General features: G+C 36.0%; 2 protein-coding genes across 3 annotated transcripts in view; one reads left to right on the top strand and one right to left on the bottom strand.

Moving 5' to 3' along the window:
- Positions 1-26,577: 26,577 nt before the first annotated feature.
- VWDE (von Willebrand factor D and EGF domains) lies at positions 26,578-117,888 on the top strand. The gene is given in 28 exon segments (XM_057549654.1): positions 26,578-26,635; positions 35,568-35,752; positions 36,844-37,075; positions 39,313-39,560; positions 40,136-40,225; positions 41,730-41,755; positions 42,127-42,245; positions 45,105-45,322; positions 45,576-45,676; positions 47,026-47,295; positions 49,540-49,749; positions 49,904-49,916; positions 49,918-50,863; positions 53,145-53,281; positions 58,419-58,535; positions 61,670-61,808; positions 66,050-66,072; positions 66,074-66,146; positions 66,228-66,323; positions 67,097-67,192; positions 68,441-68,536; positions 72,115-72,210; positions 72,315-72,410; positions 73,075-73,170; positions 76,187-76,290; positions 82,329-82,380; positions 117,286-117,322; positions 117,633-117,888. Coding segments are annotated over 28 exon segments (4,230 nt in total).
- A 13,701-nt stretch (positions 117,889-131,589) lies between these two features.
- TMEM106B (transmembrane protein 106B) overlaps positions 131,590-144,179 on the bottom strand; it is a 20,969-nt gene continuing 8,379 nt past the window's right edge. For both annotated transcript variants that reach the window (XM_007191751.3, XM_007191752.3), the window contains exons 4-8: positions 142,637-142,796; positions 139,446-139,586; positions 139,139-139,188; positions 138,343-138,396; positions 131,590-137,583 (exon numbers count right to left, since the gene is read on the bottom strand). In XM_007191751.3, coding sequence (XP_007191813.1) covers positions 137,445-137,583; positions 138,343-138,396; positions 139,139-139,188; positions 139,446-139,586; positions 142,637-142,796 — 544 coding nt within the window. In that variant the 3' untranslated portion in view covers positions 131,590-137,444. The remainder of the gene's footprint in view (positions 137,584-138,342; positions 138,397-139,138; positions 139,189-139,445; positions 139,587-142,636; positions 142,797-144,179) is intronic.

Genomic DNA, 144,179 nt, shown 5'->3' with positions numbered 1-144,179 from the left:
CTTTTTTCTCTGGTTTGAATGTCTTGCACGTCTCCCAGTTTAGACTCCCGGCTTCATTTTACACTTCTTACTTTCAGTTTTCCTTTGTCCCAATGCTTTCTCTCAAAAAAAAATTATGACATGAATTTGTTTACTACTAAAGGGGCAATATACATGTATTTTAACAGTTTGAGGTCTATAAAAAAAATTGAAGTGCCTTCCTTCCCTACTCCAATCCCAACCCCTTAAGATTCCAAGTATAACAATTTGATAAGTATCCTTACAGACATTTTACCAAGCTAATACCAACATTTCAAAATACAGACACATTTTTATTTACAATATTTGCATATATATACTGCAAATGTATATAACGCATATATCTACATATACCTATACCTATGTATACAGGCATACCTCATTTTATTGCATTTTTTACAAATTGAAGGCTTGTGGCAACTCTGTACCCAGCAACCATTTTCCTAACAGACTGTGCTGAATTCGTGTCTCGGTGTCACATTTTGGTAATTCTCACAATATTTCAAACTCTTTCATTATTGCTATATTTGTTATGGTGATCTGTGATCAGTTTTTTTTTAAATAAATTTATTTATTTTATTATTTTTTATTTTTTGGCTGCGTTGGTTCTTCATTGCTGCGCACAGGCTTTCTCTAGTTGCGGTGAGCGGGGGCTACCCTTCGTTGCGGTGCACGGGCTTCTCATTGTGGTGCCTTCTCCTGTTGCGGAGCATGGGCTCTAGGTGCGCAGGCTTCAGTAGTTGTGGCACGTGGGCTCAGTAGTTGTGGCTCGCGGGCTCTAGAGCACAGGCTGAGTAGTTGTGGCGCATGGGCTTAATTGCTCCACGACATGTGGGATCTTCCCGGACTAGGGCTCGAACCCGTGTCCCCTGCGTTGGCAGGTGGATCCTTAACCACTGCGCCACCAGGGAAGTCCCTGTGATCAGTGATCTTTGATGTTATTATTGTAATTGTTTTAGGGCCCCATGAACAGTGCCTATATAAGATGGCAAACTTCATAGATAAATGCTGTGTATGTTCTGATGGCTCACTGACCAGCTGTTCCACCATTTCTCTCCCTCTCCTCTGGCCTCCCTATTCCCAGAGACATAACAATATTGAAATTAGGCCAATTATTAACCCAACAGTGGCCTCTAAGTGTTCAAGTGAAAGGAATAGTCGCATGTCTCTCACTTTAAGTCAAAAGCTAGAAATGATTAAGCTTAGTGAGGAAGGCATGTCAAAAGCCAAAAGCGAGGCCTCTTGTGCCAAACAGCCAAGTTGTGAGTGCAAGGAAAAGTTTTTAAAGGAAATTAAAAGTACTACTTCAGTGAGCACACAAATAAGAAAGTGAGATAGCCTTCTTGCTGATATGGAGAAAGTTTTAGTGGTCTGAATAGAAGATTGAACCACCCACAACATTCCCTTAAGCAAAAGCCTAATCCAGAGTAAGGCCCTAACTCCCCAATTTTATGAAGACTGAGAGAGGTGAGGAAGCCACAGAAGAAAAGTTAGAAGCTCATAGAGCTTGGTTCATGAAGTTTAAGAAAATAAGCCATCTCTAAAGCAAGTTATCCAGAAGATCTAGCTAAGATAATTAATGAAGGGGGCTACACTCATCAACAGATTTTCAGTGTAGACACAACAGCCTTCTGTTGGAAGAAGATGCCATCTAGGACTTTCATAGCTAGAGAGGAGAAGTCAATGCATGGCTTCAAAGCTTCAAAGGACAGATTAACTCTCTTATTAGGGACTAATACAGCTGGTGACTTTGAGTTGAAGCCAGTGCTCATTTACCATTCTGAAAATCCTTGGGATCTTAAGAATTATGCTGAATATACTCTGTCTGTGCTCTCTAAATGGAACAACAACAGGTGACAGGACATCTAATTACAACATGGCTTACTGAATATTTTAAGCCTACTGTTGAGAACTATTGCTCAGGAAAAAAGATTCCTTCAAAATATTACTGCTCATTGACAAGGCACCCGATCACCCAAGAGCTCTGACGGAGATGTACGATGAGATGAATGTTGTTTTCATGCCTGCTAAGACGTGCAGTTCATGGATCTCTGTAGTTCATGGATCAAGGAGTCATTCCGACTTTTAAGTCCTACTATTTAAGAAATACATTTTGTAAGGCTATAGCTGCTGTAGATTGTGATTCCTCTGATGGATCTGGGCAAAGTAAGTGGAAAACCTTCTAGGAAGGATTCACCATTCTAAATGCCATTAAAAACATTCATGATTCATAGGAATTCTAAGTCTCTATTGCTATTTCTACCACATCTGCAGTCACTTCCTCCATTGAAATCTTGAACCCCTCAAAGTCATCCATGAAGGTTGGAATCAACTTCTTCCAAACTCCTGTTAATGTAGATATTCCAAATTTTCACCGTAAGGTGTTTCTAAAATCTGCTTTCTTTTCAGCATTCCTACTGTGACCATAAATTTTATTGGGGAAATTTATAAAGATCTTCACATACTAAATGTGAGAAAGAACATATGAGCTCTTTTAGTGGAATGGGATGAGAAACAACTTGGACTTGTCCATTGTAGAAATTTTGATTGTTTCTTTTATTAAAATAATGCCAATTATGACTTTGATTTATATTTATGTCTTTGTGTTGTGGTGATTTTAAAACATAAACCAAAATTCTTCGACTCTCTTCCCATGACAGTGCAGGGGGTTAGTGCCCCCTCTCTTGAATCTGGGTAGGTTTTTGGTTGATTCCACCAATAAAATACAGTAAAAGTAAGGCTATGTGACTTCTGAACTAGGTCAGAAAAGTCCATTCGAGTTCTACCTGGTTCTCTTGGGATGCTTTCTCTGGGAAAAGCCAGCCAATATGTAAGAAGGTTGCCTACTCTAGTCTACCACGTTGAAACAAAAGAACATTACAGGAAATTGTTATATGCTGAGGGATCAAGTATAATGTAAAAAGGGGGATATGAAAAAGGAAGTGAATAAAAGCAGAATATGTTAGTGGTTGCCTCTGGCTGTTGGGATTATAAGCCATATTTTCTAGCTTTTAATATTATATTGGACTTTGCAAAATATTTATTAAAAGTATGTATTTCCATTATTATCAAAACAAAATAAGCCAATAAAGGAAGGGGAAAATGAATCATATTGTTTTAGGTAAACTTAAACCTTAATATCATTTGTTACTTAAAAATGCTTTCATTCATTGTTCTCAAAATATATAGATATTGACTAAAAATAAAGCAAAATTTTAAAAACTGGGGATAGATGAATTAATTACATTTATTATTTCTATCTAAAGAATAGACAGAGATTAAAATTATTTATTGAAAACAGCCTCTCTATGGGGCCTACTGGCTAAATGAAATATTTTTAAATGAATGAGGGATTGATGATATATAAGTAATATAATAATCAAAGGTGTTTCAGAGCATGTCAGAGTTAAAAGTATGATGAAATAAGCCATATGGCATAAAATAAATCATAGTAGATTATATAAGGAGCAGATACAAGGTCTATAAGTAAATATGCTCCATCTTTAAAAAAAAATATATTTACAGGTGTGAATTGACACCTGCACACATACAAATACACAAACATAAACCTATTTTCTTCTTACTCTGTTCCACTAATTGAAATTTTCTCAAACTTCATTGTATGCTTTTTCTTCAGGAATAATTCATTTTCATTTTATGATATAAGCAATACTCATAAAATAATTTCATTAAATGATGAAATTAAATTACAGCTGTTCAAATTTTATATGCAAACCAGTGAGAGAGGATAGTATTGCATTAGGTATTTCTTAGTAAAATAATTGGCAGCGTCAAGTCATGTATCAGAAACAAGAGTCTAATGTTGATTTAATCAAATAAAATAATGTTAACAGTTTGTTCTTCCAAACAGTGTTAAGAAAGGGGAAAGACCTCGGTGGAATTATTTTGTTGTTACTGCTGTTGCTTATAATGTTGGGCTGTGTTATTACAGAGCCTCATTACTGCTTCTAGTGTGAAAGGAGTTGGAAGAAATTTAGGAAATAATTTTAATAGATAATCAAATTTCCCAAAGTCCTTTAGTATGTTGATGATGGAGGGGGAGTAGAATCCTAGGATCCCATAATCTCAGTAAGTGAATATTGACTGAATAAATGATTAAAATGGATAATTTGACCAATATAAACATCCAGTATGTGCCCATTATTAGCACAGACACTATAGCAGATATAAACAGTTTCTATTTGAACCAAATACTAGATATGAAATTTTAATAGCATAAAATGCTTTGTCCCTCTCTCTTCCTTTAGAAGAAAAGAATGTTCATCACCATGTATTACTGGTTTCCTTATACGTCATCATTATCCTTGATCTTCACCTTTAGTAAGCTATTCTTTCTTCTACCTGGCTGCTTCACTCTCTAGTTTGTGTGGATTATTGATTATGGGAAGATTTTTATGTTTGTAATTTCTTTGGGGGATTAGGAAAAAAGGATAAGAAGCATCAAGTTTCATTATAGGCTGCATCTATAATTGAAATAATTCAGTAGTAGTAACAATAGGGCCACTTGGGACCTAGATATACAAAAATTTAATTCCATAAATTACTAACAAGCAGTTTTGCCAATAATGTTGTGTTTTTTTAATTTATTTATTTTATTTATTTATTTTTGGCTGTGTTGGGTCTTCGTTGCTGCACGTGGGGTTTCTCTAGTTGCAGTGAGCAGGGGCTACTCTTCGTTGCGGTGCGTGGGCTTCTCATTGCAGTGGCTTCTCTTGTTGCACAGCATGGGCTCTAGGTGCACGGGCTTCAGTAGTTGTGGCTCGCGGGCTCTAGAGCGCAGGCTCAGTAGTTGTGGCTCACGGGCTTAGTTGCTCCGCAGCACGTGGGATCTTCCCGGACCAGGGCTCAAACCGGTCGGTGTCCCCTGCATTGGCAGGCGGATTCTTAACCACTGTGCCACCAGGGAAGCCCGCCAGTAACATTGTTATTGAATTAAACAGAAGCAGCTCCTGACTTTTGGTGTAACAATTCTGTGGAGTAAGCCTTGATGAAGAGTAACTTCCTGCTTTGATGGTGGGACAGACCTTGGGAGCATGAAAAGAAAACTGATCCTCAGGGACTGAGTGGCACAGCTGCACTGAACGTGACATTTATTTGGATTACGCATAAAGACCCAACTCAAAATTTGGACCTTCCACTTGAACTATATACTAAGGCAGGGTGCACTGAAGTAGTTATAAAAATGGTCAAGGAGGGATCAATAACTGCTTTTTCACCAGTCAAGTTCAAAAAGAAAGCCTGGACCACACAAGTGCATTGACTTCAGTGAAAGAAGTGTAAAATTAGGGAAATGGGCTGCTGATACCACAAGCTCCTTCTTTCTTAACTGCACCCAAAATATACCTACACCTGTACCTATACCTGTATCTATACCCATATACATAACAGCTATATCTATATCAAATATCTATCATCTGTCTACCTATCTTTTTTTTCTTTTTTGTGAGCCTAATATTAAGAATACTCCTTGGGACTTCCCTGGTGGTGCAGTGGTTAAGAATCCGTCTGCCAATGCAGGGAACACGGGTTCAACTCCTGGTCCGGGAAGATCCCACATGTGGCGGAGCACTAAGCCCGTGGGCCACAACTACTGAGCCTGCGCTCTAGAACCCATGCACAACACCTACTGAGCCCGCACGCCTAGAGCCTGTGCTCCACAACAAGAGAGGCCATTGCAATGAGAAGCCCGCGTACTGCAACGAAGAGTAGCCCCCGCTCGCCACAACTAGGGAAAGCCCGTGCACAGCAACGAAGACCCAACACAGCCAAAAATAAATCAGTAAGTTTTTTTTTTTTAAAAAAAAGAATATTCCTAACTTCTGTCCATGGCCATATAGACAGAAGATGTAACTAATATTTTATTAGAAATTAATTAGTGAGTATTTCAGGAAGACTGATACGGAATAAGTGATAAAAACTTGTGTCAAGGAAAAAAGATGTTGCCAAAACCAAATGGAAACAACTTCACAGTTTTGCTCAGCGACCACCAAACAGCACGACAGCCTCTACAAAGAATAAGCTGGAAAGAGTTAGACAAAGCTTTGTAGGTGACTCTGGAGATATTGAGTAATTAAGACAGAAAAAATACTCACTTCAAGGAGCTCCTAGTTTAATAGATTGTATTCTATTCACCTTAGTATTTCTGTAAAATGAGAACTTACACAGTTGTTATTCATGTAAAGGCCAAAATACACATTAGAATAAGTCGTTTTAACTTCTCTGATCAATTCTATCTCTGCACAGACCATTTTCCTCCTTATTTTAGGGGCTTGCTGCCACCTATGGATAAGAATAGAGTATTACAGTTTGCATCATGGCAGCCCAATATCCACCGGTAACACAGTAGTGAATGTCAGATGTAGCTTGAGTTTCATACATTTTAATTCAGTTCAAACAATATTTATCATCAATATTAAACACTTAATTAGGCACTGGACAATCAGAGATATATAAACAAGGCTTTGATCCTCAAGGAGCTTATAGTCTAGTAGGTGAGGTAAACCTAGAAACAGATATAATTTCAAGACTATGAGGTAAAAGAAGATGTGCTACAGGGCAAGAGCAGAGTTCAGCTTTAATAATGTATAAGTGCGAAGCAGGAAGTGTGAGAGTGGAGGCTGAGGTAAGTTTGCTAGAGGTGATGTATTAGCTAACTCATAGGGAAGAGGAAGAGTTAACCAGAAAAACAGAAGAGAGGATGGGTATATGAAGGCCATAGGTAATCTATAAACTCCCTGACAATTTTGCAGGTAATGTGTAATTTAGTCTTTTTCTGGCTGCACTGGGTAGATTTGCTCAGTTAATGAGATTTCATCGATGGGCCGTATGAGAAATAATAACACTAAAAATAACAAAAGCTTCCCCACTTGTTGAGCACATTCTACATACCAGTTATGCTAAAGCTTCACATGCATTGTTTGTTTCATCCACACAAAAACTTAATGAGGCAAATATTATTATCCCCATTTTACAGATGTCAAAACAGGTAAGACAAGTTAAATAAATTGCCCAGAGTTACCTAGCTGGTTAGTGACAGGACTAGTTTGCAAAACAAGTCATTCTGATTCCAGGTCTCTTAACCACTGCGCTGAACTGCCTTACATTGTTCCTCCTTTACTACAATGCAGTAGCTCTCAGAGCAATGGCAACCTGGCAGCAACTCACCCCCTACCCAGCTGACTTTCCATGTCTGGAATTCAAACTCTCCAAAGGGGAGGACATGATGGGTTTAGAGAATGAGCTCTATCTTGGAGCCTCCTGCTATGGACTGATTTGACCGCTCCCCACCCACCCTCAGGGCCCCTGCCCCCAATTCATATGCTGAAGCCCTAAGCCCTATTGTGACTATCTCTGGAGACAGGGTCTTTAGGAAGTAATTAAGGTTAAAAGAGGTCAGAAGGAGATTTGCAGATGACCACTGTCCTCATATGGTGGAATGAGAGAGATCTCTCTTCCTCTTGTTAGAAGGCCACAGTCCAATCAGATTAGGGCCCCACCCTTATGACCTGCAAGATAGTTGCAGTACCAGGACACAGTTAGAGAGCAATAATTTGTAAAATCTGTCCCCCATCCGTGCACCAGCCCCACTCATGGTCTGTCCTGGTTGCCAGGCACTTGTTTGGATTGAAGTAAAACACTTGCAGGGTTCCAGGCAAGCACTTGTAACCCGCAAGCTAACTTCCACAGTAGAGCTGTAATGCCCTTTGGAATCAGAGAGGGCCTCCTGGCGGCCAAATAAATGAACTTCCAGCCAGTCCCGCAGCAGCTGTGCAGTGCTCTGATGGTATTGTCTGAATTATGGGCACAAGGCTCAAGTCTGTTTGGATTTCCCTATGAAATTCTAGTATAAACTGCTTTGATTGTGTTTAACATAAAAAGCCAATTTACTTTAAGGAGGGAAAAAGGGCTAGGAAAAGATTTTCTGTTTGAGTTGAAGAATATCAGGGCGTCAGTGAGAAGATTAGACTGATTGCAAAAGACTCTAAAGTCCTCGAATCACCTGCAGTGGAGGCCAGCCCTCTGAAGTTACAAACTCTGTGTCTGGCAGCACTTAGTAGAGATGTGAACAGGTCCCTGAGGGATACCATAAGTCTTGGCAGAGAACAGAAAAGAGAGTTACAAAAAATTTCATTTAATGGCATGAGGATCATCTATCTCTAAAGGCAGTGACAATCACTTAAAGAGGCATCAAAATCCCTACAATTCAAAGTGACTGAGTCCAAAAATAACTTAAAGTCGTCTCAGAAGCATAAAGAACTATGTCACAGGGGAATAATGGTTTTGATGCAAATGCTCAACGTCAGAAAGCTTAAAGAAGATGCTGAATGGCAGAAAGAATGTGGAAACTAAAGGAACAACAACAAAATGCTTGACAACTTCGACACACAATGGGAACTCATTGTAAATGATAAAGAGAAACAGTTAAAATCTCTGACTGAAACTTTCCTGAATATAAGTGTTCCGCATCTCATTAGAGAAGATTACAATGATGATGGCAACTTGGAATCAGAGGGAAAAAAAGTGATTCAGAAGAATGAGACCAAGATAATCAGTCAGAAATGGATTTGAAGAAACTTAAATACTTCTTTAAACAGACTTAAAAGAGAAAATAAGTGATATTTTAAAAGTTATGTGAAGCCAATCAAATGAGTGAAACAATTCAAATTAAAAGTCTCAAACTGAGAAAGTATCTTTACAGTGTGAAAATGCATATTTTGAACATGAGATTCAAAAGCCTCAGCTGCGACTTCAAAAACTGTCTAAACTACATCATGAATATGAAACACAGCATCAGTTGATGAGGGAATTTATCATTAAAATGGAGTAGAATACACAGAGGGGAAGGCAATGTGAAGAGGAAGACAGAGATGGGAATGACGTGGCCACAAGCCAAGGAATGCTGGCGGCCTTCAGAAGCTGGAAGACACAAGGAAGGAATCCTCCCCTGGGGCCTCCAGAGGGTGTGAGTCCCTGCCAACTCTTTGATTTTAGCCCAGAGAATTGATTTCTGACCTCTGACTTCCAGAACTGTGATGGAATAAATTCGTTGGTTAAAAAAAATGGAGACGAAGAGAGTACAAACTTCCCAAAGTTTATGAAAACATCAGCATTACACATTGACACCTACAGTAAGATAGCCAAAATGTGGAGAAAGAATTGGAAAGCACCACTTCTTTCTATCACATAGGATTTTCTCCTATGACAAAAAACCTGAAGTTGCTTGGCAGCTCTGTTGACTGAAAGTTCAATGAGCTAAGGAAAGAAAATGATCAAAACAGGGAAAAGTGGGCAGAATCAGAGTTTAGAATCCAGCCTTTGCCAAAAGACCCTTTTGCACCTGCTATTCCACTTGCAGCCCAGGGCAGCTGCCAGAGAGGGTCAGGGCATTCCCTGCATCCTCAGGTCCCCAGGGGAGGAGGGGGATGTGAGGGCACAGGGATCCAGGGTGATGTGCAGGTTTGATTCAGTTGTAGAGCAGCCAACTCCCGCATGTCCATATGCACAGCAGAAGATCTGATGTGTTTTCCTCTCTTTAAAGAAATTTTGATTGATATTTTTCTAGTGTAACTGCTGCCCTTTAACTGATGATGCATTTTCTCTTATTAAAGTTTTATAACTCCTAAGAGAGTAGTTCCAGAATACAGATGGCTGAAATATAATTCTTACTAATACATTATTTTCATTTCATTGGACCTCCCAGCATTCAATTGTGTAAGTACTGTATTTTAAATGAATAAATTAGTCCATGACTACTTCAGCCATAATTGAAGCTTGACATGACCAGTTAGAGATATTTGAAACATTAAAGTCTATTTCTATACACTATAAATTATACTAAGAAATGTGTACAAATAACCTAATATTTACTTTAATAATTGATGATTGGTTTTGAAAATAACAGAAAAAATACATGAAAATACCAAAACAACAACAACAAACCCCTGGCAAAACTTATTACTGTTTTTATTCTTCATTCTCTTTAGGAATTTTTCTCATTTTTTGGATATACTTAATCTTTTGTAGATGAGTCCAATATAATTTAGTTGAGTTTCTTCCATAGCCCCAGTTAAACCTACTATTAACATTTTTATTGGTTTAATAATAATTTTATAGATTATAATAGGGAAAGTTGACATTTTTTTAATGACGCATCATATCCACAGAAAAACATACATGAATATTTAATTAAACTCTCTTTTATATATTCAGTAGAGTTTTCTTCTTTCACATGCTGCACATTTATTTGGTTTTTAGGCAATTTAACCTGCCAATAATTATGCAAATATAATATATTAAGGTGTTAATCTTTGTTTCCTTCATTTTTTCCCTCCTTTCTTTCCTTCAGTTAGCCTCTTTGTATAACCTCTGACAGAATGGATAAAACAGGAAGATAACAGAAATTTGTTCCGTATGTTCTAGCTTTTTATTTTGAGAAGCTTAAACCTTGGAGGAGAGAGAGTATTTGCAGACTGAATAAAATATCTTTGGGAGAAAGATGACAAGAACAGTATGTTCCCCTTCCCCTGTCGCCACGTCAAACACAAAGACACATGGCCACGCCCCAACCAGACTACTCTAGATTTGGAAAAGGGAGAAGAGAGAGGTAGGGACAGAGTCTTTAAAGGAGTGGCTATAGGGCAGATCTAGGCACAAAGACCAGGATCAGCCTTGAAGAAAGTTTTCAGTGCTCCAAATATGGCTGTGAAGCAGCAGCAAGCTGAGAGGGCTTGAGGATGCATGACAAGCAAGGCAATGTCTGTTGCAGAGGATAAGCAGAAGGGCAGGGCCCCCATCCTGACAAAGCCTTGCCACTCTGCAGGGCCCCCAGTACCTTGACAGTACCAGGGTTATAACACAAGAAGCAAGCACTCTCCTGTCTTCCAAAAAACCCTTGTGTCAAATACACACACACACACACACACACACACACACACACATACACATTAATAACCATCTTGTTATATTGATGATACGTTTCCTCATTTAGCCCAAATATGCCCCACATCATTTTGTGGACTTATTAAAAATTAGGGCATACCACATCCCTCACTTTGTCATTTCAGGTGAGAAACAATACACTGACACTTCAGTTGCTGCTCTTTATTTCTATTGAATTCTGTGAGCTACTCAAAATGTATAGAGCTATGCATATTATCTCAGAATTTGCCATTTATTCGTTCCATATTTTACTAAATTTGGCATGTATTTTTCAGAGGTTGATATTTAGGAACAAGGTTATTTGTGGCTTAGATTTTTTAAATTTTTGTGAACTTTTTAATGTCACATATAACACACATACATAAACATGAATAAACCAGAGTTATACAGTGATCTGTGATATGAGTACAAAGTGATCCTCCTGTTACAGCGCCTTAGTCAGGAGAAGGCGTATTAACAGCAAGTTCTCCTCAACCTCCTCACTCCTCGAACAGCTGGAAAGCTTAACCACAAGTAAGGTTTGGGTTTATGGGTATAAAAACAACAATATGGCTGTTTCCAATTCTTTTTTCTTACTCCTTTCAAAATAACATTATTTCCACACACTAAACGTACCCTCTCTGTGCACAGTTCTGAGAGTTTTCATAAACATAATCAGTGTGCACCTACCTCTATAAGGAAAATATAGAGCAGATGTCTCACCCCAAAATGTACTTATTTACCCATTTGAAATCAACAAATATAACACTGCCAACCCCTGGAAGCTACTTATTTGTTCTCTGAGCGGATAGTATTGCCTTGCAATAATTCATATAAATGGAATCAAAGAGTATGTAGTCATTTAAGTCCATCTACTTTCATGTATTATAATGCAACTGAGACTAATCCTTAGAAAAATGCCATATTTGCTTTACAGCTCTAGTGCTGCCTGTTCAGCAACATTTTTTCCAAACACAGCCTGCCAGTGCCGCTTACTTACAAGAAATAAATCATTTTTAATGTTGGGAAGAGACATACAAAGTTTATTAAAATACAGCTTGACAATCACTACGTGAGTATAAATGAAGATGAATGGTTGCAACAATGAGGGGGCATAGAGAGCGATGCATGTGACACCCTGGAGATGACTTACTTTTCTTGGCATGGAATTTATAACTCCTATATCACTGGATATATTTCAGCTGAATCAGGAAGATGCTCTTTGCAGTAAGAAATAAGGGGAAAGACAGTTTAGGTAAAAGAAACAGTGAGAACAAGGGCATGGTCATGTGGAAACATGTGGTACATTTTGATGTCACAGTGCAATACAGTGTAATTACAGAAAAGGATGTGCATCAATCTCAATTTCCTAATTCAAATACAAGACCCCCCTATCATCTGATATTCTGCAGTCTAGATATAATAACACTGAGTTATGTCATGCTAAGCAAGTGTAACTGGAATAGATTACACTGTGTCTTCAAAAAAAATGCTAGACAAATTTTTGAGAATATGATTAATTAGTGAGCATTTCATTGACCAGATAGACAATTAGAGCGAAATGGCAATGACTGTATATCAACTTAGGTTGTATCTTTTGTTTTTTAAATATTTGAGGGGAAAAATGAAAGGACAAAGCAGTTTTTAAAAGTAGGTTATTTTGGCACCTTCATGTATCAAAGCCAGGTCTGTCGGCTGGGGGTGCAGAAGCTCCTCTGTCTTCTGAGACCAATAATGAGCCTAACTCCCTCATGAACCTAGTGAATAACTATATCCATTCAGACCCTTGACCTACCTTTCCTCATCAGCATAATTCATACTTTTACAGGATTCAATTTCATCAAGCAAGTACTTTTTGAGTGTCATCAGTGTCTGTTACTGAGCCATCTTCTGCGAACATGTTGATGCAGACAATCTTTACCTTCGAGGACCTCACAATTTGGTGAGGTAGACAGTTAGGGAAGTGGGGAACTTTCATATGATGGGTAAATGTCCATCGACAGTTGAAAGGATAAAGAAGATGTGGTATATATATACACAATGGAATATTACTCAGACATAAAAAAGAATGAAATAATGTCATTTGCAGCAACACGGATGGGCCTAGAGATTACCATATTAAGTCAGACAGAGAAAGACTAATACCATATGATATCACTTATATGTGGACTCTAAAAAAGTGATACAAATGAACTTATTTATAAAACAGAAATAGACTCACAAACATAGAAAACAAACTTACGGTTACCAAAGGGGATAGCGGGGAGTGGGGAGATAAATTAGTTGAGTTTGGGATTAACATGTACACACTACATGTCCTACTACATGTAAAGTAGATAAAGGACCTACTGTATAGCACAGGGAAGTATATTCAATATCTTCTAATAACCTAGAATGTAAAAGAATCTGAAAAAGAATACATACATATATATGTGTGCGTGTGTATATATATATATATGAATCACTTTGCTGTACACCTGAAACTAACACATTATAAATTAACTATACACCAATTTTAGAAAATGGTTACAAAAAAAAAAAAGAGCTGTGAGAATGTTAAGTACATGGAGCTATGGGAATCCTCAGTGTGTCAAGAAAACACTGGAAAAAGTGATGTCTCAGCTGAAAGCCAAGCCTGAGTAGGTGATAGGTAAAAGATAAGGAACAGAAAGCCTTCAGGCCAGGGATCTATCATACGAAATAAATGAATAAGAGCCTGGTCACATCAGAGAATTGTGAGCTGTTGTGTGAGAGTGGAGGTGTGCATTCTTGTGGAAGAAGAGGATAAGTGAGGATGGAGGGGGGCCACTCTGAAGATCCTTGTAGCTTACCTTTTGAACATGGGGCCTCATGCAAAGGATGATGGGGATGAATTAATAGATTTAAATAGACATGTGGGCAAAAATGAAAACAAAAAAAAAGAAGTTATTGTCCATAAACTAGGTGAGAAGTGATGGCTATCTGCCCATGTAGGGTCAGGAGGGAAGGAAGAAAATGAATGGAATTGAGGGATGTTAAAGGAGCAGACAGGTCTGGGGGGCTGCCTAGCTGTGGGAGGTGCAGCGGAGGGAAGTGAGGATGACCTGCAGGCTTTCAGCTGGGAGGAAATGAGGGAATTATTCCTGAGACGGAAAATCATGGAGAAGAATTTTGAAAAGTAAGGTTGTGGATGGTGCAGATGCGCAGAGTTGGCATCCTGGGACGTGGAGACCACGGGCTAGCTATTCAATCGGCATTTGGTTTTACGGGCATGGAGTCAGGAGAGAGATTGTGTTGAGGGAACTCTGGAAACGTCATCATACAGTGGTTACTGGTGCTACGTGTTTGAAAAGTGTCTCAGGTTGCTCTTTTCATGTCTGAAATGTTGTGAAAGCTGCAGGGAAAGAGGAATGTTGCTGCTACATTAACCGTCTACTCCCTCCTCCTACCTTTCCTCACTGAGACGTAAGGCGGCAGGAGCATCTTCTGAGAAACATGCTCTTCGTGGGCAATCCAACAGGAACCAACAGAGGCTGAAGAATCTGTCTGCAGGGGTAATCAGGGACGGTGCTCCTTCCAACTGAACCATACCTGGCTTCCTCTACTGAAAATCCATCTCTGAAGTTTCTAAAACTACCAAGTCTTCCCCCAAAACAACTGCACTTAGAGAGGGGCGGGGAGCCACGCTACTTCCGGTGAGCGCTGGCGCTAGGTGCGCGCGGCCGGCGGGATGCGAGAGGGAGCGGGCGCGACGGCGCAGCTTTCGGACCCGCGGGTCAGGGTCGCAGACAGGAGGGGCAGCGCACAGGCTGACATCGCTGTCCAAGAGGAGGGCTGGCTGAGACATGAGCGAAGACCCGTGGCCAAACTGAACTTGTAGCAGGAACAGACAGGGAAGCCCGGGATGGCCCCATCCTTCCCGTCCCCGAGGCTTGGGCTCCCTGAGCTCTTTGGAGCCTGGGCACCGGCTGGTGCTCCTGGCCACGAGGAAGGTCGGAGAGGTAGGGGGATGCCGCTGGGTGCGGAGGTGGGAGGCTCTATCTGTCAGAAGACAAGCGGAGTGTAGCTGAGCATCTTAATGTACAGCTGGAGCTTGTGACTGACCCTGACCGACGGCCACCCTGCCTCTCTCCGGCCTTTGCAGTGGTCACTTTTCTTCCAGTGGTTGTTTTAGTTTTCCTTTGCGTACTGGCAGCTGTCTTCTCCCCGAGGAGAGGGAGGTCTTGTATTTTTGCTGCTGATGTCCTGCTCCTTAAAATTCCCTCACTAATATGTATGTAACTTCTAGAGCCTGACAGGCATTCTAGCGGCAAGGAAATTCTAATTAGCAAAAAGGATAATCAGACACTGATTCTGTTCCAATTCCTTTTGCTACCGTAAATTAGATCTCTTTTGAGAGAAGGCCCTCCCGCCCCCAACTCCTTTAATCTAGGCAAAGAAAACATAGTTAATACACAGTGCAATTAAAACAAGGACAGTGTTCATTAGTCGTTCCTAGTTATTGCTCATTATTCATATAGACAGGAATATCAAAGTAAAAGAGTCGACAGATTCAAAACATTAGGAAGTCACAGGGATGAATGTGGCCATCAGTTAGAGATTCTTGGACCCCTCTCTATTTAGATAGTCACTGAGTTATTGAGCCTCACTTTACAAATCAAGAAATTAATTATCTGAAATATTAAATAACTTGCCCAAAGACATACAGCTTTTAAAGTATCAGATTTCAATTTTGAATCAAAGTTGGTCTAATCCAGTAATGTTTATTCTTTTTTTCATATCACGAAATTCACATGTGTGCACAAAATTTAATTTCCTGATACCTAAAGTATCAGGAAATCCAGGAGTTTAATTAAGTACACTAAAGCCTTTGGTTTTTCTTTTAACGTTCTAAGCATTATTTGAGGTCTGAAAGGGTTGCTAATAGATGAATCATTCATGAAGAAAAGCTGCTGAAAATTTCAAAAATGTTGACAGTAATTTTCATGTGCAGTATTCATAAAAGTTTGAGAATCTTCTACAGATTGACTTCAAAATTTGTCATCCCAATTTTATACAAACAAATCTTCAAGAGGTTTTACTTTACTTCACCTAATATCAAATGAAATGCATTGACATTTTTTTTTTTAATTGTGAAATTTTTTTTAAAATTATTTATTTATTTATGGCTGTGTTGGGTCTTCGTTTCTGTGCGAGGGCCCCCTCTAGTTGCGGCAAGTGGGGGCCACTCTTCATCGCCGTGCGTGGGCCTCTCACTATCGCCACCTCTCTTGTTGCGGAGCACAGGCTCCAGACGCGCAGGCTCAGTAATTGTGCTCACGGGCCCAGTCGCTCCGCGGCATGGGGGATCCTCCCAGGCCAGGGCTCGAACCCGTGTCCCCTGCATTGGCAGGCAGACTCCCAACCACTGCGCCACCAGGGAAGCCCACATTGACATTTTTGAGGCAATTCATTTTTTAAAAATCATGGCTTAAAGTATTATAACAAGTTTGCCAATAAAGTTTCAAAATTGAGTCATGGGAAAAACAAGAGACCTAATTTCTGATCAAAAAATTTCTGAGAGGGCTTCCCTGGTGGCACAGTGATTGGGAACCCACCTACCAATGCAGGGGACGTGGGTTCGAGCCCTGGTCCGGGAAGATCCCACATGCCGCAGAGCAGCTGCGCCCATGCGCCACAGCTGCTGAGCCTGCGCTCTGGAGCCTGCGAGCCACAACTACTGAGCCCACGTGCCACAACTACGGAAGCCTGCGTGCCTAGAGCCTGTGCTCCACAACAAGAGAAGCCACCTCAACGAGAAGCCCGCGCACCACAACGAAGAGCAGTCCCTGCTTGCTGCAACTAGAGAAAGCCTGCGAGCACCAATGAAGACCCAGTGCAGCCAAAAATAAATAAATAAAATAAATAAATTTATTAAAAAAAAATTTCTGAGAGATTTTTATTTCAGAGAAAAATAAACACAAGCCAAGAGCACACATATGATATACAAATTTACTTTCCCTCCGAAAGCAAGTTTGTTTAGAAAACAATATGGAAATTTCTTTAAAAATGAAACACAGGCTTATAGTATAACCCAGCAACTCCATTCCTAGAACTCTATCCAAAATAATGAGCATACGTGTACACCCAAAGACTTACACTCAAATGTTAATGGCAGCATTATTCACAATGACCAAAAAGTGGAAACCCAAAATGTCCATCAACTGAAGAATGTATAAACAAAATATAGTATATCCATACAATGGAATATTGCCAATAAAAAGGAATAAGGATTGGAGCAGCTAAAGCCCAGGGGGTGCAAAGACTTAGCCGAGGTCACACAGAGGGTTAGCAATGGGACAAGATTTGAAGTATCTTGCTTTCCAGTCAAGGGTCTGTTTATGACGTCATGCTGCCCTCTAGGAGAATGTGACTATAAGCAAATAGTAAATGTTTTAAGATGTCAGAAACCTGGGTGTGGGTGAAAGGCCAAGGATAGTTTCAAGGAGGGCATGGAATGATGTGAAATGGGATTTAAATGGGTGGAGAGAAGAGGGCAATGTAGCTTGAGGGGGATGCCCTCTACCTGACCAGAATGTGCCAAGCCTGGTATTTCAGTATCAGGAAAAGAAGTAAGCAGATTCTTGTGGTGAAAAATTGCTACAGCAGTAAAATTAAATCCCCTTTCCGGAAGAAATGGAAACCTTTGTAAGAGATGAGAAATCTAAACCTTTGTGCCCTAGCTTAGCTGATTTAAGAAACCAACAGCTCCTTGCAAGGTTGAAGAGAAGAGGAAAATACTTGGCTTGCCTCCCCATTTAAAGGAAGAGTATTTCCTGCTGGCAGCTACAAACATTTATGAAGCACCCTGAGGGCTTCATCCCCAGTATGGCAGCAAGGGCAGATACAGTCCCCCAAAGCTGGGAGGGGCCTGGTTCAACTTCCCCCAGAGCCTTACCTATTCACCAATGGGTGACAGAACCACAACAGACCTGAGTCACCCTTGCTAATCATGTTCAGTTCATTGGCCCATAACAAATCTCCCTCAGCCGGAATGGGATGCAGCCTCTAAAACAATAGCACAGGGAACTCCACTCAGTACTCTGTGATGGCCTGTATGGGAAAAGAACCTAAGAAAGAGTGGATATATGTATATGTATAACTGATTCACTTTGCTGTGCACCTGAAACTAACACAACATTGTAAATTAACTATACTCCAATAAAAATTAAAAACAACAACAACAATGCAGGCAAAGACAGCAGCTAATATGGAGAAGCATTTATACAACGAGTTTGGATGAAAAGTAGAGAACCCAACAGCAAAGTAAAATATGCGTAAGGAGGAATTAAGATTGGAAAGAAAAATGAACACCATTGTGTCCAGTTGGTAAGATAATGAGTGCTTTTATAAATCTTTTAAAATAATCTTCATTATAATTACATGTGACTTAAATAATAAATACATTTTACAATACTTTAAAAAATAAAGGGTGAAAACCAAAAAAAAAAAAAAAAAAGGAATAAGGTACTGATAAAGCTACAATACAGATAATCTCAAAAAGTGAAAGAAACCAGTCACAAAAGAACATATATGATCCATTTATGTGGAATATCCAAAAAAGACAAATATGTAGAGACAGAAACGAGATTAGTTGTTGCTTGAGATTGGAGATGGAAAAAGACTATAAGTTGCCATGAGGTTTATCTTTAGAGTGATAGAAATGTTCTAAAATTAGATTGCTGTAATGTTTGTACAGCCCTGTAAATATGCTAGTATTCATTGAATTATACACTAAAAACAGGTCAGTTCTTTGTTATGTAAATTACATCTCAATAAAGCTATTTTTTAAAATGACTTTACGTCTTGTAAAAATCTGGCTTATTTCAAATTGGACTAGGGTGGGTGTTTGGGACAGTTGGACAAAAATGAAATATCCTGACATCTATTAGATTGTTTTGTAAATCTAACCATTTCATAAATAATGAAATTACTGCTCCAATATTACCAAGCATTCCTTCTAGAGTTAAAGAATTTAACTAATTATATATTACACGTTAGAATTTTGAGGATCAAAATGCTTTGAGATTTAGAAAGGGATGACAACATAAATCATATAAAGAAAAACAGAAATGTCACATAGCTTTACCACCTGCTACAACGTTTTATTTAAGGCTTCTAGAAGAACCTAAATAACATTTAAGTATAATCATGACACTAGCCAGACATTTCAATTATAAAGGTATTGTATAATATATACTTCAGATGCAAACATTATTGCTTACATATATGGATGGCTGTTGAAAGGGAAAATATACACCTTTTCCAACTCCATTCAAAGGAATTTTAGTATTCCAATCTTATTTTTAAACCACATTGTGGAAGATAGTAAGTTGAAACAAGTTAATTTTTGTATGAAAATTATGATTTTTAAAAGTTGCTTTTATCTTCGTGCACCAGAAACTAGCATAGTGTTGTAGGTCAATTATACTTCAAACAAACAAACAAACACACAGACTCTTAGAAAAAGAGATTAGATCTGTGGTTACTGGAGGTGGGGGTGAGGGAAGTAGGAATTGGATGAAGGTAGTCAAAAATACAAACTTCCAGGAACCTCCCTGGCAGTCCAGTGGTTAAGACTCCATGCTCCCAATACAGGGGGCGCACGGGTTCGATCCCTGGTCAGGGAATGAAGATCCCACATGCCACATGGCCAAAAATAATAAAATAAAATAAAACAAAAAACCCCCCAAATTTCCAGTTATAGAATAAATAAGTACTAGGGATGTAATGTACAACATGATAAATATAATTAACACTGCTATATGTTATGTATGGAAGTTACTAAGAGAGTAAATCCTAAGAGTTCTCAAAACAAGGAAAAAAATTTTTTTCTTTTTCTTTTATTTTGTATCTATGTGAGATGACGTACGTACACTAAACTTACTATGATAATCATTTCATGATGTATGTAAATCACATCACTATGCTATATACCTTAAACTTATACAGTGTTGTATGTCAACTATATTTCAAAACTGGAAGAAAAATAATTAAAAAGTTGTTTTTATTGTACAAAAATAACAAAAACAAAATCTTTGAAAAGTAGTAATTTCTCAGTCTTCTGTAAAATATACTGATCTACAAGATAGAAAAACTGCTTAGGTGGTAAAACATGGTCACTGTGTTGCAATCTATGTGATTTTGCATGGTTGATTGATATGTAATCAGGTTGTCACCTCTATATGAATTTATGTCAAAAGTAAGCTCAGTCAGGGGTTGAACCATTTCTACTCTGCTGAACATTTTCAAGAAACCTCCTTAGGGCCAATGACATTGAGATATGTTGAAATAAAGGGCTTTCTTTCTAGCCGATGAGTGAAAGATACATTCTTTTTATTTTACCTGATTTTATTTTACTTTTTAAATGTAAGCATAGTTGATTTACAATGTTAGTTTCAGCTATGCACCAAGTGATTCAGTATTTGTATAGATTATACTCCATTTAAAGTTATTATAAAATAATGGCTATATTTCCCTGTGCTGAACAATATATCTTTGTTGCTTATTTATTTTATACATAGTAGTTTGTACCTCTTAATCCCCTGTTCTTGTTTTGTCCCTCTCCCCTTCCTTCTCCCCACTGGTAACCACTAGTTTGTTCTCTTTATCTGTGAGTCTGTTTCTGTTCTGCTATATTCATTTATTTTTTTATTTTTTTAAAATTCCACATATATTTAACAGTGATAACATACAGTATTTATTTTTTAAATTCCACATACATTTAAAAGTGATAACATACAGTATTTATCTTTCTCATGACTTATTTCATGAGACTTATTTCACTTATGACTTATTTCACTAAACATATTACCCTCTAGGTCACCCATGTCGTTGCAAATGGCAGAATTTCATTCTATTTTTTGGCTGAGTAATATTCAATTATATATATAATTATATATATACATGCACCACATCTTCTTTATCTATTTATCTGCTGATGGACACTTAGGTCGCTTCCATATCTTGGCAACTGTAAATAATGCTACTGTGAACACTGCCATGCATGTACCTTTTCAAAGTAGTGTTTTTGTTTTCTTCAGATATACACCCAGGAGTGGAATTGCTGGCTCATATTGTTGCTCTATTTTTAGTTTTTTGAGGAACCGCCATACTGTTTTCCATAGTGACTGCACCAATTTACATTCCCACCAACAGGATTCCCTTTTCTTCACATCCTTAGCAACACTTGTAATTTGCAGACTTTTTGATGATAGGCATTCTGACAGGTGTGAGGTGATACCTCATTTTGGGTTTGATTTGCATTTCTCTGATGATTAGTGATGTTGAGCATCTTTTTATGTGTCTTCTGGCCACCTGTATATTGTCTCTGGAAAAATTTTAATCGGATTATTTGGTTTTTTGATATTGAGTTACATGAGCTGTTTATATATTTTGGATATTAACCCCTTATCCATCATATCATTTGCAAATATTTTCTCCCATTCAGTAGGTTGTCTTTTCATTTTGCCAATGGTTTCCTTTGCTGTGCAAAAGCTTTTAAGTAGGTCCCATTTGTTTATTTTGCCTTTGTTTGCCTTAGGAGACAGATCCAAAAAAAATATATTACTATGATTTATGTTAAAGAGTGTTCTGCCTATGTTCTCTTCTAGGAGTTTTATGGTTTCAGGTCTTACATTTAGGTCTCTAATCCACTTTGAATTTGTTTTTGTATTTGGTGTGAGAAAATGTACTAATTTCATTCTTTTACATGTACCCTCTATTCTGTTTCATTGATCTTTGTGCCTGTTTTTGTGCCAGTACCATGATGTTTTGATGACTGTAGCATTGTAGTATAGTCTAAGGTCAAAGAGCATGATACCTCCAGCTTTGTTCTTTTTTCTCAAGACTGCTTTGGCTCATTCTTTTTATTTATTTTTTTCTATTTTGACAAAGTATACATAACATAAATTTACCATTTTAACCATTTTAAGTGTACAGTTCAGTAGCAATAAGTATATTCACATTGTTCTGCAACCATCACCACCATCTACCTCCAGAACTTTTTCATCTTCCCAAACTGAAACTCTGTTCTCATTCAACAATAACTCCCCATTGTCCTCTTCCCCCAGTCTCTGGCAACCACCATTCTACTTTCTGTCTCTGTGAACTTGACTACTATAGGTACCTCATGTAAGTGGAATCATACAGTATCTGTCCTTTTGTGATTGGTTTCTTTCACTTAGCATAATATCTTCAAGCTTCACCCATGTTTGTAGCTTGTCAGAATTTCCTTTTTAAAGCTGAATAATATTGCACTGTATCTATATACCACACTTTGATAACCATTCATCCATAGTGGACAGTTGTGTTTTATCCACGTTTTAGCTGCTGTGAATAATGCTTCTATGAACATGGATGTAGAAAGATTCATCTTTTTTTTTTCTAAGATTTAATTTTATTTATTTTTGGCTGCGTTGGGTCTTCTTTGCTGCACACGGGCTTTCTCTAGTTGTGGCAAGCAGGGGCTACTCTTTGTTGCAGTGTGTGGTCCCCTCCTTGCAGTGGCTTCTCTTGTTGCGGAGCACGGGGTCTAGGCGTGCAGGCTTCAGTAGTTGCGGCACACGGGCTCAGTAGTTGTGGCTCGTGGGCTCTAGAGCATGGGCTCAGTAGCTGTGGCGCACAGGCTTAGTTGCTCTGCGGCATGTGGGATCTTCCCAGACCAGGGATCGAACCCGTGCCCCCTTCATTGGCAGGCAGATTCCCATCCACTGCACCACCAGGGAAGTCCCAAAAGATTGACTCTTAAAACAAGCATTCATGCCAGGCATGCAGCTCCCCTCTCTCAGCTTATTTACGTTATTTCCTAGAGGCATGCCAGAATAAACATTATAAAATTCACAGTTAATGGATGCTTTCAGTGAATTTTCTTTAATATATCAAGTATCTAGCTGACTCATTAAGAAAAAGGAATTTACTATTGTTGGGGGCAAAATGTCTGTCCCATTTAGTGTCTCTGTCTGGGAGCAATGGCCTCCTGAATATAAACTCAGTGCCAAAGCCAAAACATTAATTTGTGAAGCTCAAGAATTGATTTGATGACACTGTTCTCTTCCCCAATGCCACTTCTATCAAACCTCCTCTCCCCCTGCCGAAAAAAAAAAAAAAAAGATATATCCAGGTAAGACCCAGACGCTCTCATTTAGTAAAATATACACGGGCCAAGGAATTCATATATTATATAAACGTGTGTTTCTCAGTAAGGTTACTCCAAATTATCCTGAGCACTGTAAGAGGATAACACTGAGGAATGATGAACCGTTCTATAATAACAAAACGACAAGTATAGTTATGTGGTATTGCACCTTGGTTTTATTATCTGTAAACTATTATGTATACTCATGTTAGCTACCCTATGCCAGACACTACCTAAACGCTCTCTCTCCAGACCCCTCCTCCTCCACACCATCCCACCCCCACACATACATACACTATTGTTTCTTTTTTTTTAAAACAACCAGTCTTATGAATCCATTTCTTTTTTTTTTTTAATTTTACTTGTTATTTATTTATTTATTTATTTTATTTATTTTTGGCTGCATCGGGTCCTGCTGTGGCACGCGGGATCTTCATTGAGGTGTGTGGGATCTTTGGTTGCAGCAGGTGGGCTTCTCTCTAGTTGTGGTGCCTGGGCTCCAGGGCACATGGGCTCTGTAATTTGCGGCACGCGGTCTCTCTAGTTGAGGCACTCAAGCTCAGTCGTTGTGGCGAGCAGGCTTAGTTGCCCCACAGCATGTGGGATCTTAGTTCCCTGACCAGGGATCGAACTGCGTCCCCTGCATTGTAAGGTGGATTCTTTACCACTGGACCACCAGGGAAATCCCATACACTATTGTTTCTTAAACTCTACAGGTTAGGTATTGTTACCATCATTCCCATGGCACAAAAAAATGAAGTTCAGAGTGCCATCCAAGGTGACACAGTCAGTAAATAGGTAGCAAATCTAGGATTAGAATCCAGGTGTCCTCACCTCAGGATTTGTGCACTTAATCACTGTGTCTTTCTATCCCCTGAATTTGGGGGGTTTACTCATATAAGTTCAGCATAATTTTGCAAATGAACCTGAGAAGAGCTGAGTTATTTCCTTTTTCAAGGAAATTATCCTTTGAAATTTTCTCCTGATTAGTGTTTCCTTTCACTCAAGTTATACTGTACTTGGCTTCATTTTATCTTCCACACAGACATTCTGTATTATTTCTCTCTCAGTGGTATTTACTGCATTTTACACGTACCACTGGTATTTATAATTAGAGTACCATGCCTCCAATTTTTTTTTTTTTTTTTTTTTTTATGGCTGTGTTGGGTCTTCGTTTCTGTGCGAGGGCTTTCTCTCGTTGCGGCAAGTGGGGGCCACTCTTCATCGCGGTGCGCGGGCCTCTCACTATCGCGGCCTCTCCTGTTGCGGAGCACAGGCTCCAGACGCGCAGGCTCAGCAGTTGTGGCTCACGGGCCCAGTTGCTCCGCGGCATGTGGGATCCTCCCAGACCAGGGCTCGAACCCTTGTCCCCTGCATTGGCAGGCAGATTCTCAACCACTGCGCCACCAGGGAAGCCCATGCCTCCATTCTTTATCCTACTTTTCAAAAATTAAAAAAAAAGTTTTAAAAATTTGAATATTATACCAAATTTTGATGAATCTCACTACATAATGTATGTTAAAACACTATTTTTATTACTTTTTGGTTTTCCCACAGTCCTGTAACTAAGTTTTATTCAGTATATTCTTGCAGACTCAAGCCAGTTTAGATGAATTTACTATTGAGATCTGAAAAACAATTAAGTTGTTTTCAGGTTTTTTTCCATCTTAACTCACTTATATGGAGGAAAATCTGTTCTCTGTTACAAGTCTATTGTAAACTCATAAACTGGTATTCATCAACCAAAACTGAAGGGGAAAATGAGACACATTATACTTTACATTGTATGCTCAGGGTTTGCTGGAAGTTAGGCAAGTGATGTTGTCCTTCAGGAAAGTATAAAAGTTGATTGCATTTCTACAGATATTGCTGGACAATAAATTTACAAAAAAGCCTGATGTTATTTAATCCTGATTATAACCATTACTTTATTTCTGGTGATCTCACAAATAGACTGAGAAAAATCGATGTTTATATTTGTCCCAGTTTTATTAGGGCTTTGATAAGCTGAAACAAAAGACGGAGACTAAAAAATCTTTGGGTTTTCAACCTGCTCACATTAAATTGTTCTTCCACGATTAGGCTTTAAGATGAAACTCATCTTCCACATCCACCAAAAACTTACATTTCAGTTTTTTCCTGGAAGATTGGACACCTTTTCTGCATCTAAAAGGGGGCTAAACACAAGTTTTGCACAGCACAAAGAAATTTTTTTCCAAGATGGACTAATACTCATACGTTTGGAAAGAGTTTTTAAACTTTTAAATGGTAATTTCTTTCAAACAAACTATAAACAATTTTTTAAATAACTTTTTTATACATTTGGGCACCTGCTGTCTTTATCACCATGCATAGTCCATGCTTTAATCGTCCAAATCTATAAATGGAACTGTGGCCTGAACCCTGATGCTCACCAGGACTCCTGGACTACCATCTGTTGACCAATGTCTTCTTTCCCCTCAGGTACAGGCTCTAAGGGTGAAGTCTCAGGTGACGGATAAAAGGACTCAAGAACTGAGAATACCAGAGAAAAACTAGGAGAGTGAGGTTTCGTTTAAAGACGTAAAAAGATGAAGAATAGGTTAAGAAGAAAAAAAAAAAAGGTTCCCTCCCTCTGCAGAGGCAACCACACATCTGAAGACAACTCTGGATTGGAAACCATCCCCAGGGCAACCCTGGGAGTCATGTAACCATGTGTTGAAAACTCCTGAGTCACGGGGTCACCACTGGACAACTGAGAGAGCTCTGGAATCATCAGCAAATACATGATGACTGTGCCCACGTACTTGGAAATTGTCTAAACGCCCTCCAGTTCACTTCTGAAAAACCTTCCATGTAGACAGAGGAAGAGAGCTACTACTGTCGCAGCAGTAATCTCTACTTCCTCCTTCCATCATTAACACTGAGGCCGAAAGTGGCAGGTGCAACTTCTGAGAAGCACCTGTGGGGGCATACCAGCAACCCCGATTACCAGGTGAAGAGTCCATCTGCAGGTATGATCAGGGGCCCTCTCCCTGCCAACAGAACCTTGCAAGCCTTCTTTTATCGGAGGTCCATCGGAACAGTTTCTAGGAATACCAAGTGTTCCTAAAGCATTTGTTGGAACAGCGAGACGCGGGATGCCGTTATATCCTGGGAGTCTTCCCCGAGAATGTGCGACTGCTGTTGACAACCAGGGTGGTGGAGCCACAGCCAGGACACGCAGGGCGCACGGCGGTCTCGGGGACAGTTGGGCGTGGCTTTCCGGCGGCTGGGCGGGGTTTGGGAGGGAGGAGCCACCAGGCTCGCTGGGTTATCCCTGGAAAAGACCAGCGCGCCCCAGAGCGAGGATGCGCGGCAACCCTGAAGGGCGAGCTGGAACGGACTGAGTTCTGTGATAGGAGGACGGAGAGGCTGCTGTGGCACCCTCCTGCCCGCACCCTCGGCCAGGGATCAGCGACGCCTTCGTCCCACCTGCGGCAGTAGCGATGCCTGACGGAGTTCGGGTGCTGACGCTGGCATCGATGCTCCTGGCCGCCGGGAAAGGTCGGCCAGGTAGGGCGCTGGCGTAAGGCGGCGCAGGTGCGCCACCTGGGCCTTTGGAGGAGGGGGGCTAACTTCCCGGATGACACGTGGAGCGTGCCTGTGCATCTTTACGGCCGCATCTAATACTCGTCCCATACCAACCTCCTCCCTGTCCTACCGCCTTCTTTGAAATGGTCACTTTACAGCCTTGGCACTCTTCAGTTTTCCTTTGTGCACAGGCGACTGTTGCCTCCCATTTTTCCGCTCTTAAGACCCTCAGTCACTTTTTTGTTCGTTTCCTGCTGATATCCGCTCCTTAAGGGCCCTTTATTACCATAAGAAACTTTTCCTGGATCTTCCAGGCATCCTAGCGACAACTGGATCTGAAATATCCGAAAGGAGTTCAGTTCCAAACTGCACGATTTCTGCACCACTCCCTCCCTACCCCTGGAAATAATAAACTGATTAGCATTTTACCCCTACAATAATTCAATAAGTTTTGTGTATACCTCTTAGAATCAGTTTTGCTACTGTAAAAGAGATCTCTGAGGAGCGAGTGGCCCCCCTCCCACTTCAATCCACGACGAAGAACACATGGTTGAAAACACTGTGAAGTTAAAACAATATTAGCCCTTCCTGATTGTTTTGTGTTCACACAGATAGGAACATTAAATGAAAGGTGACTTGTTCTTATAAGTTTCCTTATGTTTTTCAGAAATAAATCTGACCTGTGTAAAACTACCCGCAGCTTTAAAAAAAAGATTGTGTGCAACATTTATAAGTGTTCAGGATATAATTTTATTTTATCACCTTGTTGATCTTAATCTAGTTTGCTAAGGTAAGTTTGCTCTGTAAAAGAGGAAGGGAGAGCAGCACTTACCCATAAAACTAAAAAGAATATTAGAACACAATTAAGTTATTTCCTAAAATGATAGCCCTCAACAAGCTATCATTGATCTGTGCCGTCTTTGGTTGCTTACACATTAACTAGATCTTCATGAAGAACTTTTCAAAAAATACATGTAATAATATATAATATGTACTTACTACAGTTAGACGATATGTTTCCAGAAAAATGACTAATATTTATAAAGGAGTTTGCTTCAGTGTTTACTATAGATCACATAACGACTTCTTGCCCTATATAATAGCCTTGTAATCTCTCCACTAAAGGCGAATATTAACCATTGCCATGTTCTAAGCTCCTATTGTGGTAAAGTGGATAATAAAGTTTATGCTAAACTTCTTTATGTTAATATAGTAGAGATAAAAGTGGAGACAAGTGGAGCATACAAGACTTTTTCAAATAGCTTTATTAAGATATAGTTCATATACCATACAAATCATTCATTTACAGTGTACAATGGTTTCTTACAGGACACAGTGATCTACGGGTTTACGTATATTCAAAAATATGTGCAACCATTACTATAGTCAATTTTAGAACATTTTTATCACCTTGAAAAGAAATAACATACTCTAGCTATCCTCCCCTTATACCCTCCTTCACCCTCTCCACCCTCCCAACTATAAGCAATCACTAATCTACTTTCTGCTCTATAGATTTACCTATTCAGGATATTTTATCTAAATGGAATCATATAACAGATTGTCTTTTGTGACTGACTTCTTTCATTTAGCATCATGTTTTCAAGGTTCATCATGTTCTAACATGTATCAGTACTTCCTCTTTTTGTGATGGAATAATATTCCATTGTAAGTACATACCACATTTTGTATATAAATCGATCAGTTGATGAACATTTGGACTGTTTTTACCTTATGGCTATTATAAATAATGCTGCTGTAAACATCTGGGTATAAGTTTTTGTATGGACACATTTTCATTTCTTTTAGAAATATACCTAGGAGTGGAGTTATTGGATCATAGGGTAACTCTGTGTTTAACCATTTCAGGAATAGCCAGACTGTTTTCCAAAGTGGCTGCACTGTTTTACATTCCTGCAGCAGTGTATGAGGGTTTTAATTTATCCACAGCCTCGTCAGTGCTTGTTATTATCTGAAAAAAAGTTTTTTATCTGAAATTTTGATTCTAGCCATTCTAGTGGGTGTGAAGTGATGTCTCATTGTGGTTTGATTTGCATTTCTCTGGCGGCTAATGACGTCAAGCATTTTTTCATGTGTTTATTGAACATTTACATATCTTCTTTGGAGAAATACCTACTCAAATACTTTGCCAATTTTTTAATTGGGTCATTGGCCTTTTTGTTATTGAGTTGTATGTGTTATTTGTATAGTCTAAATTATCTTAGCAGACATGTGGATTTGCAGTTATTTTCTCCCATTCTGTGGGTTGTCTTTTCACTTTCTTGATAATGTCCTTGAAGCATGGAAGTTGCTAATTTTGCTGAAGTCCAGTTTGTCTATCTTTTGTTGCTTGTGCTTTGTTGTCATATCTTGAAATCCATTGCCAAATCTACAGTCATGAAGATCTACCCCAATATTTTTCCTAAGTCTTTTAGTTTTAGTTCTTGTATTTTGGTCTTTGATCCATTTTGAATTAACTTTGTATATGGTATAACCAAAGGGTCCAATTTCATTATTTTGCACGTGGATATCCAGTTTTGTTGAAAAGATTGTCATTTCCCCATTGACTGATCTGGGCACCCGTCTCAAAAATCAGTTAAAAACCATAGGTACATGGGTTTATTTCTGGACTCTCAATTTTATTCATCAATCTATGTCTCTCCTCATGCCACCACTAAACTTTCTTGATTACTGTACCTCTATAGTAAATTTTGAAATGAGAAAATGTGAGTCCTCCTGTTTTGTTCTTCTTTTTCAAGATTAGTTTAGCTATTCTGGTCCCCTGAAATTTCATATGAATTTTACAATTAAGTTTGTCATTCTTTACAAAAGAGTCAGCTGGTATTCTGTTAGGAGCTGTGATGAATCTGCATGTAAATTTGGGGAGTATTGCCAACTTAACAACATTAAGTTTTCAGATCCACGAACATGGATGAATTTCCATTTAAGTACTTAGGTCTTTAATTTCTTTCAACAATGTTTGTTATATTCAAAATATAAGTTTTGTGTTTTTGTTAAATTTATCCCTAAGTATTTGTTCTTTTGAAACTATTATAAATGGAATTATTTTCTTAATTTCCTTCTTAGTCTATTTATTGCACATGTTTAAGAATATAATTAACCACCCTAAGGCCCATAAAACTTTGGGCAACTCCCAGTTTCTTCATTTGTGAAACAGAAAAGGTAATAACCTTGCCAGCTTATTTTAACACAGCAAATGTAGAAAGCATCTACTATGTGTGGGCATTATTCCAAGCACTTTAAAATACATTACCCACATTAAATCATTTACTTCTCACAATAGCCACAGGATAAGTATTATTATTACCCTATTTTACAAGTAAGAAAACTGAGTCACATATATGCTAGGCCATTTACCCAAAGTCACATACTATTAAGTAGCAGAGCCAGACTCTGAACACATGCAAGGTGGCTTCAGATTCTAACATCCTTAACTATTGGGCTATCTCTACTGCCCCTGGTGAATGAAATAGCATATGTTCACACAAAAATTTGTTCATTAAGGTCCACTTCAGCATTATTCATAATAGGCAAAAAGTGGAAACAACCCAAATGCCCATCAAATGATGAATGGGTAAACAAAAGGTGGTATATCCAGTGGAATACTATTTGGCCATAAGTAGGAATGAAGTACTGCAACATGGATGAAACCTGAAAACATGGTAAAGCCAGAGACAAAATGCCACATATTATATGATTGTTTTTATATAAAATGTCTAGAGTAGGTAAATCCATAGAGACAAAAAAATTAGTCGTTGCCAGTGGCTGGAGGTAGAGGGGAATGGGCGGGAGTGACTGCTAATGATACAGCTGTCTTTTTGGGGTGATGAAAATGTTCTAAAATTGTGGTATACAACTTCGTGAATATGCAAAAAGAAAAAAAAAGCACCCCATACTGAATTCTACATTTAGAAATGGTAAATTTTATGGTATGTGAATTTTAAAAAAAGAATAAAATCACATTTTGCATCTTGATTTTATATCCTGAAACCTTGCTGAACTTGTTCACTAGTGTTAATATTTTGTTGTGTTTTTTAGTGGATTTCTTAGGATTTTTACATAAAAAATTAGGTCATCTGTGAATAAAGATAGTTTTACTTCTTTCTTTCCAATCTGGATATCATATCTTTATTTATTTATCTTGCCTAGTTGTCCTGGTTAGAACCTCAAGTACGGTGTTGAATAGAAGTGGTGAGAGTGGATATCCTTGTCTTGTTCCTGATCTTATGAGAAAGCATCTAGTCTTTCTCCATCAGGTATGTTGTGGCTACGGGGTTTTTTGTAGATTTCCTTTATTGGGTTGAGCAAGTGCCCTTCTTCTATTCCTAGTTTTTTATCATAATGTGTTAGATTTTTTTCAAGTGATTTTTCTGTGTCTATTGAGAAGCACATGTGGATTTTATTTTTTATTCTGTTAATATAGTATATTACCTTAATTCATTTTTGGATGTTGAATCAACCTTGCATGCCTAGGATAAATCCTACTTGGTCATGGTTTATAATTCTTTGTCTGTATTTCTGGATTTGATTTGCTAGTATTTTGCTGAGGACTTTTGTATCTATATTAAAAAGATACATTGGTTCATAGGCTTTTTTTTCCTGTGATATCATTTTCTGGCTTTGGTATCAGGGTAATATTGGGCTCATAGAATGAGTCTGGAAGTATTCCATCTTTTTCTAATTTTTGGAAATGTTTGTGAAGAATTGGTATTATTTAAATGTTAGGTAGAACTGAGCATTGATGCCATCTAGACCTGGCCTTTTCTTTGTGGATGTTTGTGTGTCTTTTTTTTTTTTTTTTTTTTTACCGATTCAGTCTTTTCACATGATATAAATCTATTTGGATTGCTTACTTTTTCTTGAATCAGTTTTGTACTTTGTGTCTTTTTAGGAATTTCTCAATTTTATATGTTATCTAATGTATTGGCATGCAACTGTAATAGTATTCCTTAATAAGATCTGTAGTGGTGTGCCCTGTTTCATTTTGATTCTAGTGAGTCTTCTCTCTTTTTTTCTCAGCAAACCTAGAAGTATGTCACCTTTGTTGATTTTTTTCAAAGAACCAGCTTTTGGTTTCATTGATTTTTCTCTACTGTTTTTCTATTCTCAATTTCATTAATGTCTTCTTTAGTCTTTAAAATTTCTTTCCTTCTTCCTTTAGATTTAGTATGTTCTTTTTCCAATCTTCAGGCGTAAGATTAGTTCATTATATTGGGATACTTTTCTTTTTTAATATAGGCATATATATCTATAATTTTCCTCTAACCACTACTTTAGCAGCATCCCATAAATTTTGGTGTGTTGTATCTTTATTTTAATCCTTTTCAATGTATTTTCTCGTTTCTATTTTCATTTCTTTGACCCCTTGCTTTTCTAGGTTGTTTAGTTTCCACGTATTTGTAAATTTCTTTCTGCTGTTGATTTATATATTCATTCTATTGCAGTCAGAGAACATACTTTGTATAATTTTTATCTTTTCAAATTTATTGAGGTTTGTCTTATGGTCTAATGTAGTGTCCATCCTGGAAAATGTTCCATGTGCACTTCAGAAGAATTTATATTCTGCTGTTGTTGGATAGAGTGTTCTACAGATGTCTGTTAGGTCAAGTTGGTTTATAGTGTGTTGTTCTGGCTGTTTCCTTGACGATTTTCTGCCCGTTTTTCTATTCATGTTGAAAGTGGAGTATTGGAAGTCCCCAACTATTACTGTTGAAGTAGGTATTTTTTTCCCCTTTGTTTCTCTTAGATTTTGCTTCATGTATGTTTGTGCTCTGTTATTAGGTGTATATCTTCCTCATGGATTGAAACTTTTATTGCTATAAAATATTCCTCTTTGTCTCTAGTAACATTTTTTTTGTTTTAAGATATTTTTGTCTGATATTAGTACAGCCAATCCAGTTTTCTTGTGGTTACTGTTTGCATAATGTTATTGTCCATCCTTTTACTTTCAGTCTATTTGTATTCTTTTCAAGAGCATTCATCCTTAAATATATAAAGGACGACAAAGTAAAGAGACTTAGCAAGTCCATCACTCTCTATTTGACCTTGCTTTTCAGGCTTTTGTGTTGTTGCCGAATCCATAATACAGTTTTGAATATTAGAAGTTTAATGATTAACTTTTTATTTCTCACTGAATTTGGAGCTAAAAGGTGGTTTTTCTCTTTTCCACATCTTTGGGGAAGTTATACAATTTTTAAAAATTCACAGATATTTGAAATTCCCATAGAGCAATATACCAAAGGTTTTATAATTATAAACTCAGATATTATGAAGTGCCTGTCTTCAGGCATTAAGCGTATTCATCTCTTAAAAATACAATAATTTATTTAGTTTCTTAACATATTTGTCTGTCACCCAATTATGAATCTTAAAGCATACTAATCTTAGCCATTGTATTAACCAATGTATTAATCTAATACAGGTTACTTATACCTACAAACAAAACTAGAAAACTATTTGCATATTGTATCATTATGTATCTATTATTTATAACTTGACACGTTTTCCCAAAGTATTTGAAATGCAAATATTGCAGTTTCTATTATATACTACCTAGCTTCTTTAAATCCTATTGAGAAGAAGACAGAATAAATAGAAATGTAAATTTTAATGTATATTTTATACGTACTTTTGTTTTGAGGGAAAAAATTTTTATTGGACATTTGCTAGAAAGCTTTGCACATCATTCGTATCATGAAATTGACTGATGTGTGAAATGGGCTTGTAGAGTTACTCTTTTAGTCCTTCAGGAGCTAGGCCCCCAGATTCCCAAACGGGAGCCCAAACCAGCCATAGTTAACTATATCCTCCCTTCTAGAGTTAAGGTTGCAATGAGGTTTTTAAGAGTGTGGCTTATTCATTGTTAGTAAGATTTAAATTTTTCTACAGAGACCTTGAACATTTAATGAGTGACAAGTCGATTTGGAGGGAAAAATTGTGAAATGAACGATACAAAATATGAGCTATTATTAATTATACAAATTAAGAATTTTCCTCTAAAATAAATATTAAACAAAAAAATAAAAAATTTAAAATTTCTGTTTAAATATTATACACTTCTTAGTATTGTTGATGTCACACTGTGATTGCTTCTACATTTATGACATCTTTAGCTTTGGATTAGAAAACAGTTATTTAAAGCAGCAAAATCAGAGGAAATGTGAGAACTTCAGAAGTGCTTAGCAAGGAGAAATACTGCACAGAATAAAGATGGAGTTATTGACTTTTTTCCCAATACAAAATTCTGTTGTAGGATAAGATCAGAGAAAACATTTTAATAATTTATACAAACCTCACTAGTAATCTCTTTCAAAATATTTTCCTTAGTTTCTAACCACGTGCAATCTTCTGATATTGACAGGGGGTTAGAATTATTTCAAAATTAAATGAAATGATAGCACATCCTCTGACTTCTACCCACATACATTTTATAAAATATTTATCTAGTGTTGACAAATTGAGATTGTCAAAGTCACTAGAGCCTTTTGGGACATTTATAACTGGTGAAACTAGAGACAAAAGGAAGAAGAACCTTTTGTGGTCATTCCTGAAATCTTTTACTAAAAAAATTCTTTAGGGAGATCTTTTATCTTGCAAAACAATACCTTTTTTACAGTTTAATTGCTGTAACTACAAACAAAATAAAAAGCAAAAACCTGTATAATAAAGACAATTTTATAAGCTACATTTGTGAGACTGACATGCAAATTACTATCTCTAGTTTATTGTGCTCCTTATTAATTTGTTTGGAAACTGATTTTTGTTCGTAAACACTGTGTAACTTAAAATTATGTAATAAACATTTGAGAGTTTTGTTCAGTTAGATCGATTTTTTTCTATAGTGAGGTACTTTCGTAATGATTAAATTTTTCTTTCCCATTTCTATTTCAAAGATATTATCTTTACTATAGTGTTTTCCTTGAACAAATACAATATCTAATACTGGGAGATTTTCTGCCTATTGTGTCAATAAGATACTCCAAATAAGGACAGTTCCATGTGTTTCTTATTATTAGGGAGACAGTAGCCTCAAACAAGAGCTGTATTTCCAGGATAACTGTTTTTATTGCCTCCTCTTCTCTTCTCTCTTCTTGCTGGGAAGAGGTGCTTTATGTTCTCCCTCTGTAGATTTGACAGAAAAAAGTATCTTCCAGGCCAACTACTGCTCAGAAAATGGCTTTCCTAAAAAATCTACAGAACTAGCTCTTTCTCCATGTTTTTTTTCTTGTTTTTCCTTCAAAACTGTTCCCCTCTACCCCAATCATTTTCCTGTGCTTAGAAATGAAAATGAACTTCATTACTTTTATATTTAAAAATAAGAAAAAATGTGAAAACTTTATATTTTTTCCTGCAGTAAAAAAATGCAGGAAACTTCACTAGGAGGGCATTTTACAAAAATTATATTAGCATTGAAAGTTTGGTTTAGTTTGTTGCATTCCAGGACCTGGCAGAGATGGGATCTGGGGGGGCACATGGCTACTGTGGCAGAAAGCAGGTCATGGAGGGTCAGTAATTGCATTCAAATCTGGAGAATCACTCTCAAGAGGAGTCCTTGTAAGGCCTATGCCTTCTGATGGTAGGAATAAACAAATCCTGACTCAACAGCAATCAGCAATTTTGCCTGTCCAAATTAAATGAAAATAAAGTCCTTGAAGCTCAAATACCTCAAAAATACATTCTAAAGAGTTTGTTGATTGGCTTATTGTATTTATGGAAAGTGCATATTGTCATCTTTGTTTTACTAAGAGATCATGACATTTCAGATGGCCTTTATGTGCACTTGTAGGTTTATTTGCTCTGTTTTTGTTTCAGGAGTCAGTTTTAATAGAGGGCTGAACTATGTCAATGAAGAAAATACATAACATCATCTGTCTTTCCATTCTAGCTCAGGAGTGCTCTCCTGGGGGACACCAGTTTCTTCAGAGCCCTTACAGAAGTGTCCATTTTGACTTCCTGCGCCTCCAGCAGTTAGCCATTCAAGACCTGATATGTGACCACTCCCTTTCTCCCGGATGGTATCGATTTCTCCTCTTTGCCAGACCTGCTAAGATGCCAACCAAATGTGCTGAGGTTATCAACTCACTAATGTGAACTACACGTGCTTTTTCTTAAGTATTTTTTCATATAAGGATTGAATCTTGCTACAACCAATTTATTTCTCACACTGCAATATTATTTTAATTTTGCATCAAGATTAAGTTAATCAAAGGGAGTATTCCAAGATTCTCTATTCTGACAATAATAGTAATAGCTAATGTAATGTTCAACAGTCCACCAAGTGCTTTAACTTACAGTATCTTATAAAGACAGTCTATCATTGTGATTTCCACCATATAATACAGAAAACATATTTTAAGGCGTAACACACGTAGAGTCACCTGGATAGCAGGTAAGAAAGCCAAGTTTTGATCACAGGCTGTCATTCTCCAGGGCTCAGGTACTTAACCTCAGTAACTTTCAAACAGTAAAATACTGCATATTTTAAGTGCTTCAGTTCTTGTCTGCTTAACAGAAGGATTATGTCTTAATAGAAGGCTCATTTTCCTTATCGATACCCACATTTTAAAAATTATGCAGAAGTGGGAATTATTTTCCTTTTTAGGTATGTAATGTAAAAAGAACTCAGGAAAGATATCCAAATTTGGCTTCAAGTGAGGCTTTAACCTCATTTTTTTCCCAAATTGCCAGCCTGTTGGTCCATGACCAAATTTTGAGCAATCCTGTCTTCCTCCCCTGATTTTTGATGGCTCCTCTACTGTGCACTAACTTCTTACGTATACTGTTTCCAGAAATTTTTCAAGAAATCTCCAAGATCAGTTTATCTTTGTGCTGTATATTAAGATGACTTCAGATTGACTTGTCTTAGATGTATCAGCTGTTTCATGAGTTAACTGATACTGAATTTCTCTTGTTCACAATACAAATGTAATAAATGTATTTTAATTGAAAAATATTATATTAATTATGAGGGATGTACCCTTAAATTTACTATTCCATGAAGTTACTACTTCTTTTATGGTACAGGTACAAGTTATTAGATTTTTTTAAATGATTGATACTTTAATATTTTAGAGGTTGTGTAAAAGAAAATGCAAAGTTGATTTATCTACCATGTATGAAAAAAATTGGCTTTTCAACTTTTGTTTTCTTTGATCCAAAAGATGAACCACTGTGCAACACAGGCCCCCATCTGCCTGTCTCTGAACGATTCAGAAACACTACCTCCACCTGGGGAGATCAAGCAATTGACAGCTTGTGCCACAAGACCGTTTTTGTGTAGCACTACAAAAGACTGCTGTCTTTTTCAAATCCCAGTGTCCGTAAGAAACTGTGGAAAGTTTTTTGTGTACTTACTACAACCCACTCAGGAATGTATGAGATATTGTGCAGAAGGTAAGAAAACATGTGTAATACACATGAACTGCTAGTGATGGAACTCTGTATGTTGGTGTGTTTGTGTTTGGCATGCGAATTCTTAGCTGCAGCATGCATGTGGGATCTAGTCCCCTGAGCAGGGATTGAACCCGGGCCCCCTGCATTGGGAGCGTGGAGTCTTAACCACTGTGCCACCAGGGAAGTCCCAGAAATAATTTATCTGTTGTTGTTTTTGAAACCTTCTTCTTTAAATACATGTTAACAAATGTTTTTTGATCTACATTGTTGCGAGCAATGATCAGCTCACCTAGATAGTTGATGCCAATTAATTCAAAAATTTTAATTTCATGAATTATTTTCTTTTCAGTCATTTGTTATCTCCTGTTCCTAATAATCACTTCCATAGATAGTTCCTCCCTGTTTGGAAATAAGTTCAGCATCTTTTTCTTAATTTATTTAAGAGAAAATTTTTACTCAGATATGTAATTTTAAAAAAATCATATATACTCAAAAGCAGTCTATCATTTTCTTCAAATCTAGATAATGATTTGGCCTAATGTTTAAAATGTTTGGCAAAATATTTATTATTTGGATTAATTTGGAAACATTTCATTTGTTATTGTGATTTTGTAATTAAATATCTAACAAAATCACACTTTAAAATATCTGAAAGTACATAAGTTTGTTCCCCTCATATTTAGACTAAGGTCTCAGAATTTTCCAAAATCTACATTACAGAATTGAGAAAATAATTTTATGATTATCATAAAATTGCAGTGTATATCATAGAAAAATATTTGTATATTTTAGGACATTTAAAAAATCTTACTTTTAAAATTTATCACTCAGATATTTTTCTCTTTTCTAAAACAGAACAAAACAAATAAAAAACTATTTTGAAACATTTTAGATCCCTAGATTTAACCTTGCAAATGCCCAGAGAAAAAAAATCGTAATATCTTCCTGAGTTCCTAGAGAAAACTTTAAACTTTTTTAACCTCGAAAAAATGAAAAGAATAAGACTATTGTTTAACACTTAATATATTTCACTAACAGTATAATCACTTCTGTAATGAACAGCTCTTTCAACCCAAAGTAATGATGGATTGAGTTATAAGAGTAATTTATAAGAGTAAAATAGTAAGGCATTTGATTTTGCATTATAATGACATTTTTCTTTATAACAGGAAATTATAAAGTAGAAAATCTTAATTTTATTTGTTTGTTCCATTTTTTTAGAAAAGGTAATTGCTTAAAAGAAAGTAAATTAGGGCTTCCCTGGTGGCGCAGTGGTTGAGAGTCTGCCTGCTAATGCAGGAGACAGAGGTTCGAGCCCTGGTCTGGGAGGATCCCACATGCCGCGGAGCGGCTGGGCCCGTGAGCCACAGCTGCTGAGCCTGCGCGTCTGGAGCCTGTGCCCCGCAACGGGAGGGGCCGCGATGGTGAAAGGCCCGCGCACCGCGATGAAGAGCGGTCCCCGCACCGCGATGAAGAGTGGCCCCCACTTGCCGCAACTAGAGAAAGCCCTCGCACGAACCGAAGACCCAGCACAGCCAAAAATAAATAAATAAATAAATAAATAAATAAATAAATAAAAAACTATAAAAAAAAAAAAAAAAAGAAAGTAAATTACTTTTCTGTTCAAGAGCTAGACTTTCCAAGAGTAGTCATATTCAACATGCATTAATATAAGCTTGATGAGCTGACGAACTTCTCCGCTATCAATATTTATGTGATTATGGGTCAAAGTAAGAATATGCTGGGACTTCCCTGGTGGCGCAGTGGTTAAGAATCCGCCTGCCAATGCAGGGGACACGGGTTCAATCCCTGGTCTGGGAAGATCCCACATGCTGCGGAACAACTAAACCCGTGCGCCACAATTACTGAGCCTGTGCTCTAGAGCCCGCGAGCCACAATTCCTGAACCCACACGCCTAGAGCCTGTGCTCCGCAACAAGAAAAGCCACCGCAATGAGAAGCCCGTGCACCGCAACGAAGAGTAGCCCCTGCTCGCCTCAACTAGAGAAAGCCTGCGCACAACAACAAAGGCCCAATGCAGCCAAAAATAAATAAATTATAAATAAATAAATTTTTAAAAAAAGAATATGCTACTTTGCTGATTGCTAGAAAATAATTATTTTTCTAAACATATTTTATTTTTTCTTAATATAAATCCCTGAGTTACAGTTTTCATGAGCTTTCCCATAACAACTCTTTAAGATGCCCAACTACAAATTACGCATTTTCTCCCACCAGGTCAGCTGTCTGCCTCATTGCCACCACCACCTCCAGGAAGGCCAGAGGTTGTGGTGCAGCTGATTGAGTCCAGGCTTTTCTGTAGATGTGCTTTTGATGTTTCCCCTACAAACAACTCAGTGGGATTTCTCATAGCTTGGTCTAGGCTTTCTTCTCTAGAAATCAAAGAAGAGCTGAAACAAGAGACCACAGTTCAACCATTCTCTCTTTTAGAACTGGATGGCATAAATCTCAGACTTGGAGACAGGGTATGTTCAAAAACCGTTGGGTTTTCTTTTATTTTCATAAATGTGTTAATTTTCAAAAATGGATATTAAAATATATTCTAAAATTAGCCTTTGTCCCCAGGATATAAAGCATGATGCTTTTCTTTTTACTTTTTTCTTGACAATTGTGCCAACTCCAGTGGTAACTGGATGAGTCAGTAATCTTACTGACCTTATATGTGTATCTGCTTTTAGTAATTCACTGATTATTATCAATGAACCCTTATGAATTTATGTCCCTTTCTTGTTTTAAAATGATATACTTTTATTCTGGAAAATAATGTTTTTATTTTTTCAATGATAATATCACTTATTATCTACTTTTAAATACATCTTAAATACAAAGTCTACAAAACTTTGATTTATGTTGAGATTTAAATAATTAATATTTTATAATGATGGACTTTTTCTCAATTTTCAAGCAAGTTTTTAATTATTTTGTTTTCTATGATATCTTATGCACTATCTACCAAAAATTAAAATTAAGTACTTAAATATAATAATTTACACATATTTCCTCCATAATTGTGTTGCTAAATGATTATTTGTATTCATAGATATTTTGTAGTGCTTCCATCTTTTTCTTGGAGAAACCACATGTACAAAGTTTAGCCATCAAAAGCTGATAATTTTTTGCAGGCATTAAGGTATGTAGCAGTGGGGATGGATTTGAAAGATTATTCCTCTGGAACCGTGTTCTCCATACTGTGATCTGTGGATGCTGGTTCCAGGACCTCTTCACAGACTGAATGCTGAGACCCAAGAGTCTGTATTTTTGAGAAATAACCCAAATAATTCTAGTGCCATTGAGCTTTGAGGGCCTGCTAATGAACTAAAATTGGAATATACTTGCTTTTTTTTTTTCAGAAATAGCTCAAATTAGAATAAAGCAAAAATTCTATCCCCATAAATAATTCCATCATGTAACTAAAAGTTAGAGTATCAGAGTTTGTTATTTTTCAAGACAGGTACCAGGTCAAGCCCTAGAGTTTCTGGCTAGAGTAGAATTGGCCCAGAAATTTAGGCTTTGTGGACAGCAAAGATTGAACTAACTAAACAAGGCAATATCTATGGTCAGTGCTGGCAGCACTGTGGTCCAAGAGCTGATGAGCTATTCTACCAGATCATCAGTGGTGACAGGGAATCCAGAATTGGGGGAAGGAGCTGGGACAGTATCAGGAGGTCTAGGCAGGCAACCACTGTGCACCCTCTGAGGTCTCAGCCACAGGACTGGAGTTTGACCTCTACTCATCTCTAGTTCAAGGAAAAGATGGGATAATTGATAGATTGAGAGAATAGGATTGAACGAGGACAAAGCCTGTTTCTGGATAAAGTCCACTTATACACAATAGGGAGAGGGAAAGGAATGCAGAGATTGAACAATGTTGTCAGAATAACATAAAACACAGCGGGAGGGGAAACAGAGCTCAGACCCTGGGAACACAGAACCTTTGCATCTACACTGGAAAGAACTCAGAAGACAACATTAGGGCCAGTGATCAGGCCCCAGGTACTACTTCTGATTAGGCTAACAGGGAGAATATTCACAACCATCTGTTTTGAGGGCCAGCCAAGAACTGAGACTGCATAAAAACATCTGGCTTCAAAAAGGAGTGACCTGTGAACTGGGTTAAGACCAGTCCTAGATTTCAGTACTCAGTAAATCCAACTGTGGAAAGCAGAAGCTGAGAAATAAGCTGAAGGTTGAGATATTTCATGTGACAATAATATTTTGATTTATGCATTAAAATATTTAGATTTCTAATTGATATTAGGGACGATATTAATCCCTAAGAATAAATAGAATCTGCCATTGGTGTGTCAGTAAACCTTAGCAAACAAATGGGAGAAAATAGGAATCTTCATGAAGGCAGGCTCCAACCAGACTGCCTAAAATGTGCTGGGGAACCAAACTGTGCCTCAAGTCAGAAGATTACAGCAACTCCATGTTCCCTTCTGTGCATTGCTGATGTTTTTAAGGGTTTGGTTTTAATTGATCTTGTTTAATTCAAAAATTCTAGTGCTTAAGTTTTTACTGCCAGCTCACTTAGCAAAATATGAGCTATTGAGGAAAAATGCCCTTTCAAAATTATTATATCTTAGAAATAAATTCTATTAAACATGACTGCTCTACGTATTTTCTTACACCAGTTACAACCTGAACTGAACACTGTATCAGAAGATGGGAAAGGGGCTTCCCTGGTGGCGCAGTGGTTGAGAATCTGCCTGCTAATGCAGGGGACACGGGTTCGAGCCCTGGTCTGGGAAGATCCCACATGCCACGGAGCAACTGGGCCCGTGAGCCACAATTGCTGAGCCTGCGCGTCTGGAGCCTGTGCCCCGCGACGGGAGGGGCCGCGATAGAGAAAGGCCCGCGCACCGCGATGAAGAGCGGTCCCCGCACCGCGATGAAGAGTGGCCCCCACTTGCCGCAACTGGAGAAAGCCCTCGCACGAACCGAAGACCCAATACAGACAAAAATAATAAACAAATAAATAAATAAATAAAAGAAAATCCTTTAAAAAAAAAAAAAAAAAAAAAAAAAAAAAGAAGATGGGAAAGAATACCAGTTGAGGATAGAGAGCACAATTCCTATCGTTTGTCCTGAATTCAGTGAGCTTGATCAGGAGTGCAAAATCTCATTAAAACTGACAACTGCTGATCAAGGTAATATACTAAATCCACTTCATTTTATTATTAGATTTCAGATCATAACTAATGCTTTTTTCTTCAGGAAGTCACTACAGTGTACTCATATAATTAATTATGTTGCATGTTTACATCAAATTACAGTTCAATCATATTAATAATACTGGGCCAAATTTATGATTGCAAAAGCAATCTATTTTGCAATCCACATTTATCCTTCCTGGGCTCAAAGCACAAATTAGAAAAAAAAAGACAATAATGAACAATTTCCTCCTCTTTATTATCTTTCTCCTCCTCCTCCTTCTCCTCATCCTTCTGCTAATTCTTCTCTTTGTTTTGTTTTCAGAGATTGAGGGACAAACTGCTCTTTAAGATTTTTCAAATTATCCCTAATAAGGAAAGGTGGTAAGTTATGCTAAAAGTTGAAGTTTATGCAACACGGATCTCATAATGCACTCGTCACACTTCACTCCCTAATGTAAGCTCATGTTTGAGATCTTTTGCTTTAGAATTCTTCCGTTTAAACTACGTTATATAGACTGTATGATACATGGCCACATATACATCACTGTCACAGCCACAGAGAGCTAAAATTCTCCCACAGAACAGGATAGACTATGAGAGGACAAACCATGTATAGCAGTGATTGGGTTGGTTGGGTTCCTTTTTTATCCCCTATGCCTCTGATGTAGGAACCAAGCAAGTAAAAGATACATAAATTAAAATAACTTTTAAGGGGGCTTCCCTGGTGGCGCAGTGGTTAAAAATTTGCCTGCCAATGCAGGGGACATGGGTTCAAGCCCTGGTCCGGGAAGATCCCACATGCCGCGGAGCGGCTAGGCCCGTGAGCCACAACTACTGAGCCTGCGCGTCTGGAGCCTGTGCTCTGCAGCAAGAGAGGCCACGACAGTGAGAGGCCCGCGCACCGCGATGAAGAGTGGCCCCTGCTCGCCGCAACTGGAGAAAGCCCTTGCACAGAAACGAAGACCCAACACAGCAAATAAATAAATTAATTAAAAAAAAAAAAAGTCCAAAATAACTTTTAAGAGAGATTCCAGCTCTGTTCACATACCTTTTCACCATAGGGCATAAAATTTTATGTAGTAAATATACCAAGTGAAATGTATCTAGATCTTCATGTCTATATTATACCTAATTAAATCAGAGAAACAAAAGGATAAAAATGCTAGGAGAGAGAGAGAGAGTCTCATGGGAATGACTCACCCAGAAAAAAGAGATGACTAAGGAGAGAGAAAGAGGAATCAAGAGAGGCTATCCCAACATACTTGACAGTCAACAGGCTAAGGTAACACCAAGCTACTCAGCTTTCAGAAGCACCATAAGCAACACTTAATTTTGAAATACAACCCAGAATATAAACACTGTCTCTCAGGCTGTTTGACACAATTCTACTTCAAACTATGTGCATATTATGCATACTTGCATATTATGCAAATTTTACTACAGTTTATGGGGGAGAATAGGAAGAGGATGTTATTGACATTTTCCAAAATTGTGTTATGCAAAGATTTCCTTCCAAGTATACTTTACACTACATTTTCAAGCTCTCAATTCCTTCAACAGGACAAATGTTGCTATAATAATATAAAAACAGCCTAAATATATTCCTACATTTTAGAAGCTTATGTTGTTATTATTTGTCAATTAAAAACAATTTCCTTTTTTTCTGGAGAAAAATTTCTGGATTTCATTCTGATATTCTTCATCTCATCTTCTTTAAGTATATTTTCATTATATCTCTACTTTCATAGAGAATAAGTTGGTGTCTCCAAGCTGGTGTCTCCTTGTGTATTTCTACAAAGGCCCCACTGCTTTTTCACAGGCTTAAAGAGAACAGTACTTGGCCCTCATACCACAGACCAGGGGAAATGATGTCAGGGGTTCTATCTAAGCCAGATGTGTTTCATATTCACCTGGGGAGCTGGCTAAGAATTCTGATGTTTCTGTTATTTGTTATGTACATGGGAAAAGTATATATTTCTAGAAAAAAATGCATGGAGAGAAAATTTTTTCAGGAATTTAGAATCTGTGCAGTGTGCCTGTCTCAGATGGACTTTGTATTCATTAATTGGATGTGACAGCAAACTTCTTTTGTAGCCAGCTTTTGGAGGAATCTATCCTTTTCGTTTAGTTATACAAATCCCTAGAGTTCCTTCCTTCGCTTTTGTTACCATTTTCTTTCCAAATTATTTTTTGTGTGTGTTCTTTGTTCCACAGGCAAGAAAGTGTCTCAAGGTTCTGAATATATTGGGACATTTGGGAGGTGAAAGAGATTGAGGATTTATTACTGGTGTGGAATTACTTTATTTGTTTTTATTTTTCTGTTTTTTAAAATGATGAACTGTATCAGTAGTTAAACCTGTTTGATGAACTCTGTATCAGTAATCATTAATGATCAGTAATCATTGCTATCACTCAACAAATGGATAGAACATGAGTTCAAGCCCTAAGATATATCTGGACCCAAGGCCTAAAAGCATTAGGCAAAAAAATTAAATTATGTTTCTTACTGTTAGAATTACATTTTTTTATAGAAACAAAAATAAATTTTATATTGCTTCTGAATTTTATGCAGGTGCATATGAATTTATAACCTATTAAAAATAGTCATATATATATATATATATATATATATATATATACACACACACACATGTTATTAACTATTTGTAAAGATCAGGTAGAGTTCAATAGCTTTGGTTTACTTAGACAAAAGTTACAACTATATTTTTAAGTAAGAGAAAATAATATAAGAATAATCTCTTGATTCAGTGTTTTGTGTTAATCAAGTTATTATGTGCTTTGGTTGGTAGATTCTCTTAGGAAAATTTTCTGTGTATTTTTTCACTAAAATAGGTAAAGAACAGCTAGGCTTAAATTTGTCACTATCTTCCTGTCACGTGGACCTTCACCAGACATCATCCTGTGCTAACGGAACCTGCAGCAATGCTTTTGTGTACTACACTGCTGTAACAGATTTTTCTCAAAATGGAAATAGAGTCACGAATATTGTAGTAGAACCTATAGTTAATGAGGATTTCCTATGGAACAGCTACATTCCAGACAGCATCCAGGTTAACAAATTACAAAAATATCTTTATAAGTGAAGCTTTAAAAAAAGATATGTGTATTTTATCACTATACCTTGTGAACTTTTCATTTCAAAATCATTTAATAAGCTCTTTCAGTTTGTAAATTATTCCAGTTTCAATAACTATGATAAAACGGTAGTTAAGTAAAAATTCATTGAGCTTGCTAGGAAATTTATTGTATATCACTAAATAACAATTAACGGTAATATTTACTGAAAATTTCTTTGCTCTTAAGATCAGAGTAAAGGATGTCCTGACTGCTTGCTGCTATTCATTTACTGACCCACATATAATTACCTTTGATGGCAGATAATTTCCTGTAAGTTTTTTCCTTTGGTAGTTTGTGTTTCTATTGGATTTTGTTGTTGTTTTGTTTTAAACATTATACTATTTTATTTCTTAGTCCTATTCACTGAAAGATTAGAAAGGAAGGCATGTATGGACATTTTGTTTCAAAATATTGATTTGTGTGGAATGTTTTTGCCCTAAAATCTACTTCTTCGTAAATATACAGATTAATTGTGAAGCTGAATTTGTAAAAATGAAGAGTCTTAAAAATACAATCCTTTTAGCTTGACCATTTATTTATTTATAATAATTAAATTATCTACTCTAGAGATATGTACTGTTTTGCATTTCTACATGATACTGAAACAATATTTAAGGTTTAGGCAAGATGATTAAACTAACACATGATAATTATTTTAAAAACTAATAACTTCTAATTCATTGCAAGGATACTCAGGGGGAAAACTATCATAGCCATCATGAATGCCTGGATATCTGCCTTTGGAACTTAAACTGAGCAAAACGATCAAACAGTAACCTAAACTATCTTGCTATTAATATCTGCATAGAAGGATTTAAACTCAGTTATACTGTTCTGGGGAATACATGATTTTAAGATGTTGCTAAAGAAATAATAAGAACACCTCATTGTTCAGTAATAATTTTCTGCATAATACAAGGTAATTTCTTCTTTAAAAAATCTATAATGTGATCATTGTCAGTAAAATTATTCAGTATCAGTAAAGAGATATATAACCCCCCCCCAATAACAAATGAAACTGCAAAAGTTTGAAAAGTTATTGAAAAGTTGTAGGAAATGATCTCACATACAAGAATCCTTTGTGGTTATAATTAAAGGCTTAGAAGTTTTAGTGGAAAAAACCTCAAGAAAGCATAGTGGTCATTAATTTAAAGTGTTATAATTCAACAAGATTAACTGTGCAACAACTAAGTGACAACCACGTACTACGTGCTAGAGTATGGCAGTGCACAAAACAGACAAGTATCCCCTGCTCTCATGGAGCTTACGTTTGTCTGGGTGGAGAGAGACATACACAACTAATAAATAAAATATACAGTGTATCTGAGGAAATAGGTGCTACAAAGAAAACAAAAGCAGTGTCAGAAAGAGAAGGCTGAAAGTAGGGATTGACTGAAATGATGAAATAGAAGAAAAAAGTAGTGAGAGAGATTTAGGTGTTTATCACTATTTTGTTTCATTCAGTACTCTACAAATAATTGCTTTTTATATATAAAGCTATTAGAATATAGATTTTCCATTCTTGCATCAAAATATATTGAGTGCTAAATAAATTTAATATGTATATTTGGTTTGTAACATATTATTGTGATATTTTATACCAATTCTTAACGCAATTGACTTCTGTTAATGATAGGATGTATGATAACTTCAAGGCTGGAATATTTGTGCTTTGTAAGAGTATGTCGCGTGATTTTGAAGTCCACGTATGTCAGTGGGACTGTGGAAGCCTCCACTATCCTGTGTCATGTAACTGCAGCTTTGTTGCCAAAGAAGAAGGTGATGTAGTTACTTTAGATATGTGCGGTGGTCAGCTACATGAATCACAGCCATATTTATTTGTAAAGAGCCAAGATGTAACTAGCAATATCAAGATAAGTGAATCTTACTTAGGAAGAAAAGTCACGATTCTTCACTGTTAAAAAAGTATTTTTTTTCTTTTTTTCCCACAGATTTTGTATTCAAATATGAACTTCTTTTCATCTCTATTAAATTAGGAACTATTATTTTTCAACATCAGTTTTTTCAAGAAAGTAGCTTTTTGATTAACACCAATCTTAGATGGAATAAAATTTTTTTCACTTACCACACACAAATAGACACAACATAGTTAAAACTTTGTCAAATCTAAAGTGCCTTAAGATTTCAGTTTGATAATTTGGGCTATTCATATTTTTGACAACGCCCAATAAATGGTATATTAGGCAGAGATGAAATATATAATTAAGAATAAATATTCAGAACTATGTTGAATAATAGTGACGAGAGTGGACATCTTTGTCTTGTTCCTGACTCTACTCAGTGCTCTGTGGTGACCTAAATGGGAAGGAAATCTAAAAGAGAGGGGTATATGTAGACGTATAACTGATTCACTTTGCTGTACAGCAGAAACTAACACAACATTGTAAAGCAACTATACTCCAGCAAAAATTAATTTAAAAAAAGAATAAATATTCAGGAATAGCTAGCCCATTTTTAAAATGAATACAGATGGTTCTGCCTCAGGAATAAGCTGGTAGATACATGGAAGAGACTAGAAAATCAAGAAATAGATCCAAGATTATATACTCATTGACATTTTAAAATAATACTTAATATCTGTGAGCTAATTATTTGTATTTTAAGGTCATCTTCCAAAAAAGTAAATTCCAGGTGAATGAAATTTAAATTTAAATGAAAGTAGTAGAAAATGTAAGTGAATGTTTTTATAGCATTGAGATGAATAAGAATTTTTTAACATAGTGTTATATATTTGAATTCCATCATTAAAAACCAAAATACAAATCAAAAATTGGGAAAATATTTGCTACATATAAAACATATAGTTAATACAGTAAGCACTCATACATCACTAATATATAGTCAGCACTCCAATTAAAATGAGCAAATAATATAAACAGGCAATTCACAAAAGAAATGAAACTGATAAGTATGTCCAAAAGTACAAATAACCAACAAAAATATGAAAATGTCAACTTCATTAGTTTATCAAAGAAATGCAGATCAAATAGCTGTCATACAAGAGCAAGAGTAGACAAAGTAGTTACAGTCTTTCCAGAGACATACATATTATTCATATATAATAAATTGAACCTATGCCTGCCATTTTTCAAGAAATTTTACTTCTGAAAATGTATCACAATAAAATAATTAAGGATATGCAGAACCCTAGTGATGTTCATTGTATTTCTCCAAGAGGGAAAAATTACAATTAATCAGTGATGAATAAAATAGTTTAATCAAAACCCTAAATATAATGACATCACATAACAGAACACTTTGTAGTCATGAAAGTTTTGGAGTAAATGTGTATTTATTGACAGGGGAAGATATTAATGAAATATAGGTGAGGTTTTCAAAGAACTTGGATTAAGATACATTAGCTACCTCAGACTGAGTAGTAATGTAAGGTTTGTTTGCTTTTTAAATATTTTTCTGTAATGAATACTTACTGTTTTCATGAAAAGGAAAAGGACACTATTATAAAATTTAAAAAATTAAAAGGGGAAGGCGAGTCAGAGGAACAAACACAGGTGGTATATTTTCAACACAGACATCCAAGTCCCTGACCTGGGAGAAGTGATCCTCCTGTCAGGAGGATCATGGATGACACAGGCTCTTAGGATCATTCAATAAACCCCTTGCTCCCATTCCCAACTCCCCAAGCAACTTTCTGGTATAATTTGGCTTCTGATTCTATTTACCTACTGGCTGCAAGAGAAGACTGATTAGCCACAGGAATATGTACTCCTCTGGAATTATATTTATCTGTGTAAATTAATTACCCGGCAGTCTAGTTCTATATTAAATAATTATTTTCAGAGATATTACTTGGTAAACATTATCCTCAACATTTCTAGCTGTTTTAATCGTATAAAATATTTAGTTTAGTTTAAATCATTTAAAGAAAGAAGTATAAACAAACTATCTCAATGAAAGGATCAATATGGAGTTCAAATTTCAAGTCAGCAAAAGGCAAAAACCCATTATTTTGACATGTAGTATTAAAAGGAAATTTGTGATCTCAAGAAAACCAGTATTTTGTTCTCTTTTTATACTAAAGGAATAAATGAATTTATTTCTTAAAAAATCTAGTTTTTTCTTAATCCATATTGAATATTGTTTAAACATCTTTTATTTCTGTACTTCAGATCTGGTTTTCCTCTGGAGCATTTATCCGTGCTGACCTTAGGGAGTGGGGCATGAGTTTAATAATCAGAGCCCCTAGTTTAGATTACAGAAACACTATGGGACTTTGTGGCACCTTTGATGAAAACCCAGAAAATGATTTCCATCACAAAAATGGGATCAAAATTGATCAAACTTTTAATAATTGTGCTGCTTTTATTAATGAATGGAGGTAAGAAAGTAACTTATTTTCGTTTGTTATTGTATTAATATTTGACTTAACTTGAGTGGTGGGTGACTCAACGCCCTGCTTTTTTTGCAACACGTTACTGAGAAAAAATTTTTCTTGTCCAAATTACTATTCTTTTCTGTTTTCCATCTGGAAGGATTTTACCAGGAAAAAAGCATGTTTGACACAATGCCAGTTTCTCTGCCATCACCTAGAAAACAATCCTATTGTAGCTGCTCATTGGACACTACTTCATTGTATCCATCTTCTAATCATCTGGAAATTGTTTCTCAATCAGAGATTGTTTCAGCTTGCAAAGACCCCAAACATGTCAAATTTGCTTCCTTGATACCAGAGCTAGATGTCACCTCTGAATATATTAATTCAGAAGCTCCTGTCAGAGGAATAAACAAGCATACATCTCGAGAAAAGAATAATTTGTATTTCTTTCCTCAAGAAAAAAAGCATGTGGATCTAACCAATCTGGACTTAAATTTGCAAAAACATCCCGGGAATGAAAAACAAGATGCATCAAAAACTTTGGACAAGGGGAGATATACACAGGACCACAGCCAAGAAACAAGGTGGGATCAACAAAACAGATGGAAACAGCAAAACTTCAGTGAGTTTCTTCCTGTGTTTGCTTTTCAAAGTCTCAGCCAAAGTGACCTAGAAGAGTTTACTTACTTTTTCCCTGAGGACCATACTGAGGATGTCCACCAAGAGTTTGTCCCCACGTGGCCCACACCATCTGGCCACACCGAATACAGCACATCGGCACTATGTCAGCACGCTCTTGCCAACTCCAGCATGGGAATGCACTGTCTTGCCTTTCTTGGCAAGAGACTAGACAGTGTGATAGAGATGTGTGTTAAGGATGTTCTCCTAAAAGATGATCTTAGCTGGGCAGAAGCAGGTGTGGCCCTTTTAGAAAATGAATGTGAAAAGAGGATTTTGGAAGAGGGGAAATATAACAGAGAAGAATACAGCAAGTCAATTAAAGACATTCTCTTGTCATTAAAATGCCCCAATTTATGCAGTGGCCATGGGCAGTGTACAGAATGGGGGTGTGCATGCTCCCCAGGCTTTAGTTCCTATGACTGCAGTGATTCACACGGTAAGTAAATACACTCCAACTTTGATCTTGTGTATGTTATTTAATGATGAAAACTTCTTTGTTCTTTTTTACCTTCAGTATCCTAACAGGCTTTATTCAGATTATATATGGAAAAGAACCCAAATTATATTAATCAATATGTTAATAATTTTCCAAAACAGTCTCATCTTACTCAGAATAAGAGCTGAAGTACTTATAATGGCCTATAAGACACAGCGTGATCAGGCACACAATATCTTTTGAGACTCATCCCCTACTACTATCACCCTCACTCATTCCACTCCACCCACTTTGGTTTCTGTGCTGTTCCTTACAATGTCAGTTCTCTTGACCTCAGGGCCTTTGCACATAGCTGGTCCCTCTACTTGCAGAGGATAATCATTCTTCTAGAACTCAAATTTAGTATTTTTAAAGCACTGTTTATATTTTGCTAATTTTACTAATATGCTTAATTTTTTTCTCCAACCTATCTAAATGGTACAAATTATTTTGTCCCAATATATTAGAGAAAGACATTTCAAAAAGTCAATTTGATTCTCTTAACTATTAAACCAGTAACTCCTGATTTTGCTCCTACCACCACCAATCTGCCCTTTTCCATCTCAGTAAATGCAAACCTCATTCCTCTAATTGTTCACATTAAAAACGTGTAGTCACTTTGACTTTTCTTTTTATATCAAGCCTCATGTTTGATCCATTAGCAGCAAATCCAGCTCTAGCTTCAAAGAATTTCATATCTTTCCCTGCTATCAACTTAGTCCAAGCCACTATTCTCTCTCCCTGGATTATTATAGATTCTCTCAAAGTTTATTCTCCATGCAGCAGATAAAGTGATTCCTTTGAAATGTAAGTCAGATCGTATTACTCCCCTGCTTAAATCCCTCTGTTAGCTCTTCATCTCCTTCAGCATAAAACTGGCAGGCCCTACTATGGCCTAGAAGACTCTATGTAGTCTGAGACTCCTCTCTCACTGAATTCATCTACCATTGTCTCCACAGGTCATTACTTTCCAGATTTCTCTAGTGGTTGCTTTGCTGTTCCTCAAAAGAGGCCAAGCCTGCTTCTACCTCAGGACATTTGCACTTACTGCTCCCTCTCACTGGCACATTCTACCACATATCTTCATGACTGACTTCCTTCTCTTCTCTATTCAAATATCATATTATCATAGAATCCTTCCATCGTCATTCTAAATAAAGTAGTTTTTCTCACACAACCCCATGGTCTTTATCTCCCTTAATATAGTTAATATACTTTTTCTCCATTACCTCAAAAACACTTATGTGATACACTTTATATTTATTTTTTCATTGGTTTATTTTTTTGTCCTCCCATATTAGAATGTAAGTTACATGAAGGCAGGGACTATTTTGTTCATTACTATATCTCCAGTATTTGGAATAACACCAGAAAAATAGAAGTTGCTCAGTAAACATTTGTTGAATATATGAAAGAATAATACGTGTTTTTTACATTTTTCATGAATATTTTAGGGTTCTGAATATATGTAACAGGATTTTTATATCCTATTGCTATTAAGGTTATATTCACTTGGATTTTGCCACTACTTAGACAAAGGACTCAATTGTTTTTATACTGCATTTATCTATTCTGACCACCAGATCTTGCTCATAGAGATAATGAATGATCTTACCAAGACCAGAACCACAGAAATAACCATATGAAGGTCAGTTAACTCTGACTGATAAAAGAAATTTTTTCTCCTATGACTGAGAAGTACACCTAAGATTATGGTAGCATGTAGGATAGCAATAATACACAAAAATATCAACAATACTGGGACAACAGCATGCACAAATTTTGATAATTCTTTTCTAAAACAAATTAAGAATTTTTTAAAAAAATTTTAATACATCACATTGCTAAGTACACTGTATTATTACAAAAGCACTTTTTCTATAACCTATCTCTATGACATAAAGCAAAATGGTAAAACCAAAACATAGGCCATGGTAGGAGTAATTTGTTAGTACTCGTACTTATTTGGTATCAAATATTATTAAAAAATTAATTAAACCTTTATAGTTAGGCACTGGTAGTATCTGTAATGCTATTTCTATTGAGTTGAATAGTAGGTAACACTTCTTTTAATACCAGATCACTCTTAACATGTAATAGTTTAATTAATGTACTAAATATTATTGGGGGTAGACTTTAAAATATTAGTTTATATACGCTTTTAATTTTGGCCTTGAAAATAATTAGTTTTTTTCTGGAATTAAAGAAAATATGTCCTATTTTTAAATCATTTTTTCCAAAGACAAAGTTCCTGAAATTGTAGAACTTGAGAATGCTGGATTGTGTAATATTCAAAAATATAACTGTATGATGGTGAGAGTTTTTGGTCAAGGCTTCAAAGAATCACCTTCAATTAAATGTGAAGTTACTAAACTGAAGGTATGTTAATTATAATGTTGAAAACAATTAAGTTTCTGAGTTATTCAGATTAATTTTCTTAGATTAATTTGGAGTATCAATTAGCAACATAATCCCAAAGGATGTCATATCCTCAGAGAACTGAACAGGAAAATTATTAAGTTGCTTAACCTTAAAGCTTCCCTATTTGACAACTCCATTAAACTGTTTTATATAATTTTTATTGAGGTATTGACTCACTATTTAAGCCATAATAAGAAATTAAAATAATATCAAACTTGATATATAAGCTTCTGTATTTACTGAAATGTAAAAACACAAAGAATGGAGGTCATTTTTATCTAAGACTCTGTGCATGAATTATAGGATTTAGAGATAGGAACAATTCCCTTTTACAAACCAGAAAGTTCAGACAAATTGTGCTCATCCTTTATATTTCCTTTACTATGGATTTCATATGGGAGAATTACCAAAAAAAAAAAAAAAAAGTGTTTTTCTTTCTTGAGACCACCAAACACAGATATGATCACTCAGTTTGAACATTGGTGTATCAAATTACACCTCATTTTTTTTTTAACATCTTTATTGGAGTATAATTGCTTTACAATGGTGTGTTAGTTTCTGCTTTATAACAAAGTGAATCAGCTATACATATACATATATCCCCATATCTCTTCCCTCTTACGTCTTCCTCCCTCCCACCCTCCCTATCCCACCCCTCTAGGTGGTCACAAAGCACTGAGCTGATCTCCCTGTGCTATGCGGCTGCTTCCCACTAGCTATCGATTTTACATTTGGTAGTGTATATATGTCCATGCCACTCTCTCACTTTGTCCCAGCTTACCCTTCCCCCTCCCCGTGTCCTCAAGTCCACTCTCTACATCTGCGTCTTTATTCCTGTCCTACCCCTAGGTTCTTCATGACCATTTTTAAAAATTTTTAGATTCCATATATATGTGTTAGCATACGGTATTTTTCTCTTTCTGACTTACTTCACTCTGTATGACAGACTCTAGGTCCATCCACCTCACTACAAATAACTCAATTTCGTTTCTTTTTATTGCTGAGTAATGTTCCATTGTATATATGTGCCACATCTTCTTTATCCATTCATCTGTCGATAGACACTTAGGTTGCTTCCATGTCCTGGCTGTTGTAAATAGAGCTGCAATGAACATTGTGTACACCTTATTTTTGATGGTTATTTATATGGTCTTCCTTTTCTTTATTTAAGTGGAATTTTATTTTAAGGAAAGCACTTTGAATTTAGAAAGTACTTACTACATGGATAAGATAAAAACTTACAACAGCAAATCATATTTTAGCATTCTTTTTACCTTTTCTCTAAATTGATTCTGAGATTGAGAATTTGAGGAAATAACTTTTGTTTGTGTCTTTATCAAATAGTTATACACAAGAATTATGTTTATTTCCAGATTTTATGAGCAGAGCCTTTCTAAATGAGCCATGAAATATTCTAACCCCAATGAAATAAGACACATAATAGAAAATGTAATATATATGTATTATTTCATTCACTTCAATGTCGCTCAAGAGAGTTGTCATTACATTGTTTTTGGCAGAATAAACCATATGACATCACACTATAATTAAGTGATTTGACGAGAGAATTTTATAGGTTTATATTTTCTTGGAAAGTACATTTTATTCTTACTTTCAGATATATATTTTCCTATGATATTTTTTCTCATACTACTTCCCTCCTCCAAATAGCTTATAAATAAAGAGTACACTCAGGAATTCATTAACACTATACAGAACTATAGAAAGAAAGAAAATATATTCACTAGCCAAAACAATCTTACATAGATTAACTATTTTCTTTCTCACCCCATTTAGAATGTTTATGTATTTTATTTGTAATACAATTAGGTTTATTTTTTAATATTTATATTCCATTTTGAGTTTCCTTCACACTCTGGTTGATTTTAGTTATATACTTTTTTGGAAGGTATGTGAAATATTATCATGGTTCTAACAGTTGATGCCATACAACAGGTATACAACACAGAGAAATGTCACTGTCTTCTCATCCCTACCTCCCTCTTCCCATTACCCCTTCTTTCCATCCTGTTCCCATCCATCCCCTGAAGGTATCCACTCTCATTATTTTCTAGTTTATCCTTACTGTGTTTTTTTTGCACAAAGGAGAAGGTAAATTCCTTCTTTCTTATATGAATACTAGCACATTACATATGTTCTTTTCTAATTTTGCAGTAGTAATTTTAAACAAGTTTTTAGCCAGAGTGCCAAACACCCAATCATTTCCTTCACTCTCCCCAAAAGCTGCTAGGACTTTACAGAATCCAATTTTTAAATAACTTACTTACAGGATTAAATCCAAGTTGTTATCCTAGAAACAAATGGCCCTTCATAATCCAGCTGTTGTCTGTTTTTGCAGGCTTGAACTTCCTGCATGTGCTCTAGGAAAATCCCATGCTGTTTCATGCATCGCTGTCTTTTCATATGGTATTCACTCCAACCTTGCTAAATCGCACTCTGTTTCTGCTCCCAGTGTCCAAATGGCAGTCTCCTTTTTCACTTTCAAGAGAAGTGCTGTGTCCTTTTTTGAAGCCTTCTTGACTGTGCTGGTTAGACTTAGTGGCTTCTTTCTCTCTCATTACACCTTATTTGAATCTTGATTATAGCAATAAGAAAGTGTTTGTTTGTCTTTTCCTCTGTGATCTCTTTTCATCAGAATATCCTCAGTACATATAGATATTCCCAAATATTGATGAATGGAAAAGAAATAGAACCCTGTTTATTCCTCATTTGGGGTAAGCTCTCCAAACAGAGAGGTGGAAATAACCCCTAAATTCCCAGTCATTACCTGGAGTCTTGTTTCAACACACAAAACCAAGAGACCCTGTATCCATCTAAGTGTCAACATCATGACTACCCTGAGGCATTGCTGTCATTCCCCTCTGCTAGAAGGAAACCACTGATATATCTGCTAGACCAGACTGTATACACTCCCTTAAATATGGAGATTTGTTCTGGGCCTTACTCTTTCAGCAACATAGTTTCTACTAGCCACAGACTAGTGTGTTCTTGCCTTCCATTCTTTTTCCTCCTGACCTACAATATTGAAGCATCAGCACACTTACTATTTCTGAGCCATTGAAAGCATTACAGTCATAAATTTTTTAAAAATCTGAATCTAAATTTTGGTAATAAGATACATCTTTTTAGTTTTCTGTGTAGTTATCAGTACCCAGAACATTATCCTTGCTCTTCTTCTTTAGACAACAATGCATTTCAATACTGAAAAATAGTACTCAAAGTTTAAATATGATATGCCATTGAGTTATTAAATAGGGTGAACTGGTTAGAATTTATTTAGTTTAAGTTACATAGATTCAATTGAACTAGCTTGAGCAAAAATGATATTTATTATGAGGATAATGCATTTTTCACAGAATCAGGATAGAATATGACTGCTGAATTCTCAGGAAAAAAAGCTTAAACTTGGGACTTGAACATCATGAAGACTCAGTTTGTCTGCATTTGTGTGTGTGTGTGTGTGTGTGTGTGTGTGTGTGTGTCTGTCACGGTTCTGCTTTTCTCTGTTTGTGGGCTTCATTTTTCCCTTTCACCAGATATTAGCTTTCTCCACATAGTGAAAAACGTGGCCATCAACAGCTCCATAACTTTTTTAAAAATAAATTTATTTATTTTTATTTTTGCCTGTGTTGGGTCCTCGTTGCTGTGCACGGGCTTTCTCTAGTTGCCGCGAGCAGGGGCTACTCTTCGTTGTGGTGCGCGTGCTTCTCATCACGGTGGGTTCTCTTGTTGCGGAGCATGGGCTGTAGGTGCATGGGCTTCAGTAGTTGTGGCTCGTGGGCTCTAGAGCGCAGGCTCAGTAGTTGTGGCGCACGGGCTTAGTTGCTCCGCAGCATGTGGGATCTTCCCGGACCAGGGCTCGAACCTGTCCCCTGCATTGGCAGGCGGATTCTTTACCACTGTGCCACCAGGGAAGCCCTGCTTACATATACTCTTAAATTTTTGCTCATTTTTATAGTTTGGCAATATTCTGTGTCTATATTGTATTTTGCAGGTTCCTAAACATTTCTATCTATATTTGGTAGGTAGAAATATATTTAAATGTATTACTATTGAAATATAGTATAGAATAATAAAGAAATTTGCCATGGGTAATATAAAAATTATCATTTAAGAATTTTATTGATAATTCATTAACTTAAAAATATCATGATAAAAGAGTTGAAATCAAATGAAATGTTAGAATATTTAACTCATTAATTATTCCAAAATGTCTGATTCCAGAAACCCCAAATAAGTATATGACTGACAATTTTAACTTCCCAAGGCTTTTAAAAAACTCATACCAATATTTTCTTTAATTAAAATAGATATAAATATTAAATAAGTAAATGTGCAGTTACTGAGCTGATATTTTCCTTGAAGACATCTATTTTAACATAATAACAGAACTAGGCAGGACATTTAGGGGTCGTCTGATTTTCTTCAGCATATCTAAAATAAAAATTTTCATTATTTGGGGCTATTTTGCTACAGACTACCTTTGAAAGAATTCAGATGTTGATTTCTTCATGGATTTTACTATAGTAGGGGTTACCATCATTAATGACTGTCAATATATTCATTCAAATAAGCTGTTAAACATTTCAAAGAGCAAAACCTCATCTCAAAAATTTTTATTGAAGAAAGACTGACTTTCCTAGCACACTGTAAAATTTTTATGGATTTTTACAGCCAATGCAATAACTGGACTGAATTGTTGTCCTTAAGCTAAGCAGGCAACCATTCTAATAACTTCTTAAAGAATCATTGAGTTTTTTAACAAAGTACAAATTACTGCTATAATATGGTAATTTTTGCCTTAAAATATTAATGGCCTTCTTAAGTCTTATTTATAGGGAAAAGCTTTTAAACTTGAAGGGTCTTACTTAATGTTAAATAGAATCTAATTAATAACCTTATGTTTAATTATATAGTAAATTTTTAAAACAGTACACTTCTCTCCTCTTTATATATGACAGCTTTGGGGGAGTTACCAGGACATACATAAAGAGTACAAGAAATCAATCTTTGATTTGACATGTAATGTTTTTCAAACTAAATAATTTGAATTCTCAATCTATATTTTATTTAGGCAAAAACTGCCAGGAAGATGTTGATGAGTGTGAATCCAGGCCTTGCTTTTCAGGAGCAGAGTGCCTCAATACCTTTGGTTCTTATCATGGTGGTTCATGTCCAAAAGCATTTTACGGTGATGGAAAAATATGTCATGGGAAAAGTCCCTATTTTCTGGCATGAATTGTTTTTCTTTCTGTTTTTGCTGCATTTAATTAATTCAGGTCATTTAGTTCCATTCTCTCTTGTACTCATGCATTCATTCAGGGTCATGCACTAAGCTAGATGCAGAAGATGCAGAAATATATAAGATATGTCCTCTGACCTAATAGGTTTGAGTATAGTAGCAGGAAATATGACATGTAATCACATAGTTCAATATGATGTTCTGTGTCTTTCGATAGAAGTGTCTAGAGAGAATAGTAGGAATAGTACACAGGGAATCATGTCTACCTTGAGGGACAAGGAAAAGTTTTTAAAAGGAAGTATCACTACAGCTGAATCTGATGTATCTGATCAAGAAAGAGAGAGACATTCTAGGCAGAAGAAACAGCGTGAGCAAAGGTACAGAGGCATGTAACATCACCTTGGGCACTGAGAAGGATTCAGTGTGCTTGGAATAGAGAAGGTAAGGGGACTGCTACAAGAGTAGCAGGGGTATCCAGTGGACAGATCACTGACAAACTATGAGAAACATGATAAGGTTTACATCTGAGAAAGTCTACTTAAGAGCAGTGTAGAGGATGGACCACTTGCAGGTAAGGAACTGTACAAGTGTGAAGGTGGTAAGAAGAGTTAAGACAATATTACAAACATAGGAAAGGCATGAAGATATTCCGACCTAAGACGAGGATGAAAAAGACACTAAAGAAGAAAGCTGAGTCTGTTTCCACAGACTCACAGACGTAAAAAACAAACTTGTGGTTACCATAGGGGAGAGGGAAGTTGGGAGGGACAAATGTGGGGTATAGGATTATAGATACAAACTACTATATGTAAAACAGACAAGCAACAAGGTATACTGTATGACACAGGGAATCATACCAATTTTCTTGTAATAATCTATAATGGAGTATAATCTGCAAAAATACTGAATCACTATGCTATACACTTGAAACTAACACAATACTGTAAATTAACTATACTTCAAAAAAAAAAAAAAAGCAAGTTGATAGTACTTGGTCAGCGATTGGGATTAGCATGGTGAGGGAGAGAGTTAACAGTGCTTGGTTTAGGCAAATTGAGTGGGTAGAATTGACATTCATATTGCTAAGGACTGAATCATGTCCTCCCAAAATTCATACATTGAATCTTAAACCCCCAATATGGCTGTATTTGGAGTAAGGAAGTAGTTAATGATAAATGAGGTCATAAGGGAGAAGCTCTGATCCAATAGGGTTGGTGTCCTTCTAAGAGGAGACACCACAGAACTTAATCTCTTTCTCTCTCTGCCAGGTGAGAACACCAGGAAAATGCAGCTGTCTGGGACGCAGGAAGAAAGCTCTCTCACCAGGGACCAAATGGGCCTGCACCTTGATCTTGGACTTTCCACCCTCCAAAATGGTTAGAAAATAAATTCCTGTTGTTTAAACCACCTACTCTGATATTTTTTCATGGCAGCTCGGGCTGACTAAGACACACATGAAATATGAGGAAGAAGAAATAGTTTTGGAGAGAAAAGATAATGAATTCAGTTTGGAAACACAGATACTGAGGTGACTATGGAATAGCCAAGTGGAGCTCAGGAAGGGGGATAACGTTAAAGATATAATTCTTAAGGTCACCAGTCAGGGGTGAAACTTCCCAGGGAGAGCACTTAGAATTAGAGAAAAGAGGAAAAACATTGGTGCATATCAACCTTTTTAAAACTTAAAAAGACAAAAGTAAATTATAAAAAGTTAATGTCAAAGAAAAGTAAATTATAAAAAGTCAGTATCTTTGGGGACCTCCCTGGCAGTCCAGTGGCTAAGACTAAGCGCTCCCAATGCAGGGGGCCTGGATTCGATCCCTGGTCAGGGATCCTGCATGCATGCCACAATAAATATCCCACATGCTACAACTAAAAAGATCCCGCATGCCGCAATGAAGATCCCGCGTGCCGCAACTAAGACCCGGCACAGCCAAATAAATAAATAAATAAATAAAAAGTCAGTATCTTTGGTATTATTAAGCAAACAAGGCGTATTTTGATGAAAAATATATATTAATTACATGATATTACCTTGTGCTTCAAATTGGGGTGGACCTGTCTAGCACGGGAGATAACAGATTTGAAGAGCACACTGCAGGATGGTGAGAGAAATTCCCTACTAGTTCAGCTACTCACATCAATATCCAGTCCCAAATACTGACCCTTCCACTCTGTGCACTAAAGTGATCTAACATCCGTCTTTTCCAAACAGTGGCCCATTTTCTCAATAAGACCTTTATCAAGTGGAATTTAAGACAAAAGCACACTGAACCAAATTCCATTACACGTGAGTGACTAGTAAGTTTCTTAACCCTATCAGAGCATTTGTGTATTTTAGGAAAATGCTTGTTAAGACAAAGTAATTTTTTATTGTTGGTTGTTGTTTACTTTGTTTTATGGCAGGCACCAGAGTCAATGACTATAAAAGCAAATAAAGTGCAGTTCTTTTCTTGAAGTTCCTAACTAGTGGAGTAAAGAGACACATAAGTGTGAAGGACAAAGTTCTGTGAATGAACACAGATAGATGACATTGATTGAGTGGGTGAGCATGACTCTAGGAACATCCATTAGTTAGCTCAGGCTGCCGTAACAGAACACCACAGACTGGGTCACTTAAACAGCAGAAATTCGTTGTGTCACAGTTCTGGAAACTGGAAGCTTGAGATTAAGTTGCCAGCAGCACTGGTTTCTGGCCTCTCTCCTTGGTTTGCAGATGGCTGCTCTCTCACTGTACCCTCACATGTACACTCTTCATGTGCTTCCTCCTCTTATAAGGATGGACGTCATTCCTATAGGATTAGTGCCCCACTCTCATGACCTCATTTAACCTTAATTACCTCCTTTAAAGTATCTCCAAATACAGTCACATTTAGGGTTAGGGCTTCAACATAGAAATTTTGGGGAACACAATTCAGTCCCTAACAGAAGCATCTGCTGAAGATGTGACATTTAAACTAGTTCTCTGATCTAATTTGCAAGGAGTTCAATCCAAGTGACATTTTTATTTTATGTTCTTATTCACAGTGCTTTAGTTTTATAACAGTTTAATTCTGATCTGTTTTTCATGTATACATTTACAGTTGAAACAGTTTTTAAATGAATTTACTACACATACTGTGGTTCTCACAAGGTCTGACAACAGTGTAACTAAGGAAAAGGAGGGTAAAAATGCCAATCAGAGGGAGAGGAATGTTAAGCCAACAAATGGAAATGCCTCTAATAAGTAATGGTCTTAGTAAAACTCTAATGACAATACCTCTCATCTGTCTTCCAGATTACCATATTTACTCGTCAGGAATTTTTATTTTCAAAAAGTTCACCTGCGATTATATAATGCAGTTTACAAATTATTCTTTTTCTTGCTAATCTTTTGAATCCTCTGGCTTATATTCTAGAAAAGTGATTCATGTTGTGTAATGAACAAATTATATCATTATTTAAGGTGATTTCAGAGAAGCTTATGGTTGGAAGTGACCATTTCAAACTTACATTCTATAAATCCCCGGTCATTCATCATCTACTCAAACTCTAAATGTATGAGAAGCTCATTATTTCATAAGGCCTTTTCTTCTTCATAGTGCTTTCTTTATAACTCTTTGTTTTATTCAGTAACACTCTATTACTGTCTTCATAACGATCTTCCATGTTTCTCATTACCTTTCTTTATGCCTTTGCATACTGTAATATCAGCTGTTTATCTTGCAAGATATCATTGCATTTGTTCATTTTGCAAGGTGTTGTTGATTATTGCAATACAGGAAAGCTATCTTGATTTTAATGTTATTCATGTATCTGGTTGCCTTACTAAATACTCTTATTTACACTGTTTTTTATAGTTGATTCTCTTCTTGATTTTATAGGTAAAACAATATTTTTTGCAAATACTGAGTTCGTCTCTCATTTACTTTCTTATAGTAACTAAGATTTAGTCTGTATTTATGATGTGCCAGCATTAGGAAAATATTTTTAATATATTATTTCATTCGATCCTCATAATAGCTCTATATAGTAACTCTTTTATTTCCATTTTACAGATGAGTAAACAGAGGCATCTATGGGTTAAGTAATCTGTTCAGATTTACAGAGTTTGTAAATTACAGAGGCAAGACTTGAACCTGAGCAATCTAATGGCCCTGTCCCAGCTCTCAAACTTAGGCTGTGATTGTAGTGGCTGGGACCTCCAGTTCCAAGTGTGTAGGGATTGGAATAGCTTTGTTTCTTAATGGTTTCAATGGGAATTCTTCTCATGTTTCACCAGTGAATATGATATCACTGTAGGTTTCTGCTAGAATTTTCCTTTGATTGCTTTCTCAGAATTCTCTTTAGTTTTAAGTCATGAGTGGGTTTTACGTTTTATCAAATGCTTTTTCAGAACAATTATTACTTGCTACAATTTCTGTTAATGTTTCCATGGATTAACTTTCTCAGAATGTTTTTAACAAAAAAAATTGATGTATCAAATTACTTTTTAACATTATTTTATATTATTTTCTTCACTAATATCTTGATATAATTATGTTAGTTGAGATACAAGTCTATTTCATCCTGATGTGATAATATATAACTACACTGCTGCACTTGATCTGATTTAAATGAAATACTAGTATTTCATTTTAAATTTTTATGTATTTTCATAAATAATATTGGCTATAAGATTATGCCACTCTGACAAAATGTTTATGTTTCATCTCTTTGTGTGTGTTGCAACAGTTTTGTAAAATATTCTTTCCTTGAAATTTGGTTAATTTTTTTCCATTAGATCAGCTGTCCTGGCATCATTTTAGGAGGTTATTTTAGATTATTTTTCTATTTCTTTCAAAGTAATTTTTCTATCATCTACTCTATCTCTTCTTCAGTCAATTTAATCATTTATATTTTGCAAAAAAATCATTTATCTCATTGAGATTTCAAATTCTTAGTTTCAAATTATATGTATATATAATTTAAAATTCTTTTCATATATATAGCTTTTTCTGTTTTCTCATCTTAAAAGTTTAGTTATGTCTTTCCATTGTTTTTTTTCTAAATAGAACTTGCCAAGGTTATCTATTGAATTGCTTTTTTCAAATAATCATTGAAATTTGCTTTTCTGTTAATTATCTGTTTGTAACTTTTCTTTGACTTTTTGTTGGTATGTAAGAGTACTTTACATATTCTGGCCACTGATCCTTTACATAATGTGTACTTGAAATTATCTTTTTTATCTCTATGGCTTGGCTTATCTATGTTGTCTTTTTATGCAGAAATATTAAAATTTTACGTAGTCAAATACTTCTATACTGCTTAATATTCTGTGTTATCTTGTGTATCCAAATAGATTATATAAGTTCCTAGAAGGCAGGGACCATGTGATAACTTCTTATTGCTGCACGAATCTTAGTATAGTGTTTATACAAGTAATAGACATTAAATGAAGGAATGAATTACCTAATGTTAAATACTGTGGGTAGAGCAGAGCATTAACAGATGTTATTGACTAACATTTCTTTTTCTTTTTTGGTTGTTTAGACATAAATTTGCAACAACTATCAACAGAACATTCACTAATTGGCGCCAGCTCTATCCACAGTTCTGCAACTATGAAAAAGTTCTTGGATACAATCGACATCTCACACTTCTCATTAAAATCAGTCACAACTCGAATGAATCATTCAAAGAAGGCTATTTCCCATCAGATATCAGATTTTGAACACGTGGATCATACCCCCAGTACAAACCTCAGTCTGGAGGAGTTGGAAGTTCCTACAAACAATCGTAGTTCTTTAAGCATTAACCCGAATAGTTCCCATGGTGAAGTAAAGGATGTTATCCAGGGCCCCATCCAAACAGAGGCAGGAGGATATAATTCTCAAACTAACAGGTCTCCCCAGGGTTACACACAGTATAAGGACGGGTTTGCATCATCACTTACTAGAGCCATCACTATTTTGCCAGAAAAGCCTGGATTGACCAAAATATTAAGTTGTGCTGAATCCCCTTGCTTTCTTGGTGTTTCCTGTGTGCCAACCACAGATGGTCACTTCTAACGTGGACGCTGCCCCTCTGGATATTACGGAGATGGTATCAAATGCAGAGGTAGTATGAAAACTCTTCAAAACTTACAAAGAAAACTATCCAGTTCACGTTTAAGTACTTAAGAAGATATGCTCTTCTATTGATTAATTTTTGTTTATTCTATTTAGCTCACTAATTTCTATTCATTTTATTTATTATTTATGCATATTCTCTTCACAGTTCAAAAAAATTAATATTGATGTTTCTTAATTTTTTTCATAAAGTTAATATTAAATAGCATTATAACTATATAATACATTATAAATATATGTATTAAGTACCTACTGTGTTCTAGGGCCTTTGGAAAAAAATTTGTATCAATTATGTCATATAATCCACAAGGACCCCACATACTGGGTACTATTTTTCCCATTATACAGAAGAGAAAGCAGAGCCTTAGAGGGCTAACTGACTTTCCTGGCAATAAGCAGCTAGATATAAAATAATGGTGTGCATAACACTGTGGTTTGGGTTCTTTTCAGCTCACAGAGGGTATTTAGCACTTTAAATTACTAATTCTGGCATATTTGCTTATTTGTATAAACTAGGTTTCTCTGTAATTCCTCCAGCTCTTGAGAATAAAACAAGTTAGGCATCACTTTAATTTTGAAAGGAGTGTTTACTTCTTTTCACAATCATCAGCATTGTTTTCTTTGATACAAATCAAATTTCTGGCTTAGAAGCTACTTTTTGCTGTTGATATTGTTCTGTTGTTATTGTTTTGTTTTGTTTGTGTTTTGCTTTGTTTGAGACCAACTTAAGCAACAAAGCTGTTGGAGTATTCCTTTGTTCTCAGTTACCTAGAGGAACTTCGTTTTATCTTTTTTCTGTAGGAATAATGATAATAACCTTCAACGCTTACATGTTTAGAGTATAAAACTCCTTATTATTAGCAAATAAAACAGAAAAAAACCTCATGCATTTCAGTTACCTCAGGAAGTGTTAAATGACTAATAGTTAGAATATATCAGGTTGTTAGAGAAGCTTAAGAAATATGAACCTATAAGCTTATGACGTGTTCCTGGCATCTTGCTCTTTGACATTCTGATTATCCCTGCCATTCACCAACATTTACCTAATTGGTATCTGAAACTTCATTGCTCTCTGAAAGACTGTAATTCCATTTATGGTTAGCAGCCATCTCCAACATCAGGTTTTGCTATGGGAGTAATTTCCTCATATGGTATGTTTTTCTTACCCTGTTAATCATTTACCTCAGTCATTCTAGTAGTAAAACAAATATAAGGGGAAAAAATAATTTTATGGATGTATGCAGTCGTTACTGTCTAATAGCAATGTCCAAAATTTTCAACTTCAGAGAATTTTACTTTTATTATATAATTAAGCTTATGGGCAATGTGTACATACTGTATCTACAATTCAGCCTTTTCCCTTGATTTCTGCAGCCATTTGTAGACATCCATGTGGAAAAAAACAGGGGGTGTGTTGTCCCAAACATATGTGAATGTAAACCTAGTTACACTGGTTCTAACTGCCAAACCGGTAGGTGTAGCACTCATTAGTTTGCATAACAAATTTAATTGATAATTGATATTTCTAAACCATGAGCTTTATTCTATACAGCTATATGTCACCCTGATTGCAAAAACCATGGAAAATGTATTTAGCCTAACATTTGTGAATGTCCCCCAGGACATGGTGGAGCTACCTGTGATGAAGGTGATAATTCAAATTAAAAATCAAATAATAAAGCCAAAATAATTCAATCTTTTCTTTAAAAACATTTTTTTAAAGATAATTCACATTTACTGTGTACATATTAACACATACTTATTAATGCTGGTGAGGGAATCCAAGTTTGTTAATATTTATTAAAAATAATTTATTAAAGATTTTTAAAACTTAAATTTACAAAATCAGAGAGCCAAAGAGCAGTAGCTCATTCATCCTTGGTAAAAGTATCTTCAGAAATAATTTTTTGAGATTTAGTTATATGGTACCATATCCCTACAAATATTTTAGCTTCAAACAAAGGACACCTGCTTATTGAATAACTTGTCAAGCATGGTTCCAAGAAACTCTTAAATACCAAATAATTAGAAGATATCAGGTAGTAAGAAGAAACCTAAAAAATGATTTTTAAACACATGTCTATAGCCATATAATTTTATTGCCTTGGTTGAAATCTTAAGTGGAGAGTTTAGGAAATGGCATTCCTAAAATGGATAATATTTTAAGGAAACAAATTTGTTATTTTTAAATAATATTTTAAAAGAATATATTTTAGTAGATTGTACATGTATAATTATTAATAAACTGAGAGTGATGTTAAATGTTTTCGTGACAAGGCAAGGCACAAATTAAGAAATCTCTTTCTGATCTTATTCATTAGGTGATGTGATTGGCAGTTATGAGCAACTAGGTCATAGCCAATAATATAACCAATTCCAAGCCTAATTTACCTTTCTTATATTTTTATCCTGTGATATTAGTAGTTTGTAACAGGCACTGTGAAAATGGAGGCAAATGTCTTACACCAGATGTTTGCCAGTGCAAGCCTGGCTGGTATGGACCCACCTGTAGCACAGGTAAAATCAGAAATATTTTCAATAAACATGTCATTTAAAAGAAATTTAAAATTCATCAGTGTCCTAAGGACTTGCACCCAAAAACATAAAACTAGTCTGACAAACAAAGTTTTTATTTCAGACAGATTTTTAAAACCCGATGTCTCATCTTCATTCTTTTTCTTCTTGTATTAGACCACAGAGTGTATTCCAGCTTTACTGTTATCCAACCCAACCAATACTTTGTTTTTTGGCCTTTATTTTTCCCTCATCCGCTTGCCTTATGGTGGAGAGAAACATATCTGTGTTGCATATTCAGGTCTCTTCCAAGTTTTTTATTACAACATAGACATTCTATTTCATTAAACATTCAAGCAATTCTGAGTTAAGTGGACACCATAACATTATTCTATTTATTTCTCACAGTATCAGGCTTAATTCTTTGGCAGCGGTGTTTGCAATTATCTATGTTTAATTTAATCCCTTATGACCTAATGACTTTTCTCAACATAAATTTAATTAAATGTTCATAGCTTGACAACTGTGTGTGAAGCATGATGCAAGGGGGAACAAAGATCAATTTCATGTTTGCCCTGATTTCAAGTAGCATATCAGTAGTGAAGGAGACATGGTATACAATTATAAAAAAGACTATGATGCAAGTTGTGTTACAAGTGATGTAATAAATGCACAGCGCCTTGGAAGCAGAGAAAAGAGAAATTAATTCTGGCAAGTGCAGTTAGGAAGAAAATTGTGTAGACTTTGGAGAATTGGCAAAATCTGCATTGAGAAATGGAATTGGGGTGACTTTCAAAGTGAAACAAATGTAAAGAAGCAAAAACAAAGCATGTTTTCGAAGTGTGCTAGGACTTAAATGCAGTGTTCCTATTTGAATTGGGAAGGTGACTTAAAGAGCTACACATGGCTGCATGTATTTGAGCAGATTACAGACTATCCTGTTTGTGCTGTTGAATTGCCTTCTCCTAACTTCCAATCATTTTTCCAGCTTACTGAGGGCATTCTGAATTCTAATCAAAGTCTCCACATTCTTAGCTTGGTAATATTTGTAAACTTAATAAACAAACTTTCAAAGCTATTATCCAGTTATTTCTCTTCTCTTATGTTTGGCAAAGTCTAAGTATAGGTTATGGGTTTTACTGGCAGTGAAAATAAAATATTTCATTATGCACCATTTTGTACTTCAGTACAGCTTTCATTTTTTTAAATAACAAAACTTTTATGGTCTTTCTTCCTCCTGCTGTTCATTAGCTTTGTGTGACCCTGTTTGCCTCAGTGGTGGTTCCTGTAATAAGCCAAACACTTGCCTCTGTCCAAATGGATTCTTTGGTGCACAGTGTCAGAATGGTAATTACTCTTTCTTTATAAATAAAAAGGCAAAGGGAAAGTTAGACACAAACAGAGCTCTGAGTAAGCACAAGACAAGTTTCAAAGGGAAGATGCTATTTATTTATTTACTCTAATTCTTGTGCTGTTGCAGTTTTGGTCACCAAATGACCAGTTCATAGAAATACATGAGTTATTATGTAAAATGTTTATTTATTCAACATATGTTAGGCTCACAGCCTTGGCACATTTGTAGGACCAAGATGTGAAACAAAAAAGCAAAGTTCTCTTGCAGTCTTTCATGTGAAATGATGTAATTTTTGTTGCCTTCTCAGCAAACATTTTTGATTTACTGTCAATCTAATGTCCACTGTTATCTCATAATCTCTCATGCTTTAGTTTCATTAAACACTTATGAAGAGCCAGCTATGCACAGCACTGTGCAAGGTGATATGGGGACATAAAGATGTACCATTTTCCCCCCTCATGGCCTGTTATTGTAACACTTTCCTTCACAGAGTTAATGCTATAAGTTTTTTCAGAATAATGGGCATGACCTGAAGTTGAGCACATAGGCATGAAATAATGTCAATAAATGAAATTTTAAATGTATCTTCTGCATCTTCATATTTTTAAGTGTATGCAAATATAGAGTAGATTTTTAGTATAAAACATGTCAGAATATGTCATAATTTAACTCCTAAAATATATACTTTCTTTGCCTTGTTACAGTTTGATTTGCAATATTATTTTTTTAACTTGGAGGTTAGCTAGGATTCTGAGATTGAAATTGATGTGGAGAAGAAACCATCATTCTAATACTAGAAATTTGAGCACACAAATGAGTTTTTCTAGTTCAGATTTCTGTTAAGAAACTAGGTTTATGAAAATGGAAAGTTAAGACTAAATTAAGGCAGATCTTGAAAACTAGGAGACTATTACTAAATGTACGTTTAAGAGTTTTAGGTAGGGTTTTGAGTGGAGAATATAAGGAAGTAAATAAAAAGCTATGTCTATCATGCTATTTGCAGTAGATGTAAGTTATAGTAAGAAAAGTTCTGTAAAATGTATATGCCAACTATGTAACTGGGTAAAGCAGGGGCTCTAAATTACTAAATTGAACTAAAAATTATCTAATGAACATATGTCATGTTATAGTTTTTGGAATTAGCAGTCTCTACAATTTCCTAGTGGCATGGATATTAGAAATTTACTTATAGTCTCCAGGCCTCAGACTTCTTTACTTTCAAGTTTGAACTAGACAGTTGCTGTCAAGTGCAAATGACACATACAGTGGACCACCTGCAAGTACAGTCAGCACATGGCTAGCTACCATTAAGTAATGGTATTATTGTCATAAGACATGTTACAGAAAGTGCAGAAGAAATGAAAACATGATCTTTATTTTTATTAGATCACATCCCCTTGTGAGCCCAAATGAAGGGAAGGGAAGATGGTATACACATGGAAAGCCATTGAATAAATTAGGCAGAATATGGTTAAAAGTAATATGAGGAGTATATTCTGTGTATTCTATAGGATTACAAAAGAGGAAGACAGACACTGAGCTGGAAACATCATGAAAGGTTAAACTACTCTATTAATAAGCAAGACTTAGGGACTTCCCTGGTGGCTCAGTGGTTAAGAATCCGCCCGCCAATGCAGGGGACACGGGTTCGAGCACTGCTCTGGGAAGATCCCACATGCCGCGAAGCAACTAAGCCCGTGAGCCACAACTACGGAGCCTGCGCTCTAGAGCCCGCGAGCCACAACTACTGAGCCCGTGTGCCACAACTACTGAAGCCCGCACGCCTAGAGCCCGTGCTCCGCAACAAGAGAAGCCACCGCAATGAGAAGCCTGTGCACCGCAACGAAGAGTAGCCCTGCTCGCCGCAACTAGAGAAAGCCCGCACGCAGCAACAAAGACCCAACGCAGCTAAAAATAAATAAATAAAATAAATTTATATAAATAAATAAATAAAATATCACCATGTTACCTTTAAAAAAAAATAATAAGCAAGACTTAAAATGTGTGGCTGGAGAGATGATTAAATATATCTTCCAATTTCTTTCATCCCTTAAATGCCATGAGCCCATTCCATACAGAAAGTGAGGCCAGATTACTTGGCTCATTTTGGAGTTTGGTGGAAGATTCATCTGAGGCCTGGAGAATCTCATGAATATATACATGAAAGTGGGTTTTCCCCTAAACCTCCTTTTCTTAAAATGTGATTGGGGTGGGCATGACCGAGCCCAAGTTTTATGTCATTTCTCTATATTACTTTAATTATATATACTTTTCTGTATACATGTAGTATTTATCTCTATACTCAAGTTTTGTAGAGTAGATGAGTATTGATTATAACAAGGCTACCCATTATAAAAGGGTCTTTTATTCTTTTCATTTTTAAGTTTTAAATTTCTAACCACAGGTATTTCCCACGGTGCTTTTGCAATGGAAAGAATACACCTTTCTTAATAAATAGAAATAATCTTAAACTGTATAAAGATTATGAAGCAGAAAATGTAAGAGCATTTCTCCATAATAAAAAGTACCAATAAAAATGCCAGAGAAAGTAAACTCAATCATTAACCAGAAAAGGCTCAGTCTAAAATAGTGGAAATTATCCATTTGCTGAAACATTCAGTTAATATTGGTTTTATACATAAAGTGCTTCATTATTTTCACTTATTAATCTATTTGAAATCAGTTGAAGTTTTCTTAGTGTTTGGAAATTTAAAAAGCAGCTATTAAAGATGGATCTAATTCAAATTGGGAGTCTGTCTACCAAGGCCCTATTAACAAAACCAGTTAGTTTGACATTCACTTTTAAAACACAAACTAAAATCCACTTAATCATCATTTAAGGAAAATTAAATTTAAAAATTTATAGGCAGGTTTGCCTATGTATTATTGTTTTTTAAATAACTGCATTTAATTGTCATATCCGTAAGAAATATGAAGCAACAAAAATCCTCTCATAAAAGATTATAAACATTAACTTCTGAACTCCATGGAACAGAATCACATACATACAAGATACTAGTACAGCATATTCAGGATTATCCAACAAATATTCCTGACAAAGCCAAAGATTTATTGTTAAAAAGATTTTTCGCCAGGCATTCACAGGAATAAGTCACATATAAAGCTCTGCCTTCGTGACCTCAGTAGGTATCCAAAAGTTAACTTTAAAGTTTTTTCTAAACATCATGTGACCAATGTTGAGTTTTTCTAATTTCCACAGGAACAGATATTCTTATTTTGAGCTCGGTTTTGACTTATTTTCTTGGTTTGGCCCAGGTCATTTCACTCTATGTGCACTCTAATACTGAAGGCTCCACTGGTTATGAACAACACATTTCATAATTCACCAATACATTTCAAATTGTGCTAACCCACTAGCAACTTACAGCTATAAGCATTGTATTTTATGACTTAGAAAGGACGGTTTTAATGACTTGCAGTGGTGATCTTTTATTTTAATAACACATTTCTCTGCCTTATGTCCCCATAGATAATAAGCACATGATGCAATATGTAATATATAATAATTGAATATGTGATATTCACAGATTGCTGCCATGTGTTCCTTTAGCTATCTGTCACCCTCCCTGTAAGAATGGTGGTCACTGCATGAGAAATAATGTGTGTGCCTGTCCTCAAGGATACACTGGTAGGAAATGCCAAAAAAGTAAGACACTACTAAATGTGTTTGCCAACTACATGTAAAGCAAACATATTAAACAGCAGAACTACTGATATTTAAGAACTGATATTTCATCCCTTTACCTTAAGGTATCTGTGATTCCATACGCATTAATGGAGGTAAGTGCATGGGACCAAACCTTTGCTCTTGTCCTTCTGGCTGGACAGGGAAACAATGCAACACACGTAAGAGAAATACTCTTAAAATGCTAAAGTCCACATGGGAACATAAAGCAGAGTTTCAGACAAAGAGCATTTTCCTTGCTTTCTGTTTCCTTGTTTTTATTTTTTTTATTTGTTCCTACTTTAGAATATATCTTTTTGAAATAGAAAGAGTAAAATGCCAAGTCCTCTGAACTCATTCTTTCAGGTTAGTGGAGGCAGAGGATATCCTGTATTTTCCAGTCTGTTCACTACGATTGCCAGGATAAATGACAAGTCTTTAAGTCCTGGTCTCTCAGTATTAAGTAGGAGTCAGGGGAAGGTTTTTAAAAAATTACTGATTCCTTGGTCCCATCTCAGACCAATTCAGAACCTCCTGAGATGGGGTACCACTGCTTTCAAGTCTTGCTAGTTTTTGAGATGATGGCAGCTCTCCTCATTCAAATGTTTCATTTTTTTTCTTTTTATAAATTATTATTTAAAATTAGCAGCTATTATAATGTATTGGCCAAAGTGTAAAATGAGAAGCAACATAAATATCTAACAATTGGGGAAAAGCTTTAAGGGAAAAGATCCTTTAATCATTGATTTTTAACTGTTTCTCTTTTTTTAATGAAAATTTTTATGGTTTATGATAGGATTTGACTAGTAAATTAAATTATTAACTTGTTTATTTCTCTATTTGCAGCTATCTGCTTTCAGAAATGTAAAAATGGTGGTGAGTGTATTGCTCCTAGCATATGCCATTGTCCTACGACATGGGAAGGAGCACAGTGTCAAATACATAAGGCTACAGAATTTGCTTTCTAATCTATGTTCTGAATTTGAATCTATTATAATTATCAAACAAAGTATAGCTTTAGGAGAAATATATAGGGTAAAATAAATCCCAGCATGCTGATCCATTAAAAAGAAAGTTTTAGAAATAAAAGGATATCATCCATTTCTATACCCATTTTAAAAAAGAAAGTATGGTATATTATATTAACATTTTGTGTGACATAGATAACTCCAAATTACAGTCTGTGGGTTGCCAGTGAAGTTCTCTTAGGTGGACTGAAGAAGGTTTTTTTTTTTTAATTTTAAAAGATCTTTCTTTTTCCTCCAGTTTTATTGCAATATAATTGACATTCTGCACTGTGTAAGTTTAAGGTATACAGCATAACGATTTGACTTACATAAATCTTGAAATAATTACCACAATAAGTTTAGTGAATATCCATCACCTCATATAGCTACAACATTAAAGAAATAGAAAAAAATGTTTTTTCCTTGTGATGAGAACTTTTACTGTCTTAAAACTTTCATATAGGGCTTCCCTGGTGGCGCAGTGGTTGAGAGTCTGCCTGCCAATGCAGCGGACACGGGTTCGAGCCCTGGTCTGGGAGGATCCCGCATGCCGCAGAGCAACGAGGCCCGTAAGCCATAATTGCTGAGCCTGCGCGTCTGGAGCCTGTGCTCCACAAGAGAGGCCACGATAGTGAGAGGCCCGCGCACCGCGATGAAGAGTGGCCCCCACTTGCCGCAACTGGAGAAGGCCCTCGCACAGAAACGAAGACCCAACACAACCATAAAATAAATAAATAAATAAATAAAATAAAAATTAAAAAAAAAATGTAAGGTGAAGAGAAGGGAGCATTAAAAAAAAAAACTTTCATATATAATGTATAGCGTTGTTAATTATATTTATTGTGTTGTATGTTACATCCCTAGTACTTATTTAACTTATAACTAGAAGTTTGTATCTTTTGACTATTTTCATCCAAGGGGTAATTGGATAAAGAAGGTTTTAATATAAGTTTAAATGTTTTTCCATATTATAAGGTAGGTATATATCTAACATGGAAATTATAGAAAATATGAAAAAGTTTTTAAAAATTAATCACTCCAAATTCCACCACCCAGAACTAGTTTCTGCCTTGATTTTAGCATTTTAGTTATTTCAGTTTTAGTCATAAATTTTTACATAGATGGGATCACAGGGTATAAAGGAAAATCAAATTTAATGCAATTTTGAAATTTATGAAAACTTGAAATAACATGTTAAAATATTAACAAAGATTAATAACTCAATGGGAAAAACAGAAAATCTCCTCAAAATATTTTCAAATGCTCAGTAATTACATAATATCAAAACTGGTGATCCAAGTGTATTATAAACTGAAATAGCACAATTGTAAAATGACTGTGCCTTTTTACTAGAAATACCTGCTCTGCTTTTCATGTATCAGAAATTCTGCATATAATTTTTATGACTCTTAGACTTTATTAGTAATTGCTATTATAATTTACACATTTCTCATCCTAGGAAAATATTTTCAAAGAATTCATTAAGTACTAGTACTTACATAAGAATTATGTGCTCAAAAATAAATAATTCTCATTGAAAGTTAGATGTGATAAAATGCTAGAAAAAAGAACTAGCAACTTCAGTTTGGGCTACTCATTCTGGAGAGAGTTTTTATGGAACATGAGAGAGAATGATAAGATGCTAAAAGCACATTAATGTGGAAATATGCTCCAGTAATTGTGGATTAAGGTACTCTGAGCACAGCCTGAAGATGTGCACCCTGTTTTTGCACCTTGTGTTTGCACCTTGCACCTTTATGTGAATTTTTTAAAGTCCCCTTCCTCAAAATGCTTTACTTCCATCTGTCTGGAAACAGTCTAAATATTGATGATGTTATTTATACAAGATGTCTTACTGCCATCTTCTGGAAAATTGTTGTAATAAATATTTGAATCTATGATGTCTGTGATATGAACAGTGCTTCCTTAGCTGTGGAACCTTCTGCATTACATAACCTGCTCAGCCATACACAATATCTCTGATGAAAACACACCTTTCAATGTCGCATTTATATTAAAGGGAATATTATTCTTGAATTATGCAAGCTTCCAATATGAGCTCTTGAAAGAGATACCTCTCCCATGAAAAAAACTGTATTGTATATAATTTTATATTCCTATTTTTTAGTCAATATTACTTAAAAGCATTTCCATGTCCTTAAAGATGTAATTTTAAACGATATATTAAATTCCATAATATAAATACTATAATTCACTTGACATTTCCTCTCATATTGAACATTTCTGTTATTTACAAATTGTTACTATTATAAGCATTTTTCTCTGTAGGTGGGTAGGTAGATAAGAAAGAAAGAAAGAAAAAAAGAAAGAGAAAAAGAAAGAAAGAAAGAAAGAAAGAGAAAAAGAAAGAAGACAAAAGATAAATAGATATAGGTATTTAAAAATTGCATAGAGAGAGATTTTAAAGAAGAAATTTCTAGTACAGACAGTGTGAAGATCTTTAGGAAGCTTCCAATAGAGTTGTTTCACATTAAACTTCCATTGATAGTATATAAAATTGTCTGTTTTTCCATACTTTGGTCAGTACTGAATTGTCCCTTTTAAATTTTTGCTAAAAATATTTTTATTAAAAAGCAAATTATGAATGTGATCTTATATTACTGATTCGAATCTTCTCTCTATAGAAAACAAAAAGACATATTTTAAATACTTTAAAATGTAGCCAATGAAAATTTTGTTTGCTTTAATAATATCTTTATAAAATATTGAAACTGTTGTGTTGAGTTTGCGGGTGTTTTGTCTTTTGATATGTGTATATATGTGTGTGTTTGCACGCTGGTTGCAGAAATATAGGAGTGCAATTGGTCATTCATAGATTCTTATGACTATTTTTATAGTCAAGTTGCTGAATGGCTTCAGACCATTGGAATAGAATATGTCACAAGCATTTGTGTCAAAAGGTGGTAACTGTAAAAACTTGTGTATTGCAGCAATTTGCTATCAAAAGTGTCTTTATGGAGGCAGATGCATACTCCCCAACATATGTTCTTGCCGCACTGGATATACTGGAGTCAAATGTGAAAAGAAAATACAGGTATTTTACATTTTAAACAAAGTATATATTAGATATCGACATATGCCATCTACTCAGATATTCTACTTAGTGATTTTTACCTATCTGTTAATGTTTTATTTTCTTTTACTTCCAAAATAGAAAACATACAAGATTTTACTATTTGCCTCCAAAACTAAAAGTAATATCATTCTTGTGTCATTATAGAGTTATCTTATGATTCAAAATTTTGATGTGCACTTAAGGAATTTCAGTGTGTAGATAACAACCATCAAACATAATGCAATATATCATGGCACCAGAGCTGAAAGAAAGCAAATATCTCACAATATGGATTTAAGACACCAATAATTAATATTTGGTCAAATACGAGGTAAAAAGACCACCTTCACCCTTTAAAAAAAATTCCCCACTTTTATATCAATGAATCACAACTTCATTGATTTTGGTGGGGACGTGTTTCTAAACATTTTCAGTGGATCATATGCCACTGAAGCCTTGAATGAATATCCTCATCCTTTTCCCTGATAGTAGTTCTCTCTCTTCATTTACTCCCTATTAAAATCCATTTCAGGGAAAGCAATAAAAAACTCTTCATATCATTACAATTAGGATTTATTTGTATTTGGAAAATCAAGAAAGCAAAGGAAGAAGAAAGGCTTTCTTGCAGTTTCTGAAGTTGCCCCACACTTAACTTACAAAGCCAGTGCTATGTAAATATCTATTTTAAAAGTTTCTGTGATCATATCAGTACTTATAAAATGAAACTGAATTTTTTAGATTTCCAATCTTAAATTTCTAAATATCAATAGCCAAGATACTTTTTCAGTCCTAATTCCTACATATACCAGGGTGACTCTAACGATCACAAAAAAAAAAACAGTTGCAGCAGAACTGTCCAAAATTTTCTTAAAGTTAATCTGTATTACATTTAATTAAAAAAAAAAAAGGTCATGAAGAACCTAGTGGTAAGACGGGAATAAAGACACAGACCTACTAGAGAATGGACTTGAGGATATGGGGAGGGGGAAGGGTAAGCTGGGACGAAGTGAGAGAGTGGCATGGACTTATATACACTACCAAATGTAAAATAGATAGCTAGTGGGAAGCAGCCGCATAGCACAGGGAGATCAGCTCGGTGCTTTGTGACCACGTAGAGGGGTGGGATAGGGAGGGTGGGAGGGAGGGAGATGCAAGAGGGAAGAGATATGGGAACATATGTATATGTATAACTGATTCACTTTGTTATAAAGCAGAAACTAACACAACATTGTAAAGCAATTATACTCCAATAAAGATGTTAAAAAAAAAAAAAAAGCAATTACAGGGACTTCCCTGGTGGTCCAGTGGTTAAGACTTCGCCTTCCAGTGAAGGGGATGCAGGTTCCATCCGTGGTCAGGGAAATAATATCCCACATGCCTTGTGGCCAAAAAACCAAAACAGAAAACAGAAACAATATTGTAACAAATTCAATAAAGACTTTAAAAATGGTCCACATCCAAAAAAAAAAAATCTTAAAAAAAAACACAATTATATGCTATTTAGCACTTCAAAAAACCCAAGGGTCATGAATATCAAAGTATGCTGGAGTATTATATTTTGAAAAATGATAAGGAATTTTCTTCCTGAAGCAAGATACTCAATCAGTCTGGCTTAGAGGCAAAGTGGATGTATATATATGTTTTTCTTCTAGCACTCGTGTTCATCCTGGAAGGATATGTCCCCCATTTTGAACAAAACAGGATTATAATAGTATTATAGTTTGAAAACTAGGAAACAAAAGTTACTGAGTAACTATTTGATCAGCTATTGTTGAGAAAAATAAATATAAAAGTTTGAGTTACCTGGGTTTGAAGGCAGCCTAAATATAATTTATTTTATTTTATTTGAGATTTTTATGGCACAGAAAACCCTCAAAAGCTTTTAACTCCACTTTGACAGACTAAACTAGGTTACTTCTCTATATTCTATTTTTTATGCATTTCTTTACTGCATGAATCCTTCCTCATGTTTTAATAGCGGATCATCCTCATCCCCATTAATGTTGCTTCTGAGACTGCATCTGGAACCATATTAAGGAAAGAAAGAACAGAAGGTCATGGGGAAGGAGAAGGAAAACAAAACAGAAAGACTAGCCCAAGGACCACATGTCCTGCTTTACTATAACCTGCTCTCCCAAATTCTTATGGATTGCTAGAATTTCAATAAAAGAGACCAAGAATTACTGGCTAGAAACAAAAGACACAAAGAAAGAGGAAATGGGGAAGGATGGTGCTAAAGAGGGTGGGTTGATGAACAGCTTTGAGAGGTTTCATAACTTGCTGCCTAGCTGCTAAGTGTACTTACCATATCCCTGCCACTTGTTTGCTCTGTGACCTTGGGCAAGGTACGCCACCCTGAGCCTTAATTTTTTTCATCTGTAATATGGAGCTAATAGTAACACCTAATCATGGGGTTGTTGTAAGGATTAAATATGTTAATATATGTGAAGTACCTAGAACAGTGCCTGGTATGTAGAAAATACTATGTAAGTTTGTTGGTAGTTGCATTGACTAGAGGAATAGAGAGAGGTGGAGAAGGGCAAGGATGGTCAAAGAGACTTGAGAGAAATGTTGCAATGTGTTATGAATATCAAAAGTCGTTTCCTGAAGGATATAAAAATTTTTATTTGGTTTTATTGAGCATGGATGTTTCTTGAATGTAATTCTGCCAAGATGGAGTCATGTAGTATCCAAGCCCCATTCAGTCACAACTGTTTTGACATTTAAATATGATCTTGATTAGATCTCAGTTTTATGAAAGCAGTACTTAGTCTCTAGTGGCAAACACAGAACCTGAAAGAGCTTTATGTATCATGTCAAGGGGAAGGAGGTAGCAAATAATGAGTCAGAGTTAACTGGCTTTTTAATATTTTTTGAAACTTGATTTCCCTCTTCCTACTACAGATAAAACACCATTGAGTAATATCAAGTGTAAGAATGGCAATTTTTATTCAGAAAAAACTGAAGTTAACTACTTGAAGTTTATTTGAACATCATTTTTAAAGCTATTTTAAAGGCCGAAGAAACTAATAAATATAGACTGGTCTTAGTTGTTAGAGAAAAACAAAGAAGAAATCCAGATAATCAAAAATTTACTTTGAAATGTGATTTAATATTTACATATTGAAACGATGTTTCTGATATTCCTGACATTCACAATATTTAATAAACTGAATATTTTCCCAGTCCTTATTGCGATGGTGTCTTTATCATCAGGGATCAGTCAGCATAACAGAAGCCATTTGATGTATCCAGATATAAAGTGTTAATGCAGAATTAGGGACTCTCAGGACTGTTGGAAGAGCTGGGGTAGATGGGGGAGGATAGGGTAGAGGTCAGGAAAGCAGCTGCTGAAGGTCAGAGATTGAGAATGAAGATGTCAGCCTGTTTCCAAGCATCTAGCTGCAAACACCTCTGAAAAAAATAATGGCTTCCTATTCATTTCCATCTTCTAACTCTCTAGAAAGTTTTTTTCATTGGTGAACTCTAACCCAGAACCACACAGAGAAGGGGATTCTGGAAAATGTAGACCCTAGCCTTAGAAGGAAGTGACAGTGGTGCCAAAGGGACGAAAGTGAGCTAACACAAGACATACTAAAAGTTCTGCATCTTATTGCTTTGGACTGTATTCCAGAGATAAAGCTATTACTTTTCACTGATAAAAACACCATACTTAGTATCATCTGTTTATTTTTCACCTCTACTCTTTCTGCTGCTCTGACCTGTACCATTTCTGGACAGAGGGGAAGAAATAATGTAATTGGGTGTTTTAAAGGACTTGCTTAGTCATTGTGTTTACGTGAAAATGTCTTTTATTTATCCGTTCTTTCAGTACCGTGATCTGTTTTGGTGCAGAAGCAAGAGAGAAACTATCACAAAATCAAATCCTTCTATAAATATCAAAAGAGAATTGGATGCTTAATAAAAGAAAATTTAAATGACATGATTGTTGAGGAAGTGGGAATGTCAACAGGGAATATACAAATAATTGAAAGATCTGTCTCAAAGATGAAAATAATTATACGTTAACTAGAGTTATAAAACTTCCTTTTCTCTACTATCTTATATTTGACCTCAAACTTTTCATTATCTTTTTCAAAAAACATTTTAATTTGAACATGCCTATTTCAAATCATGTAAATTTACAAAACTCATTTTGTTCTTTTAAGTGGAAAGACTAAGCATTTCTAAGCCATGTCTAAAATTATAAGATAAAGTAAGACATTATTAGAAATTATTGCTAACTTTGATAAGACTCTTTTTAAGTAATAGCATTCAATGTCACAATTAAAGAGAGTTTATCATTTCATATTTGCTGAAAGGTAGTTTTAAAGAATCATTTAAGAGAATATAACATGTTTTACTATGTTTTATTTTATTACCAAAAATACAGAAATATAAATGCAAAATAAACCTTTGACAATTAGTGTGTGCTTAAATTTTTAAGCTGCTGTGAAAATATGAATACTAGAAAGAAAAAAGTACTCTAGATAAAAGTGAATACTTTTTTAAAGTTAATAATTAGAATTGAAATTCCTACAAAAATAGTTAAATGAAATAGCTATAATTTTTAAACTGTTTCTGCTTCCTTTGCTCAGTATACAACATTGCAATTTTATCAGTAGCTTTACTAAGCTGATCTTCAGTGTACACTTTTTATGGTTAAAAAGTTATAATAGCTCAAGGATTTATTCTGACATGTCTAAACCAATACTTTAAAATCTTCATAAATATTTCCTAGATCCACACCAAGAATCCCAAGCTACAATTAAAATATTAATCAGTAGACTTTGCATTTATAATAGATTTAATGGACCTGAATATGCTAATAATGAAGAAATGTTATAGTTTAGTTTACAGATTTTATATAAAAGCACTCCTTATGAAAGCTAATGACTCGTGCAAGTGGAAGTAGTGTTTTAGAAATATAATGTGAGTTTTGAAAAGCAAGTAATTTGATAAATTTATGAAGAAATTTATTTTTTTCTTACTTCTTGGTTATATTTTCACATCTATTAACTTGAAAATTTTTTTAACCAAAATCTATTTGGAAAATATTTTGAAGATAATGAGTGTTCAAGATTTTAAGCAAAAGTACTTTAAAATGTGTAACTTTCAATGTTTACCTTATAAGTCATTTTCCAAAAAAGAATTCAGGTCTTAAACCTTGTTTAATATGATTGGCTATTTTGTGTTTATTCATGTTAACATTTAAATGAAATGCTTGAGTTATCAAATATTCTTATTCTTTCTTTGGCCCTCTAGTGTTGGGAAGACCTAGGTTTTAATTCAACCCCAAATCTTCATTCCACCTCTTCCCAGTTATAGGGACTTGCATAGAGAGATTTACCTCCCTCTGTATTTAATTCCTTCATTTGTAAGATAGGAATAAATAATACTTACTTCAGAGGATTACTAGGTAATTTTAAATTTAAAATGAGATAATTATAAATAATTTTTCACAATGACTGTCATCTAATAAATGCCCAGTACATGGGTTTTATTATATGTTTTTTGTTGCTAATAATGAATTTTTGGAACCAGCTGAGAAAAAGATGACAGGTAGACTTCCCTTATTTTAGGTTTTCCAATGATTACTGTATATTGGCGTTTCTTGTTCCCTGATTAAAGAATTTACTTTTAAAAAGCATTGATTAAACAATATGTACGTTAAAAGCAAGATAAAATAAGTGAATGCAAATTCTAAATCAACTCTGGCAAACAGTTATTCAGAACCAGCCTAAAAAGGCTAAAAGTGGCAGACATATAATGACTAAAATTTGTGAGCTCCATGTGTGCCAAGCTGATTCTAAGCGGTTTGCCAGTGTTAAGCTGATAACACCTTCTATTTACTTCTTAAATAGCAACTATGGATGCTCCGTGAGAACAAAAGAAAGGGGAGACAAACTAGATGACATTTCAATTTATATTTTTTTTGTAAGGACAGTCTTGTCCATCACTGTGAAAACAATTTCAAACTCAGCTGTAAAGTTTTTAAAAATTGTTTCTACCGCCAGATGAAATTAGCAGAGTTTTGCCTGCAGATGGTGCTAGATCCTCAGTTCCCAGGTAACACACAAGAAGTGCAAAACGACCATTTAGTAAGAGAGCACATTAAATATTTAATGCAAACGACATTTTTTCAAAAACAAACTTCTTCACTAACACAACAGTCTTTCTTGTGAGCCTAGAAGTCTTCGTTACACCTGGTGATTAATCAATAATTACAGCCACTTGGCTGACTGCAGTTAACAATTCCCATTGTGCTAGTAAGGGATGAGTTGCATTTGAAGATTTGGTGACAATCTATATGAGATTTAAATTGCTGTGAGAAGTATTAAGGTAAGCAGAAAACCTTCTGTTTTTCATACAAACATTAAACTTGGAAAATTCTAGCAATTAAAATAACCAGTACTTTCAGATATTTCAAAATTATACCTCTTTTTTTTTCCTGTTACTGACAAATAATCATAAGTGTATATGTAGCACACCCTGAAAGAAAAAAAGGCTTTGTAAAGGATAATGGATATTCTCCTTCTTGGCACCATAATTTTATCTGACGTAAGTAGGGTCCCCCCAGTTATATGTCTTACGTATGACAATACCTGGAAAGTCACCGACTTGAGACACTAGGAACTTGAGAAAAGTATTAAGACTTACTGAACACAATCATTATAGTGAGAATAATTCCACTTTATTTCCCAATTCCCTCAGATAGACAGAAATATAAATAGATCAAACATACATAGAGTAGATTCTGATATCAAACTTAAATCTTGCTCACCAAGGAATTGTGGTCCTTGATATTGTGGCCAAGAGATACTGTTATGGTCTAATTTAGATTCGCATTCTAAGATCTCAGGATCTTCATTTGCATTTCCTTTACTGCTATGGTTCAGTGCTGCCTGAGCTGAGATGCTCCTCTCTTGGTTGAGGGCTCTGATTATGAATCAAAGTGAACTGATGAGGATGAGTATAATTTTTGTGACTTTCTGTCTGAATTAAAAAAAAAAAAATCCCACAAGGACTCTGAGGCAAAGAATATACAAATCAATTTTCACTGCAAAGTAAAGGAGCTGTTACAGTGGAGGATTACTGGACTGAATGTCAATATTATGACATAGTATGAGTGTGTTTCGTGTTTGGTAATTGCAATCATTGTTGCTTTTGTTGTGGTCATCCATGTACAATGCTTGGTGTCAGTCTATTTATCTCTTGTAAAAATAAAATACAGTGTGTGTGCGTGGAAGAAAAAAAAAATAGATACAAAAAAAAAAAGAAAAAAAAAAGAAAAACCTGGAGAACAATGAGAAAGGAGGAGAAAAATGCTTTGAATTTAATGGAAGTTCATGTCTATATTTCCATGTGTTAATAATAGGCAATGTACAAACCAAAAAAAAAAAAAAAGAAAATATTCCATTACACACACACACACACACACACACACACACACACACAATGGAATATTATTCAGCCATTAAAAAGGAAAGAAATTTTGCCATTTGAAACAACATGGATGGACCTTGAGGACATTTTGCTAAGTTAAATAAGTCAGACAGAGAAAGACACATACTCTATGCTCTCACTTATATGTGGAATCTTAAAAAAACAAAAAAACAAACTCATAGGTACAGAGAACAGATTGATGGTTGCCAGAGGTGGGGAGTTGGGTGATGGGCGAAATGGGTAAAGGTGGTTAAAAGGTACAAACTCCTAGTTACAAGATAAATAAGATGTGAGGATGTTATGTACAGCATGGTGACTAGTTAACAATACTGTATTGTATATTTGAAAGTTGCTAAGAAAGTAGATTTTAGAAGCTCTCATCACACACACAAAAAATTGTAACTATTTGTGGTGATGGATGTTAACTAAACTTATTGTGTTGATTGTTTCATAATACTTACATAAATCATTATGTTGTGCCCCTAAAACTAATATAATGTTATGTCAATAGTATCTCGGTAAAAAAAATAATTTTTTACATGTCTTTTTCCACCTCTCACCCCCTGCCCAGCTTGTGTAGCTGATTGTTTTTGTTGTTGCTTTGTTTTGTTTTTTAACACACATGCAAGGCCTTTCATTGACCTCTCTTCAGCTTTATTTTTTTGGACCTGGTCCATTCTACATCCTGCCAAGATCTGAGCCCTGATTTTGCTACTGTGCAAAGTAAACCACTATCTCTCTTAACTTTGTAACATCTGCCAATAGTGCCTTATATATATATTCAACCAAGCACTTGATTAAAATTTTGAACTGGAAAAAAAAAAAAAAAAAAAAAGGAAATTCTTAGGATTTGCTTTTCCATGGCTCCAAGTTGTGTTTTTAGCCACCAAGACCTGTCATTCATTTCTAGGAAAGATCTTGACGATGCCTCTTATGTTAGTTTAGAGCAGGCAGCTGCAGAATGCCTCATCCCGCTACTCTGACCTCTTCATGGCCACAACAGTGTCCTCTGCTGGTGCATTCTCACTGAGGATTTGCAATTTCTGAGGACTCAGGAAATAAACGGGACTTTTTTTTTTTCTTTCAAATCCTTTCTTGTGACAGTAGTCAATTCTTTCTTTGGAGTTGACCTGAAACCTATCTCCCCACAGCAAAGATTCAAGACATTTTCAGTGTAATGCCATCAACATACCCTGCCTGCAGCGTTACAAAGTGAAATAAATAAAGCATCAGAGATGCTGTGTAGAGTGTGACGACTTCATTTCCTACACAGCAGCCTACAAAGAAGAGTAGAATGGTTCAACCCAAGAAAAAATCACAAGGCAGCAGCAGAGCTTGGTGGAAAATGTGGGCACCTTCTCAGAGAAAATGCATCATGTCTCACATGAGTGACAGAAAAATATTTTGAAAAATATTTTAGTTTTCTTTTTCTCCCCATAAAAGAAGAAACAGCTGTAGGAAATGGAAATTGACCTTACCAGAACATAAAACCTGAACTGCTCATTTTGAGGGTTGGCATACAGCTGTGTGCTGGACTCTGAAGAGCAGAAGTGGGATTCTTCTAGAGCCATATGGTTGAATCAAGAAGGGCAAAGGGTTAGAGCAGACAGAAGGCAGTTTACAGGTAATGACAAAGTCCTGAAGCATACTATATTCTAAAATGCTTCCAATCTTAGATTTACATTAAAAAGGAGGAGGCTGCCAAGAAATACACTAATGTGTTTTTCTCCTGAAAGGAGAACAAATCCCAACAGCACTACCTGTCAGCTCTGCTTAGGTGACCTTACCTTCCAATCACTGGTAAACCGAAGAATTAAGAGAGAATCCTATTTCTAATTGTTTTGAACATCATGATAGTCTTCCAAATGAACACCTACTGAGTTTCCACTAAAACACAAAATTCCTTTATTAACCCATATAGGCAGGCTGATTACAGGCTCTGCCAATCTGTATTACTAAGCACTAACCAACCTAGTGAGACAACTTGCTAGAAAGAGAGTTGTTTCATTCCCCATTCCTCAGGGAAAACTAAACTGACAAACACGGTTGAAACCAAAATGGATAAGCAGTTTGTAGCTTCTGATAGAATTCTCATGCTGAAAATACATATGTGAGATTTTAACTAATTAGGCCTCAAGCTCTTTGCAAAAGACACATTGCAATTAATTAAGATGCTACTCATTATTTTTCAAAACGCAAATTCTTTATCATAATTTACAAAACTGTCAGAGAAAACATATTCACACTACCATATTATAGTTTTTATGCTAAAAGAGATAAAATATTTAAGATGAACTTTGTTATTTTTAAGCTGTTCATTTCAGTTGAAATTGGCATACTATTATGAACACTTTAGCTAACATGTAATTATAATTGAATTAACAACTGAAAATTAAAATCAAGATTTGTAACCTTACATTGAGACCCAAATTTAAAGAATTATCACATCCACTATTAAAAGCAGTGCTATGAGGGACTTCCCTGGTGGTACAGTGTTTAAGAATCTGCCTGCCAATGCAGGGGACACGGGTTCAAGCCCTGGTCCGGGAAGATCCCACATGCCACGGAGCAACTAAGCCTGTGCACCACAACTACTGAGCCTGCGCTTTAGAGCCCGCGAGCCACAACTACTGAGCCTGTATGCCACAACTACCGAAGCCTGTGCACCTAGAGCCCATGTTCCACAACAAGAGAAGCCACCGCAACGAGAAGCCCACGCACAGCAACAAAGAGTAGCCCCCGCTCGCCGCAACTAGAGAAAGACTGCGCACTGCAACAAAGACCCAACACAGCCAAAAATAAATAATTTTTTTTTAAAAAAAAGAGCAGTGGTGTGAAATGGTACCTGTCAGTGGAAATCTTGAAAGATACAATTAAGAGAATACACAAAAATTTTAAATAATAACCTCTGATATATTACTCTTTTAATAATTTATTTTAATTAGTAGAATAATTCCACTGCCAAAAATGTTTATTGTGGCAGTTTCTAAAACTAAAAAATAAATAATAAAATATTTTAAGTGAGCATCAATAGGAAGAGTTAAGTTATTATACATCCAGATATGAAATTTCTATACACCATATAAAAGAGTAAGTCATGCAGAACTTTACCTTGTATCTTTTAAAGATGGCTGTTATATTAAATGAAAAATATGAAAAGGCAAATTTTTAGACAATAATTATACTACACTCTCATTTTAAAATGTGTATGTGTTTGCATGCACATATGTTTTTAATAATAGAAAATTTCTATAAAGACACATATCAAATTTGTAAAATTGGTTACCTTAGGGAAGTATGATTAGGAGCTGAGGGGTGGTTTATGTAGATTTTAATTATTACTTCTTATATATAGTTGTATTGCTTAAAATTTTTATAGTGATCTTAAATTATTTTTGTAATGTATACTTTTGCAGAATCTTCGATTAGCCTCAAACAATGCAGCTCTCTTGAAATACCAAGTAAGAGACATTCAGAATAATATGAATTGAAAATCAAAGAACCACTGCATAGTTTATCTTAACTGAAAAGGAGCAATAAAAATTAATTAAAAATTTAATGTTATTTGTAGAAAATTTTAGTTGCGGTACTTATACTCTTTTCATAGTAAAAGATTTTCCTGATTATTGCATATGTATTTAAGTTGGAAACTGTTGTATTGAAATTAAGGAGAATGGTTTACAGTCCCATGAGAGTTATCATAAGATTAAAATTAATTGCTCAGAATTTTCATCTGAGGCCAAACTGGACAGGTAATCAGTCATAAGCTAATGTTATTAGCTTGATTCATGTTATCAAACTCTATTTCTGATAATACCAGGCAAGGGGGTGGGCAGGAAAGAAATATGCTACATATAAAAATGATGGAACCAAGTTCTTCTGTTTGCAGTAGTTCTAACATTTAGAGGTCACATTTACAGCAAAGACTTGAGTTTACTACCTGAAAAATTCAAGCAAAAAGCTCACATTTGCCTGAATTCATGGGAGCAAAAAACCACAAAATATTTTTTCTATTTGTAAGTTTGTAGAGTGCCTTTTATGTGAAAATTTTGGAGGCTTATGTGAATTAACTATAGTTTAAAATGAATTAATGAACATTTTACTTTAAAGACAGAATTAAAATGCACTATCCAATGTATATATATAATCTGAGGTTTGGAGGAATGAAGCAAACTTCCCCAAAGACTCATAAATCAGATAAAATGCAATGGTTACTTTTCAGTAGAATCTAAACTTATCAAGGGTCAGTCTTGACCAGGTACAGATTTGTTTTGTTTCAGAAAATGACCACTATCTTTCTTTTTGAAAAAAATATGTGATATTTGATACATACAAAAGAAAATGGCACTATATCTCTAAAGTTATAAAGCGTACCAAAATGGACACATACAATTCAATCATTCAATTCAGAAATATGCCAATGCCAACATAGTTGCACCAGTTTCTATGCTCCTCTTATAATCCTGCTTCTCCCCACTCCAAACTACTGTCCTGTATTTTGTGTTTATAACCTGCGCTAGACAACCTCTAAGACGGTCCCCAATAACCACCACATCCTGATATTCACACCCTTATGAAATCCCCTTCTTTTGAGGGTTGGCTGAACTTAGTGATTCACTTCTAACAAATAGAATATGACAGAAGGAATGGCTGTCTCTTCTAAAATTAGATTATGAAGTAACTAGCTTCTCTCCCCACTCCCCCTTCTCTCTTTCCTCCCACTCTCCTTCTCATTCTGCCTCTCTTAGTCTTTGAGGAAGGCCAGTTACCTTGCTATCAGTTTGCCCATGAGAAGGCTTATATAGCAAAGAACTGAGGGAGGCCGCCAGCTAACAGCCAGGAAGAACTGAGGCCCTCAGTCCAACAACCCAGGAGGAACTGAATCTTGATAAAAACTACAAGTGATTTTGGAGTGGATCATCCCCAAGTCAAGCCTTGAGATGAGACCATCATCCTGACTGAAACCTCAAGACACCATGAGCCAGAGCGCTCAGTTAAACCATACCTGAATTCCTGACCCACAGGAAATGTGATATAAAATCATGTTTTTTTGAGCCACTATGTTTTAGAATAATTTGTTAGTCAGCAGCAGATAACAAATGTATTATCCTTGCCTTTAAAAAGTTTTGATAAAGAGCACAGAGTGTATTAATTTCTGTTAAATCAAACTTTTAAATTGTGTTGTTCAATTCTTCATCTTGCGAATTTTTCACTTGCTTAATCTTCTAATAATTTAGAAAGCTACTGAAATCTCTTTTTATCATTTTTTTTTATTTGTCTAGTTCTCCCTGTAGTTTTATCAAATTTCCCTTTATATACTTGAGGCCATTAAAAGTTTCTAGTATACTAAGCCTTTTATTAGGTGGATAGACTCTGGGGACAAATTGGCTTCTGGATTTCAATCCTAATCTTATTCCTTACAATCTGTGTGATCTTAAGCAAATTATTTAACCTCCATCCCTCCATTTCCTCACCTAAAAAATGGAAATATAAATACTGCCTACCTGTTGGATTTAAATGAGGTTTAAACAAGTTAATACTTACATGCATACAACAGTAGTTGATATACAGCTATTGGTAAATCACCACATGTTCTGACTTCTTTATCCCTAATAATGCTTTTTGCTTACCAGTTATTGAAGTTTACTTAACAATTATTTTGAAAGCTACCCCATCTTTTTAAAAAATTTTCCTGAAAAAAAAAAAAATGTTTTCCTGACTAATCTTTTTCTACTGTACCTTCAATGTTTCTGTCCCCTTAGGTTTTATGTGTGCTTCTGGAATTCAATGTAAGGCTGATTTTTTTTTTTTTTAAATACAACCAGTCATTCTGCCTTTCAACTGGAAAGAATTAAGTGTATCGTGAATTATAAATATTTTGACTTATTTCTAGCATTTTGGGTTTTGCTAGTTCCACTTTTGCTATTTTTTCTCCATTCATGCTTTCTCTTGGATTGATTGAAATGCTATATTTGTTTGGTTCTTAGTACATCTTTTCTCTTTAACTGGCTTGGGAATAATATATATTATATTTTAATCTTTATGATTATTGTCTTCGAGATTCTCAACTGATGAACAGAATATGTCACTCTTCACTCGTATTTCAAAAAATATAACTTTTTCAACAGTTTGATTCCTGTCAACCTCCTTCCAAGCTACATGCTATTGTTTAATTTTATCTTCTTTTATACTCTAATTTAAAAATTATTACTATTACTTTATAAAGACAACATTTGATTAAATTTAGTTAAATGTTTACCAATTTGCTTTCCATTCTTTCTTGCTGCTTAACCTTCTTTTTGGAATCAATTTTTTCCTCCTAAAGTACGTTCATTCTGAAGTTCCTTTAGTGAATTTCTATTGATGGTAAATATTCTGTTTTTATCTTAAAGTATTATTATGATTCCCTCATACATGAAAATAGTTTTGCTGGATACTTAATTCTAGTTTTATAGTTATTTTCTTTCTATACATTGAAGCTATTATTTCACTGTTCTTAAAATTTTTGTTATCAACCTAATTGTTACTACTTTTATTCTGGTTCTTTTCCAGAGAGCAATTCTCTTTTTATTTGTTCTGTAGTTTGACTACAAGGCATCTGAATGTCAGTTTATTTTTAATTTATACTGCTCAATAATTATTGTGTTTCTTATAGCTATGGGTTCATCCTATACCTACTAATAAGGTTGTTACAAGGATTAACTTAATGAAAGTCAAGTGCTGTGAACAATACCCTGCACATAGTAGATACTATGTATGTGTTTTCTATTGTTATTGAATAATGATTACTTTTATTATCTTCTCCTTTAATATTTCCACACACCCCCCCATTATGTGTATTCTTTCCTCTAGGACACCCATTAGGAATATAAAACACTTTTGCATCCCAATTTTCATGTCAGTTAACTAATCTTTCCTATTTTCCAAATCCTTGTTTCTCTATGCTACTCAGTAATTTCCTTACACCTACCTCTAAATCACTAATTATCTTTTAAGTTTTGTCTAATCTGCTGTTTAATCCATCTCTGCCTGACTCTGTGCCCTGCATTTGATCTTTACAGTGTCCCACCTAGGCTCCCTGCCCTATAGTTTCTGATGGAGCCAGGACAAGGGGAGTCATCAGCAGCAGATCTAAGTTCAAGAGGAGGGAGATGTCAGGGTACTTAGTCCCCCCTTGTCTCCCTGTGTTATCATAACACTTGCATTTTAAGAGAGTTAGCATTTTACTTCGTTGTGAAGGTGGCATTTATTCTTGATATATGAAAAACACAAAGGGTGTTTTTTTCTGAAAGCCTGAATCGCATTCTTCAGAATCATGACCATTCCCAAATGAACCAGGAAAAACAAATCATTTTTGCATCACCTGAATATTGCCACGCCCATCATCACTGAGTGTTTTATGTGAAATTGCTTCAAGAATGTTAAACATAAATAAGCAAATCCTTTTCCACTGTAAATAAGAGAGGCAGAGCAATTCTCTTTAGATGTAGCACATCTGCTAACAGAATGGGAACTGTTGAAAGAAGATAGAGAATCTGATTACAAGATAGAAAAAAAAAGTTTAGAGATTTGGCATAATGTGATCTAAAGCTTTCAGAAAAGAAAAAAATAAAGACTGCCGAAAAGTGAATTTATGAGCTAACGTGTTTTTTTTTTTCTGACATAAAAGACAGATGATAATCATAAAAATGCTTTGCTACTTTTCTATATATCTCATTACTTATTTACATGCAATTACTACAATATTAATGACATACATAAGGTAGAGTTAACTTCTAAATTTAAGAAGAACAGAATTTTTGAAATTAAGGAAACTAATTACATACTGTACACAAAAACTACTGCATTAGTACAAAACTTCTTCACCCCATCTATATTTTACAAATATTCCCTGACCACCTAAATTTAATAAGCCTGAGAATGGGCACTGCCATAGTCCAGGCTCATTTTTAGTTTCCCTGCAAAGTTCAATGGAATTGAAGCATGCGTATATCATTTCCAGAGCATCTTTCCTCATTCTCAACACCCCTATTTTGAGTTAGTAGCAGGAAATCTTAACCAACTCCTCAGTTCTGTCCAAAGATCATTTTACTAATCCTAACCTGTCATAGTCTTGCCAAGGTTCTTGAGATGATAAATAACTAGGTCAGTTTGGCTACTCCAAAGCACTGCTAACCAGTCTCGAGCTTCCCAAGACCAAAAACCATCCAAAGCTCATTCTTGAGCTTTCCACCTGACCTAACTATGCTTTTAACCATGCTATAATGACAGAAATAAAATAGTAATGAACACTAGGATGACAACTGTTTGCCTTAATATGCATGCATCTAGTTATTAGGTCAAGGATATTTTATTACCTGTGTAAAGGAAATTAACTATCATATTTCAGCACATATAAAACATAGTTCAACTACTAAAGTATAAAACATGTAAATCAGAAAAAAAAAATCTAATGAGATCTGGTCTCTCACAATTCAAGAGGCTAAAAAGCACTGGTGTTCATGTTTTGGAGTTGGCAAATTAAGCTTGTCTCAGAAGTGTTAGATTTATCTAAAGAGAAACCCTAAATTCCAGGAAAGCATCAGTGTATTTCTTTTTAAAAGATGACATTTAAATGAAGGTTTGCTTCAAACCAACAAACTTGTACATTGTATGTCTTGAAAGTGCTGAAGACATGGCAAGTATGAATATTTCTAAAACCAAACCCAATTTATTCTAATTTTATATAACTTGATAGAGTAAAACATCAAAGAGAAAATGTGAAACAGCACTCTCTGTGTTGCTGAAAGTTAGACAGGGAAAACAATGAACAAATGTATGTGTCTTGAAAAATGTATAACTGGACTCAGCAAACTAGATACTTTTTATCAATTATTAAGGATGCATGTGAAGGGAATTTTTCAGCACACTTTCCTTCTCCCCTCTGCCTTATAGTTTTTAAAGGTTCTTTGTTCCTTTGATTTATTGTCCTGTTTGTGCATTCCAGCCCCAGAGTCATCGTTAAGGGGACAGATAAAATTAAGGGACTAAGAAGTAGTCTGTCAATCTTTGCCCCTTGGGTGGAAGGCTGCTATAAAGCAAATGAAAAATGAAGCATCATTAAGAATAAATTGTAGGTTTTGAGTATGTTCCTTTATTCTCAAAATGGGTTTTCTTTTTTGAGAATCGTCTCTTTCCATTTGAATTGGCTTGTATTATAAGCTGATTGTGGCATTCTGTTTTCGTCTGAGTCTGCCCAGATGTTCCTTCCATTTACAGGAAAAAAAAATTCTACTTCTAATACAAAGTTCTGTATTTTTAAGTCCCATCTGATGAATTAGGTTTCAAAGTCCTAGTAAATTTTTCAGAAATTTAAGACTTTTTTTGTTTTAATCTGCACTTTGCTTTCTAATTTGAAAAGAGCTTTTACTGACTTTTTTGTTTTATTTTTTTTATTTGTTTTGAAAGTTTTCTCACATTTTGCCAATCAGCTAAGTTTTACATTTCAAAGCAGCATCTTCGTGTAAAAGTCGTAATCTATCACTCAGTTTTGAAATAAATCAATAGCTTTATTTTCACTTTTTGTTACCACTGATTATTATTACAGATGGATAAGTTTCTTTGGAATTACATTTAATTCATAAATATAGAGAACCGTATATAAATATAAGTTAAATATCACAGTGAGCTGAGGAAATGATGAGTACACATTTATAATTATGCATGGAAGGGAAGAGGAAAAGATAAAACCTAATCTTTCAATATCATTTTTAAAAGCAACTTTGATTAAAATTTACATAATACATATGTATTACATAATAATTCTAAGGTAAATCAAAACAATGGAGTTAATGCATATATTTATTAAAACACTCAAAAGAGAATAAAACCAAAAGGAACAATTTGTCTATCACGCATGATATATTTCTCACCTATTTTCATTTGAGGGAAAAAAATGCTGGCAAAATCATGGCATGGGTAGAAGAGAAGTTAGGTTTTATTAACACATAGCTTGAAAAACAGAGTGTTAGGAAAGAATTTCTCAGGCCAGTTATTATAGGAACGTCATTGTTATCAAAGTCAAGAATTTGCAGAAGCCATTTCACCTACGTCTCAATATCCAAATGTAGGAGAAAGGAAACATCTTCAGGTAAGCCCTAGAAACTGATGGAAGGCTAATGCCCAGACTCCTGACACAGCAGGAAGGACTGTACAGGGTATGTCAACAAGACAAAGAGAATAATGAAGACTCTCCAATAGCCCAGGCACCCTGACACAGTATGCCATCCTCCAGATCTTGTCCAAACAGCCAGGGTGTCCTCTTTCCTCTCCAGGTTTGTCTCTCTTTCCCCCATCCTCCCAGGCTGAACTACTTGCAGTTGAATTACTGAAAAACCACTGACCAACTTTTAACACTTTTAGTTGGGCTCAAGCTTTATTTCCTTAATAGTAATTTCCTGGCTCCTTCAGGCAGCTTGAGTATCTGCATTCCTAGAGCCTTGTGCATATTTTAACTGTCTCTGATGTCATACTCTATTATAAGCTCCTAGCACCAATCATCATGCCTGGTGTATAGGAGGTGATCAGAAAATGTCAGGTGGATTCATGAAGGAATCAACAGAGCATTTTAGTTCTACTTAAACTATAGATTGACACAAGATTTTGAAAGTTAACACTTTTTTAAAAATAGATCTTTATTGGAGTATAATTCCTTCACAATACTGTGTTAGTTTCTGTTGCACAACAAAACAAATCAGCCATATGCGTACACATGTCCCCATATCCCCTTCCTCTGGAGCCTCCCTCCCACCCTCCCTATCCTACCCCTCTAGGTCATTGCAAAGCAGCAGCAGATCTCCCTGTGCTACGCTGCTGCTTCCCACCAGCAAACTATTTTACATTCGGTAGTGTATATATGTCGATGCTACTCTCACTTCACCCCAGCTTCGCCCTCCCACCCCATGTCCTCAAGTCCAGCTTTTGACAAAATTCAACACCCATTTATGATAAAAACTCTCCAGAAAATGGGCATAGAGGGAACCTACCTCAATATAATAAAGGCCATATATGACAAACCCACAGCAAGCATCATATTCAATGGTGAAAAACTGAAAGCATTTCCACTAAGATCAGGAACAAGACAAGGATGTCCACTCTCACGACTCTTATTCAACATAGTTTTGGAAGTCCTAGCCACAGTAATCAGAGAAGAAGAAATAGAAGAAATACAAATTAGAAAAGAAGAAGTAAAACAGTCACTGTTTGCTGATGACATGATACTATACATAGAAAATCCTAAAGATGCCACCAGAAAACTACTAGAACTAATCAATGAATTTGGTAAAGTTGCAGGATCCAAAATTAATACACAGAAATCTGTGGCATTCCTATACACCAACAACAAAAAAATCAGAAAGAGAAATTAAGGAAACACTCCCATTTACCATTGCAACAAAAAGAATAAAATACCTAGGAATAAACCTGCCTAAGGAGGCGAAAAACCTTGTACTCAGAAAACTGTAAAACACTGATGAAAGAAATCAATGATGACATAAACAGATGGAGAAATTAACACTTTTTAATAAACACTTGGTTATTATGATAAATCGATGCTTATCTTTAGAGTATCACATTCTTTTTTAGAAAACATATTATGAAACATAAAAACTAGCTGTAATTTTTACAAGAAAAAGTATAAGTGATTCCAATGTTAACTTTTACTCATTCAAATGTTGTTACAGATTTTAAAAAGATGCAGGATTCTCAGTTACCCTGTGCAAATTGTTGGCTTATTAGTTTTCATCATACTGAAATTTAACAAGCGTGTAGGATTTTTGTCGCAAAGGCTCTGAGGCCAAATTACAGGTCACTTTATAAGAATTGTGCTCTCACCGTAACTTGGAAATATTTCTTAGAGGGAACATAGTTTAAATTCCAACAATTTTTAGATACAAAATGTCATCTATCAATCAGAAAAACTAAATACTGTTTCTAGGTTCTGAGTTACCCAAGAGTGGACAATTGCAAAGGGAAGCTACAAAAATTTTCATGTGTGTAAAGTTGAGTCTATATTTGGAGAGAAAATGATTATTTTATATCTTCATAATGGGTGATATAGAGTTAAGAGTGTTATCCTAGCCATATTTATTGACATGTGATCTTTTCTTTCACATTATTTTGGCTTATGCTTATCATCATCACAACTTTTATATTTTAGTGTGGTTATCCACTGGTATTTTTTAGAACTTTTTCAGTGCCAAGATGGAAAGAAATGTCATACAGTAGATTTACAGGAAGTGAAGGTGTCTTTAAATACTTTTGAGCTGTTCCACTATGCACTGATTTAAGAATTGGATGACCTAAAGCTGTTATTTTCTTCTTTCCATACCTTGATAGCAATTTACACCAACCAACAAACTCCACAATCTTTATATCATACCCCATATCTCACAAGTGCTAGGAATATTATATAAGCCCATGCATCACTTTCCACCTGAATGTCATCCCAATTCACCACAGGTGAAGGTCTTAGTGATACTACGGCATCCTAGGCACTATCACATTCTATTTGTCACCAGAAATGGGACACTGTTGGCATTTAATTTCACTCCCCCCCAACCCCAATTAGACCCTAAAACAAGGATTTGAGTGCAGGTAGTGTATTGGAAGGTGAGCCCAGGTAGCACACGTAGGGTAGTGGGAAAATGAGACAGAGAAGGAAAGTCGACTAAGAAAATTTACTACTGTGGTCACCTGGAGACTGATCTAACACAGAGTAGTCTCACAGTTCAAACTTATTCAATGAAAACCTGAGGGGGCAGTGGTATTTATCTACAAATTCCCACTAGTCATTGTTTGAAGAATGTTATGGGGGGATGAGAGGCGGGCACTAGTTCCCTTGCATTCCAATCTGCATGGGCAAAGTGGAGACGCCAGAAAAATTCTCTGGCAAAGAGATGCACATGCTGATGATTAGAAGAAGGACTTATGTATCATGGTAGTTCTAGAAGCAAGATTGAGGATCAGCAAGTAATAGCACTTCTTGACTTATATAACCCCAAAATATCAAGAGCATGTGTCAAGAAGGCTGATGTCAGCTGCAATGGTGGAAAAATTATTGATCTATTACTCAGTTTCTAGACCTAAGCCATTTCTGATTCCCAATTGAAAGGGACAGTGGGTACCATTAAGGAAGGACCCTGTAACACACAGCAGGTAGAGCAGGCATTCCCCCAGTCTGCCCCAGAGGGATCCATGATATGTATCCATATAGCTGCACATGGAAGGAAGTGGAAAACAGGTTCTTCAAGGACTGTTAGATACAAGGTTGAGCTGTAATTGATGCTGAGGGCCCTTTTTATGGCATAGGAGGTACAGCAGAGAGCATATGACCATGGACCCCTCTCGTCCTACTATATACTTTATCACCCAAAAGCTCCCAAGCTAATAAAATTTTTAATGGCCTCTTAAATGCCCAGCTGAGTCTTCAGTCCGAGGATGATATTCTGAGAGGTTGGGGATTGGGATGCTGTTCTTCAAGATTCAGTATATACTTTAAACCAAAAGCCATTATATGGTGATATTTTCTCAAAAGCTAGAATATATAGGGTTGGATCCAAGGTATGGTAATAGGGGTAGACTCTCTCATCATCACTCCTACTAAAACACTTGGGGAATGTTTGCTCAACTCTCCCACAGCTTTAGGCTCCACTGGATTAGAGGCACTGGTTTGGGAAAGGGTATGGGATGGAATGCTTCTATCAAGGGACACAGCAAGTGTTTGCTACTAAACCTACAGCTGTGGTTGCCACCTGGACATTTTGGTACCAAATGACAAGCAGGCAAAGAGAAAGTTACTTACTGGGAAGAGTAATGAGACCTGATTATCATAAAGAGATAAGGTTGCTGCTAGTAATAGAGGCAGGGAACAATATGTCTGAAACTTAGATGGTCCTGTTGGATGTCTCTTCCTGCTTCATCATCTCCAGTGGTAACTGTGAATGGACAATAAGCCATGCACAATCAGTTATCACACTGGTAAGGAAAAAACTCACAACTGTGATGCTAGATTGATATAAAGAATTTTAAGATACTGAGAAAAAAATAAGTTTCTAAATTCAATTGAAATTTAAAGAAATTTAATTGTTACCCTTATGACTTTTCAGTATCATTATTATTATGGAATATGATTTTTTAAATTAGAAAATGGGTTATGGATAATGTACAACTAAAATGAGATAAAGTTGTATATACAAATCCACTTTTCTTTAATACCAGAACTTGTTTGAAAAGCTACAGCGTAAGAAGTCTTTAATTGATAAGTGAGAAGTTTAAGCTATTTGTTAGAGAACATCTATTTCTAATGTCAAAGGTTATTAAAATCAACTGAGGAACTCTGTTTCACCATATCCTTTCATTCCACTTCATAGTACTCATATTGAACCCCACAGGGCTTGGACAATCACAGCAAGTTGATTATTATGCAGCAATATTTTAAAGTCTGTTGGCTTATTATGTAGCCATTAAGAAGATTAATTTTTTTCTAAAGTAATTTTCATACTTCTGATTAAACCTCCCCATGAATTTATTTTTGTGGGACAGGTCAGAGATATATGATAAAGTAAACTAAGCCTAAGATGAAACCTCATTTAAACCACTATTTTATATTTTATTTTAACACATTTAACTAATTTTCTCCTGTGTGATGCAGTGATTTTTTTTAGATATTCACTTATGTTTTGCTTCCACTGTTACGCTGACTACCTTTTGCGTGTCTCTGCAGATACCTTCTCCATCTTTTTCCACCCTGTTCTGTGCCCCAGGGTGCTGAACCCAGGAGGCATCAATGATTCCCTTGCCCACAGGTTTAGGCTTCAGCCAATGAGACAAAGCCAGGAGATAAGAGAGAGTAGGGAGAGTCACGTGAAGATATTCATTCTTTCATATTTCATGGGACATCACCTCTGGTTTTTTGTGGTCTGCTGACACACCACCTTCTCTATAAACTTCCTTCTCCAGGATCTGATCATTGCTACCTCCCCTGGCCTCTTTCAACCTAGGTCTAGTAACATCACTCTGACTGTTAGTTGCACGGACATAGAATATCACCCCTTGATTTTTCTAAAACATGCTCTAAGAGTCATTTTACTAAACTCTCCTTCATGGCCAAGTTGAACCTACATGTGTGTCTTACCAGGACCCTGACTGATGTAATTACTGTAAGTATATTTCTCTTCCCTACAACAAAAATCTAGAAGAGTTATAAAGCCAATAATTGCTTTTGAATTCATAACTTATAATTACTGCACTTAACTCCCTTAGACACACACTCCTTCACTTATAAATCCAAGATAGATGACTGAAGTTTTTCCTTTACAAACAAAATACCTTTTTTCCTACTTTCTCACATCACTTTTATGGTCAATTTACCTTGAGCTCCTTTTTTGTGCTTCTCTCCTCCTATCCTCTACTTCCTCCAAGTGAACCAAGGATCTATACATACTGTATTTTCTCATTACATCAGCCCTCCCTCCAGCTAAAGCCTAGAATGACAAACTCTTTCAGTCTGGAAAAATCTTAAGCAGTCTTCAAGTCCTACCTTTAACCAGTGCTCAAATGAACACGATCAGTTATCTACTGGACATTTTACCAAGTTATCTGACTTAATATGCTCAAGTAATGTCTATTTTCCGTCTGGCTTGCTACTTTTCTTGAATGATGATGAATGGCAGCATGATCCTTATCAAACTAGAAACTGTGTTCATCCCCAACTTCTCAATTTTTTCTTTCTCTGACATTTAGTAATAATGGTTATTATAATGATAGCACCAAGCATGTATTGATTACCCCTTATGTCCAGGCTCTAAAATCAGTATGCCACTTAAATTATTTTATGTAACATTTACAATAACAGCTAATATTTATTAGGAAATTATATTTATCAGATACCACACTAAGAGTTTTATTTGTATTAGTTCAATCTTCATAACATCATTTTTTTTTTTTTTTAAAGATAGTCTAGAACTTGATTTTTTTTTTTAACTGACTTTATGAAGTGGCTTTTTTTTTTCCCCCAAATTTATTTATTTATGTATGTATGTATGTATGTACGGCTGCATTGGGTCTTCGTCGCTGTGCGCGGGCTTTTCTCTAGTTGCGGCGAGCGGGGGCCGCTCTTCGTTGTGGTGCGCGGGCTTCTCACTGCGGCGGCCTCTCTTGTCGCGAAGCACGGGCCCTAGGCACACGGGCTTCAGTAGTTGTGGCTCCCGGGCTCTAGAGCACAGGCTCAGTAGTTGTGGCTCACGGGCCCAGCCGCTCCGCAGCATGTGGGATCCTCCCGGACCAGGGCTCGAACCCGTGTCCTCTGCATTGGTAGGCGGGTTCTTTAACCACTGCACCACCAGGGAAGCCCCATAACATCATTTTGATGTTAAATATTATCTCCATTTTTCCCAGGTGATACTGAAGCACAGTGAGTTATATAATTTCCTAAAATTAACACAGATCATAGCTGGCATAACTTGAACGCAGGTAGTTTGAATTCAAAAATCATGCTATTAACCACCACATTTTCTTTTTTCTAACTCCGTATGGGAGAAATATTATCCAATTTCACAGATGAGAGAACTGATTTCCAAAGATGCTTAATTAACTTGCCCGAGATTACACAACTAGTCAGAGGGGAACATAGGTGCAACACACAATTTTTCTTCCAAAATTCCCGGAAACATAACTTTCATTAAAATTTGCTCGTAGGTCCTCCAGAAATTTTTTCTTCTAAAATGTCCTACAAACATCACTATTTGAACAAATTTGAATGAAAAAATAATATTTAAGAGCTATTTTTTAAATAAAAATTGTGTGTACAACTTATGTTCCCCAGATACCATAAGCACCATGATTTTACAGCTAGGAAGAGGAGGAGCAAGGATTACAACTTAGACTGTCTCACAGCAAAGCCCAGCTCTTTTACCTATTTTATGTTATTATCAAATCATATAGAAAATAACTCTTTAAATTTCCCCTATTTCCTCTCCATTTCTATAGCACTATTGCCTCATGATTTCTCTCTTGAATTACCCCAGTAAGGTCATAATTGTTCTTCCTTCCTTCTTCATCTCTCCCGACTCATCACCCACACTATTTTTTTTAATGGTTTTTCTATAATCAAAATTCAATTGTAGGGAGAGAATATTTGTACAGTATATATCTGATAAGGGACTAGTATCCAAAGTATATAAAGAACCCTTACAACTCAACAATTAAAAGATAAATGACCCAATTAAAACATGGACATAAGATTGGAAAAGATACTTTTCCAAAGATGATATAAAAACAGCCAAGAAGCACATGAAATGATGATCAATATCATTAGTTATTCTGAAAATGCAAATCAAAACCACAAGGAGACACCACTTTACACCCACTGAGATGTCTGTAATCAAGAGGATGGACAATAACAAGTGTCAGCGATAATGTGGAAATATAGGAATTTTCATACATTGCTGGTGGGGATGAAAAATGGTGCAGATACTTTGGAAACAGTTTCATATTTTCAAAAAATTAAACCTAGAGTTATATTACCCAGCTATCCTGCTTTTCAGTAAAGATGCAAAAGAATTGAAAATATATATTCACAAAAAACTGTACACAGATGTTCACAGCAGCATTATTCGTAATAGTCAAAAGCTAGAAACAACCCGAATGTCCATCAATTAATAAATGGATAGACAAAATGTAATATATGCATAAAATGGAATATTATTCAGCTTTAAGGGGAATGAAGTACAACATGAATGAACCTTGAAAACACTATTCTCAGTGAAATAAGTCAGTCGCAAACAGACACATATTGTATAATTCTATTTATATGAAATGTCAAGAATAAGCAAATCCATAGAGCCAGAAAGTAGATGAGTGGTTGCCAGGGGCCAAGGGGAGGGAAGAATTGGAAGTGAATGTTAATGGATATGAGGTTTCTTTTGGGCCAAGCCTTTTACTGTAACTATTATAATATGTTAGATTATATTACATATACTATATTAGTCAAAATAGACTTAGCAATGCTGTAGGAAGGAACCACAGTAAAATCTAAGTAGCCTAACACAATCAAAAGTTAATTTCTCATTAATGCTGCAAGAAAGATCTCATATTTAATATCATTTACTAGAAAGAGTTCAACTCATCAAACCACTGGTGAAATGTTAGCTGTATCAAACAGGGAGTAAAAGGAAAGACAGAACTGTTTTAACCATCCTTCCATTGACATCATCCTCAGTAAAATATATATTTACAATATAGGCTATATTTTTGCCATTTGTTTTTTTCTTTTTAAAAAAATTCTTTAACAGATAAATTTACATAAAGCCCTGAAAATTCATTGCTCTTTAATGACCTATAATGGCTTTTGTCTTCCTCGTTTAAAGATGTTTTGATGCCTAATTAAAGATAAAACAAGCATCTCTCATGCAGTTAATTTTCATATCATTTTATGACCACAAGAAATAAAATTAAATTTTGTAGTCAACAGCCTGCTAATTTTTGTGGTTTAGTAATAAAATTTTAGCTGTAATGGAAATATGTAGTGATTTACCTTATAAATAATCAAATGATCAAAATAATTTATAAGGACATAAAATAATTTAAGGACATTATTTTTTAACATAAAGAAATTCATATTTGTTACTCTGATATATACCTAGTCAGTTAAGACATCACTTGTTAAGCTTTAAGGAGTATTCAAAAGTCCTCAGCAGTAGCTCAAATTTCAAATTTGCTATATTTCCAAAAAATTTTAATTAGATAATGAGACAGATTTTGAAGATAAGCAATACATTCTTAACAGTAGGATCAGTCTCTTGGGTAGACAAAATATGGATTGGCCTATATGATATAGCTTGAGAATGTCTCTCCAAGGACACTCCTACTTGCTACTCTGTCTTAAATTCCAATTAAAGATTCAGTCACCCAAATATTTTTTGATTATCTACTATGTACCACACTTTGTTCAAAGACTTGAGAATTCAACAGAGAACAAAAATGAAGACCTTGTCCACTTTCCTGAAACCTTAGTCATTCATTATCACCTTGATAAGGTTTGCCATATATATTCATTCTGCCTATACTATTATTAACTTAATAATTTTCTTTAAAGTGCTTTATTTTACTTAAATCTATATAAGAAAGAAATCAGTTCAATACATTTTAAACAGGTAGCATTTGCTCTTAATAGACTGTAATTGTAAAGAAATTAATACAAGGAAAACAAAACAACTTTATTAATTAATAGATTCCATTTGGTAATGGCTATGACCCTGATGATTCTGAACTTGTGGAATGCTCTCTCCTTATTTAAAGGAGGAAATCAAAAACTGTTTGAGAAGTCTTAAAGGCTACAAAAAAAACTGGAACTTTTCACATAATCAGAAGAATCACTGAGTAATTTATTTTTTAATACGATGTCTCAACACTCAAATTATCATCACTTTGAAGAACAATTCAATCTCCACTAAAGTGGGTTCCTTGGCTCTAAGGATTTGTCCTCCTGTGAAATCTTTTTCTTAAATACAAAATATTCTGTAAAGATTACTTGTATTGTGAAAGTAACTCTGTATTTTAAGTGACCTCATAGGATAGAAAGTCTTCTCCTGAGGTATTAAGACTCTGAGTAGATTATAATGGAAGAGACCCACTGTGCTCAGGCCTCAAACCTCCGAGATTCTAATAAAAGGGAAAAGTGGAAAGAGTTCAAAAGTAAGGAGTAGGCATATTTAACTTTCTTCACAACTTTGCCTTTGAATCAGCTAGAAAGTCAAGATAGGGCAAATAGGAATTCTCATTTTCAATTTATAAAATGGTTTAGTTCAGTGAGTAATTACTAAATTCTTAAATAATTAATATATTCCCAAATTAAACTTTACTTTAATTACTTAACTTAGGTGTAACAAATATTACACCTGTGTGTTGTAAGTTTACTATCTCATTTGAGAAAAAAATAAGTCCAAGCTGAAATTATTATTAAGGGAAAAAAAACTGTCATTGGTGTGCTGGACAGTCTTTGTTAGCCCAGCTAGAGATTACTCCTTATTTATTATCTCCACCCTACTCTGTATTCTGGAAGACTGAACTTGTGTGGATTACATTAACAAGTTCCCTTGTCCTCTGACATTCTATTCAATTGGGTAAGCCCCAGAAGGAGGTTAGAGGAAAGGAGGAAAATGAGGTCTGAATGTGTTTTTTCTTCGACTTCCTTCCTGTGGGGTGAAATGGGTTGGCAAGCCCCTTGACTAAAGATCTCCGCTCCTGTCAAGGAATTCCTCTCTAAACAGACCTTTCTGTCTTTTTGTTCCTTCTGTTCTAAGGGTGGTATTACTGCCATGATTCACTAGTCTCAAGGTACAGCACTACTTCTTGTGGTTCCCCTATTCTTTGTCCACATAGTTTTAAAAAACAGTCATTTTATTAAACACTCCTCAAAATACCCAATTTGAATGTATCACTTTTTTTCCCTTGTAGGCCCCTGACTATCTCAAACAGTCATTTATCGTCTCAAGAACTTTGGTGGTTTGGGGCCAAGTATTCACCACATAGAATTAATCTGTAATAAGAAGACCTAGTTTTTTTGGTTTGGTTTTTTTTTTTTTTTTTTTGGCCATGCCACCCGGCATGTGGGATCTTAGTTCCCCAACCAGGGATCAAACCCACGCCCCCTGCATTGGAAGCGTGGAGTCTTAACCACTGGACTACCAGGGAAGTCCCAAGAAGACCTAGTTTTAAAATGACATTTTCTTGTAATTATTTTATATTTCAGAGGAAACACACATTCTGCATTATCATTTAACATTTGAGTTCTTGTTCTCTATTCCATTACATCTTACAGTCTTTAGGGAGAAAAAGGTTGTAGACTAAAATACAAAATTTCAAAAATAGCTAAAATGTTATATTATCTGATTGAAAATATGTATTAAAACAAAAATATGTTTTCTCTTGTAAGAGATTCGTTTTTAAATTTTAATGACTGGTTTTGGCTACCAGGGCTATCTATAATCCTAGAGAGAAGTGAGGAAGATGAGGTGAGCCCTGCACTCACTGGCTTTCTCACTGAGGCATTTTCCAAACTGTTGTTAGCCAGAAAAATAGAGCCCAATCAGAGAGTACAGTCTCACTAGGTGAAGAAAACAAAGATCAGAGTTCAGGGTTACATAGTCAGTTGGGATTTGAGGATCAGAATACTAAAGAGAAAGAGGCCAACACAAGGAGGCCAAAAATATGCATTAAAATTTCCCTCTGGGACTTCCCTGGTGGCTCAGTGGTTAAGGATCCACCTGCCAATGCAGGCGACACGGGTCTGAGCCCTGGTCTGGGAAGATACCACATGCCGCGGAGCAACTAAGCCCGTGCACCACAACTACTGAGCCTGCGCTCTACAGCCCGCAAGCCGCAACTACAGAGCCAGTGTGCCACAACTACTGAAGCCTGCGTGCCTAGAGCCTGTGCTCCGCAGCAAGAGAAGCCACCACAATGAGAAGCCCACGCACTGCAACGAAGAGTGGCCTCGCTCACCGCAAGTAGATAAAGCCCGTGCACAGCAACGAAGACCCAACGCAGCCAAAAATAAATAAATAAATTGATTAAAAAAAAAATTTTACCTCTGGTCGTTGGCCAGTATATAAGGTTTGCATGTTTACTATGAAGCACTGGGAGATATACCAGAGAATAGCTGTTGGGATACTGAAAGGTTGAGTAGAGATTTTAGAAGCTGCACAGACTGGACTTTGGGCCCACTAGAACAGAAAGTCCGTCACAAACAGGGCTTTTAGTCTAGGAAGGTCAGCCTTACAAGTGAGGACAAAAAACTAGGAGTAAGAGTATAACCAGCATAGATCAAGGCTACACGTCCTTAAATTAAGTCATTCAAAGTAGGTGCTGGTAATTTACTGCTTGCCAGAGCAAAATATGACAAAATCTAGGAGAGTATAATATAATCAAGAACTCCCACACACAAGAATTCACACTGTTTAACACAAAATTAAAAATTACTAAACAAGCAAAAACAACAACAGAAACAACAGGTAGTCACTTATATTCGAGATGTAAAATAGTCAATAGGTCCAGACCCAGATATAATTAAGGAAATGGAGTTGCAGTAAAAGACTTCAGAACTACTGTGATTAATATAATAAAGGGGGAGAGAGACCTTCAACATGGCAGAAGAGTAAGCCGTGGAGGTAACCTTTCTCCCCACAAATACATCAGAAATACATCTACGTGTGGAACAACTCCTACAGAACACCTACTGAACGCTGGCAGAAGAACTCAGACCTCCCAAAAGGCAAGAAATGCCCCACGTACCTGGGTAGGGCAAAAGAAAAAGAAATAACACAGACAAAAGAATAGGGACGGAACCTGCACCTCTGGGAGGGAGCTGTGAAGGAGGAAAGGTTTCCACACACTAGGAAGCCCCTTCTCTGGTGGAGACTACGGGTGGCGAAGGGGGGAAGCTTCGGAACCGCGGAGGAGAGCGCAGCCACAGGGGTGCAGAGGGCAAAGCAGAGAGATTCCCGCACAGAGGATCGGTGCCAACCTGCACTCACCAGCCCAAGAGGCTTGTCTGCTCACCCACCGGGGCGGATGGGGGCTGGGAGCTGAGGCTCGGGCTTCGGTCAAATCGCAGGGAGAGGACTGGGGTTGGCAACGTGAACACAGCCTGAAGAGGGCTAGTGCACCACAGCTAGCCGGGAGGGAGTCTCGGAAAAGGTCTGGAGCTGCTGAAGAGGCAAGAGACTTTTTCTTGCCTCTTGGTTTCGCGGTGCGTGAGGAGAGGGGATTAAGAGCGCCACTTAAAGGAGCTCCAGAGATGGGCGCGAGCCGCGGCTATCAGCGCGGATCCCAGAGACGGGCATGAGACGCTAAGGCTGCTGCTGCTGCCACCAAGAAGCCTGTGTGCAAGCACAGGTCACTATCCACACTGCCCCTCCTGGGAGTCTGTGCAGTCCGCCGCGGCCAGGGTCCCGTGATCCAGGGACAACTTCCCCGGGAGAACACACGGCGCGCCTCAGGCTGGTGCAACATCACGCTGGCCTCTGCCACCGCAGGCTCGCCCCGCATCCGTAACCCCACCTTCCCTCCCCCCCCTCCTGAGTGAGCCAGAGTCCCCTAATCAGCTGCTCCTTTAACCCCGTCCTGTCTGAGCGAAGAACAGACACCCTCAGGCGACCTACACGCAGAGGCAGGTCCAAATCCAAACCTGAACCCCGGGAGCGGTACAAACAAAGAAGAGAAAGGGAAATCTCTCCCAGCAGCCTCAGGAGCAGAGGATTAAATCTCCGCAATCAACTTGATGTACCCTGCATATGTGGAATACCTGAATAGACAACGAATCATCCCAAATTGAGACAGTGGACTTTGGGAGCAATGATATATATACATTTTTCCTTTTTCTCTTTTTCTGAGTGTGTATGTGTATGCTTCTGTGTGTGATTTTGGCTGTATAGCTCTGCTTTTACCATTTGTCCTAGGGTTCTGTCTGTCTGTTTTTTGGGGTTTTTTTAAGTACAGTTTTTTTTTTTTTTTTTTAAATATCTACTGTCTTTTTTTTTTTTAAAGATTTATTGATTGATTGATTGATTGATTGATTGCTATGTTGGGTCTTCATTTCTGTGCGGGTGCTTTCTCCAGTCGCGGCAAGTGGGGGCCACTCTTCATCGCGGTGCGCGGGCCCCCCACCACCGCAGCCTCTCCCGTTGCGGAGCACAGGCTCCAGACGCGCAGGCTCAGCAGTTGTGGTTCATGGGCCCAGCTGCTCCGCGGCATGTGGGATCCTCCCAGACCAGGGCTCGAACCCATGTCCCCCGCATTGGCAGGCAGACTCTCAACCACTGCGCCACCAGGGAAGCCCCTTAAGTACAGTTTTTAGTGCTCGGTATCATTGGTGGATTTGTTTTTTGGTTTGGTTCTTCTCTTATTTTATTCTTTTTTTTTTATTACTTTTTAAAATTTTTCTAATTTTTAATAACTATTTTTTATTTTTTAATTTAATACCTTTATTTTATTCTATTTATTTATTTTTTCCTTCTTTCTTTCTTTTTTTCTCCCTTTTATTCTGAGCCATGTGGATGACAGGGTCCTGGTGCTCTGGCCAGGCATCACGCCTATGCCTCTGAGGAGGGAGAGCCAAGTTAAGGACACTGGACCACCAGAGACATCCCAGCTCCACGAAATATCAAATGGCAAAAATCTCCCAGAGATCTCCATCTCTATGCCAAGACCCAGCTCCACTCAACGACCAGCAAGCTACAGTGCTGGACACCCCATGCCAAACAACTAGCAAGACAGGAACACAACCCCACCCACCAGCAGAGAGGCTGCCTAAAATCATAATAAGGTCACAGACACCCCAAAACACACCACTGGACGTGGACCTGCCCACCAGAAACACAAGATCCAGCCTCATCCACCAAAACATAGGCACCAGTCCCCTCCACCAGGAAGCCTACATAACCCACTGAATCAACCTTACCCACTGGGGGCAGACACCAAAAACAACGGGAACTACAAACCTACAGCCTGCGAAAAGGAGACCCCAAACACAGTAAGTTAAGCAAAATGAGAAGACAGAGATACACACAACACATGAAGGAGCAAGGCAAAAACCCACCAGACGAAACAAATGAAGAGGAAATAGGCAGTCTACCTAAAAAGGAATTCAGAATAATGATAGTAAAGATGATCCAAAATCTTGGAAAAAGAATGGAGAAAATAATAGAAACGTTTAACAAGGACCTAGAAGAACTAAAGAGCAAACAAACAATGATGAACAACACAGTAAATGAAATTAAAAATTCTCTAGAAGGAAGCAATAACAGAATAAATGAGGCAGAAGAATGGACAAGTGACCTGGAAGATAAAATAGTGGAAATAACTACCACAGAGCAGAATAAAGACAAAAGAATGAAAAGAATTGAGGACAGTCTCAAAGACCTCTGGGACAACATTAAATACACCAACATTCGAATTATAGGGGTCCCAGAAGAAGAAGAGAAAAAGAAAGGGACTGAGAAAATATTTGAAGAGATTATAGTTGAAAACGTCCCTAATATGGGAAAGGAAATAGTTAATCAAGTCCCAGAAGCACAGAGACTCCCATACAGGATAAATCCAAGGAGAAACACGGCAAGACACATATTAATCAAACTATCAAAAATTAAATACAAAGACAAAATATTAAAAGCAGCAAGGGAAAAACAATAAATAACATACAAGGGAATCCCCATAAGGTTAACAGCTGATCTTTCAGCAGAAACTCTGCAAGCCAGAAGGGAGTAGCAGGACGTATTTAAAGTGATGGAAGGGAAAAACCTACAACCAAGATTACTCTACCCAGCAAGGATCTCATTCAGATTCAAAGGAGAAATTAAACCTTTACAGACAAGCAAAAGTTAAGAGAATTCAGCACCACCAAACCAGCTCTACAACAAATGCTAGAGAAACTTCTCTAGGCAGGAAACACAAGAGAAGGAAAAAACCTACAATAACAAACCCAAAACATTTAAGAAAATGGTAATAGGAACATACATATCGATAATTACCTTACATGTAAATGGTTTATATGCTCCAACCAAAAGACATAGACTGGCTGAATGGATACAAAAACAAGACCTGTATATATACTGTCTACAAGAGACCCACTTCAGACCTAGAGACACATACAGAATGAAAGTGAGGGGATGGAAAAAGATATTCCATGCAAATGGAAATCAAAAGAAAGCTGGAGTAGCAATTCTCATATCAGACAAAATAGACTTTAAAATAAAGACTATTACAAAAGACAAAGAAGGACACTACATAATGATCAAGGGATCGATCCAAGAAGAAGATATGACAATTGTAAATATTTATGCACCCAACATAGGAGCACCTCAATACATAAGGCAAATACTAACAGCCATAAGAGGGGAAATCGACAGTAACACAATCATAGTAGGGGACTTTAACACCCCACTTTCACCAATGGACAGATCATCCAAAATGAAAATAAATAAGGAAACACAAGCTTTAAATGATACATTAAACAAGATGGACTTAATTGATATTTATAGGACATTCCATCCAAAAACAACAGAATACACATTCTTCTCAAGCACTCATGGAACATTCTCCATGATAGATCATATCTTGGGTCACAAATCAAGCCTTGGTAAATTTAAGAAAATTGAAATCATATCAAGTATCTTTTCTGACCACAATGCTATGAGACTAGATATCAATTACAGGAAAAGATCTGTAAAAAATACAAACACATGGAGGCTGCACAATACACTACTTAATAACCAAGTGATCACTGAAGAAATCAAAGGAGAAGTCAAAAAATACCTAGAAACAAATGACAATGGAGACACGATGACCCAAAACCTATGGGACATGGCAAAAGCAGTTCTAAGAGGGAAGTTTATAGCAATACAATCCTACCTTAAGAAACAGGAAACATCTCAAATAAACAACCTAAACTTGCACCTAAAGCAATTAGAGAAAGAAGAACAAAAAAACCCCAAAGTTAGCAGAAGGAAAGAAATCATAAAGATCAGATCAGAAATAAATGAAAAAGAAATGAAGGAAATGATAGCAAAGATCAATAAAACTAAAAGCTGGTTCTTTGAGAAGATAAACAAAATTGATAAACCATTAGCCAGACTCATCAAGAGAAAAAGGGAGAAGACTCAAATCAATAGAATTAGAAATGAAAAAGGAGAAGTAACAACTGACACTGCAGAAATACAAACGATCATGAGAGATTACTACAAGCAACTCTATGCCAATAAAAAAGACAACCTAGAAGAAATGGATAAATTCTTAGAAAAGCACAACCTTCCCAGAATGAACCAGGAAGAAGTAGAAAATATAAACAGACCAATCACAAGCACTGAAATTGAAACTGTGATTAAAAATCTTCCAACAAACAAAAGCCCAGGACCAGATGGCTTCACAGGTGAATTCGATCAAACATTTAGAGAAGAGCTAACACCTATCCTTCTCAGACTCTTCCAAACTATAGCAGAGGGAGGAACACTCCCAAACTCATCCTACAAGGCCACCATCACCCTGAAACCAAAACCAAAGATGTCACAAAGAAAGAAAACTATAGGCCAATATCACTGATGAACATAGATGAAAAATCCTCAACAAAACACTGGCAAACAGAATCCAACAGCACATTAAAAGGATCATACACCATGATCAAGTGGAGTGTATCCCAGGAATGCAAGGATTCTTCAATATACGCAAATCAATCAATGTGATACACCATATTAACAAACTGAAGAAGAAAAACCATATGATCATCTCAGTAGATGCAGAAAAAGCTTTCAACAAAATTCAACACCCTTTATAACAAAAACCCTCCAGAAAGTAGGCATACAGGGACTTACCTAACACAATAAAGGCCATATATGACAAACCCACAGCCAACATCGTTCTCAATGGTAAAAAACTGAAACCATTTCCACTAAGATCAGGAACAAGACAAGGTTGCCCACTCTCACCACTATTTTTGTTTTGTTTTGTTTTGTTTTGTTTTGTTTTGTTAAAGGTTTCACTTTATTTACTTATTTATTTATGGCTGTGTTGGGTCTTCGTTTCTGTGCGAGGGCTTTCTCTAGTTGCGGTGAGCGGGGGCCACTCTTCCTCGCGGTGCGCGGGCCTCTCACTATCGCGGCCTCTCTTGTTGCTGAGCACAGGCTCCAGACGCGCAGGCTCAGTAATTGTGGCTCACGGGCCTAGTTGCTCCGCGGCATGTGGGATCTTCCCAGACCAGGGCTCGAACCCGTGTCCCGTGCATTAGCAGGCAGATTCTCAACCACTGCGCCACCAGGGAAGCCCTCACCACTACTATACAACATTGTTTTGGAAGTTTTAGCCACAGCAATTAGAGAAGAAAAAGAAATAAAAGGAATTCAAATCAGAAAAGAAGAAGTAAAGCTGTCACTGTTTGCAGATGACATGATACTATACATAGAGAATCCTAAAGATGCCACCAGAAAACTCCTAGAGCTAATCAATGGATTTGGTAAAGTAGCAGGATACAAAATTAATGCACAGAAATCCTTGCATTCTTATACACTAATGATGAAAAATCTGAAAGAGAAATTAAGGAAACACTCCCATTTACTATTGCAACAAAAAGAATAAAATACCTAGGAATAAACCTACCTAAGGACCTGTATGCAGAAAACTGTAAGACACTGATGAATGAAATTAAAGATGATAGAAACAGATGGAGAGATATATCATGTTCTTGGTTTGGAAGAATCAACATTGTGAAAATGATTCTACTACCCAAAGCAATCTACAGATGCAGTGCAATCGCTATCAAACTACCAATGGCATTTTTCACAGAACTAGAACAAAAAAATTCACAATTTGTATGGAAACACAAAAGACCCTGAATCACCAAAGCAATCTTGAGAAAGAAAAATGGAGCTGCAGGAATCAGGCTTCCTGACTTCAGACTATACTACAAATCTGCAGTAATCAAGATTGTATGGTCTTGGCACAAAAACAGAAATATAGATCAATGGAACAGGATAGAAAGCCCAGAGATAAACCCACGCACATATGGTCACCTTATCTTTGATAAAGGAGGCAAGAATATACAGTGGAGAAAAGACAGCCTCTTCAATAAGTGGTGCTGGGAAAACTGGACAGCTACATGTAAAAGTATGAAATTAGAACACTCCCTAACACCATACACAAAAATAACCTCAAAATGGATTAAAGACCTAAATGTAAGGCCAGACACTATAAAACTCTTAGAGGAAAACATAGGCAGAACACTCTATGACATAAATCACAGCAAGATTCTTTTTGACCCACCTCCTAGAGAAATAGAAATAAAAACAAAAATAAACAAATGGAACCTAGTGAAACTTAAAAGCTTTTGCACAGCAAAGGAAACCATAAAGAAGACGAAAAGACAATCCTCAGAATGGGAGAAAATATTTGCAAATCAAGCAACTAAAAAAGGATTAATTTCCAAAATTTACAAGCAGCTTATGCAGCTCAATATCAAAAAGCAAACAACCCAATCCAAAAATGGGCAGAAGACCTAAATAGACATTTCTCCAAAGAAGATATACAGATTGCCAACAAACACATGAAAGAATGTTCCACAACATTAATCATTAGAGAAATGCAAATCAAAACTACAATGAGATATATCGCCTCACACCGGTCAGAATGGCCATCATCATAAAATCTACAAACAATAAATGCTGGAGAGGGTGTGGAGAAAAGGGAACCCTCTTGCACTGTTGGTGGGAATGTAAATTGATACAGCCACTATGGAGGACAGTATGGAGGTTCCTTAAAAAACTAAAAATAGAACTACCATACGACCCAGCAATCCCACTACTGGGCATATACCCTGAGAAAACAATAATTCAAAAAGAGTGTGTACCACAATGTTCATTGCAGCTCTATTTACAATAGCCAGGACATGGAAGCAACCTAAGTGTTTATCGACAGATAAATGGATAAAGAAGATGTGGCACATATATACAATGGAATATTACTCAGCCATAAAATGAAACGAAATTGAGTTATTTGTAGTGAGGTGGATGGACCTAGAGACTGTCATACAGAGTGAAATAAGTCAGAAAGAGAAAAACAAATACCGTATGCTAACACATATATATGGAATCTAAAAAAAAGTGGTTCTGAAGAACCTAGGGGCAGGACAGGAATAAAGTTGCAGAACTAGAGAATGGACTTGAGAACACCGGGAGGGGGAAGGGTAAGCTGGGATAAAGTGAGAGAGTGGTATGGACATATATACACTATCAAATGTAAAATAGATAGCTAGTGGGAAGCAGCCACATAGCACAGGGAGATCAGCTCGGTGCTTTGTGACCACCTAGAGGGGTGGGGTAGGGAGGATGGGAGGGAGACGCAAGAGGGAGGAGATATGGGGATATATGTATAGCTGATTCACTTTGTTATAAAGCAGAAACTAATACACCATTGTAAAGCAATTATACTCCACGAAAGATGTTAAAATATATATGTATTAAAGGTAGTGGGAAATAATGAGGAAATGAATGAAAAATGTATGATTTTTGCAGAAATTTAAAATCTATAAAAAACATCCTAATGGACATTTTAGGACAATGGAACAGCAAAATATAGTATCTGAATAACTTATTGAATACTTTTAACAGCACACTGACCGGAGGAGAAGACAAGTTCAGTGAATGCGGAGATAAAATGTAAGTAAAACCCAGGAAAAGTGTGGGGACCCTCTCTAAGACTGTAGACCACAGAAGTCTCTCCTTCTCACACTAGTTTAGGTCTGCCTCCCACACTTCATGAAAGTGACATTTAAGTGTCCCTACCAGTCTGTAGCTACAGCAGCTCCTGCTCCTGTAAGCAGAAAACTTATTTTATCTATGATTCTTTATATTTGCCTCTCTCTCCAGATTTTGCATGGTGGTTTGCCCTGTAACCTCAGTTCTTCGATAAGCCGAAGATAAGTCATTGATTTCCAGATTATTTTTCATGATTTTTCTTATGAGTGATGACATCTAATTTCCTTGCATGTCAGAGTTGAAACTGGAAATCTGCATACATCTTTAAATAAACTTTTTATTTTAGAATATTAGTATACATTTTTCAGAATTTATCTCTTAATCCAAAACCAAAATGTCCCTAATACCAAATAACGAGACATTTTTCAGAATGTCCCTGTTTCTCTTTCTTTCTTTTTCTTTCTTTCCTTTTTTTTTTTTTTTTTTTTTGACAGGTTCAGTCTCCTCCAAAGGAAATGCTATGACTATAATTGGTCCTTGCATGTGTCTCAACTGCACTTTCATAGATGACAATCTCCCCAATAATGGCACTGTATCAATTGGACTACACATATTTAACTTTAAAAGAACCTGGATCTGTATTTTATACCACATACAAAATTACTCAGATATTGGTCATAGACTTATGTGAAAGCTAAACAACGAAGCCTCTACATAAATAAAAATAAAATACATCCATGCAGTAGCCATAAAAATATTGACATTTGTTAAAATTAAGAACTGTTCAGTAAAATAAATTATCAAGAGAATGAAAGGTAAGCTAAAACTGAGAGAAAATAACCTCAACACATATGTATCAACAGGCTCATATCCAGAACAAAGAATTCCTACTAAATGAGAAAAAGAACATTCAATTGTTAATGGGTAAGATTTAAACAATACTTTCTAAAAGAGAATATCAAAATAGACAATAAATATATAAAAAGATCCTCAAAATATTAGTTTTCAGAGGACTGCAAGATAAAACCACTCCATATCCACCAGAATAGCTAAAATGAAAAAGCCCAAAGAAGGATGTGTGAGGGTGTGGAGCAAATAGAACTTTTACTGTTATCACCAATTTGGGAAAAATTTGCCTTTTCCTACAAATGCCATACATAATTATAATACTTGACCTATCAATTCCTGCACAGTAATAAAAAACAACTTATTACTGATACACACAACAACATGTATGAATCTGACAAATTTAATGTTGAGTGAAATAAGCCAGACACAAAACAGTACATGATGTATGAGCCTATTTACAGGAAGTTCAAAAAGAAACTAATATGGTGATAAAATCAGGATACTGGTATGTGTGTGGTGGGGATTACTGTCTGGGTAGGGACACGAGGGAATCTTCAGAGAGGTCTAGAATGTTTTATATCTTGATTAGGGTAGTGGTTACACGAGTGAATCAACACATACAATTTTATCAAGCTGTATATTTAAGATCTGAGCACTTTACTTTGTGTAAGTTATATCTCTATTTGTTAAAAAGACGTATTATCCCCTCCCATCCAAATGAACTCAATATAAAGTTGAAATCTTTGCTCCTCACACAATCAACTTTTTGTCCTGCTGCACGGACCAAATAGAAATGTTACCTTCAAAATATAAACATATTTTCCTTTAAAATTTAATCGTTAAAATATTTTTCATAATAATAATGTTAAGCTTCCTTTTGATTGTTCATGTTGTAAAAAACTGAATCAGCCTGCTGCCAAGTGTATACAGAACCATCTAGTCTAATGTTTTTGTGAAATATTGAGTAGTGGGAATGTGACACTAATCAAAGATCTAAAGCAAACATATTTTTAGGGTTGAATGGACGTTTCTGCTGCATATTGCCTCCCAATTAAAATGTCTAATTTGGGGGTCCCTTCATTGTCTAGTGACGATCCTTGAATTAAGAACAAAAGACTATACCTACCAGTTAACGCTTTATATATAGTTTTCCTTAGGTTTGCAGAATATTTGCTTAGTACTAGTCAGTCAATTCCAGTTAAACCATTTAGCAATAATGTAACAAACCAGGAATCTAGAGATATGGAACTGGGGAAAGCTTACACTAGTTTAACAGAAATATAATCTGTACGTAATATCAAGTATCTTTTGGGGCATTTGTATTAATGATGGATCAGCCATTTGGGAGTGATTATAGCAGAAAGCTCCTTGTATTAGGAATCTGGCATCAACACTATTTAATCATGGAGCACTGGCCGAAGCTCTGGGTCTCAACTTACTTCTACATATAAAATAAAGGGTTATTTCTAAAGTTCTTCCACTCTATTGCCTAAGAGAAAGTCCCACAATAACTTTTTAATATATTATATTATGACTTTCTCCATACTAGTCACTTACATATGTGAACTTATTAGAAATTTAATCATTTTTTTCACTCTATATATAGATCAGTGCTTTGCTAACTATGAGGAAAAGAGAGCCATTTTTATATATGTGGCAGTACTACTTTAAGAAAACGTCATGTTATGCATTAGAACTCCATTCTCTCTCCCCTTTTCATTACGTAGCATGAAAATATTCTATATCTTGATTAGCGTAGAGATTGACTACACTATGCTCATCGCTGCATACTGTACCTGATTACAAAAATACTCATCTGAATCATCTGAAAATATCTGAAAATACTCATCTTACTCATCTGTAATGTCCTCTCAATCCTATATGAAAAATTGTACCCAGGAAAGTTGGGAGGACCCGTTATATAATCAGGTCCAGCCCATCCAAATATAAAGGATACAATAAGCAAGACAACAAACTGTTAAATATTTTCTACCTTTGTAAAAACAAATATACCTTTACAACAACATTTTTTTTAATATGGTAAAGCAACAGTCAAATGAATAGCACAGTTTCAAAATTAATTTACTTTCTTGCCAAAAACACCGTGACGCAAGGGGGGTTGCGACTCCGGGGGGACGTTGCATTCAAGGGAAGAGCTCCCCGAGCCTTAACTTCCAGAGAAACAACCTAGGACAAGAGACCCCCTTGACTACTAGTGTGACCCTCTCTCTGACCTGAAGCTTCTCTTCCAAAAACACAACCAAAGCGTAATCAGGGATATTCGGGCCAGAGCAAAGAGCCTCGACATCAGGTCACATTTGCCTACAGGCAAAAGACCTAGATACCTTTATTTTTAGGAAAATTTGACATGTGACCATTATTCTCTCGCTAATATTTGGGCCAGGTATATTAAATTGTCTGGTGCCCTTTGTCTCCGAAAGGTAAGGCCAAAGGTGGTCACTCAGGGATACAAAAAGTTAGAGCTGAGGCCTTGGGACCATCAAACAGATCTAAAAGTAGCTGGGGAGAAGTCCTGCTTCTCCACCCCGGGTTATGACAATACCCACACTTAGCAGGAAGCAGTTACAGTAAACAACCTGCGCCCATCAGCGCCCCTCAAGAATGAGGAGCAGGACAAAAGGCAGAGGAGGGATTTGGCACCGGCAAAGCCCATTAACAATTCCCAGGAAATAAAAACAGAATGTGGGCAATAAAGTAAAGTCTAACCTTTTTCTTCTCCTTTGGGCTTAGTCCGGTTTCATTTGCTCACAGGGGGCCGCATGCAGAGTCCACACATCCAGCCCTTCAGACCGGAGTTCCCAGTGTCAAGCGTCTGCACCTGACATCTCAGCTTGGCGGGCTGTGTGCAGAAGGGCTGCGCATGACCGCTCAGTTCAAGATGGCGGTGGTGGGCTGTGCGCAGAGACGCTGCACCCGCCCCGCCGGCTGGAGCCGTGAGCAGCACGCCTGCGCCAACCCGCAAGAACTCCGCCCCCTCCCGCGCTGACAAGACCCGTAGAAAGGAGCCCTGCCACGGCCTGTCAGGGAGAGCATGCACTGGGAAAGCAGGAGTTCGTACCTCTCCATTCTTTGATCAAAGAATAAAGATTTCCTTTGATTCTGAACAAAATAAAAAAGAGGAAGGAAGAAAAAGAAAAAAGAAAAGAAAAAGAAATAAGATTTCTCTTTATGCCACCTGGTCCATGCCTGGAATTTTCTGCCCACTTGATGACCCCAAGCCCTACCTCCAGGGCTCTTCTTTAAAAGTCTTGGAAGAAACCTGAGGCTGAGGCAAAGTTTTTTTTTTTTTTTTTTGGCTGCACCCCACGGATCGAACCTGCAGCCTCTGCAGTGGAAGCACGGAGTCTTAACCACTGGACCGCCAGGGAAGTCCTGAGACAAGGTTTTAATTGAGACTTTTCAGAATTTTCTTTGCTCTACAACTGAATATGATGATGGCAGGTCCAGCTGTCTCCAGCTGTCCCCACTCCACCATCCATTCCGCCTCCCTGTCTCTTCCCACCCCAATATCACTCCACACTTGAGGGGTCTCCAGTGCCCACAGGCACCCTCACAACCAGGATCCACAGACGTCTCTGCTAACAGCATTGCTTTACCCTTAGGGTCTAGGGAGGAAGACACCCACTGCAAGCAGGCCAACAGGAAGAGAGACTCCAGGAAAGAGCTCCCACGGGGATGAAGAGTGGGCTCAGCGCTTGTGCAACAGACAATCCGGAGTCCCAGGTACCATGGTATGGTCTAGAAGGTGGAACACAGTCTCTGGGTGGCCACATGCCCTTGGTCCCGTCGGAGTGACGTGGAAAATGGCAGCTTCAGCACCTGCTGGGGTAGAGGCTCCTATTGTCCAAGTCCACTCCCAATACTACTGGAGTGACAAAGTTTAGTATGTTCAACAGGGTGTAAGGATGTAAAAATATTAACTGTGTACAAAATGTCAATGCTGTAAGCAAAAAGCAGAACATTGGCAAGAATACTCAGTGAATGGAAAATAATCCTACGACTGATGCTTGTAGGCAATCACATCTGGTCCTAGGCAGAACATAAAGCATGTGGGTTTTGTATTAATGTCCTCCTACCTCTCCATGTCCCTTCTGCCCTCTCTCAGGATGAAGAACCTGTTCAAAACCTGGTACAGTGTTGTCCCACTCAGAATTACTCTCATCAAAGAGGTAACCTTATTATTTTTACTTTCCTTCTCACCCCTGGAAACTCCCTTGGTCTTGAGGAAAATGATGTCAGCTAGGTGAAAGGGGAAAAGCAAGGACAATAAGAGCACTCTTCAGCAGAATCCTCTCAGAGGATTTTTTATAGATGAAACTCACTGGAAGAAATGAATCTTTCATTGGTGGAGATTGTAGTATTACAAGAAAGTTTGTTGAAGACATTGTTTGGTCCGACACATTCTATCTTTAGCTACCTCAGTTGAAATTAGGGACAATATCACAATCACAATGGTGCATTTTGGAAAATATGATGAAAATATACAGGGTTCTGAAGATATTTTTTTAACCTAGGAACATTAAAAGTATTACCACATTGCATAAATAATGCTGGTGATGGAGGGGAAGATGGAAAGGCAGAATGGAAGATGTATGAAAATAATGTATACAATTTCTATTAAGAAATAAATTAAACAGAGTAAACATCATTATAATTTCTTCATAGTGAAAAAAACAACTAAAATCTTAGCTGTTTCCTTCCTAAGAAAAAAAAATAGCAAGTGTTTTTTCAAACTCTTTTTAGACAATTTAAATATTAAGGGTCTCTTCCAGATTTTCATTTTTCTACTTTACAACCTAGGAATGGCTTTTTAGAGGTGCTATTAAGGACTCCATTCTTTTTCACTAATATGAGATTATAATTATTTCATTGGAAATCACTACTATATATTATTTTATACTTATTTCTTCCATAATTTTGTTCATGTAATAGTCTCATACAATACCTACCTTACAGGCTATTATAAGATAAGAAATTACCAAGAGAGATTTAATGTAGAAATAACAGTGGTATATGGTGTCCCTACTTATTCATTTATGCTTACATAACTTTGGAGGTGCTCAAGGGTTCCACAAATATTGAGTCATTAAAGCTTAGTGCTCCTGTGAGGTGCACTTGGCTATTATCATTATAGTTTATTATCATTCAGGCAAATCAAGTTTCCCCTGGAGTGCTGAATGGCTCCTGCAGAAAACGTTGACTTTTTAGTGTTCTGTGTCTGAGAGTTCACATTACAGGTTTATAAAATTAGCTCATTTTTCCTAGGATTGTCTCTTGTGAGTTACTGGCCATTATCCACTTTAGGCAGCATAGCAGAAATAGGGCTCAACCAGCTTTTATTTATTTAATTTTTTAAAAAAATATTTACTTATTTAGGCTGTGCCAGATCTTTGTTGCCACACGTGGGATCTTTAGTTGAGGCATGCATGCAAGATCTAGTTCCCCGACCAGAGATTGAACCCAGGCCCCCTGCATTGGGAGCACGGAGTCTTACCCACTGGACCACGAGGAAAGTCCCTCACCCAGCTTTTAGAAAGCCTTCTAGGTGAAGGCCATTTTGCTTCCTTCCAGAGATAGGGAAAAGAGGCAAAATAGTTGAGGGATGGAAAGTTATCAGTGGGTGGTTTGCTTTCCAGCACCACCAAACAATGCTCCAATTCTCCGTGAACACGTACTGAGTATCCTACAGATTTAACTGAATTCTGACTCTACCTGGAGATAGTGTCACCCATGCTGTGCAGCCCAGGCTGCAGACCTGTTTTTAACCTTGTAGCCTAATTGTGTTTTATCAACAGGATGCCACAAAGGCCCATAAAAAAACAAACTGAACTGGCTAGATCCAAGGTAGTGGGCCAAGTAGGCTAAAGGTCACCACTTTCCTTGCCTAGATTTATCTCTGTGTCTCCATACCAACCCCTGAGAGCTCAAGGACACGCCCTGATTCATCTCTGTGTTTGTTTCAGCTGTACCTGTGTTTGGCAGAGATGCTTTGCAGCTATACTTTGAGAGATACATGCTTTCAGAGATATATAGTGGTAAACCGCCCTGAACCGGCTCTGATTTGACCACAGGAATACCCTGTGCAGAGGAAACCTGGAGCCTGGAAGACTGCAAATGCCCCAGATGCCCCCAGCTGCCTCTGTGTTCCTGGTGAATTTAAGGTTCTTGCTTCATCGCAAAAGAATTCGGAGATGAAGTGATAGGTAAGAAGTGGATTTATTTAGAGAGAAACACACTCCACAGACAGAGCGTGGGCCATCTCGGAAGGCAAGAGGCTTCAAAATATGGCGTGGTTAGTTTATATGGGCTGGGTAATTTCACAGGCTAATGAGTGAGAGGATTATTCCAATTATTTTGGGGAAGGGGCGGGGATTTCCAGGAACTGGGCCACCGCCCACTTTTTGACCTTTTATGGTTGGCCTCAGAACTGTCATGGCGCTCGTGGGTGTGTTATTTCGCATATACTAATGTTTTACAATGAGTGTATAATGAGGCTCAAGGTCTACTGGAGGTCGAATCTTCCACCATCTTGGACCCAGATTGTTCTAACCAGTCTTTGTCATGTACTATGGCTGTATGTTTCTTTTAAAATTTGTGCCCTGCTCCCTTCCCTCCTATTTCACCTGGAAATCTCCACCCTTTTCCTAGAGCCCTGATGACCTGTCTGCCTCTTACCCCTTAAAAGTCCCCCACTTTCATCCCTTCAGGGAGAAGGTGATTTTAGAGCATGACCTTCTCCATTCTCTGGCCATTGAATACAAGCCTGTTTTGCTTGCACCAAACTCAGTTTTGTTATTGGAAGTGTGAACCTGAGCAGCATAGAACTCCCTCACTGAGCCAGGAAGGCTTCAGTTCAGCTAGGACTCCAAGAGAGGGACTGGCTAATTCAGTAACAATAGATCAGATCCCACAGGTTAAGGGCTCAGTCCCATAAGACTGCCCCTACTTTAGACACCAACTGAAGTCCAGGTTGTCATCTGTACTTCTGACTCACTGGCTAAAAACTGGGATTCCCATGACCTCTTCCTTGAATTCAGTAATTTGCTAAAATGGCTCACAGAGCTCAGGGAAACATTTACTTATGTTTACCAGCTTATTATAGAGGATGTTGTAAAGGATACAGATGAACAGCCTGATAAATTCATTCACTGGCTAAGGTCCAGAGGGTCCTGAGTGCAGGAGCTCTGGCCTGTGGAACTGAGGTTCGCCACCCTCCAGCACGTGGATGCATTCACCAACCTGGAAGCTCTTCCAAACCTGTCTTTTGGGGGTTTTATGGAGGCTTTATTACATAGACATTATTTATTAGATGATTGGCCATTGGTGATTGAACTCAATCTCTAGCCCCACTCCCCTCCCTAAAGGTCTCAAGGGTGGGGTTGAAAATTCCAACCCTCTAATTGCATAGTTGATTAGAGGCAACTGGCCCCCATCCTTAGGGGCTTTTCAAAAATCACGTCATTAACATAAATTCTGGTGTGAGTGCAAGAGGCTTGTTATGAATAACAAAAGGCAGTTTTATTACTCATCACTTAGGAAATGTCAAGGGTTTTATGACCTCTGTGTCAATTTGCAATGAAGACCAAATATATCTTTCTTTTTTTTTTTTAAAAGAAATTCACGTTCTTTTATTTATTTATTTATTTATTTATTTATGACTGTGTTGAGTCTTCGTTTCTGTGCGAGGGCTTTCTCCAGTTGCGGCAAGTGGGGACCACTCTTCATCGCGGTGCGCGGGCCTCTCACCATCGCGGCCTCTCTTGTTGTGGAGCACAGGCTCCAGACGCGCAGGCTCAGCAATTGTGGCTCACGGGCCCAGTTGCTCCCTGGCATGTGGGATCTTCCCAGACCAGGGCTCGAACCTGTGTCCCCTGCATTGGCAGGCAGATTCTCAACCACTGCGCCACCAGGGAAGCCCTATAGCTTTCTTATTATAAATCACAATATCACAATGGGTGACAAGGAAATTATTGGTACATTTGCTAACATTTATTGAAAAATATACCATGGGCCTCAATTATGCTATATTCATTCTAGAGACAAGGAAACTGAGGCTTTGAAAGGTTATATACTTTGCAAAAGCACAGCTCCTTAAGGGGCAGAGCCAGTTCTAGACCTCTGGTCTTCTGACAGCTAGCCCAGTACTCTAACTTCCATCCCTGAATTTCCCAAAGTGTGAAACGTTTGTTAACAGTGGCACAGGACTTAGTTTTTCTCTATACATAAATATATTTAAATTTAGTGATTATATAATTTTAAAACAATATGATTTCCCAATCAAACTGTGATATTATGGAAATTATTGCTTAGGAGAAGGCTAGAGTAGGTAGACTCTGTGGCTGGGGGTCAGTGGTGTCAACAAAAATTAATCACTCAATCTAAGAAAGAAGTGGAAAATTTTATCCGAGCGAAAGTGAGGATAATAACTCAGAGATAGCATCTCAGAAAGCTCTGAGAAGCTTCTACCCATTAGAAGTCAAGGCACAGTTATATAAGTTTTTTGAGACAGAGGGCTGTACCTTAAATGATGTATTATTGACAGTTTACACAATCCTGATTTGATCTAAGTGTCATTGTGGCCCCTTATAAGATTAAGAAGGAATGTTATCTTTTAAGGAGTTGTCTTGCTGGTGCTAGGAGAATGTTGCTCTTTATGGTTGAGCAGGCATTTCTGCTGATGGGAGGTTTGGTTGATGCATAATGCAGATACACAGTGCAGAGTAGGAGAGAGGAGGCCAAAGGGCAGAGAAAATTTTTTATGTTTAAAGTTTTCTTGTCTTGCCATAAAATATGAATTTTACTTCCACAGTGGGAATGATGACAATCGTGAAAGTGGTACATCAATGCCTAAAGTTCAAGAGACCTACTGTGTACCATTTCATAGGCTTGGTTTAAAGTGGGACCTATAGTGTAAAGGGGGGTACAGTTAGAATAAAAGGATGAAGAGGATGGTGGTAACTCGTTTTTTTTTTTTTCTTTGCTTATTTCCTGTTTTAAAAATATTTATTTGTATAACTTACCATTTACCTTTTCCAGTGAAATTATATTAATGCCAAAAGTGGAATGGGAAATGATGAAAAAGTGGCATTGCTTTGAAGATGATCTCCCTCTGGCAGGTTCTTTAACTGTGAGCCCCAATATTTCTTTTTTTTTTAATTGACTTGTTTATTTATTTTTGGCTGCGTTTGGTCTTCGTTGCTGCTCATGGGCTTTCTCTAGTTGCTGTGAGTGCGTGGGGGGGGGGGCGTGGGGGGGGTGGGGGGGCTAATCTTTGTTGTGGTGTGCAGACTTCTCATTGTGGTGGCTTCTCTTGTTGTGGAGCACAGGCTCTAGGCACACGGGCTTCAGTAGTTGTGGCTGTGGGCTCTAGAGCGCAGGCTTCAGTAGTTGTGACACACAGGCTTAGTTGCTCTGTGGCATGTGGGATCTTCCCGGACCAGGGCTTGAACCCATGTCTCCTGCATTGGATTCTTAACCACTGTACCACCAGGGAAGCCTGAGCCCCAGTATTTCTTATTCCAGGTTTTGGTGTTCACTTCTTGGGAAACCCTTACAGAAGGTCTGCAGCATGATGGGCCTGGGTTTGGGGAGTCACAAATGAACTCCCAAGGGACATTCCTAACCCAGCACCGTGTTGAATGACCTTTGTTTCTCTTATTCCATCTCTAAAGTTCTTCCTTTCTTTATGTAGATACAAGTTTTTGACCTATATCTTCTCTTTGAAGAAATTATTTTAACATTACTTGCAAGGCAGGTCCTATCAGCAACAAATTCCCTCAATGTTTGTTGAGAAAGTCTTTATTTCTTGTTCATCACCTTCAGTGTTGGTTTCTAATTCATGGTTACTTCATAGTCTGAAAGAGCTGCTAGAGCTCCTGTCATTTAGTCTGGGTTCAAGGCAACAGAAAAGAGGATGCGAGAGAAGAGCATGCCCTTTTCCTTCAAAAACTACCCATGAGTCCCATATACAGTGCTTCCACTTACATATTATTGGCCTAGATTTAGTCATATGCCACATCTAGCCACAAGGCAGGCTGGTAAAGGTAGTCTTTTACTTGTTGGCAAGGGACCCACCTGAAACTCAGAGCTCTAAAAAGAAGAGAATGGATATTCTGAGGCAACAAGATTTCGCCAACAGAGGAAGGAGTAACATTATCTTTGTGAGGAACTTTGCCATTAGAATCATGAGTCCCAGTAGATAGATGACTAATGCATAAAGAAGCCACTCATACAAAGGGCAACTCACTTATTAGTCCTTTAGCTGCTTTGTTCTTTGAGCACACATAAACCCAAACACTATAATCACCTCTATCGTGTCAGCACAATTCACCTACATTACATTGTTTGTATATAATTCATAAATTACATATGTTTCAACAAGCATACTTCATGTAAAGATTGGCTAAGCAATATCAACTTAATTTCCATAATCTTAAATTGTCTAGAAAGATACTTGCTCCATGAAATTCACTAATATGGGAAACAAAACATTAAGCTGTCTTCATTTAGAAAATAGATTTTATAATAGGTATGTTTTATGTACTATATTGCACTGAATAAAATAAAACTGATTGTAGAACCTAAGTGACATTAAATATCTCTATGCAAAATTAAGATAGACTGTCTGTATAGTACATTTGAATTTGCTCTCAAAATAATCACTAGCAATTATAAAGTTAAGTTTTAGTAATAATGTTGTTCCACTGAGACTAAAAAATATGTATGGTTGAAATGACATCTTGTTAATTTTTTTTTTTTTTTTAAGCACTTCAGATATCTTTCTCTGGAACAATTCTGACTCCTACTGTGTGAGTATATTTCTTGTTTTAATTATATAATTGATGCTATTTAATTACAAAAAAGATAAGAACTATAAATAGTGTTGAGGAGGAAGAAATTTTCCTCTACCTATGTAGGTTCTTCTGGCTGGTCTAAGAATTAAATTGACATGAGACAGATTAACAAGAGAAAATCAACGTTTAATAACATGTATACATAGGAGAGACCTAAAAAACTGAGTAACTCCCCAAAATGGCCAAAGCCTTCACCTTAAATACCATCCTTAACTAAAGATAAGAAAGGAAGTTGAGGGTAGGGAGAGTCAGCTATGGGAGGTTACCAGGAAAAGCACAGTAAACAGGGTAAGGCTTTTTTGCAGATTTAAGTCATTGCCTTCTCCTGGGACAAGAGTTTCTAGAAGTTTGGTGATCTTCCTCTTCCAGGCACAGAGAGGGAGACACCCTTACAAATGGAGATTTCCCTTACAAACGTAAACAAATGTTTCTTTAAAAAGGGCAATTCCTACTTGGTTTTCAGAGCCCCTCCCATGTCTGCTGGTTCTCAGAAAATGACCAGCTTGAAACAATTAATATGCCAAAGAGACATTTTAGGGTGGTAAAATTCTGCTCCCCTACAGGATCTAGAGCAGGTCTTCACTGCATTAAGGGATGGCAGGATTCTACACTTCTAAGAGACTGCTTGCAACAGAACAACCAACTGCTTAGGACCTGAACATAAAGTGAGAAGTAAACTTTCATTGTGAAAAACTACTGATATACTGGGATTATTTGATATAGCAGTTAGCCTACTATAACTAATTTGGCTATACCCAAAAGCCATAAACATAATCCTATTTTCTCTACCCCCTAAAAAATGCTTTATGGTGATTCTTTAATGTCTAAATCAGGGGTCAGACAAGTTTTTCTTAAAAGGCCAAAGAGTAAGTATTTTAGGATTTGTAGTCCAAATGGTCCTTGTTGCATCACAACTCAACTCTGCTGTTGTGTGAAAGACAATTCATAAAGAAATGGGCAAGGCTGTGTTCTTATAAAGCTTTATTTACAAAAAACAGGCAGCCAGGCCATGGATCAGAGTCTTCTGACCCCTGGTCTAGATCATTCATCTCTCTCACATTGTTTATTTTAGTGAACAATGTGAGGCACGAATTTAACCTTTTTTCCCCAAATGAATAATAAGTCACTCTGACACCATTTATTAAATAGTATGTCTTTACCTACCAGTTTTAAAGGTAAAGCACTTTGAGGTAAAGGACTTTTATGAATCTGTATTCAGTTCCTAAAACCTGTTTTTCTATTTCTTGGTCACTAATAGGCTGTTTTGATTTCTATAATTTTAAAGTATGATCTAATACATGATCTAATAGCTTGTATGGCAAACACACTTTTTGCTTATTTTTCAAAATTTTCTTGGCTAGTCTTGCCCATTTATTATTCCATCTGAGTTTTAGAGTTAGCTTGTCAAGTTCCATGAAAATTTTTGTCAGGATTTTGATTAGGATAACACAGATGAATATATTTGTTATTTGTCCTAGTTAGAGTTCCAATTAATTCTGGATACAGCCAACAGCCCTGGCTAAACATCTGCAGCTCAACTGGAATCCTGTGAGAGTGAACTGTCCAAAAACTTAAACAGGCAGTTTGTAAATCAAGTCAAAGTGGCACCCTGCTGTTGGGATTTGGTCTACAGTTCTAGATAAACTAAAAAAAATGCTTACCACTCAGAGCAAGTGTCCGTGAATACTGTATTTCTACAACTGGAAAGTGAAAAGAGGATTTGAACAAAGCTACCAGCATTTAAAGTCATGTTGTTTCAAAAAGAATGTTTTAAGTGACTCATTCTATATATTCATTTTGAACTCCTTGTAAATCAGTACGTGTCTACACCCAGAATTGATATATAAGATGGTGGTCCTCAGAAATCATTTTTACCTTCACATTACTTAGCACTAAGATTATATATGTATTATTTATATAATAACTATATCTCTGCCTTTAATAAATCATAAAATGATAAAATCAGACCTAAGTTGAAACCCAGAGTTGACTTAAGGGAAAATATTAATAATACTATAGTCTATTCTAATGAAAGTTTGGGAAATATGCCACATGCTTCCTGTCAGAGCGAATAGGATTAACAAAAAAAATTATTTTGTTCATCATTTCCTTCAACTACAGGGCTTCGCAACATTTTCCCTCCATAGCATTCATGGAAAATGTTTGTTCAGTCCATTAGGACAAACTAACAAGAATGCTCACAGCTTGAGAGGGCAAGCAGCCCCAGGTCACCCGGCTGCTAGAAGGCTAGCACACCTGTAACCAATCTGCAGTACACTAATTGGAAAGCTATGCTCAGACTCCCATGGTCTTCCTTAGGTATCCCATTCTCCCAGTCCCCCAAAATGCTATAGTTGTACTCCAACTGTATTCTCCACCACAGTACTGAATTGAACACTGAAGAACAGAGGAGGATGAAGTGTCCAAGAGATAAAGGTGGGAACCACTTTATTCATAGCCACTAAACTGTCTGTTTTTGAAGTTGGAACTGTATTACTTTCATCTTTTTTATCCCCTTTAGTACCAAATGCAGTGCCTTATTTATAGTTGTTGCTCAAAGTTTACTGGATTGAAACTTTCAGTACCCACCACTGCATCATATTTAGTCTTGCAATTCTAAGTATCATACTTATGTCTTTAGATATACTTTTAAATATATGATAAAAATATTTTCCATAAAAAGGACACTGTCATACTGTTAACACAATACATGTGCCTTTGATAAATCTCAACATGATAAAAGCAGACCTAAGTTAAAATCCAGAGTAACAGGCATCAAAAGCAATGCACTGCTTTCCTGACATTAATAAGTTATTTTTTGGTTGAAAGTTCAAGTCAAAATTAAAACACCAGTTGATCTAAGCTTCAGTTTTCTTAATTGTAAAATGAAAAAGAGCAATGATAGTATGACATCATAAGGCTGTAAAGATTTCATAAAATAATGCATAAAGAATGCTCATTAAGTGCTTGAAAGAAATAGCTCTTAACCTTTTAGCAACTACTTTGATGACTGACTTTACTCCATTAAACACGTTGGCTCCTGAGATAACTTTTCAGTCTGTTATATGACACATATTTCTTAACAAATATTCAATAAAAACAAACATTATAGAGTACCACTAATTAAAGAAAAAGTCTATAAATGCATGGCTTTGTGTGTGAGCTGCACAATTTTCCCCTAATGTAAATAAATAGCACAATATACTTTTTCCATTATTTTTCCTTCCATAAGAACCATAAGCTTTCTGTTTAAAATTCAAACAGTATCAAAATACAGACTATTTAAATGAATCACTGTGGTCTTTCATACAATCGTTTTCATACATTAAGATGTCAGTTTGACACACAGTAGAAGAATGCGTAGAGAATGAGCTGACTTTTTAATACAACAGAAATGTTTCGGCCTCCTCTCTTTGAATCAAGTCACAGATGCCACTCTTGAAATTACTAATGGTATAGCAATGATGAAACACACACTATATATCTAAACAACGTTTTCATACTGACTGTTACAAATGAAAGACCCTGGAAATATTAAAACTTTTTTTAGATTCTATAAAAATCTACATTATTTCCAGATTTTCTTTCATTGGCAAATATTTGAGTTCTAAGTAATTTGAGTGGTAGGTGAATGAGTGCTGCAGCAGTTAATAAAATAGACAAGAATCCCTGTTCTCATTATAGGGATACAGACAATAAACAAATAAATCAGTAAATATGTATAGTATTTCACAAAGTGACAGGTGCTATGGGAAAAATAAAAGGCATGGAAAAAAAGAATGGGAATTCCATGGTTCAGGCGTGTTGAAAGCACTCTTATCTTTTTTAAACCAGGCACAGGCTTATAAAATAGTCAGCTAGTATTTTAGGAAGGAAAAGATATTGGTTGAAGAAGGTAATGCTTGCTTTTAAAGTTACGTGTGATAAACAACATGAGTATTCAAAACGTAATTTTAGGAAATTCCATATTGCTTAACTCAAAAAGCACAAAATTTATCCATAAGGACAAAATTAAAATTAATATATAAACAAGTAAGGGTGTAACTTTAAAAAAATTACAATTTATATGCGAACAAATAACTTCTGGGATAAAAGACTCTATCCCAAATATTATATGAAAGTTTACATTTGAGTAAACACTCCCTATAAAAAAAATCTGACTTTAACCTCATTCTTAACTTTACATAGGTTTTTACAGATACCATTTGTTTTTATTCTAAACAGTAGAAATAGTTATTTACAAATTATCAATAAGACAAAAAAGTCAGTTTTATTTGGAAAGTGTACCCTTTAAACTTTAAGAACTAAATATGAAGCAGATATGGGATTAGAATTCTTCATAGTTCTAGTCTCCTTGAGGGCATTTTTTTCAAAAATGTTATTATCAATATATTCTATTAGAATCTGGAATTCATGAAATGAAAATGTTTGACTGTTCATTACAAAATCACTTTAAGATGATACACATTGCCCAAAGTCTCAAACTTTTTTTTAAGTTCCCTTTGAAGACTAACAATCTGAAATATATGTAAGAATGGAAAATAACTCATTAGAAAATAGGAATTAATTTGTTTTTCCCTTTATGGTCATTTTCAAAGCTATTTATAAAATATAAACATAAAATATAAATTTAAGCTTATATTTGCCCAGTTATGAAATATGTTTCAGTCATAAACCAAAGCAGTTTTGTTAAACTGCACTAAGTTATCATTAAAGAAGTGACTACATCACACTCTAGACCAACGGCTTCAGGGGCTATTAGGGAAGATGAGTAGTGAAGGACTGCCAGTCTTCTCCCAATGAAATCTAAGTGGCTACATTTTGTCACATATTGGGGTTCTACATAAGACATTGTATAAAAAATAGGTTTTACAACTTAAAAAGAAATTCTGAAAGCCACTGATCAAAGGAACAGAAATCTATCAGGAAAAAACCCTCATGAATTTGCTAATGATTCTTCTTTCTTTCTTGAGAAACTGGCAAGGTAAAGCACATGCATATAATAAATCTTTTTTTCACCCCTATCATTCTACCAAGATATTTTTTATCACATATCATCTAACTTCAGATCATTCTGCTTGATAAAAGATTTTTAAAACCTTAATGAAAATACTAACTCTAAGCGAGCAAAATGTATTTGAATAACTAATGATTAAAACAAAAGTTTAAAACAAGTTTTAAGTTCAGTTCAAAACAAAAAGTTAAAGTTCAAAAACAAAATCAAAAATCTTCTTTGTGATTAGGCAATTCTTTTCAAAGTACACATGTGGAAATATGTCCCCAAATGTTTCAGTAAGTTTGGAGGAAGAGAAGGAGAGTGGGGAAGGACACTTGAGCTGGGTATTGGAAAATAAGTAAGAGTGGGAGACTAAAGAAATGGTTACATAATTTTCTGGGAAAAAAGGAACAGAATGAGTAAAGTGTGGATAAAAGAAAGAACTATTTCCCAGGAATGGCAAACATCTCAATTTGCCTGGGACATAACTGAGGGGCAAAGATAGGAAATAAGATTGTGAATTTAGGTTGTGGGGAGATAACAAAAGATTCCTAATACCACAGTAAGGACTTGGGCTTTTTTCAATAAAAAATTAGGGAGTAGTAGCAACAGACATTTCAACTATGAGACAGATTCCAGAGATACTAGAGAGGTAGAATAGATAGAATTAGGCGACAAATTGGAAGCTAAGTAGATGAAAGAAAAAGAAATCAAATATGATGTTAAAGTGCAGTTTGGCTAACAACTGTAAGAACTTAAAAGCTTTAAGCTGAAGAACTTTTAATATTTACACTGATTTGTTTATGTCAAGAGAATTTCAAAAGCATAACCAAGACACTTGACTGATACAAATTTTATTTTTCATGCTAGAAGTTTTACAAATTTGATTCTGTCATACACAATTATAAGAGGAACAGTTACAAGTGAATTAAAAAAATAGTATTTGGGGGCACTTCTATTCATTTTACTATCATAAGCATGTTTTGTTACAGGTACAGCAACAATAGTTATAATTACAGAACTGCCCAACTTGGAAATATAATAAGTATGTTATGATGGAGGGTAATACCTAACATAAACAAAGAGTAAGTGCCCAAACATAGTCTCACGCTCTACGTTATTCTTTATTCCACAACTAGAATCATGGGTTAGAGTCTACTCAGCAATGCCATCACTCAAATATCTGACCAAGCACGTCAACTCGGAAAGCATTTAAAATCATTTCCCAAAATCTTACTTAATTTAGTTCTATGAGGAAATATAAGACAAAACACACAAGACAAGACTTGCTGATATTTTATGCCTAAAACAAACCATTATACAATGAAATTATGCATCTTTTGCAATCTGGCATTTTTTCCCATCTCACACAATAACAGAAGATGAACAGTACTTACAGCATTTAGAATCACCAGAGTACAGCTGATACAGCATCTCCCAGACTTCTAGTTTCTAAAATTCTGGGGGAAGTGGGACAATTTGAACTGTAACAGTCTACAAGGTAGTAACGTTACCTCTTGGCCATTGGCCCAATACTAACCCTATTTTTTTTTTTCAGTATACAAAATATGCTGAAAACATTTCTCTTAAACACATTTCAATTAATGTAATTAAACAGAAGGCAACAACTTCCTTCTAGAAGAATTAGCTATAGCTATGAAAAACTTGCCATATATTTGTTAAATTAATTTATGGAATACTTTTTGGGTCAATACAGCCTATAGTGTATTTTTTAATTTAAAGCCTGTGCTAAACATGAGTAAAAAGAACTAAAAATATAATCACATTGGTAGTTTTTTAAAAAATGAAAATTACCATTTTTATCCCTGTAGTATATAAATATATCACTTGCTTTTATCCAAATTAAAGGTAAATTTAAAAAAAATCCACTGTGAAATTTACATTCTAAGCACAAAAATAAACAAATATTAGTTCTAATCAGGAATTTCAGCTGACAAGTGAACATTTTTACTTTGAAATATGTAGATCTGGGATACAGAAGTGAATATTTTGATTGAACACATTGCAAATATATCTTGTTTTCATGTAAAAATACATTTTTTAAAGAAATAATGTTTCAGTCTTTTTATCCCATCCTCTCAAACATTTTTTCCTTAAAATATTTTAACATCTCATTTAAAATCTGATATTACAAAAAAGAGAGAGAAATAAAATTAATTCTTCTTAGATGTATTTGAGCCAAGTAGTTACTGTTTCCAGATGTTATGAGCTAAAAATCATGACATTCTGGTGAGTAACCTTTGGCTTACAACCTAATAACTTGAAATTCAATTCATACTGCTATCGAGGAAGCCTGATATATATTTGTAAATTTAAATTTTTATATCTTTTATAAAGAAAAAATCCATCTAACAGATAAGTATTAATAGCTAAAAAAAATGATAAACATTTTTATATTAAGGATCTACAAAATAATAAAGCATCTTAATAGTATTCTTCAAAATACTATCAAAAACCTCAGTCTTCTATATTAAGTGCAATATCCAATACATTTTTATGACTAAAACATTTTCAAAGGCTAGAAAGAAAATATGCTTATTTTAAGAACAATGATGCTTGAGTCAAACAGACCTGTTTTGAATCTCTAATCTGCCACTTTCCAACTTATACATACTTCTTAACTTCTCTAAAACTCAATTTCCTCAGAGATAAAATGGGGGGCCAATGACAGTAACTACCTTAAAGAACTCTTCTGAGGGATAATAAGATAATGCACATGAAAGGTTAGTACAGTACAGTATGTGACACAGTAAGTAACCAATAAATATTAGCTATACTGAGCAGTGACTTTGGGGTCAAGTACCTAACAAACCATTTTCTTAAATAAGATATAGTCATTATACAAAGAATTGTTTATTTTAAAACTTTTAAAAAACAAACAAAATGGCATGAGAGAAAGTTGGGGACGTGTCCTCCAATTAAACATCCAGAATTATACTGCAATAATGATAAGGCTAAGAACCACAAATGATTCATTAGGCTGACACTTGAAGTCTCCTAAGTTACTTTTATCGTGTTTTGGCAGTCACTTCCTATCTATTTGAACACCACACTGTGTTATTCCCAGACTACAATTCAGAAGATCTGAAGTGAATTTTATTTTCTTGTCATGAATTCTTAGAGAAAATAATTACCTCATTGGCTTAAACAAACAAAAAAAGCATGGAAAAAATGAACACAAATAAAACCACAGCCATTTACATGTTATGTAGTACAGTAAAGATGGTTATTTAGAAATTTCAAGCAGTTTATCTGTTATCTCTTATTTTCAAACTGTTAACTGTTTCAAATCTCAATCCACTAATCTCTATTATTTATAATTAGTCTACTCTGAAACATATCTATTATCTTAATTGGAATGATCACAGAGTACTAAATTTTAACAGAAAATTAATCTACAGATCATGCTCCAAAATATTTTACATTTCCCATTTAAAACATTTAAGGTACCAGTTTCAAGATACCCAAAATCTTAGTCCATCAGTATTATTCTGATTGTCACCATTACCTACGTGAACGTTTTCTCTAATTTTTATTTATACTAACCTGAGTCAACAGGGCTTTCCAATGGGCATTTTAAGTGACAGAGCACAGATATGGGTGACAGGAAAACTAGGTCTGGCCTCAGTTAAACTATTTACTAAATATGAGATCTTCAGCAAGTCCCTCAACTTCTCCATGCCTCTTTTTCCTTTTCTAAAAGAGGAGGATCCTACTACCCTCCTTTTCTGACTCACAGGACTATGGCAAATGATATGAGAAACACATATGAAAGAATTCTGAAAGGGCACGGTGCTATATAAATGTAATATGAAAACATGTAGGCTGGTTACGTATTAGATTTGGTTAGAATGACCAGTCTATTTAAGGTGCAATTTACGAGAAATTTATTCTTGGAATTATCAGAAAAAAAAAATTGTAACATCTTTACCACATCTTCTGAATAAGGTGTGAGAGCCGTTTTTAAAAAATCCTATTACCACATAAGAAACTGCACTGGACAATGACCTAAGAAAAGTTAAAGCCTCATCCATCCTTTCCAGATTTTTTTTTTAATGGCTATAAGTCTGCTTCACCTTAATGTGCTTTTGTAGTTTTGTTAATTTACAGCCTGCTTTGCTCTAGGGTTCTTCTGGCAGTTACTTAACCCTCTTTGAAAGTAGTCACAGGTGATCTTTATTTTTCTACTACTGGTTTTTTTTTAACTTATTTTAAATTCCAGTTTTTTTCTCACTTGAACTCCACAGAAAGTGGGTGTAATAAAGAGTTTTTAATTTAAAGAATGAATAAAAAAATTCAAAACTAAGTCAGTAAAAGCAAATGTTCTCTCACTTTTCTGACTCTTCAGCAGATACTCTGCATGCACTCTAAAAGGATATTAAAGCTACACATCAACAGAAAAGTCCATTTAATTTACACTATATAGTTTTCCGAGGTTAAAAGATACAAAGCAGGAAAATAAATCAGGATTGATTTTTGAAGGAGGCATATCTGAAGGATGATTTTGAAGAAATGGGACATAAGGGCAGGTGAGAACAAAACACGATAAAAAATTTTTTAACATTGTTTGATTTTTACACAGTCACTGAAATACTGTTATCTCTAAGTCATTAGCTAAATGAGAAACTAGATAGGTTACTGGTCAGGTATGTAGAAACAGAGCTGGAAGCCCTAATATAGGTGATTGTTGAAGATACAGGAGTAGAAATTTTGAGGCAGAAGAGGGTCTGGATACTACTCATTAAAAGATATCAAAAGATAGGAGAATGAGAAAAAATGAAATGAGAATGATATGAAAAATACAAATAGAACACACACATTAGAAAAGTGCAATTTCAAGGAGAAGGGGAGTAGTCAAAAAACATAGAAAAAATATTAAAGATTGGGTTGGACTACAAAATCCATAACAAATTTAAAGGGGTGATTTTAGTTTAATAGTAAGGATGGATGAGTTAGCAATGGATTAAGGGAAGACTAAGTAGTTTAAAAAAAAAAAAAGAAGTTAGTGCATTTCACCCATTTAAATGTTCACTGAGGAAAACTTAGAGAAAGTAATATGAAAGCTAAGTAAGGGGAAACCTGAGTAGGTTTAAAGGCAGAAAGGAGGGCTTCATTAGCTCTAACTAATTAAATAAAGCTCATGTTCTACAGTTGAGAGAGTCAGACTTATAAATAAGAATGTTTCAGACCCATGTTAGGCACTTTGGGAGTAGGGAGAGGGGTAACCTGATCTCTGTCACTAAGGAACATAGGAAACTACTCTCAAGCCACTTACTGTTTTTGGTATCATAGTCAGCCCCTATGCTCAGTGGTAGGTATTTAAAAGGTACTCAGAACGTGGTAAGCAAAAAGGCAAAAAGCCCAAATGCAAAATGGTATTAAAAATATAAAATAGCAAAATGAATAAGTCAATAATTTACACTTGAAAACAATTTTAAATAAAATCCAAACTAAAAGTAGAAACCTTTAAAAATGTAACTGCTAGGGGCATGATATCCATGATGTGCAAAGTAATTAAATTTTTAAAAGCATAATATAGGTTTTATTTTGCTATAGCCACTGTAATTTAATAACAGGATTTCTTGGATAATTTTACCAAAGAAATAACTTCCTCCTCTGAAACATTCATAAAATTGATGATTTGGGTACCTAACAGTTGTGAAAAGTAAGTGTATTCATAATTCTTTAGTATGAAAAGCAACATTAAAAAAAGTGGAGCATCAAAATATTTTATTTCAAATCTATGTTATGCCTGATCTAATATGTAATTGGAAACATACATTCTAGAGGTTTCTGAATATCATTTTCCTTTTTTTTAAAATTTTTATGAGCAACTTACTATATTTTAAATCTGTACCACTTTATTTGACGTTTGTTAAAGCTACATAAAAGCCATGCAGAATTTATTTACAATACTGTACATTAAATGATTATGTTTGAAGATTACATAAAAATTTCATACAACTATAACTAACATGGAAAGACATGTGAAACACATTATTTAGGGGTTTTTAAAAATTTTAGGTACAGAATTTTGCAAAGATTATTTTGGTTTATTAAGTGTTATGCAAGCAATAGCTTGAAGTAAGACTGACAAAAACATGCAAATGAGTAGGATTTCAAAATGAAAAAATAAAAACATTTAGCTAAAAGCTAAAATAGCATATAGCTGAAATACTACCAAGTAGCAATGGGAATTTATAAAACAGGAAAAAAAAAAGGTTACTCTTTAAATGTCTTCATGAATAGGCCCACAGTAATTTTCTATAAAGACATTCAGAAATAAAGTTTCTCAAATTATGTTCATCACATAATTATGTTCATCACAAATCATCAATTATGTTTTCAGTAGTGATTAGAGCGATGAATTTTAAATAATTATTTATTATCCTGTAGGAGAAGTTCTTAGTTTTCCCCTTTGGGGACCAGGAGCAAAGAAAACCAATCAGTAAATTTAGATTCAAGTAAAAGATCCTGGTACAAATACCATGAACACAGAGTAGAGAGTTGTAATAACCTACAAGTCCACATACTCTTAGCTCTACTTTTAAAACAGAAGTGTAAACTTTAGGTTGTTCAATTTAAGATCTCCTATCAGGAAGTAAGTACCTCATCCTTCAGAGTTTGGAAAATATCAATAGGTATTTCTTCTCCAGGTGCATCTCTCAGTTTTCACTGTTGTGGCTGAAGTACATTTAGATATTCAGACTGCCCCAACTGATAAGTTGTGTTCCTTCCACAATCAACGTACTGGTACCTCTCCTGGGATATCTGTTCTGAGTGTCCAAAGTAAGTTGTTGTTACAGTAACTCTAAAAATAAAATAAATGGGGAGAAACACTGAATAGTTATATATAAAAAAGCTTTCTAAAGTGAGAACACTTTATATATCAAAATTCTCTCCAGGGAGTAATTATTTGATTAATGATAACTTAATATTGTGGACATGGGCCTCTTAGGGAATATTTCCCCAACAGACAACAGGAATGCTGGCTGAGAAAGCCCTATCCAAAAATAATTATATACAAAAATGTATTTTTTCAAAACACCTATCTTTAATTTAAAATATATTTAGTTCACTGCACTCTTAAAAATAATCACACAGTTCTCTCATCAGAGGAAAAGGTTAATCAAATGTTAGCTAATGGCCCAAATACCCAACCTATAACCTACAATGTTTTCATGGCTTAGGATAACACCCAATTTGCAAACCAGTAACATTACTGGTCTTCACTACTGTTACTGCCTTTACCACAGGCAGCAAGGAATTGGGTATTGAGCTCATCCTTCTATCCCAATTTCTACCATTTTCCCAAGTTCTTGCAAGGTCCAGATTCACTATTTAGCAGCTGTGTGATCCCTCACTACTTCTCTGAGCTCCCATTTCCTCATGTGTAAAGTGGGATACTATTTACTTCACCTCATTGCACTATTTACGTCACCTCATTGCACTCCTGTAAGGCTTAAAACCCAAATGAGACAGCATTTATAAAGATGTGTATACTCTAAGCCAATGTTATACATCTGAAGTTTTTAAACAAAGAATCTTTCAAAAAAAAATCCGTACTTACTGCATCATGAGTACTATGTTATGCACTTTGATGGATATCAGTGTACAGAAATCACTGTTAAAGAAGAAACAATGTGAATAAATACAAACTATGACATTATAAATTTAAAATAGTTTAATTACAGTTCCTCTTCCTATGTTAAAGCTAATAGAAATACTATTAAGATATAATAAATAAGCATTTAATGGTTGAGCATTTTCTGTATCTCAAATGATGATTAATATTTTCATGGCTTCTTATTCTATGCCTTCATACTACAGCAGTTACAGAGTTGTCTACTTACTATTTCTTTTTGTTTACCTTTTGAAATTTTGGTAACCAGTTTACTAGTTACGCAGAATCAGGCTGATATGAAAAGATAAAAATTTATCACTATTTTTTACTTAACAAGAGCTAATAATCATTTAGACCTAATTTAAAACCTTTACAACTTGAAACCAGCAATAGAGTTCTAAACATCATTAGCAATTTTAGTCCTCCTATACTAAAACAGAAACAAATACTAGAATATGTGAGATTATGATTCTCATAACATAGTAAATAAAAAGTGCCATGGTGTATATGATCCTAATTCTGAAAAAAAAATTATGTGTATACGTATATATACATTAATGTTATACGTGTTGAAAAGGGAGAAGAGAAGAACAGAGATGATCAGAGGCTGGAAGGAATATTCCAAAATGTGGTCTTGTCACTTCTAAGATGATGGGAAATTAAACATATATATATATTCACACCTACACACACTTATTCTTTATAATTTAATGAGAGAAAATAATTAAAAATCAGAACTTACTACATATAACTCATTTCCTCTGCTATGATAGTAGGTACTGTATAATCAATCTGAAGGGCAAAAAATAAAAATAAATCAATAGAGAACAGGATCAAAACATCAAGTATTTCAGATACATTTTATAACTTCAAAGAGTTTGGAAATTTCTCCCTTTATGGGTTTGATTCTAGGACTTTCTCTTACACATGTATGGGATACTTTTCAAAGTCTAGGTCTTTAGGAAATCCCCCATCTCCCTCAAGTTAATATGATACACAAAGTTGAGACTCATTTAACTCCTCCAAAGTATTTCATGAATGAAGCTTACCTGTTTCATATCCAATGGACCAATATTGGTAATGTTGTTTAAGCGTGCCTTTCCAATAACTGTTTTTGAAAACTGAACTTGTGCAGTGATGTTTTCAACTTCAACAGAATAATAGTTATTGTTCGTTATATTTAGTGTGTTCTGAAAAAGAAAGGAGGCACAAAATGCACAAGTTATCTTAGAATAAGCATAACATGAATCAAAATTAATACAGAAGATGACTCTCCAGCTGTGGCTATGCTTAATTTATTAGGAGGAAGGAAAGTACCACCAAAAATGTCAAAGAACATTCAATGAACCAATTATTTGGTTTTATGCATGAGTACTATGTATATAAAAGGCCTACAATGAACATATACTTTTAAAAAGTAGGCCCAGAAAATGTATAGTACAAGAATACAGAAAAATGAATGTTAGAAAATGTATTTGTGGCCTTAGCAAAAATTCAATAAAAAACATTCTAAAATTTCATCTAAATTTTTCTAAATGTTAACACGTACATCTTCACAGACTAAGCTACTTCCGATTCTATTAAATACAAAAAGACAACCTTTTAAAATGTTAAACACAACTTTAAATAAACTTTCCATTTAAAAAAAATTGGTATTTTAACTTCATGAGTAGAGACTTCTAGCAGGTCACTTTTGAGAAAAAATGGGATCGATTGAAAACTGGTTGGAAAGAAATGCAGTTGTATCATTTCTATACTTAACTAACAGCTGGGGCCAACTTTTGCAATTCTAACTTAAAACAACTGTTTCAAATTACTTTAGAAAATAGTCAACAAAATAAAAGAGAAAAATGTTAAATCAAGTAATAACAGATAGGGCTTCCCTGGTGGCGCAGTGGTTAAGAATCCACCTGCCAAGGCAGAGGACATGGGTTCAATCCCTGGCCCGGGAAGATCCCACATGCCACGGAGCAACTAAGCCCATGCGCCACAACCACTGAGCCTGCGCTCTAGAACCCGCATGCCACAACTACTGAAGCCCGTGTGCCTAGAGTCCGTGCTCCGCAACAAGAGAAGCCAACACGATGAGAAGCCCATACACCGCAATGAAGAGTAGCCCTTGCTCGCCGCAACTAGAGAAAGCCTGTGCATAGCAATGAAGACCCAACAGAGCCAAAACAAAACAAAACAAAACAAAACCCACAAATAAATTTATAAAAAAAAATTTTTCTGAATTAAAAAAGAAAAATTTTCCATCAGGTTGATTGAATCCATGGATGCAGAACTGGTGGATATGGAGGGCAGACTACATGTTAATAGTCAGGCCTAGATAGAAGTAAAGATATACATTACGGTATTTTTCAAATGTCTTTTAATGATAATTAAACATATTCGTAAGTAGAAAGACAATAAATACTACTAAAAAAGAGTAAGAGTAGTAATATATATTACTCATTTTAAGAAACAAAAGTAATACTATATAATTACATTTTTCAAAATACTGATAGAAAACCTACAGAAATCTCAGCTTTTTATCTGTCATCCAGTTAAACCTAATGTTTATCTATATAATAAACCTATTTCCTATTTAATGTTCACACTTTCTCAATTTAGTCAAGTACTAGTACCCCAAAATGTGGGAATTCCTGAATAATTATTTAAAATAAAGTAAGATATTTACTTTCTGGTATCTAAAAGGGACCAGCACATGGATTTTATTATTTTTCATTATAAATTTACAGTTATCTGATACTAAAACAGGCTCCGGAGGTTGCCAAAAAATATCGGGCCATTGTTTTAAACACCACACAAAAAGGGAAAATTTGTTCCTTTTTCCAAATGGCTGTTAAAGTGGAAAAATACCCAACAATAATTCCCCAATGATAGGAAATGATTTACAATTAGTACTGTGTTATGTTTTATGCATATATATTTTTTCCATGTATATAGTTTTTTTTTTCAGCCATGCAGTGCAGCTTGTGGGATCTTTTTTTAAAAAATATTTATTTACTTAGGCTGCACCAGGTCTTCGTTGCGGCACGCGGGATCTTTAGTTGCGGCATGCAGGCTTCTTAGTGGCAGCATGTGGACTTCTTAGCTGTGGCATGCATGCGGGATCTAGTTCCCTGACCAGGGATCAAACCCGGGCCCCTTCTGCATTGGGAGCGCAGAGTCTTACCCACTGGACCACCAGGGAAGTCCCAGCTTGTGGGATCTCAGGGATCTTAGTTCCCCGACCAGGGATGGAACCTGGGCCCTCAGTAGTGAAAGTGCAGAGTCCTAACCACTGGACTGCCAGGGAATTCCCAGGGTTTTTAAAATTTTTGTGTGTGTTTTTTAAAGGTTGACAACGTTTGACAGTACGCCATGCGGATAAATGAATTCATGGGAGTTCTTTTTTTCCTATAATTAAGTAGTAATTCCACTTTAACACACATTCCCTTTCACTTCCTGTCCCTCTAAATCCCCCTCCTCCCAACCAGCACCACAGGCATCTCTACCTCAACCTCAAGCATACCAACCACCTCTTTGAGGAAAACCAACTGAAGTCCAATATCACTCTTCCAAACAAATCACTGCCACACAGATGTACCTTAAAGCCTGAAGCAATATATATATTCCTTTTTAATAATGCGGTGGTTTGCAAACCATGCTTTTTTCAAATAAATGTTAACATGTAAAACAGGTACAAGACCTTCTCTGAGGTGTTTGTTTGTTTGTTTTCAAGTGTGGGAAGGCTGTAGAGTCCTAAAAACCACTGTCCTGAAAAACACAAATTTTCACACATACTAATTTGCAAGAGAAATCAAACAGTCACTTGTTCTCTACCTTTTAAAACAAAGGAATGGTCTGTTAAAGATGGCAAAAATTGTGTTTCACAAAACACAAGGAAATGAAAATGTTACATGTATAACATCTATTGAACTAACTATGTTAATGTCTGGCTAGAAGCTATTCAGTCAAATGTTGAAAAGTAAATAGACTGTAATTACTTTTTTCCCAGTAATTAACTGTTTTGTTTATTTTACCCTCCCAAAGGCATCTTCAAATGCTAAATGATTCTGTATACACAGAATTTGCCATTTTCAGCACAATCAGAAATGACAGAAAAGGTCAATACAGCAGACATACAGAAAGAAAACTGAGTGTTACCTTTAATGTTCTCTCAATAAGGACAAAGGTGCTCCTTAACATGATAAAAGAATGAAGTCAAATGTTTTTAATATAAATATGTACTTACCGTGATATTTAAATATATTGTATGCTTTTGAACATCATAACTGACGTATGCCGATTTTACACCAATGTATTTCACGTCGATAGAGCGAGGGAAAAGGAAAAACACAGCCAGTCCAGAAAGAAGCAGACAGACAGACACAGAAGCCATCACATACAGTTTTCTGAAAAGGAAAATGGAATATTTAAATATACATGCATCAGAAATTACATAATGAAACATTTAGAGAAGACATTTTCATTTTGAATTTTTCCCCTTTTATACCAGCAGGAAAAGATGTATGATTTTATCAACTTTTTACATTATAAAAGTATTGAACAGGGTTAGTTATGAATATATTAAGTGTTAAAATGGTCTCCTTAAAAGACATATTTACTTTTTGGAGACTAGGATTTCAGGCTTATTATAGATAGAACATTTACTGTGGTGATTCCCAAACCAGGCTGCTCATTACAATCAAGCTGGGGAGCTTTATAAAAGTATAGATTTCAAGATTCCCTGATGAATTCACTGAAACAGAATTTTCACATTGAGTTTTACCATTGTATGATTCCCTAAGGTGACTGCTCGTCAGAACCACCTATGAAGCCCTTAAAAATGTAATGACATAACCATATGCTTCATCAGTCTCACTAAGTCCGTTTTGAGTCTCCTCATCTGAAAGTATTTATGTACTCCTTTTTATTTATTTTTTAATTTATTTATTTTAAAAATTTATTTATTTATTTATTTTTGGCTGCATTGGGTCTTCGTTGCTGCGCATGGGCTTTCTCTAGCTGCGGTGAGGGGGGGCTACTCTTCTTTGTGGTGCGCGGGCTTCTCATTGCAGTGGCTTCTCTTGTTGCGGAGCACGGGCTTTAGGCGCGCAGGCTTCAGTAGTTGCAGCATGCGTGCTCAGCAGTTGTGGCTCACGGGCTCTAGAACACAGGCTCAGTAGTTGTGGCGCACGGGCTTAGTTGCTCCGCGGCATGTGGGAGCTTCCCGGACCAGGGCTCGAACCCGTGTCTCCTGCATTGGCAGGAAGATTCTTAACCACTGCGCCACCAGGGAAGTCCCTGTACTCCTTTTTAAAAATATTGTTTACATTAATCATGTCTGCTTTGAAGCTGCTGTTAAACTGTTTCTTTAAAATCAAGAAAGGGGATATTATTATGCAGAGATAAGACAAGGAAAAAAAAAAAAAACTCCCGTGACTTTGCTATTCATCTGCCTCCCAGATGGAAGTGTTTCTCTTCCATCTCTCACTCTTTATTTCCATAGATGAAAACTGCCTCTTATCTTTAAGTTTACCGTCAAAACTAGAGTTTCAAGACACTGCAGTCGGCCCTCCAGTATTTGTGAGTTTCGAATCCCTGAATTCAACCAACCATGGATCAAAATTTCCCTCTATGGTTGGTTGAATCCACAGATTTGAAACCTCAGATGTGGAGGGTCGACTGTACTATGCCATTTTATATGAGGGACTTGAGCATCAGCAGATTTTGGTATATGCGAGGGCTCCTGGAAGCAATCTCCCCATGGACACTCAGGGACAAAAGAATTTCCC

The sequence above is a fragment of the Balaenoptera acutorostrata genome, chromosome 7 (assembly GCF_949987535.1).
Source record: "Balaenoptera acutorostrata chromosome 7, mBalAcu1.1, whole genome shotgun sequence".
Lineage (NCBI taxonomy): Eukaryota > Metazoa > Chordata > Mammalia > Artiodactyla > Balaenopteridae > Balaenoptera > Balaenoptera acutorostrata.
The sequence above is the reverse complement of the archived record's forward strand: the minus strand, read 5'-3'. Positions and strand labels throughout refer to the sequence as shown.